Source organism: Eubalaena glacialis, chromosome 15 (genome assembly GCF_028564815.1).
Source record: "Eubalaena glacialis isolate mEubGla1 chromosome 15, mEubGla1.1.hap2.+ XY, whole genome shotgun sequence".
Classification (NCBI taxonomy): Eukaryota; Metazoa; Chordata; class Mammalia; order Artiodactyla; family Balaenidae; genus Eubalaena; species Eubalaena glacialis.
This window is the reverse complement of record NC_083730.1, coordinates 69,372,539-69,516,717: the sequence shown is the minus strand read 5'-3', so window position 1 is coordinate 69,516,717 and position 144,179 is coordinate 69,372,539. Positions and strand designations below refer to the sequence as shown.

Below are 144,179 nucleotides of genomic sequence, written 5' to 3'. Positions count from 1 at the left end.
CTCAGAGGAGGCTGGGTAGGCCCTGACCCGGGAGGAAGTGGGCCCTGCAACAGGGCCTGGGATCATGGTGTTCTGTCTGTCTTCAGTGACCCACCCTGACAATCAAGACCCTGGGCCAGTCAGCATCCCCGCTCTGATTTAACGTCCCTACGACACACACGAAACAGCGCACTCTCTAACAGCCTAAGGATTTAACACACCCTCTGAACCAGAAATGGATGGCTCCAGGAAGCACATATGGAGTAAGAATTCAAACAAAGAGGCCACGTGGAGTAATGGGCAGGAGAGAGGACTTCAGGTCAGACGACCACCCTTATGTGCTGGGTGACTCTGAGCAAGTCACTCAACCTCTCTGAGCTATAGCCTCCTCATCTGTAAAGAGAGGCCATGAGCACACTTGCCTTCCAAGCTGTGTGACCACTGTCCTTGCTACCAATCACTGAAGACTTACTGTGAGCAGGTTTGTGTTAAATAAACACTTTACGGACATCACTTCACACACTTTCCAGACGGAGCAACTGAGCTTTAGAGACGTTAAGTGACCTGCTGGAAGTCGCTATTTAGTCCTGTGGGAACTGAGATTTGAGCCCAAATCTGTCTGGCTCCATGGAACAGGCTCTTACAACACCGGACAGTACGATATAAATGCTAGTTGTTACATCGGTAGCAGTGAGACTAAGTGGTTGTCAACTTCCCTGTAGTTAATATGTTTCAACTATCAATAGTACATTTCACTGAATCAGCTGACACTGTCAGTTCTGCCTCTGGAACCAGGATCTCCAACTACCCTTAACAACTGCTGGGGGACGTTAGGGCTGTAAAGGAGCTCCGCCTGCCGCTCACTGGCCTGGATGGAGAGAGCCCCACACGCCACATCTTTCCATGCATGCCCTCACCGCTTGGTTCAGTGGAGAAGGCCTTTAGGGATAGGTGGTTCTCGGCAGGGACAGAACACCCCAGGATTCCAAAAAGAAGCTCCCCTTTTTCTGGGCCACGAAATGATTCATCACCACCCCCCATGGTACAACAGAAAAACGGCCTGGCTTGCCGGCTTCCCAGCCCCTGCTCACTCGCCTCCGCCTCCCTTCACTGCGCCCCAGCCTTCCAGCGGCCCACCATCCCCGCCTACTGCCATAAACCAGCCTGGCTGGCAGATATGATCAACACTCGCCCAAACAGAGCATTCGGGCGGCTCCTGGGCACAGAGACAGGCCCCACGCATGGCCTCGGCCAGTCCCATATCCCCAGGCCCCCTCTGGCTTAGGGCTCACTGCTTTGTCCCCAATGCCCATGGACAGAGGCTCAAGATGGGTGGAGAAAGGGCTCTGTCCACCGCTTCAGGAGGCTGGCAGCTGGCACTCAGGGTGGGCAAGGCAGACAGGAGCTGACCCGCTTGTATCACCCAGCCGGACGGCCGAGAAATCCAACAATATACTCACGAAAGGAAAATGAGAGCCTAATGGGCTTTTGTAGCGAGAATCTGGATACACTCACACATTTTCATCTACCCTTCCCTGACGGTCTGCCACTGGACCGGTATCTGCCTCCTGGCTAACAACTGCTTGATTAGTTTCAGAGGTTGTTCCCTGGAGGTTTGTGACAGTGCGTGGGGACCTCGCAGCCCCGTACACGATGCTGGGTAACGGCTGGGCCGCATGGAGGGGGTGCTGAGCGATGCCACCTCTAGCGGAAGCTTGGAGCAGGCTCGGCAAACGTGTGCCATCCAGAGGCGCTGACGGCTGAAGAGCGGTGGCTGGGACGACGCCCCCAGTCCCCACTCAAGACGGAAGGCGGAAAGGGAGGCTGCGGGGCACTTCAAGGACACAGTTCTGGAATCGCAGGTGCCTCCCCACGTCTGCCAGGTAACTGGCGGAGGTGTGGCCGCTGGCACGTACCAGGCCCTTCCTGCCTCTGACCTCATTCTCCGGACACCCCCTATGTCAACACACGAGGTCACGTGAGTCTCACACCCCTCTCTTTCCTTCCTGGGTGGAAGGACAGAGGAGAGGAGGAAACGGAGCAAACCCAACCCTGGCGCTCACCCTTGCCATGGGGACAGCCCACGCTAGTGGGACGCCTTCCAACACCGCCTGCTGTCCAGGGTGACACGGATGACCCAGTTTTTCTGGTGGCAAGTGACTCTCTGGGCCGAGAGGGGAATGACGGGTCATAAAGAGGCCCACGTGGGCACATGTTACACACACACACGTACACCGCACAGATACACAACAGGCATGAACACCCAGGAGGCAGATCCTAGGTGTTGGTGCCACCAGCCCTTTCTACTCCACACAGCTGCCCGGAATTCTACCACATCAACCTCAAATGCCCTTCCCTACACGTCGTTCTGAAGCTTTTAAAAAACTTACAAGGAAAACCTTTAAAAAGAACAGCATTGCTCCCCGACGCCCACAGCCTGGCAGGGAGGCCCCCTGCGGTTTGCTCCCACTGAGCTGGTCAAGCTCAGCCCCACCAGCGGGCTCCCCAGCTAGCCCAGATACGGCGCCCCAGCCCCAGGGGAAGGCTCCTCCTTTGCTCCACCCCGGCGGTCCCAGCAGTCCTGCAGGGTCAGACCCCCTCCCCGGAGCAGCCCACAGGCAGCCCCTGTGTCCCCTGAGCTCAGAGTGCGCCCTGGTGCCTCACACAGAGATTTTATTACAATAATCATCACTAAGACGATCATCTCACTTCTTAGATCAACCAGAGCCCCCTTTAACTGACTGCCCTCTACCTGCCAAGCACTTCACACACAGGACATACTTCTAATCTTCCAAACAGCCCTCCAGGTAGGTGTTACACCCATTTCAGAGAGGAGAAATTGGAGGCTCAGTTTCAGAGCCTGCCCAGGGTCACCCGGAAAATGGGGCTAAGCTGGGATCTGAGTCCAGGTATGTTTGCTTCCAGAGACTGTGCATTTTCCACTGTTTCCTGGGGGCAGGGACTATGTCTTATGGGTCATTTTTCAAACTGCCCAACACAGTGTTTGATCATAAAAGCTACTAGCTACCATTTATCGAATGCCGTCGCATGCCAGACGCCGTGTCAAGTAGCCATGGCAGATATTACTTTACTGAAACCTCTCAACATTCCTGTGAGTAAGTACTATCTCCTCATTTTACAGATGTGGAAACTGAGGCCCAGAGAGACGTGGTTATTTCCCAAAGTCTCACAGCCAGCCACGAAGCCAGGCCACTCCCTCCAGAGCCCCTACCCTGTCCTGCTTTTACTCCTAAAATACTCAAAACGGTGTCAATTGCTCGAATCTAGTTCCTTTTGTTTTTTTAAAGCAGTGAAGCCCTCTGTCCAGTCCCCAGAGAGAGAGCGGGAGAAGCAGAGGGCTCTGGGTGAAGAGGGGCTGGAGGGGCTGGAGGGCCCGGGGCATCGGGCTCAGGTCCCCCAGGCAGCCCCGAGGCTCCTCTGTGGACCATAGTTATGAACCCCCTTCTCCAGCCTATACTGGGGCGCCTCCGTGTGCTTCTCCTCCCTCCAACACAAAGCTGGGGCGGGCACACTGCGAACTTCCAAAGCGGGACCTTGCTCAGGCTCTCGGCAGCTCTTCCAGTCTGGGATGCTAACCAGTGGTGCCAGTGCCCTGGTAACCAATATGTTATCATGACTCACTAGGAAGGAGGCATTCTGGAGAACTAAAATCCCTCTTCACCGAGTAGTTTTTGAGCCTGCTTTTATCAAGTACTCACTATCAGGCTCTGCTTGAACAAATGCTTCACGACGCGCGTTATCATACCAGACCCTCAACATAACTCTGTAAAAGATGATCTTTTTATAATACCTCCACTTCCCAAATGAGGAAACTGAGGCCCAGAGAGGTGGACTGACTCGCCCAAAGTAACACAGCCAGCTCATGGTGGGGCGAGGATGCAAACACAGGCAATCTGACTCCAGACCCTGTTCTCAAAACCACTGCTACACACACTACGCATATTACCAACCTCCCTAGAAGCCGAATAAAATCAATTTCACACAAAGCGTCACTTCGCCCTTGGTGATTCAGAAAGCACTTGGGTATCTTTCAGCCTCCTGAATCACCCCAATAGCCTTTGGCTCTAGAGCTACTCTGTCCAATACAGTAGCCAACTGTCATATTTTAAAATTTGGATTCAAGTAAAAATTGAGCTCCTTAGTTGCACTGGCCACATTTCAGGCACTCAAGTTACATGCAGCTGGTGGTTCCTGCACTGGGCAGCGTAGATGGAGACCATTCCCATCTCGGCAGACAGTGCCTTTGGACGGAGTTTCTGTCACAAAATAGGTTTATACGGACCACACGCTTCTTTTTTGACTCAATTCTCTGCTGCCAACACTGTTTACATGTGACCCATCAATCTTTGATCAGAGTACAGTGAAGGATGCGAAAAAGCACAATCCTGGCTACTGACTACAATTCGTGGTGTCTGGACTCCCGTCCGGCAGACGGGCTGGGCTGTATTTATTAGAACAGCACGTGCCGGGAGGCCTTGTCCCCGCCACATACCTAAATGGCATCGGATGCGGATGTTGGTGGGTCCGTAGTGCTCCGTTATCACGGTGCCGGGGCTCAGCACGGAGATGCACGCGTTCCCAAAAACATTGTTCCCAATACAGGTCCGAAGGCTTCCAAGCAAGCGGTACGTCCGTGGGCACTTCCTGCAGTTCCGGGGGACGCAGACCCCCTGATTGACCAAGTAAAAGGTGACCCACTCCCCACTGGGGGTGCTGTTCATCTTCCAGCCCTGCGGGAGGCTGCAGTTCGGAAAGGCTTTGTACAGGGCCTCAAACTCGCACAGGATGGTCTGGAAGTTGCGCTCCAGCAGCAACACGTCATGCTTCTGCGCGTCCCGGGCGAAGTAGGGCGAGGTGGGGAGGTCGGGCAGGAAGAAGACCTCGGGCTTCTGGATGGAGGGCCGGCTGCTGAGGTAGCGGCCCTGCTCGCGGATGCCCTTGTGGATGCGGCCCATGCCGGACCAGGAGTAGCGCTTGGCGTACTCCTGCAGGTTGTGGTAGAGCTTCTGGTTGAGACCCTCACCGCGGCTGCAGCGCACGCACTCGGGGGACTGGCAGTACACGAACCCGTTCTGCAGCTCCGTGGCCTCGGGGCCCTGCATCAGGGCGTTGACCGAGACGTAGGGCCGGGGCTGCTCCCTGCCCACGTGGTAACAGTACCACACGAACAGGACCAGCAGGCAGGCCACGGTGACCGCGGCCGTGGTGTCGCAGTCCCGCACGGACTGGATGCCGGTGGCGATGCAGTCCCTCAGGCCGTCCAGCGACCAGCTCCAGGCCACCAGCCACTCGAGCGACATTTTGGGGGAGCTGTTGGGGATCCGAAGCGAGGTCAGCTGGTCAGTCCTCGGGGGTCCCGAGGGCACGCATACCATGCAGGTCAGCGTAGGGGGTGAGGGGCCGCTGGGGCAGGCGGGGGCATGGTTGCCACGGTTCCTCGGATCCTGCCAAGGGCGGCATGGACAGACGTCTGTGCCCAGCACCCCGCTCCCGGCAAAAGTCACTGTGGATGGGGGCAAAGGAGTGGCTTTAGGTCACGTCGGCAAGTGGGGCTGGTCACCATGAAATGACTTTTTTAGGCAGTCCAAACCTGAGATGAAAAAAAAAATAAATAAACCGGCATAAATTTTTACACCTGGAAAAGTCCTCAAGTGAAACGCAAAGCCCCAGCTCATTTTGTCAGGTCTCTGTTGGAAGGGGACACGCTTCTCCGTCCTGTACCTTCTCCCTCCATTTTACCACCACCCCCCTTCCCAAAAGGCCAGTAGTGTTTAATCTGCATCAAGTACTGCTTGATAATTACAGTAGTCCCATCTGTTTTGTGTCATCCTTAGGAGGTGCTGTGATCCCCATTTTATGGATGAGGAAACTGAGGCTCAGAGAGGTCCTGTAACTCACCCTAGTTCACGCAGCTGGGGCAGGGACACAGAGCCCATCTCACTTCAAAGCAATATCTATCCATTTTGCTATACTCTTGCATAGTAGGTATGTAATAAATGCTTATTCTCCTTAAATCTCTGCACCTTTTATTAAAGAGAAATCTGGATTCAAAAGCATCTTACAAATGGTAAAGGAATTTGGAACTGCATATTCTCCATTTTACTTTCTCTTTTCACAGCACTTCATCATTCTTATTTAATCTCTCTTGCCCTTCTGACATAGGTTGCGCTTAAATCAAGCTGGAAAAGGAAGTGGGCTCCCCAGGGTCACATCTGTGGCGGACACCAGGCATTTTCTGTCTACTCGCTTGGGAGGCTATCTACTGGCCTCACCCATGGGATTATGAAAGTGAAATGATGGATAGAATGAAAATAGAAGCCCTTTCCGGTCTGTCTCCAAAACACACAGAAGTGCTGTGCTTTGCCACGTATCCTGCCGATGGTTTGGGCCAGTGTCTAGCATGCTGATTATCCTAACAACCTAAAAGATGATCGAAGCCCAGCTGTCTCATTGCCTGTGTCTATAAAACCCTGGCCATGTTTCCCAGGTGAAACTCTCTGTCCATCCTGCTCTAATTGGATGAAAACAGCCAGGTCTATGTTCTACCACATGTGTAATACATTCCCTCACCTCGAGGAGCAGAATAATGCAGAAATTTCGCTTGCTACCACGCTCTCCCTTGTCTCACAGGAATGTGAGAAGGCAACTAACAAAAACAGGAAAGCTGTACTCTCCCCCTTCTCTGGGGACTAAATTTGGCCCGAACATTCTTGCAATGTAGCAGAGAGGTTAAGAACCCAAACTGGGCAGGTCACTCCCCTCTCTAAGTCTCAGTTTGCTCATCTGTAAGACGGGGTAATGATCCTCTCATTGGATCAAGGGGAATGATGGGTTGAAAACACTGATGATCACATCATGGTGACAGTTCAGAATGTGCTAGTGCCCGCTGTGACATGTGGATTCCCATCTCTATTAGCCAGCAAACCACAGGTGGGCCATCAGGGAAAGGTATCTCAGGTCTGAGAATTGCAACAGCCAAAGATGTGTGTTGCCACACATCTCAAGGAATTTTTTTGGGGGGGGTCCCCAGACATGCAAAGCTATTAAAATTAAAGGGAAACCTTAGATTGTCCTTAACTCCCTACTTATATCTTCCCAGCTTAGGCTGAATAAAGAATCGCTTGACTATAATATTCAGTCAGAAACGCATATGCTGAATATTCATGGACATTTTTATGTTTCTAGGAAAAATACAAGAGTCGGGAGGTTAGAAGCTAAATTTTTTCCTCATACGTTCTCCGTTTCTTCACAGATTTGGGAGAAGAGGGAAAGGCTGGGCCCCCTGGATGGAAACAGAACCCCTCCCCCACTCACCCCGGGGCCCTGGTTCTTGACTAGTCCCCCCATAACTGGCAGCTGTTTCCTCTTGAGGAAAAGGGAAGGAAAATCATGATGAAAGGTATTTTGTTTGCAAGCCATCTCCCAAACAGAACCCCAGGATTCTTAAAAAAAAAAACAAACAAACCCAGTCTCTCAGGAAGAGAGGTTTTTCTTAAATGTTCTAAGAGTGACATGATGATCATTTAACAAACACCTGTTAAGTGTCAGTTCTCATCAGCCCTGCTTGAAGTTTAAGTCAATCAAAATGAAGACGCGGAGTACCGGGTAGATGACTAGGGAATCTCTCCATTGGACAGTCACACCACTTACCCTCTCCCCAGGGAAGCCTCATTCTGTACAACACCAGCCATGAACGCTCCCGAGGCTGAGCTATAAACAAAACGCAGAAGATCCTCATGCCCTGGACCCCAGCTTCAGACCCTGCTCCCAAGATCACAAACAGCACTGAGAGCTCAAGTAAGGACTTTTCACATCTGTCACTTACTTTTACCCAAACTACACTGGCAGGACCCTGAGCCCAGAGGTGGATTAACAAGCTCACAGCTGAAACGTGACACTAAATTAAACCTTTACCTTTGCAGGGTGATTGGCAGTTTATCAAGTACTGGTTCAAACATCTGACCCTCATAGACCCCGGCCCTGCAGCTGGGAGGGCATGAATTCCACCCCCCCACTCCCACCCCCCAGCTCTTGTCTCTGTGACCACAGTAACTTCCAGCTTCCTTTACACATCTGTTCCCATTTCTTGTCCTCATCAGGGATGGGGACATCTCATTGCAGTTCTGCACTTTAATAATACGCAACTCCAGATCTTCAAAGTCAGCCAGCTCTGGGGACTAGGGTCCAAATTCATGGCCACTTTTTGGTGAGCAAGTCCAATCAAATATAACTTCTGACACAATGAACACCTAGGGAGAGAGACACTCGGCTCAAACCTCGTTAATCCAGTTCACATTACCAGTCCAAGAGGCTGCCCAGTGCCAGAGAGCTTCTGCTCACTCTCAGGGTACCCTAGAAGCCCCCCAAGGAGCAGGCCAAGGAGTGTGATGCATGCACCCAGGAGCTTGAGAGCTGCCCTGGGGCCAGCCCTCTGCTGCGGGGAACCGGAGACCTCTCCTCCTCACTTTCTTGGCCAGGTTTTTCAATATCCACCCACTCAGGAGAGTGGGGGAAAAGGGGAGTGCACAGGATAGGTTAATACAGATGGTGACCACCAGGAGGTCGGGGCGGGAAGGGGGGTGGGGTGGGGGGAATGGGACGATGGAAAGGTACTGACAGGAAAAGTGGGCGATTAGGGAAGGAGGCTTATGGTGATAACTCATGGGACAGGGGAGGAGGGTCACCACGGGAAATAAGGGAAATGGGTGATGCAGGGATGGGGGGAGGGGGAGAGCAGCAAGAGAAGGGACCAGGGAGGGTGGTGACCGAGAAGGTGATGGTGATGGGGCATGTTAACACGGTGGACAGAGTCGCGAGGCGGCAAGGGGACAAGGAGGGTGATGCCCGGCCCGGGCCGCGAACACTGCCGAGGCGGCGGCGCTCAGCACGTAGCGAGCGCTGGGCGGCGGGGGCCCCTCGGGCGGGCCGAGATGCGAGGCGCTGAGCGCTCTCAGCGGCCGCGCCGCCGGGCGTGGGGACCGCGGGCCTGCAGCCGCCCGGCCCCCGCCTCCTCCCCCTCTCGCAGGGTCGGTCCCGTTGCGCCGCCGTCCTGCCCCGCAGCCCCCGGAGAAGCCGCTTACCTGCGCCCGAGCGCGCGAGCGGCGGGGGCGGCCGCTGGAGCCGGGGCGACGCCGCCGCCCGAGGGCGCGGACGGCCGGACGCCCCCTGCCCACGCCGCGGAGCCACCGCCCCGCTGCTGCCCGGCCCACGCCGCCGGAGCCCGAGCCGGAGCCGAGCCGGTTCCCAGCCGGTGCCGACGCCGCGCTGCGCTCCGCGGTGTCGCGGGGACCACAACTCCCACAATGCAGCGCGCGGCCGGGAGGCTCGAGGAGGGGGTGCGGGCGCGGGCGGGGCAGGGCGGGGCGGGGCCAGCGCCGGGCTGCCTGAGGGGCGGGGCTGAGACCCCCAGCGGCCGGCGGCGCTAGTCGCACGCGGTGTGACCCGGGGCCGGGATCGAGCCGCCCGCTCGCGTGGCTTTTGCGGGCGCGGCCGTGGGCCCGAGCGGGGAGACGCACTGCCCGCCCAGTCCCAGGGCGCGCGCAGGCGGGCGGGCGTTGGGTAATTCGTGAAGTCCGGCGGGCGTTAATTCACCCGCTCCTGGTTCTCCCTCTGTGCCTCTGTCTGTTCTCCCTCCCTTGGTCTCTCTCCTTTCTCTGGTTCTCCCTCCTACATTTCCTCCTTTCCTTCTCTTTCACTTTCCCTCCCTCTTATTTCCTCCCTCACTTCCTCTTGTCCTGACACCCTGTTTCTTTATTGATTCATTCATATACTTAAAAGGCCTCGCAGGCACTTGGAATGAAACCGCAAATCAAACAGAATCCTTAAGTTTCATGGAAGAAAAACTCATTCGCTTGATACAAATGATTATTGGGCAACCTCTCGGGCTGGCCCTGAGCTCTCTGGCGAGCAGTCCAGACGCGGCCCCTGCCCGCAGGGAGTCACCGGCTAGCCAGGAGTAGGCTGTGCCCAAGTAATCACAGGTACACATCTACAGTCACCTACCAGGCAGAGTTACCAACAGAAAGGACAGGACAGGATGAGAATGTGTAACAGAGGGGCCTAATGCGGGGTTGGAGTCCCCAGGGAGGCCTCTCTGAGCAAGTGATGTTCGAGCGAAGGCTGTGGGAGACAAATAACAGGGGCCATGGGTCGTGTTGTGGGCTCCAGGGGAACTATGCATGAGTGGGTTCTGGGAACACGGAGTGGGAGGGCCAGCCCACAGTCCATCCGTTCTGTCCCAGAATCCACCTTGCCCCTTCGCAGACCCCACCTCCCACCACCCCCACACCCAGAACCCACCTCTACCGTGTCCCAGAACCCACCTTGCCCCTTCCCAGAATCCACCTCTCACCCCCCCAACCCAGAATCCACCTCTCCCTGACCCAGAATCCACCGTGCCCCTTCCCAGAACCCACCTGGTCCCTGTCCCAGAACTCACCTCTTCCATGCCCCAGAATCCACCTCACCTTTGTCCCAGAACCTACCTCTAGGCTGTCCCAGAATCCACCTTGTCTCTCTCAGAAACCACCTCTACCATCTCTATTATTGCTCAGAATCCACATCTACTGTGGCCCAGAATCTACCTTTACCATGTCTTAAAATCCACTTCATCCCTGTCATCTCCCCCCTTTTCTTAAGTCCAAAGGAGGAAGAACTTTTTTTTTTTCTCTTTTATTCTGGATGTATACATTGGGAAACCATAAAATGCATCCGGATTTGCTCCAAGTGTGGGTAATCGACACAGGCATCAGATTTAGAAACATTAAACATGTTGTATCTTTTCACTGCCAGCCTCGGAATGGTTGAGCCTGGGTAGGGTGGAGAAGATGGGAGGGTATTTGGTGCATGTCACATTCAGAAAGTTGCTCAAATTTAGACTTCTCCAAAGACACATACGTTCAGTCACTACATCACATTGACAGGGATGAAAAAGAAAAATATTCTTCATACAGTTGTAAATGTGTGTTCCATTGCTGGACCGCACCATCTGTAGTACATTATGAATTAATATTGTCTATAAATCTTGTAATTATCTTTGACCAGTGCAATTATATCGCTCTGTATTTGTTAAGAGCATTTATTTGTTCAACGGCAAAATTACCATACACACGTTTTGCTAACCCTGCTTGCCATTCTTCCCTTTGGGAGACCCTGGGAGGTGAATTCCCCCCAGAAAAGGGTATCCGGGCCTTCCAGAGGGGGCTTTTGGGTGAAAGCTCATGATAAATTTTCACTGTGCTAATGGAGGAGTTGAGATAAGGGCCAAGTGCTTATAAATTGCCTGGCTTCAGCTTGGCTGTTACCCGCGTCCTCCTCCTCTCCCTGTTGTCTCTAGGGCAGTCATTCCCGACCCACTCTGAGGCTGCACAGCCTATCATTACGCCATCTCGTACACTTGTGGGGTCCACCCAAGTCCCTCCTCCTACAGATGCAGTCACTAGGGGTCCAGAGAGAAAACATGCCTTGCTCAATCAAGGTCACAGCAAGTCAGTAGGGGAATGTGTAGACCCTCGACAAAATACTTGTTTGGTGGGTGAAAGAAACTGGTATAGTCACTTTATAGAGCAATTTGGTAGTATTTACTAAAACAACAACAACAACAAATATGTTTCCCCTAAGAACCAATAATTTCACTACTCTATATCTACCCTAGAGAAATTCTAGGGTAGATAAATAGTAACATCTTCATGTTATATAATACTGGGCAGCTGTTAAAAAGGAAGAGCTAGATGTATGTATAACAATATAAAGCTCCTGAACAAATGATAAAGAAAAAAAAAAACAACAACAGAATTCTACGTGCTGTATAATTTCATTTACATAATATGCACATATACAACACAAAACGTTACTCTATGGTTTCTGTGGATGTATACACATATTTATGTAAAAGCAGGAGAAAAGCACTGGAAGAATACCCTAGTATGTTCTCCTTTTTAAAACTTAAAATAATACAATGTTTGTAAATATAAAGACTATCCCTCAGAGAAAGCAACTTCAAGGGACGTCAAGAAGGAATGAGAATTAGACACAGTGGACAAAAGGAATTCCAGCATTTTCTGTAATGTTTTAACTTCATTTAATATTTTCAAAAGGATTTAAATGCTCCTGGAACAAAAAGCAAAAAGGACAAATGACTTATTAGGACTACCCTTCTTCCCTATCCCTCAACCACCCGGTTCCCTTTCCTTGAGAAAATCATTATAACCAATTTCTTACCCATTTTTCCAGGAAAATGCTATGCATTTGCAAATATACAGAAGTATTTTAACTTTTAAAAAAGGAAAAGACACGGATGGTCACTCTCACCACACCTACCCAACATTGTACTGGGCCTTCTCACCAGTGCAATAAGGCAAGAAAAAGAAATAGGTGGCATTTGGAAGAGTAATTGAAAAAAAAAAAAAAACATTCATAGTAGCAACAAAACAAAACTGTAAAGAACTCAGGAATGAATTTAACTAAAATGGGAAAGATGGGGGGAAAAAAGTGAAATAAAAATATTGAAGGGCACCAAATAAATTGTGAATAATGACAATGTATGCAAAAACTCCCAAAGAGACATCATAAAAATGTCAGTTTCCCCAACTGACCTATAAAATTTAAATCAATTTTTATGACAATCCCAATGTTTTCAGGCAACGAGATAAATCTTAAAATTTATAGAGAAAAGCAAAGGGCCAAGAAAGCTAAAGACAAAATGAAATTATCTAATAAAAAATGAGCCAAGGATAAGAGCAGGCAAGTCACACAATAGGAAACACAAATGGCCAGTAAACAACTAGGAAGGTGCCGTGCCCATTGTTCATCATGGAAAGGCAAATTAAAACCACAGTGAGATGCTGTTTTGCTTTCATCCTGTTGGCAAAAATTGAAAGGCCAGTTGACGCCAAGTATTGGTAAGGCTGTGGAGCAACAGGTGCTCTTGTACACTGCTGGTGGAGTGTAAATTTGCACAACTACTTTGGCCCTCTTTTGTAAAGTTTGAAGGTGAGTGCACCCCCCAATCCTGCCATGCTACTTCCTAGTATATGCTCCAGGGCACTGATTTTCAAACTGGGGGTTCCACTGATGGTTGTAGAATCGACAGAGTGAGTCATGACCACGATTTGAAACAACGAAATAGACAACAGACAATCAAAAATTACGAGAGTGTTTCTGAAAGTGTCCTAAGAGTACTGTGTGTTTGTGTGCATGGGGGTGTTGCACTGGGTCCCAGTGTAAAATGCATTTCTGATAGCGGGTGGCAGTCAGGTCAATTTGAAAGCCTTTGCCCTAGAGAAGTTTGCAGAGTGGGACGCGTACAAGAATGTACATTGCAACATTTCGTGAAAAATTGGAGGCAACAAACATTATCAAGAGGAAAATGCACACATAAATTCATACAAAGGAATATGATATAGCAGGTAAAGTGCTTGAGACAAAGCTAAATGTTTCAACATGGATAAATCTCCAAAATATAATGTTGAGCTGGAAAAGGAAACAACAGATTGGTATTATAGCATAATATTGATATTAAGTGTGAACTCATGCAAAGAATACAATATGCTGTTTAGGGAATATGTATATAATATTATATATTACATATGTATACATATACACATATATACATTCAGGAAAAATGCATATGTTAATATATGTATTAATAGTAAAAAATCTTGCATGGGGACAATTAATGCAAATTCAGGATAGTGGTTATTTCTAGAGAGGGAGTATAGAGGAGAGGGAGTAGGATTGGGGAAGGGTACGTGGTAGGGGGGCTTCAACAATATTTTAAATATTTTATTCCTTTCCAAAACCAAAGCAACAAAGCAAAATGTTAAGATTTGCAAAGGAAAGTGGTAGGTACATAAATGTTTGTCCTGTTATTCCTATGAATGTTTGAACTATTACACAATTATAAATTATAAGGAGGCAATTTGATTAGGTCAAACGAACTTTGTTTTTAAAGGTCTGGATTGCAGGTTTCCAATATGACTTGAGCTACTTGGAGATCTTCCAGAACAGCTGCTTCAACTGTGTTCCAACTTTGAGGTTCCTAGTAGCCCTGGTAGGGGCAACAAGAGAAAGGGGACGAAGGGAGTGGGGTGACAGGCACACGCCCAGGGTCTCTTAGTTGCTTGCCTCTGAGCAGCTGGCTTTTCATTGGCTTCTGTACTTGTATTTTAGTTCCTAAAACTAAAATAAGTTTGAATACCATTGCCCTAGGCTACCCCAAATAAAAACTAGGAAGCTTTGGGGGGTGTGGGGGAGGGAAGGATTGGGAGTTTGGGATTAGCAGATGCAAACTAGTATATATAGGATGGATAAACAACAAGGTCCTACTGTATAGCACAGGGAACTATATTCAATATCCTGTGATAAACCATAATGGAAAAGAATATGAAAAAGAATATATATATGTGTAACTGAATCACTTTGCTGTACAGCAGAAATTAATACAACATTGTGAATCAACTATACTTCAATAAAATTAAAAAAAAAAAAAAAAAGCTAGGAAGCTTTGCTCTGAGCAACGTCAGGATAAGCCTGAGTCAGAAATCCTAGGGAATGAGTTTGCATATCTCTCCAAATAGCTTTATCACATTGGATGATACACTTTGGTCGGTTAGCATACACAGAGGAGTAATTCTATCTCTCCAGAAAGCAGAGCCACACTTCCGCATTATCAAATGCTTAATGGATTCTAAGAACAAATCTAAATCACCTTGAGCTGATCCAATAAAGTGCTGCTAACATCTCTTTTGCGTTTGAACAGACGGTGAACCTCCGGCTTACAGTGCAAATAGGTAGAACCAGACGTGAGCCTGCTGCTGTGAAGACCGGGATAGCTTGCCTTAGACATTGGAGTAAGTGAATTAATTAAAATTTCTTCCCAAAGCCATCACCTGTTTCTGCCACTGTCTTCCACTGGGTCACCACCCAGCCCCCGCTTGACCTGGCTCACTGCCTTCATCTGGACTACACCAGTCATTCCTCAATCTCCAGAAGCTTTGGAATAGCTTTGGCTGGGCTGGGAAGGTAGGTGTGAGAACCTATCAGCCTCTGTGATGGAAAAACAGCCATTAGAAGCATGAGCAGGTTTATAAGATCTTTAAGAGAATCAGCCCTCTACCAAACCTGGAATAGACTTCAACCTCTAAATGAACTAGAGTGTGTTTTGCTTCCTTTCCCACCTCTAAGAGCCTTTGTTGGTGGTCACAAACTGTGACCAGTATAGCCTTCCATTTGTGCACCCAGTGGGGGTTGATACTAAAATTGTTTAACAACCAGTACATCATGGCACCAACCATCAGAATGGATGCAGACTATTAAAAAACAGGCACGGCCATATCAATGCCACATCAGCCTCAGACCAAGTGGTAGAGAAATCTCATATTCATGGAATTCATCCAGGCTGCCTCTGAGCTCAGGAGCAGACAGATCTTGAAACTCCCAGCTAGAATGGAGAAGCGTCCTCTCATTCTGAACCCACTTTTTCTACATTCCCAACAGAGGGAAGCTGAGAAGTCACCTGGGAAGACTATTTATTCTACACAGAATTGTTGAACATATACTCTGTGCTGTGCCCACTGAATATACGGCAGTGATTGAGTGCTGGTGGCCTCTGTGTTAAATCCAGCATGAATATACATTCAGTGTGGCCCACAAGGGGCTTTTAAAAATTGTCAAACTGAAGGCAGAAGACCTAAATAGACATTTCTCCAAAGAAGACCTACAGATGGCCAACAGGCACATGAAAAGACGCTCACCATCGCTAATAATCAGAGAAATGCACATCAAAACTACAGCGAGGTATCACCTCACACCAGTCAGAGTGGCCACCATCAAAAAGTCTGCCAAGGGGGCTTCCCTGGTGGCGCAGTGGTTGAGAATCTGCCTGCTAATGCAGGGGACACGGGTTCGCGTCCTGGTCTGGGAAGATCCCACATGCCGCGGAGCAACTTAAGCCCGTGAGCCACAACTACTGAGCCTGCGCGTCTGGAGCCTGTGCTCTGCAAAAAGAGAGGCCGCGATAGTGAGAGGCCTGCGCACCGCGATGAAGAGTGGCCCCCGCTTGCCGCAAATACAGAAAGCCCTAGCACAGAAACGAAGACCCAACATAGCAATCAATCAATAAATAAATCTTTAAAAAAAAAAAAAAAAAGTCTGCCAAGAATAAATGCTGGAGAAGGTGTGGAGAAAAGGGAACCCTCTTACACTGTTGGTGGAAATGTAAATTGGTGCAGGCACTATGAAGAATAGTATGGCAGTTCCTTAAAAAACTGAAAAAGAGTTGCCATATGATCCAGCAATCCCATTCCTGGGCATACACCCAGACAAAACTCTAATTCGAAAAGATATGTGCACCCCTACGTTCATAGCTGCACTATTCACAATAGCCAAGACATGGAAGCAACCTAAATGTCTATCAACAGATGAATGGATAAAGAAGATGTGGGGTGTATATATATACATATATATATATATATGAATATTACTCAGCCATAAAAAGAATGAAATAATGCCATTTGCAACTACACGGATGGACCCAGAGATTATCATACTAAGTGAAGTCAGTCAGACAAAGACAAATATCATATGATATCACTTATATGTGGAATCTAAAATATGATACAAATGAACTTATTTACAAAACAGAAACAGACTTACAGACATAGAAAGCAAACTTATAGTTATCAAAGGGAAAAGGGTGGGGAGGGATAAATTAGGAGTTTGGGATTAACAGATACACACTACTATATATAAAATAGATAAACAACAAGGACCTACTATATAACACAGGGAACTATATTCAATATCCTGTAATAACCTACAGTGGAAAAGAATCTGAAAAAGAATATATGTACGGTATACACAGATATATATATACACACACATATACGAAACCAAATCACTTTGCTGTACACCAGAAACTAACACAACATTGTAAATCAACTACACTTAAATTTAAAAAAATTGTCAACCCTAAAAAATTAGGACACCCCACATACAAACCAGGATTTCCAGCTTCTCTTGAAAAACGGCAGTTTCTGGCCATACTGGGACTGATTTCTGCAAAACAGCAAACTAGCTGGTAGGAGGTTTGCTGCAGTCACCACCCACTGGCTACTGCTCCCCAACACCAAGGATGACTGTCACTTGCCCCCATCACTGACTCTGCACTGTGTGTGTTTTTATAGTAAGAACTATTTCTCTGCTTTCATGTCTCTGTCAAAAGTGGGAAAACAAAAGCCAGACCAAGAGAGCTGAATGATTTTTATTAGTCTTGGCCACTTCCCCTGTTTATGTTACCTGACATGTTCCACAGGCACTTGAGTTTGTAGCTCCCGGAATGAAACGATGCCAAAAAAACTTTAAAAAATGAATTTCTGCCTCTGGGAACTTGCAGGAGTGAGGATTAAACTTGACAACCTTGGGACCTGGTAGCAGGCAGAGGGGAGGAAGGAACAGTGAGTGCAAAAGGCTTATAAGTGTGAACAATCTCAGCATGTTTAGGAAATGGCAGAAAGCCCATGTGGCTGGGGGAGGGGAGAGGGAGCGTGCAGGGAGAGGGGTTTGGAGAGCAGGCTCAGGCCTCTTAAGCCCTGGGAAGGAGCTTGGGTTTTATTCTAAGTGGCTTGACATGTATTCTGCTCGACAGCCACAAAGGCTCCAAAGGCTCTTGAATGACACTTGGTTATTAGTCCTTGTAGACGGAGGTAGGTTAGAGTAGCAGTAACAGCAGGGGAGAAGAGGTGTGGGTCAAGCTGGCTTTTACCTAAATGATTGGTATCACTCAGGTGCCCAGAAGTGGGGAGATGGCACACTGGGTCATTAGAGGTGGGTTTAATACCCACAAGAACAACTAAGTGAAGTGGAGCTAGGCAATCTACCCGAAAAAGAATTCAGAGTAATGATAGTAAAGATGATCCAAGATCTTGGAAAAAGAATGGAGGCACAGACCAAGAAGATACAAGAAATGTTTAACAAACAGCTACAAGATTTAAAGAACAAAGAGAGATGAACAATAATTGAAATGAAAAATACACTAGAAGGAATCAATAGCAGAATAAATGAGGCAGAAGAACAAATAAGTGAGCTGGAAGACAGAGTGGTGGATATCACTGTCGTGGAACAGAATAAAGAGGTGGGTTTGATAAAGGGAGAGGGCAGAGTTTAAGGAAACCTCAAGGATGGTGCAGTACCCAGAACTAGTAACAAGGGGAGCTGTTAACCCCTTAGGCTGGAAAGGACAGGGAGAGTGGTTACCAGAATCTAGAGATAGAGATATTGTTTAGAGAGGCTGTACTCTTCCCATAAGGGACCCTGTCAGCCTGTGGGACCCCACATAGAGGAAGCTGGGAAGAATGACCTCACTCTCTGCCTGCCTTCTCATCTCCTGCTGGGGCTCTACCAACTGGACACCACAAGAGAGGGAGCCCACTGATGGAGACCACACAGGTCAGCCTCCCCAGGGGTGAGAACAGGGAGAAGGCCAGGGAGTGGATCTGGAGGGGCAAAAGAAAAATACCCAGTTCACCCTCCAGGACATGGGAAATGGAAATCGCATCCCTATGTGGATGAGGGGCCAGACTCAGGTACAGTGTTTGCTGACAATGGCTATCACCCAACATCTCCAACTTCAGGGCAGAAAAACCTCCTGGTTTCAGGAAGCCCAGGGACCCATGCAAGGAAAAACTTCAGGATCTGCTTTTGAAGATAAGCTATTTGGATGCGGACTCAGAACTGCCAAGATGGAGCAAGAGGCACTTTCAATTGGTTGGAAGTCCCTCGAGAGATGTCCCTGATCTGCTGTTACTGGAATTTGCAACTCCTGTAAAAAGCTGCCCCGGGCATGACTCACCGAGTTGATGTCCAAACCACTGCCTCCACGGCTCTCCAACCCGTCCCCTTAGTCCCCTCCCTCTTTCTGCAGCTGCAACCCGAGAGGCAAACTTTGCTCCCTCCAGGGAGGGGGCCCCCAGGACCTGGCGCCAGCTTCCTTGCCTGGCCAGCTGCCTTTGCACACTGCAGGTAGCCAGGATTTCCTGGATTCCAGGGAAAAAGAAGCATGTTGGAAGAGTCCAGACAGCAGAAGTCTCCTTGTCGCAGGTCACATTCCCAGAGGGAGGAGGTGAGTGCTGTGGAGCCACAACTGGAAATCACCTGATCACTGTTACAAGCTCCGGCTCAGTACATGAACTTAGGACAGCTCCATGGAGCTAAGTCTTTTTCGCATTTTTTTTTTTTTTTTGGCTGCACGCCATGTGGCTTGTGGGATTTTAGTTCCCTGACCAGGGATTGAACCCAGGCCCTCAGCATTGGGAGTGTAGAGTCCTAACCACTGGACTGCCAGGGAATTCCCCTTTTTTGTATTTCTTATTAACGAATTTGGTTTTCATGCATCTGGGAATTTGCAACAGCTTGAACCAGATGCTTTAGGGTTTAGTTTAGGTTTGTTTTGTTTTGTCGCAAGCTTCTTTTTTGCTGCCTTTTGGTCTGCATTTTCCCCTTGCTTCTACCTGGCTAAGGTAGAAATTTATCAGCCCTGCCAGATTCTATCTAGCTGATCTGGCAGTGGCATGGGAGCGTGGTCAGGTCACAACGTGATTGTTATCAACTCAACCTGCTGGTTGACACATATGACCTACCTAGAATTGAAGGGCTGTATTCCAAGTTCCTCTGAGTCTTCAGCTGGCAAAGTTGTCATGATTTCCCTTAACCTAAGATGCACTGTTGAGAATTTTTTCCTTTACAAACTCACACTTCACTTGATGGAAGAAAGCAAGGAGCTTTAGACTCAGATCCAGGTTTGAATCCCACCTCCATCCATCACTGGCTGTGTGGCCTTAGACACAGGTTACCTAAGCTCACTGAGCCTCAGTTGTCCACCTGTCAAAATGGGCTTAATACCAACCTCATAGTATTGCTATAAGGATTCAATGGGATGACATGAATCCTTTATACAGTCTCGTTTAGCGGGTATCCGGTGTCCTCCTGTTCCCAGCCTCCTTATTCACACATTTCAACCCTTTTCATCCAGGCTGCTGCCTTCAGGATCTTGCTTAACCACAAGAGGAGCTGGCGTGATTACGCAGTTTACTGCTGTTCACAGACTTCCCTACTCCTTGGAGCTCCAGCCATCATCTAGCCCCTGCCAAGCCTTCTGCAGGTTGTGTCCTACAGAGTGTGATGTTTGGAGCACCATGTTGATTTGGGAAGATGGAAATTCAGAGCAATGGATTGGAAGTACAGTGGGTGGGGAGGGTGTGGGAGAGACTTGGGGGATCAGGAGGGGCTGTGAAGAACCACGGAACTGCTGAGAATGGCAGGAACAAAAACAAAGCAACCCTGATGAGGCTGGGCAGCAGGTGCTGCAGAGATCTTACTGGCACACAAGACGCCTTCAATATTGGTGAAGGAATGAATTTGGAGGATGAGGAAGAACTCAGGGAACGGGCAAATCAGCCAGCAGTCTCAGGGCACTTAGAAGGACTGGGTTTCTGCTCAAATGCCACTGATCAGAGAGGACCTCCTTTCCTTTGATATACAACAGCACTTGATCCGTCGTCCACTTGAACCACTGTCCTGCCTGGCTCCCCTGCAGTGCTTATCACCATATTGCATATTTATTGTATATTTATTGGTTTGTTGTTTGGCTACTTCACTAGGATATGAACTCCAGGAGGGCAGGGACTTGGTCTCTTTTGTTTTCTCCTGCATCTCCGGCCCCTACAACAGAGCATGGCACACAGCAGAGACTCAGTACATATATTTGAATACGTACATGATTGAATACATGAGAGCCATTACAGGGATGGGTGGGGATGGGAGGACCAGGGAGAAGGACTTGCCATGGTTCTCAAACTTAGGATGCCTCAGGATCACCCGAGGCTGGGTTAAAACGGGGATTGTCTGGCCCCATTCCTGACCAGCTGAATCAGCCTGTTGTGGTGCAGATATTTTGAGGACTCCACTGAGAAGCACTGGACTTGCCTTAGAAACTGCTGATTTCCCCCAATCACTCTCCCTCCGAGAATGATCCTCCCTTCACTTATCTCAGAATCACTTTGTGATATCCAAGCACTCGACTTAATAGCTCTTCTATATATGTATGTCTTGATACATCACCTTGGCGAAGCCCACCCAGAATAACTTGATGAAAAAGAAGAGAGAACTTCCTCCAAACTGCTCCATCCCAAGATGATGCCCTTGGGCTCCCCAAACACGCCTTCCTAAGAGTTCTACTTGCTGGCACGCTATGAAAATACTCAATTTTAACCTTTAGCCGTTTACTGTTCAATACTTCATAGCCTCTAGTCTCTTATTTCTAAATGATCTTCTGTGTTTGAATTACTCACGTTAGAGAGTACTCTCAGGGGACGGGGACTGCAGCTTTTATTTTCCATCTTTCCCTTAGTGCCGGCTGTCCGAGAGTCTGCTCTATGAATGCTCTTAACTCACTGGCCAATTAACAGCCACAGCTGGGCACTGCATAAGCACCTGAAACATGAAAATGATGACGAGAGCGATAACAATAACAGCTTCTTGGGTATGCAGCCTCCAAGTGCCTTCCTTTCTAGAAGACCAATGACTTGGTAGAAGAGGAATTTTCCTATTGTTATGTAACTTTCACTGTTTCTTCACTACTCTTTGGCTTTCTTTCCTGCCCCAATAACATGATCTGTCCCTAAAGGAATTTATTCAGTTAGCCCCAAGAAGTATATGCCCACAGTATGAATGTTTAGGTCGACGCGGAAAGATGGGAATTTGCAGGGAGATCAAAGGGGGAGCTAATACTTTCACCTCTGCTGACTCACCTTACATTGAAGCAGAAATCGCAGGACAGATGGCTCTTGCCCTCTGAATTTGCAGAAATGTTATTTTAGTCCTGTGCCCATTGCTCATGATAAAAGCAGTGGCAAAAAAAAAATGAAAGAACCACCATGGCTTGCTGTCCGCTGTTGCTGGTGGTGGTGGTGGGGGGGGGGGTGTGTGTGTGTGTTGCAGCAGTTTCATCTTTTATGAAAATGCTTCTGACACTCCTTCAGCTCTGCCTCCCAACCCCAAACCAAAGATGACTCTTGTCTTTACAATTTCCATTGCTGGCCCCACTGTTCTCCCAGAGACCTTGTTTTGAATATTAGAAGCCAACTCTGATTTCTTCCACTCCCAAGTGCTTGCTGCACCCAGTGGACTCTACCTCCACTGTCTCGCCCACAAGCATCCCTCTTTCCCATTCTCTTGGCTACCACAGCAATTCCGATCCGCACCATTCCCCAATCAGTATCCCCTCTCCCCACTCACCCCATATATCATGGACAATTGCAGCTTTCTAAAGCAACTCCCTGGTTTCAAAGGCTCCCAATTTATCTACCGAAAAGATATGCAGACTCACTGGCTTGGTTGTCAAGCCCTTGCAAGAGAGCCCCGACCTACGTGGCCAGGCTTATCCCCTCTACTCTGGCATCTAGGTATTTTCTCAGGTTGTCTCTATGTCCAGGGACGCTCTCCTTTAGTGTCATGTCTGTAGAAATCTTGTGCACTATTTTAGGCCCACCAAGTGAGCATCAATGGGCTCTTCAGTTTAGCCAATCTTCACTGAATCTCCAGACACAGTGCTAGGTGTTGCGGATTACAGAAATGAATAAAGCATGGCCCCTGCTCTCAGCGGAGTTCACAGTCTAGTAGGGGAGAGTGATGGGGGAGCATTCAATAAAGCTAATGGTTTCAATAATTCAGATTTTTGTGGAAGTAGAGAGAAGGGGTACCTGACTTTGAACTTGTTTGTGGGGCAGGGATAGTGGGAAGACAGGGAAGCAGATATGGAGGGAGTGACACGTGGGCAGTTAGGTGATGAGAGGGCAGCACATAAGCCACCGAACGAGATGAAACAAGTGCAAGGAGGCTGTGGAGAAGCACAGCCAGATGCTCTATCACACGGGACATTTGTGAACAGGCTGTACAGAAACCCTGTGCCTCAGACCAGTTCACTAAGAGATGAAGAGAGAGGAGTTTTCTCCTGGCTCTCGATGCTCATTGGTCAAAGTTTATCCCACGGGGCACTGAGTCCCCACGTAGGCTTTTGGGAAGCTGCTGGGGACATCAGATCCCAGGTCCTGCTACATGGAGCTTCATCCAAGTCTAGACGTGATGGGAGGATCAGAGTCTTCACGAGTCTGGTGTGCTCATGGACCTGGGTACCAGAGCTGCCAGGGCTCCTACCATGGCAGGTACAACAGACGCTGTGTCTGATCCCAGCCTCACTCCAGGGGAGGTGAAGAAGCCAGCACTGGGGGGCAGTGGAGACTTCAGCTGCGGTGATGGTGGCTGGGCTTTCCATGAAGCACAGCATCAACTGTGAGTGGTCCAATCTACCTCTTGAACTTCTCATTTATACATAGGCCTTCCCATGATATCTGGCTTCCAGACCATAATATCTGGTCTCAACTTTTTTGGAAGACAAGGCTACTACATGGAGGGTAGATTTAAAGAGGGTAGATTTAAAGAGATTTAAAGTCTGGGAGCAGAGAGATTAGCTAGGAGGCTCTTCAATTGTCTTAGTAAGAGATGATAAACATCTCAACTAGGATAGTGGTAGTGGTGATGGAGAGGAGAAAAAGAACCTGATAGATATCTGCCACTGCATTGTGGCCCCCCAATTCATATGTTAACCCCAACACGATGGTATTTGGAGATGGGGGTCTTTGGCAGGCAATTAGATTTAGATGAGGTCATGAGCGTAGGACCCTCATGATGGGATTAATGCCCTTATAAGAAGAGACAACAGAGCTGTCTCTCTTCCTCTCTCCCCCTCTCCCCCCACCCCGCCCCCCTCCTCTCTGCCATGTGAGACCAGAGCAAGAGGGTGGCTATCTGTAGGTCAGGAAGAAAACTCACACCAGAACCCGACCATGCTGGTACTCTGACCTGGGACTTCCGGACTCCAGAACCAATAGAAAATGAATTTCTGTTGTTTAAGCCACCCAGTCTATGGTATTGGTATTCCATAACATCTTATGGGAAATCCTAATGAACTTTCTGGCCAACCCAATACTTTGTTATGGCAGCCTGAGCTGACTAATACATGGGGGTTGAGGGAGAAGAAGGAATCAAGGTTGATTCCAAAGTTTCTACCTTGGGTAACTGGAAGGAAAGATGGCGATTCCAACATGTGAAACGGAGAAGGCAGAAGTTTCCCACTATTTGAACCATGGGAAAAACCAAGAGAACAAGGCCACCATTTTTGAATGGCCCAAACAAAATCCAGAGGCCAGAATAGGAGGATGTAGTTGACACTTTTTATATCATAAGAGAAATTTCCAAAATTCCAGTTTGTCTAATTATTTTCTGAACCTATTTTTTAAAAATTAATTGAATATCTTCTTTAGGAGTTTAAAAGAAAATCTCATCTTCTGGTATGCCAATCTGACAAAGGTTAAAGAAAGGCATTATCTTTCGTTTCACATTACCGCCTTACAGACTGGATTTAAAAAATAGATATATAATCATCTGAGTTGCAAGGCTCTTTTTTAGCTCAGAGAGTAGGAGGTAGATTGGCATGCAAGAGGTTCATTTAGCAAGTATATTCCGAGTTATGTTGCCACACTGTCCTGTCAAGATTTAAATGCTGAGAACAGCAAACAGGCTTGCCGTCCATAACAAAGTCACGTCTCAAGTCAGGAGCCCGTGGATCACTGAATCTGCTTCACCCAATATCTCCCTGGGACCGATTTTTAAAAGGATAAAATCGAGATAGGATGTCGGGATCTAGAAATTATGTCAAGCCATTCTTATTATCATTCATCTTCCGTTGTCTTCTTTGCCAAGTTGTGCCATTGTTTCTCTTTCAAATCAGGTCTTCGAAAAATATATTGCAGGGACAGTTTTGGACATCTTGACTTGAAATTTCCAGCAGCTCTTTCAGTGAGTGCTTTTCTGTTTCCATGGCAACCAGCAACGTTTTGAAGAGGCGGTGACAGGTTCAGCACAAACCAGCTACCATGGGGAGTGCATGTCAGTCTGTCAGCTAAAGTCAGTGGCAAAATTACCACCTTCTGGGGCTTTCTCTGACATGGCCAACTTGACCTTCTAAAGAAAGAGAAACAGAATGATGATGACAAAGTCATTTCCGCCCCCCAGTATTCCAGGTCTGTATTCTGTTCCTCTCTCCATCACCAAGTCGTTCAGCACTCCCACTTTGAAGCCACCAGCAGAGCAGATGTGGTGACTGCTGTCTGCGAAACATGTGTGATCACAGGGCTAGAGAGAGGAGACAGTTCTGGTAAGGTAGGTGACTTGCCTATTGGCTGACATTTCCTGCCTTGTGGAATTCATTCCCAAGAACCCTAACGTGTCTTGCTAGGAAATTTCAGATTGGGTTCATTGCTTTAAGAATTCACGGTTTTTATCACATCAAAAAAATAAAATACTTAGGGATAAACCTTACCAAGGAGGTGAAAGACTTATTGCTAAGAACTATAAAACATTAATAAAGGAAACCGAAGATGATTCAAAGAAATGGAAAGATATCCCATGCTCTTGGATTGGAAGAATTAATATTGTTTAAATGGCCATACTACCCAAAGCAATCTACAGATTTAATGCAGTACCTATCAAAATACCCATGACATTTTTCACAGAACTAGAACAAATAATCCTAAAATTTATATGGAACCATAAAAGACCCAGAATTGCCACAGCAATCCTGAGGAAAAAGAAAAAAGCAGGAGGCATAACCCTCCCAGACTTCAGACAATACTACAAAGCTACAGTCATCGAAACGTGTGGTACTGGCACAAAAACAGACATATGGATCAATGGAACAGAATAGAAAGCCCAAAAATAAACTCACACACCTATGGACAATTAATCTTCGACAAGGGAGGCAAGAATATACAATGGGGAAAAGACAGTCTCTTCAGCAAATGGTGTTGAGAAAGTTGGACAGCCACATGTAAATCAATGAAATTAGAACACACCCTCTCACCATACACAAAAATAAACTCAAAATGGCTTAAAGACTTAAATATAAGACAAGACACCATAAAACTCTTAGAAGAGGACATAAGCAAAACATTCTCTGACATAAATCATACCAATGTTTTCTTAGGTCAGTCTCCTAAGGCAACAGAAATAAAAGTAAAAATAAACAAATGGGACCTAATCAAACTTATAAGCTTTTGCACAGCAAAGGAAACCATAAACAAAATGAAAAGACAACCTACGAACTGGGAGAAATATTTGCAAATGATGTGACCAACAAGGGCTTAATTCTCAAAATATACAAACAGCTCCTACAATTCAATAACAAAAACAAACAATCCAATAGAAAAATGGGCAGAAGACGTAAATAGATGTTCCTCCAAAGAAGACCTACAGATGGCCAACAGGCACATGAAAAGATGCTCATCACCGCTAATTATTAGAGAAATGCACATCAAAACTACAATGAGGTACCACCTCACACCAGTTAGAATGACCATCATTAAAACATCTACAAATAATAAATGCTGGAGGCGGTGTGGAGCAAAGGGAATCCTCTTACACTGTTGGTGGGGATGTAAATTGGTGCAGCCATTATAGAAAACAGTATGGAGGTTCCTCAAAAAAACTAAAAATAGAGTTGCCATATGATCCAGCAATCATATGATCCAGAAATCATATAACTCCTGGGCATATACCCAGACAAAACTATAATTCAAAAAGATACATGCACTCCAATGTTCATAGCAGCACTATTTACAATAGCCAAGACATGGAAACAACCTAAATGTCCATCGACAGATGAATGGATAAAAAAGATGTGGTACACATATACAACGGAATATTACTCAGCCATTAAAAAGAATGAAATAATGCCATTTGCAGCAACGTGAATGGACCTAGAGATTATCATATGAAGTGAAGTCAGAAAGAGAAAAACAAATACCATATGATATCACTTATACGTGGAATCTAAAATACGACACAAATGAACATCTACAAAACAAAAACAGACTCACAGACTTGTGAGTTGCCAAAGGGGAGGGGGTTGAGGAGGGAAGGTTTGGAAGTTTGGGGTTAGCAGATGCAAACTATTATATATAGGATGGATAAACAACAAGGTCCTACTGTATAGCACAGGAAACTATATTCAATACCCTGTGATAAACCATAATGGAAAATAATATATATATATGTATAACTGAGTCACTTTGCTGTACAGCAGAAATTAAACACAACATTGTAAATTTTAAAACATTCATGGTTTTTACATAGTTGCATGTAGGGGAGAAAGAGGGGCATACATTCCTCACAGACCCTGAGATTCTGCTGGATTTGGGGAGACATTCCTGGTAGGTGTGTTCCCCACCTGTAAAAGTCCAATTACAGGTGGGCTAGGTATGGGGCACCGTCAGCAGGAGAGCTGGTGACCTCCCTCTCCAGCTTCCTAAGGAGCTGGGTGTGGCGCGTGTTTAAAAAAAAAAAAAGAAATCCTCAATGAGATTCAACAAACACCTTGCCACTCTCACAAATGCAAAAGGAGAAACTGTTATATTTATTTTGCTCTAGATTTTATCAGCCATTTGGCCACAGAAGAAAGACCTCTGTTTGCCTTGTCAGATATGCTCAACTTAGAATCTGCAGGAGATGCCACGTATCCTCAAGGCTCTTACCATTTCTCTGCACTTGTGTTCCTTGTCCTGCAGGCTCTCTCTGGAGTGCCCCAGCTATTGACACAGGTGACAGGCCAGTGTGTCAGGGAATTAACAAACTCTGAGAGCAGCCGTCATCCAACTGAAGGGAGATGAGGGATAATTATCTCTGCTCTCTCGCCGCGTGGAATGGGGAGGTTAGGGTGTGTGTCTATACTGGCTCCAAGGGTTCCCAGGTGGAAGAGAATTTCTTTTTTTATATATTTATTTATTTATTTTTGGCTGTGTTGGGTCTTCGTTGCTGCGCGGCCTTCTCTAGCTGTGGCGAGCGGGGGCTACTCTTCGTTGTGGTGAGTGAGTTTCTCATTGCGGTGGCTTCTCTTGTTGCGGAGCACAGGCTCTAGGCGCACAAGCTTCAGTAGTTGTGGCACACAGGCTCAGTAGTTGTGGCTCGTGGGCTCTAGAGCGCAGGCTCAGTAGTTGTGGCGCACGGGCTTAGTTGCTCCGTGGCATGTGGGATCTTCCTAGACCAGGGCTCGAACCGTGTCCCTTGCATTGGCAGGCGGATTCTTAACCACTGCGCCAGCAGGGAAGTCCCGAGAATTTCATTAAGCATGTTATGCACTTATTTACTGCACCTTTTACTGACTGCCTCTCTTCTCCTGACTCATTTCCCTACTGACCTGTGGATAGTTCCTGGGAGGGCTTTTTATATATTTAACTTTATTTTCCCACCAATTTTTAAAAATGAGGTGAAATTCACATCCTAACATAAAATTAACCATTTTACAGCGAGCAATTCACTGGCATTCAGTACGTTCACAATGTTGTGCAACGCCATCTCTATCTGATTCCAAATCATTTTCAGCAGCGCAAAAGAAAACCTCACACCTATTAAGCTGTTACTCCCCCACCCCACCCCCTCCTCAGCCCCTGGCAACCACCAATCTGCACTCTGTTTCTATGTATTTACCTATTCTGGATATATCACATAAATGAAATCGTATAATATGTGACTTTTTGAGTCTGGCTTCTTTCACTTAGCATAATACTTTCAGGGTTGATTCATGTTGTAGGATGTGTCGGTACTTCATTCCTTTTTAAGGTGAATAATATTGCATTGTATAGATGCACCAATTTTGTTTATTCATTTGTCTATTAATAGGTATTTGGGTTGTTTCCACCTTTTAAGCTGTTGTAAATAGTGCTGCTATGAACATCCACGTACAAGAACTGGTTTGAGTCCCTGGTTTCAATTCATTTGGGCCTATATTACCTAGAAGTGCAATTGCTGCATCTTATAATTCAATGTTTAACTTTTTGAAGAACTGCCCAACTATCTACACAGTGGTTATACTGGGGTTCAATTTCCCCACATCCTCGCCACCACTTACTATTTTCTGTTTAAAATTATGCCTATCCTAGAGGGTGTAAAATACCTCATTAAATACCTTTTCCATGTGCTCGTTCCCAAACGCATGGAAAAATTTAAAAAAAGAACACAAAGCACAGAACACCTGTGTACCCTCCGCTTAGCTTCAACAATTTGGATTTGCCGGAGTAGTTCCTGGTGGTGTCATTTAACCCGTTCGTCCATCTTGTGTATTTTCTGTAAACTGGGAGTTTTGTCTAAAAGCCTGAATAGGTTCAGGTGAAACATCTCAACTTAACATTTTAAATAATAATAGCAGACAAGAGTACTAGGCGCGTAGTAGGGGCCCACTGTTCCACGCACATATTCTCACCGAATCTCAAAATGACTCTGGGTAGAGGAGGCAGCAGTTGTTTCTACCTGCCCGGAATCCACAGCTGTCTCTTCTGGCCGCAACACCTTGATTTTCTTCTCAGAAACCACCGTTCCTCCTTTGGTCCTCAGGCTAGGAGATGCTGACCGCAATCCCTAACACCAGAGGTGCACCTGACTAAGGCGTGACAACCAGAGTTGCAGTGATTGGCCAACGAGAGGCACGTGATCCACTTGGGCCAATGAGAGCCAGCCTTTGCGCTACCGCAGTTCATGGAATAGAAGCCTACCTCTTTTGACTGTAGGACTCACTGTAAAGAGAGTACTGCCAAGTAGTTATGAAAGGGCATCATTTGTCAGATACACCCTGATTTCAGAAATGTTCAAACGTGAAAAGGAAAAATGTCTTACATTGCTGGCCATCTTGCCCTCCCTGGAGGAGAGCCTGTCTGAAGAGTGGAGAGGTGTTTCCTGGGGAGAGTTGCTTAACTCTCCACGCATTCTTTCCTCTTTTCTAGTGGCCTAGGGACAAGCATTGGGAGGCTGCTGGCTGAAGCTCTGGATGCTCAGGAAACCGACCCATTCTCCCCCAACACTTGCAGGAAATGCCCTCTACTCACTCATCTTTCCTGACAACCAGGGTCCTTTGGGTCCCCAAATTTGCAGAGACTTCATGGATTCCATTGAGTGGGGGAGTGGGGGCTGATCGGGGGGAAGCAGCTACACAGTCCCCAGAGACGGGTCTGTGATGGACAAGACATTCCCGTGGGGACTACAGTGGTGGCCAGGACACTGGGAGGGAACTCCCAGAAACCACCCTCCCCCAAAGATCTCCAGGCACTGGGCTCAGAAATCGGACTGTTTGAAGGGTGACCACTTAGCTGTGTGACACTGGGCAAGTTACCCAGCCTCTCTGAGCCTCTGCTTCCTTATCTATACTGGCTTGTCATTTACAAGGTTGCTGGGAGGCTTAAATGAGAACATCTCTACAGAGCTTATCACAACGCCAGGCACATTGTGAGTGCTTACCACTTGTTAGCTGTCTCTCTGCCCAAGGTTATCCAGACCTTATGTGTCTGGCCAGCCTTGAACCTAGGGATGTCTGGCTCTCCCGCTGTGCTCTTAACACCTCCCCAGGATCCTTTCACAGCCTAGATCTCCTCCCCCTTTCCCCACTCTTGTCACTCTCTTAAACTCACAGCTAAATTGTGACAAAAGAGGGATTTGTGGCAAATGGCTCAGCAGGATTTAGAAGCAACTACTGGGCACATCTGCTGCACACGTTGACAGACTCCAGAGAACAAAGCTGTGACCACCTCAGCTCACCTCCGGAGTCTACAGTGGGGGTGGGAAGGGAGGAGCCGGAGGACTGGGTGTGGGGCAACACCCATCGGGACCTCCAGGGGCCTCCCAGACCCTCCAGTTGTGTCTTTCAAAATTGCAAAGCTTAGGAATGAGGTTTGTGTATGTGCTCTTTTTGTTGGAATCTCGAAAGTCAAAAGGTATTTTTAACAGAGGTGGACACCGGAGAAATTCAGCGATGGCTGTGTTAGGCAGGTTTCCGGGCAGCCCAAGATGTGCGCAGCCTGACAATCTGGTCCCTGGGAGACGGAGCTGGTGCCGGGATGATGTGGGGACGGGGGTGGGATACAGACAGAGACCAAGAGAGAAACAGAGGGAGGAACAGAGAGATAGATAAGAGGGAAACAGAGACACAGAGAAGCAGAGAGGGAGAGAGACAATAAGAGACAGAAACACACAGAGAAAGGCAGAGAGAGAAAAAGAGACAGAGACAAAGAGAGAAAGAATCAGAAGGACAGAGAGAGGACAGAAAGAGGGAGAGAAGAGGACATTTGTTAATTTAAAGAGAAAGAAAAGAGAGAGGCAAGAAAACGGAGAGGAAGAGCGGGGGCAGGAAGAACTTGAGGTGAGAAAGAGACAAAGATTAGAGGGAAAAAGGAAACAGAGGAGAGAAAGGCTGAGGGGAGCAGAGAAAGGAGGTGGGAGGGGGCGGGAGCGATCTGATTAGCCAGTGAGGACCTTTCCCCATTTCTGTCTCCTGTATTTTTCCTCTGGCAGGTGGAGCGCCAAATTAGCAATAATATCATGCCTGTGGAAGCCCTGAATCCCAGCCCAGTATCCAGGCTATGTAAGAGGTTTATGGATCTGGTTCTGTACTAGCTTTTTCCCCCACCAGTTTCCGCTCCAAAGTAGACCCTTCTCCTAGGCACTCAATGCTTGTTCATAGGACACAACTTGGGGAAGACCCTGGGAGATACCGACAGCCTGGAACCGGGCACGTAATTTTCAAAATGCAAACATGGGGCCCCTTGTTCAAAAATTATCAAGACCTTGACAGCTGATCATTAAACCAAGCATGGGGCTCTTCCAAGGGCAGGGCACTTACTCCCCTCACTTAGATGAGAGTGAGTGGGAGAGCGAGGACCCCAGGGTCTCTGGGAATGGCAAGAGGCAATGACTCTACCTTGGGTTTCTCTGTTAACTTCATTCATTCATTCATTCAACAGATATTTAAGACTGCTAGCCTGTAGCTACAGTCTTAAATATGGCAACAAAACCCTCCATTTCTCAAGTACTTTTCTGTGCTAAGCATTTTATGTGCATTATCTCATTTCATTCTCATTAATAACTAGACAGCGTGGCTGTTATTATCACCAGTCCCATTTTACAGATGAGGAAACTGAGGCCACTGGCTTAAGTCCCAGGGCTATTAAGTGGTAGAGCCAGGGCTGTCTGCCTAGAGCCCTATTCTTTACTGTCAGGCCCGTCTGTCTCTATTCCTCTTCTGAAAGGAACAGGAGACAGAAAGTGAGGCTCAGTAGAAAGGAGCATCTGCTTCACGATTTCTGGTGAGCAGGGAAATTAGAGGGACGAAAAGGGGAGTAGACTTTAAACAGGAGGAAGGCTCTTCCACATAAATGTAGGAGTTTTCACATACTGGGGTATGGGCAGAATTGGCAGGAAGCAACAAATCATGGCCCCAAAAGCACAGCCTGCCTGTGCCCTAGGGACACGGGAATGAGCAGAGTTCAGAAATTCAGCATCTGATGTGTGGTGAAAACATCCGGTGCAAGGAATTACGGTTTTGTAAGTTTGGTTTGTTTTTCTGAAGTCGCTAACACACCGTGTCAGTTTGCCTTGCAGTGGGCACCACTTGATGGATGTGTCACGTCCTCTGGAACGGGGGTTCTTAGCCTGGGGGTGGGAGTGAGCTCTGGTTCTCCTGCATCTGGATGTAGCTTTCCTGGTGGGCGCTCTCCAGAAGCAGACCCTGAGTTAAGATGCCACTAAAAGTGGTTGTTTGGGAGGTGATACCAGGAAGCACCAAAGGACAGTGGGTAAGTAACCCTCAGAAGGGAAGGAAGACCATAAAAAGTCTTATTATTGTTATTAAGCACTGGGAACTCTGGGGACAGCACAGAACATACCGCACAGTTGTTCCTCCCAAGGGAAGTAAGAGCTGGGATAGTAATCCCTCAACTCCATCCCTCATTGGCTGAGAACTGCTCCCAGGCATATCCCTCTAGCGCGTCCACATGCCCTGTAAGCCACGTAGGGTATTTGATTCTTACCTGCGGGTCTTGACATTCGGTATATGAGTTATTCCTAAATATAGAATTGTCGGTACACTACACAAATATTACAAATTTTCAGATGTATATAGATGCTTTGTGAATATGACTGCAGGTGTGTGTTTGGGGGGAGAGGCACCTACGCAAGACATATTTTCTCAATTACCCGACATACAAATAATAGTCCATTAGTAATATACCTCTTAGTTTCAAGGAACAGAAACCCAACTCAAATTGGCTTTATCCCAAAGAGAAGTTTTGGTTCATATGATTGCAAAGGCAAGAAGAAGTGGGTCTTTCAGTCCAGTTGGATCCAAGAGCCTCAGCAACATCACCAGGAATCTCTTTTTTTCCATTTCTGGGATTTGTTTTTCTTGGTCTTTTTTTCATTTACAGCCAGGCTTGTCCCACGTGACAGCAAGATGGCTGCCGGCAGGTCCTGGCATCCCTCCAGCAGCCTGGCAACTCCCACACAAAGAGTGAACCTGTTTCCCATTGGCCCAGATTGGGTCATGTGACCATCTCTGAGCTAATTCTGGAATCTGGCCAGACTGTGGTCACGTGCTCAGAGTCAGGCTGTAGGGTGGCTCCACCAAGCACGTGGACTGAGATCCCCTCTCTCTCGTGGTTCCCCAAAGTAAAATGGAGGAGCTGTTACTAAAAGAAGGGAGCCTAGATTTCCATTACAACCAGCGTGTGGAGTGCCCGCCATGAAAAAGGGACCTTCCTTTTGGAAAATGTTGGGATGTAGACCAAAATATACCAGGGTCTTCCTAAAGAGACATACGGTTGGTTGCCATGATTTGGGGATAAAAGTATGGTTCTTGCAACATAATTTGATGAAATCATTTTGATTATATAAACAGCTGAGAGAATCCTCCAGTAGAAAATAGTTGAAATTCAGGAAGGAGGGACTCGGGGGGGCGGGGGGGCGGGGAACTGAGGCAGAGTGGATAAATAGCCACTGTAGAGAAGAGGTCCAGGTAGAAGAGCCTCCCTGCAGGTGGGATCCCGCAGTACCGTGGGTTAGAGCCCGACTGATCAGAAAAGAGGGATTCTGGAACTGCTGGCAAAGCCTTTCAGATAAATAAGCACAATGGTTCCCTACTGATTGTCCTTGGCATTCTTTTTAGCTTTTGACACAACACATTCTGCTGCAATAAACAACCTTGTACAAAAATCCTCTCCCCGGTGCCTTGTATTTCTGTGGGATAAGTGGAATAAATTATGATGTCGCACACCATGGGCTATAACTCAGCTTTAAAATAATAAGCTGGAGCTTTGTGCAATGACCTGGTGAGATGTCCGGGATAGACATATCCCCTCTCTCTCTCTCGATAAAAAAAAGCAAGGTTCAGAATTTTTTCTTTTTTTGAGGAAAACTAAAACCTTTGTGTTTTTATGAGCAAGGGGAATGGTGTGGAAGGACACCCATCAAACAGTGAATATTAATATTTTAAGGACGTGGGACTAGAGGGCTTGAAAAGGTGATTAGCTTGCTTACTAGTCCAGTGGGCTATTTTTATACACATATATATTTCACACGCAGTCAAACAAAAATGTAAAGAGGAAGCCTGCCTTCTAAGAAGGTTGAAGATTGGCCTGCAGGTTGGGGGTTAGGGAAAATTGAAAAGGCATATATTGCTTTTATAGAAGAGGGAGGTAGGGTTGGTAGATAAAATGCCCAGTTAAATTTGGATTTCACATAAAGGACAAATAAATTTTAGCATAAGTGTATCCCAAACATTGCACTCTCCCACTGGCCCAGCTTGGGTCATGTGACCATCTCTGAACTAATCACGGAACCTCTGATTGGCCAGAGGGTAGTCAGGTGCCCATGGGGTCAGAACTTTTACTATAGATTTACACATATTTTTCAAAATCTGGTTTTCAAATTTAACTGGATGTCCTATAGTTTTATTTTTTAAATTTGGCAACCCTGTGTGGAAAGAAGTAAGCTGTCTGGGTAGGGGGTGGGGGTAGTGAGCAGGGGGCCCCAGCTCTGTAAGTGGGAGAGCACTGAAGTTTGGAGAGGGAGAGAGATTAGAACAGGAGCCCAGGAATGTGAGACTCTTGAGGACAGAATTGGGGACAGAGAATTTTAAGGAAGTTTCCTTGGGTGATGTGCCTCTCACTCAGTTCCCTTGAGAGACCATCAGTAAAAATTCGATTCTTTAAGTCTTCTGTGGACTTAGAGTGGTTGAGGCCTACACTATGTGAGCCCCTGGTCCAAAGTGAGCCCATTTTTTAACCATAACACCTTCTGCCTGGATCTATTTCATGGGCAAGGAGGAAGTACCAATGATGTTCGTTTCTCTTTCTCTGTCGAGAGTCAAGGGCAGTCCACTCATCCTCCAAATTGAAAACTGTTGTATCAGAAACAATCCATTTCATCAGATGACTTTGTCCAAAGGGAATAACCCTTGTGAGGCAGTGAAGTGTGGCTGAGGCTGCCATCTGGTGGTTGAAAGGGACTCAGACGCTGGCAACCTTGGCCATACTTCGGGCTTCCCTGTTTGGTTGATATTAATTTCTCCACAAATATTTAAGAATGCCTATATGTGCCAGGCAACCATGTTGCAAACTGTAGTATTAACAGCATTGTTTTAAAATGGGAATTTTTTAGTTGAGTGCAAATAAAAACTTATACTGGAAATGTAAGGAAATGAAAAGTAGGTCTTTAAAACTTGTAAGCCATGAAATTCATGTCGAGACTACTTTTTCTATCCTACGCCATCTTTTCGGGTAGAGGGTTAGTAAATCTGGGACAGAGTTTTAACATGGAGAGAGAAAGCGTGGGGAGCAGAGGGAGGAGAAAGGAGGGAGGGAGAGACACTCGGAATGGGAGGTTGGTGGGGGCACAAGAGCTGAAAAGTTGAGAGAACTTTCCAGGAAGTGGCATTCATACCTTATCTTTGCTTTTAGATTCCACTTTGGTGAAATACTTCCTCTGTTTATACTGTTGCAGAATATACAGAACCATCACCTGTATTTATGGAGCTGGTTTCATGCATTATTATGCTTTACACTTGGGACAGGTAGGTTGATGTTGGTGCCATCAGTGGGCCAGGGTTTTCTATCCACTTAGTGTCCATTCTTAGTGGCTTGCTTTTGTCCTCACGCTGGACTCTTCCATTGCAAGATGAACACTCAAGTCCTGAAGTATCATGACTGGGTTCAGAAAGGAGAAAAGGGGGCTGGTGCTGTAGCAGCTGTGTCTGTCCCCTTTTATCAGGAAAGCAAACACTTTTTTAGGGCAACCCTCCCTTTCCACCAACACACACACACACACACACACACACACACAGAGCCAACTTCAGCTAATGCTTATTGACCAGAATGGGTCAGAGGATCAACCCTAACAGCAAGGGAGGCTGGGGAACTGGGTAACAGGATTGTCATAATTGAAACCAGCCAGGACCCGTTGTTGGAAGATGGGTTCATGGCTGCTCTGAACAAAATTAGGGTTCCATTAGCAGAGAGAAGAGAAACAGATATTGGATATTGTCTGCCCCAACATTCCATCACTCTTAGGACAGTTAGTAACTTTTCCTTCCTCTTTTATGCAGGGATTTAGAAGCCCCATAGTGAGGAGCTTCACAGTGACATAGAAAGGCGACTCCTCCCTCTTGGGGTCCCTCACTCCAATACGCTGCTAATCGTTGACAGAGTCAAGATTCAGACCCAGAGTTCCAGCTCCTCATTACTGCTGAACGCAGCCAAACACCTCCCAGGACAAAGCCAAGTGAGGCAGAGTCCCTGAGCTCAGGGCGTCCACAGGATCAGAGCCTGCTTGGGTTCTGGGCGCCCCGGGAGGGAGAAGCACTGCTCAGGCTGGCTCAGGCACTCCTACCCGGGACATCGACCAGGAGCCGGGCCTCCCGGGTCCCCTTCCCTCATGGATGAGCTATGTGGACTTGGGCAGGTGACTTAGCCTCTCTGAGCCTCAGACGTCACATCTGTAAGAGGAGAATGATAATGTTACTCACAGGAGTAAATGAGATATTAAAGGGCATCAAATAACTAGGAAATCTAAAACTATTCTACAAGAGAAAGTGTGTTTAAAATGTAGAAAACAAAACAAAAAGAACTAGCAAGCAGCCAACGAACGCCAGCTACTATTACCATGATTGTTATGATTATTACTATGCTATCCTGGCAGGGATCGCTTTGGTCACTGCTTTATTGTTCTCCCTGGCCCAGGGGTGCCCATTCTGCTGTTTGTCTGAAGCACATTTACTAGTGCGGGTGGGTTCATGGTCTCAGGGGAAGCTCTCTGTCTCTCCACTCTTGTTCTAAACTTGTAGGCAGCCAGGCCTGGGAAACAGAATCTTGGTTTCCGAAAGCATCCCGGGCACCCTCTGCCTTTCCGTCTTCTTTCTTCACCTTGTCTGTCCTTCCTCGGAATCTCCTCCGTTCCAGAGCTGATTTTGAGTGACAGGCCCATGGATGATTCAGCCCCACCCTGGTCCTGCCAGCGGCCCCGCCCCACTGAGGAAACTTCTCCCCAGGAAACCTATCAGAAGCCCCACCCCTTCATTTTATAACGGAAGATGATTGGATAGCTGCAGGGAAGGAGCACGCCCGACGTCCACCCAGGATGCTGCCCTACGTGCCTCCCACACCCCGTTCTCCATTTACTGTGAGTTGTCCCTGAGATGATAAGGCGAACTTGGAGCCCCCTTCCCCCTAATCCTTGAAAATTACCTAAATTTTGGATTGGATTCCCCACGTGGCCACCAGAGGGAGCATTAAACACAAAGTCCAGTCCTATCCCTCCCCTCCCTACATACGTGCGGTCTGCCCCCTTCGGCCTCTCTGCCCCCCTCCCACCACGCAACCCCCTCTCCACCCTCCAGCCACACTGGCTGTCCCTCAAAGGGGACAAGCTCCCACTGGCCTTCCTCTGCCCCGAAGCTTCCCCAAACATCCCCGTATGGCTTTACTCTCCTTTCCGTCCCAGCTTAAAATCACCTCCTTGACCGCCCACCCCTAACCACAGCCGCACCTGGCTCATCCCTGCACTTGTCATTCCTGGCTCGTATCCTTCCTTGTGGTCATCTATCAGGATTTTTCTACTTTCTTCTGGGTACCACCTGGAGGATTGCTTTCTTGGTCAAATGGAGACAGGCCAGTGATGGTTAATTGTATGTGTCAATTTGACCGGGCTAAGGGATGACCAGATAGCTGGCCAGACATTATTTTCAGGTGTGTCTGTGAGGGTGTTTCCAAAGAGATTAGCATTTGAATTGGGAAACAGTAAAGATCGTCACCCTCACCAAGGCAGATGGGCATCTTTCCAACCCACGGAGGGCCTGAAGAGAACAAAAGGATGAAGAATTTGCTGTCTGCTTGAACTGGAGCATCTCTGCTCTCCTGTCCTTGGACACTGATGCTCCTGGTATGTCCTGCATGGTGGTATATGATGATGGCAGTGGACGTGTCTTGTTCTAAACATTCCCCAAATGTTCCTGGAACCATTCCCGAGTTGGCAGTCCTGTCTTGGCATTCAAAGTCTCAGTAGGTGTCATCCCAGCCGAATCCCCAGAAACTGGAAACATTCCACTCAGAGCCAGCCTGGAGCGTTTGTAACAAAAACCCCATTGCTTTGACTCTTTTTCATTTCTTTTATTAGCATCAATATATACAAAGTGGAAAATGACTTCATTTCATTATTCTAGCTTAGAAAGTTTGTTTTGCATTTTATTTGGGCATAAAATGGAAATGAAAACTTCCCAGGAGAAGCCTACCTTTGGGGGTTCCGAACAACTCAATAAAACGTGACCTCAAATGACCCAGCGACCTCAAAAACATAGGAAAGTCATACCCTTTGGATTGACCAAAAGAAAGGTCATTTTTGCCCAAGGCTCACGCTCAGCCTACATCTACCCACGTATTTGCCCAGTCCCGTCCGTCTGCTTATACCACCATTTGGATCACGTAGCCACTTTGTTTCCTGCTGGGCTGTTTGGCAGTCTCCAAAGCTATCAGCCTGAGGTTCTGCAGGCTCTCCAAGGAGCTGGCTTCAAAAGATCATTTTTAAAGCATGTCCGTGGAACTAAATAAGGATGGCCATCAAGTAGCAACCAGAATACTTATGTTGGCTAAATAATTCTACCCTCTACCACCAAAAAAAGCAGAAAGATGAGTCCCAAGCTGAAGAGGGTTGAGTGTGTGCATTTTTAAAGCACAGGGTGGTAGCTGGCAGATACAGCTTATACGAATTAGCATGTAATACGCACCATCACATGCATTCTTTGAAGTTCGAAATCTCTGTAAACGTATATTTCCCCGATGTTTTACAAAGAGAAGCTTGTAGGAAGGTTCAGTCTGTTCTCAAGTTTCTCAAGATTGTATCCTGTTAAAAAATATTTAATCCCAGCGGGTTTTAACATTGAGCTTATTAAAAACAGACATGACATGAGCTGAAATGAGATGCCTGGTAAATTTTTGGCATGATTATTATGATTTGTTTTACCTTTACATATTACAAAGACACATTCAGGTATTTTAAAAAGAAAAATAGACACCAACCTGTTTTTTTCAATCACACTGTACATTGTCAAGCTTGCATGATCCATCTTTTGACTAAAACAAACTTTTAAAACATGGTCACAGGTGCTGTATGACTAGGACAGAACTAAGACATTGGAATCCTGGAAAAAAAAAGAAAAATCAACACCTCTCTACCCCATCCAACAGCCAATAAGAACTCCTGGGCCATGGCCTGGCCAGTTTTAGGGAACAGGGTTAGAATAAAGATTTTATATTTTGTCAGTCTTCATGAAAGGCAAATATTTAGTGTTCACGTAACCACAGTATGTTCTAAAATTAAATATCATTAATAGAGTTCTTCATTCTGGATGACCCAGGGTTAGGGTTAGAATCAGCATCAAATAGATACAAAAGCAAAGATTTGATTCTGCCTTCAAAAAAAAAGTTTGCATTATTTGCATTGCTGGTCTTTCTCCAGACATGACATTGCTCACTAATGGTCTGGAACATTTCTCCTCTGGTTCTTTCATAAAATGGGGTGGGCTTTGGGCAGCTGGAAAGCAGCCTTTTATGATCTCTTGCTGTGCAGCATGAATGCATGCTTGAAGGAGCAGATGTGCAGGATTCTTCTCTGGCAGAAGGAAAATATTTGGGCCTCAGACCCCCCCAAGACTGAGGTCCACGGTCCCGGCTGGGAGGAGGGGATGTGTGTGTGTGTGTGTGTGTGTGTGTGTGTGTGTGTGTGCGCGCGCACAAAGCCAACTGCTGTATTCTGTTTCAGATGCTTCCTAAGCAAGCTACCAAAACATGGACTCCCAGCCATTCTCCCAAAGGCATGGCAGCCAGAAAGGTCTTCTTTGAAAACCAGCTGATTTAAAACAATTCTAGAGAGCACGGGAAGGCTCCAAAGAGGACCGCAAAAGCCACTGGGCCGGTGTGCCTCTCTGAGCCACTGGCTGACACTAGGGAGATGAATTAGCCTCACATGCACTTTTCCTTCCAAGCATCCTCACCCCTTGCCTTCTCTTTGCACCTATATTTAGAAAAGAATCTTCCAGATAATCACACACTCATCAGTCCTACTGGGTTGAGGTGAAAGGACTCTGATAAAATACCAGGATGCAGGATTAATGAGATGCTAAGAGTTCCTTTCTGGCCTAAAATTCCTCCTTCTCTCCTCACTGGAGTTCAAATCGTGTGATGTGGATGCCGTCGTGGTTTTAAGCCCCCCGTGCCTGTTCCTCGGCACCTCTACGGTCAAGCATTCACGCCACCATCCAACATCTGGGCAGAGCTTCAGAGAACAGAAAAGTAGTTTCTGCTCATAGGACCCTCCCTCCCTCCAAAATACTTGATTGCAAGTGTATTCTGAAGGTGCCACCTTTTATAGTGACAGCGCACTTGAGTCTCCCCTAGTTTGAGGGCTCTGGCAGTGCAGCACCCCGGGAGGGAAACAGAGCTCACCCCTGGATTTCTCCCCTGCAACCCAAAACCTCTTAACACTATGGGCGGTGCCGCTCACGCCTGCAAAGATTACAGATCTATCATCACAGCTTGAGGGTGGCCTTGCTGAACAAGGTGATCGATTCTGGCCCTTGGAGCATAAATTACCTGCTCTTTCACCGTTGAAAGAGTGTCATGGAAAAGAACATTTTATTCTCTCGATTCCCTTAGCCAGCTTTCCCCCTCATCCACTTCTTCATTGGAACTCTCAGATCTCCCATCTTCTCTGAAAACTTTCCTTTGTCATCTGTCACCTTTATAGAAAGAAAATATTTTCTTAGTTTGCCAGCATCCAGCGAGGCCAGGGTGGTGAAAGAGAATATTTATGTAACACCTTTGCTGCCTTCCAAGGGGCCATGGGAGGGAGGGGACGGGGCAGGTTCTTTTAGAAGCTGGGGCAAATGGAAGGGAGAACACAGACTGGTTTTGGAGTAGAGCTGTTTAAGTCTCCGCGCTAAATTTCAACCCAAGTTAATCCAACAAGAAATACCCTTTCCAACCTAATCTTGGGACTTAGATTTGTACGAAAAACACCATGGGCGTGGATCCTGAAGATGCATGCAATCTGATGCAGCCGTAGCATGGCATTGCTGATAGGAGAAACAGCCTGTTGCCGTTTTTTTTTTTTCCTCTTCCCTCTACTGCTGTGTTTGCTATTTTACAGGTCCTCCACCTGCCTTCAGGATTGAGGGCTGTACCACTAATTTGGCTGCAGCTGCAATACATCCAACCACACCTATTTCGATTTTAAATATAATAAATACAGTGAAGAAAACAGTAAGTCTTCAGTAAAGAGTCTAAAGAAAAGACAGCCGACACTCTGGGCTTTCCATCAAATACCACATAGTCTCTGGATGAATTTCTCGAGGAGGTTGTAGTTGAGTTTGTATCTGTAAGTTCCCTTCTCACGTGGAGCTCTCTCTAGATGGAAACTTCATACTCTCTGGTTTCCTGCGAGAGAGAGAAGCACAGATCTGTTGACCCCTTGTGTGGCAGAGTGACTCATGCATCGTTCTGGATCTTCACCCTTCCCTGTAGCCAAGATACTGGGCATAGGACTTTGCAGTGCTCTTTACTCTGACCTTGACTTGCTTTTACCAATGGGTTATGGGAAAGTGGGTCATAAGAGGGGCTTGAAAAGTGCCTGTGTGTTTCTGCTGCTGGTGTCCTGCCCTTCTGCCTTCACCATGAGTAGAGCATGCCTTTAGCACCAGCAAGAAGATGAGAGTCATGGACAGCAGAGCTGAGTCATCAGCCAACCACAGATGTGTGAGTGAGCACTGCCAAACCAGGACTACCACCCAGCTGAAACTAGCTGAAAACACTGCCCCGTGGACTGATGAGCAAATTAACGCTTGTTACTTTGAGCGACTGAGTTTTGGGATTGTTACTCAGCATTATCATAGTGCTCGGTGACTGATACATATACGAATAAGTCTTAATAAGGTCTAGTTTCTAAAGTGCTATTTTTCATCAGCTTGACCTTCTCTGAGGATTTAGAAACAAGCTATACACAATGTAAAGTAACATATGACCTTGTCTTACCAGTGCCATATCTAAAATGACCACAACATGTAGGCAGCAACCAGTTCAATTTCTCCAATACTCATGGAGTGTGTGTAATATACTCCAAGCCCCCAGGGCAGAGGAGTAGGGAGATAGAAGAAGTCATAGGCTCGGCCCCATGTCACTGTCACATGCTTTAATGGAGGTCTACAGTTCCCACTGGGTCAACACAGATAAGCAGTTCTGTCTGTGCTTCACGGTAGATGGCAGTGTGGGGGGCAGGCTCCAAGGTGGTCCTCAGGATCCCCAGCCTCCTGGTATTCACATTCCTTGTATGATCCCTTCCCCTTAACTGTATGCAGAACCTATGATTTGCTTCTAAGCAACAGAATACAGCAAAGGTGCTAGGATGTCACTTCCATGTTTATATTTTGTAGGACTGTGACCTCTCTCTCTCTCTCTCTCTGTGCTGACTCTGAAAAAGCAAGCTGCCATGTTGTGAGTTGTTCTATGGAGAGGGACACATAGAAAGGAACTGAGGTTGACAGCATGCAAGAAACTGAGCCCCTCAGTCCAACGACCTGCAAGAAACTGGATGCTATCAACAATCATGTGAGCTTGGAAGTGGATCCTTCCCCAGTCAAGCCACAGATGAGACTGCAGCCTTGACTGACACCTTGATTGTAGCCTGTGAGTCCTGGAGCAGAGGACCTACATAAGCTGTGCCTGGACTCCTGACCTACGGAATCTATGGGGTAATAAATGTGTGTCCTTTAGGCTCCTAAATTTGCAATAATATTGTTACATATCAATTGATAACCAACAGGAGGTCAGAGTAAGCAGGAGTGATGAAAGGTTAGCAAGGACAAGGAACAAGTCAAGTTTATGCCCCCAATGTTGGGAGATGATTGTACATCATCACACAGTGAATTTGAAGGGTTGTGGTTTTGCAAACTCATGACCAGCCTTCTTGTTCTTCACACATGCCTCTGGGCCTTTGCATGTGCTCTCCTGTCTTCCTGGCATCTTCTTCAGCCACCTTATATGACTCAGCTTTCTCAAAGATGAGATGAGATGGCCTTCTCCCATCCCATCAAACACTCATAGCACCCTGTCCAGTTTCTTTCATGGCCCTTAAAAATTACGGTTTGTTCACAGTAAGATAAGCAAAATGAGAAGGCAGAAAAACACACAGCAGATGAAGGAGCAGGGTCAAAACACACCAGACCTAACAAATGAAGAGGAAATAGGTAGTCTACCTGAAAAAGAATTCAGAATAATGATAGTAAGGATGATCCAAAGTCTTGGAAATAGAATAGACAAAATGCAAGAAACATTTAACAAGGACGTAGAAGAACTAAAGAGGAACCAAGAAACGATGACAAGCACAATAAATGAAATTAAAAATACTCTAGATGGGATCAATAGCAGAATAACTGAGGCAGAAGAACGGATAAGTGACCTGGAAGATAAAATGGTGGAAATAACTACTGCAGACCAGAATAAAGAAAAAAGAATGAAAAGAACTGAGGACAGTCTCAGAGACCTCTGGGACAACATTAAACGCACCAACATTCGAATTATAGGGGTCCCAGAAGAAGAAGAGAAAAAGAAAGGGACTGAGAAAATATTTGAAGAGATTATAGTTGAAAACTTCCCTAATATGGGAAAGGAAATAGTTAATCAAGTCCTGGAAGCACAGAGAGTCCCATACAGGATAAATCCAAGGAGAAACACACCAAGACACATATTAATCAAACTATCAAAAATTAAATGTAAAGAAAACATATTAAAAGCAGCAAGGGAAAAACAACAAATAACACACAAGGGCATCCCCATAAGGTTAACAGCTGATCTTTCAGCAGAAACTCTGCAAGCCAGAAGGGAGTGGCAGGATATACTTAAAGTGATGAAGGAGAAAAACCTACAACCAAGATTACTCTACCCAGCAAGGATCTCATTCAGATTTGATGGAGAAGTTAAAACCTTTACAGACAAGCAAAAGCTGAGAGAGTTCAGCACCACCAAACCAGCTTTACAACAAATGCTAAAGGAACTTCTCTAGGCAAGAAACACAAGAGAAGGAAAACACCTACAATAACAAACCCAAAACATTTAAGAAAATGGGAATAGGAACATACATATCGATAATTACCTTAAATGTAAATGGATTAAATGCTCCCACCAAAAGACACAGACTGGCTGAATGGATACAAAAACAAGACCCATATATATGCTGTCTACAAGAGACCCACTTCAGACCTAGAGACACATACAGACTGAAAGTGAGGGGATGGAAAAAGATATTCCATGCAAATGGAAATCAAAAGAAAGCTGGAGTAGCAATTCTCATATCAGACAAAATAGACTTTAAAATAAAGACTATTACAAGAGACAAAGAAGGACACTATATAATGATCAAGGGATCCATCCAAGAGGAAGGTATAACAATTGTAAATATTTATGCACCCAACATAGGAGCACCTCAATACATAAGGCAAATACTAACAGCCATAAAAGGGGAAATCGACAGTAACACAATCATAGTAGGGGACTTTAACACCCCACTTTCACCAATGGACAGATCATCCAAAATGAAAATAAATAAGGAAACACAAGCTTTAAATGATACATTAAACAAGATGGACTTAATTGATATTTATAGGACATTCCACCCAAAAACAACAGAATACACATTTTTCTCAAGTGCTCATGGAACATTCTCCAGGATAGATCATATCTTGGGTCACAAATCAAGCCTTGGTAAATTTTAAAAAATTGAAATCGTATCAAGTATCTTTTCCGACCACAACGCTATGAGACTAGATATCAATTACAGGAAAAGATCTGTAAAAAATACAAACACATGGAGGCTACACAATACACTACTTAATAACGAAGTGATCACTGAAGAAATCAAAGGGGAAATCAAAAAATACCTAGAAACAAATGACAATGGAGACACGACAATCCAAAACCTATGGGATGCAGCAAAAGCAGTTCTAAGAGGGAAGTTTATAGCAATACAAGCCTACCTCAAGAAACAGGAAACATCTCGAATAAACAACCTAACCCTGCACCTAAAGCAATTAGAGAAAGAAGAACAAAAAAACCCCAAAGCTAGCAGAAGGAAAGAAATCATAAAGATCAGATCAGAAATAAATGAAAAAGAAATGAAGGAAACAATAGCAAAAATCAATGAAACTAAAAGCTGGTTCTTTGAGAAGATAAACAAAATTGATAAACCATTAGCCAGACTCATCAAGAGAAAAAGGGAGAAGACTCAAATTAATAGAATTAGAAATGAAAAAGGAGAAGTAACCACTGACACTGCAGAAATACAAACGATCATGAGAGATTACTACAAGCAACTCTATGCCAATAAAATGGACAACCTGGAAGAAATGGACAGATTCTTAGAAATGCACAACCTGCTGAGACTGAACCAGGAAGAAATAGAAAATATGAACAGACCAATCACAAGCACTGAAATTGAAACTGTGATTAAAAATCTTCCAACACACAAAAGCCCAGGACCAGATGGCTTCACAGGCAAATTCTATCAAACATTTAGAGAAGAGCTAACACCTATCCTTCTCAAACTCTTCCAAAATATTGCAGAGGGAGGAACATTCCCCAACTCATTCTACGAGGCCACCATCACCCTGATACCAAAACCAGACAAAGATGCCACAAAGAAAGAAAACTACAGGCCAATATCACTGATGAACATAGATGCAAAAATCCTCAACAAAATACTAGCAAACAGAATCCAACAGCACATTAAAAGGATTATACACCATGATCAAGTGGGGTTTATTCCAGGAATGCAAGGATTCTTCAATATACGCAAATCAATCAACGTGATACATCATATTAACAAATTGAAGGAGAAAAACCATATGATCATCTCAATAGATGCAGAGAAAGCTTTCGACAAAATTCAACACCCATTTATGATAAAAGTCCTGCAGAAAGTAGGCATAGAGGGAACTTTCCTCAACATAATAAAGGCCATATATGACAAACCCACACCCAACATTGTCCTCAATGGTGAAAAACTGAAACCATTTCCACTAAGATCAGGAACAAGACAAGGTTGCCCACTCTCACCACTATTATTCAACATAGTTTTGGAAGTGTTAGCCACAGCAATCAGAGAAGAAAAAGAAATAAAAGGAATCCAAATCGGAAAAGAAGAAGTAAAGCTGTCACTGTTTGCAGATGACATGATACTATACATAGAGAATCCAAAAGATGCTACCAGAAAACTACTAGAGCTAATCAATGAATTTGGTAAAGTAGCAGGATACAAAATTAATGCACAGAAATCTCTTGCATTCCTGTATACTAATGATGAAAAATCTGAAAGAGAAATTAAGGAAACACTCCTGTTTACCAATGCAACAAAAAGAATAAAATATCTAGGAATAAACCTACCTAAGGAGACAAAAGACCTGTATGCAGAAAATTATAGGACACTGATGAAAGAAATTAAAGATGATACAAATAGATGGAGAGATATACCATGTTCTTGGATTGGAAGAATCAACATTGTGAAAATGACTCTGCTACCCAAAGCAATCTACAGATTCAATGCAATCCCTATCAAACTACCACTGGCATTTTTCACAGAACTAGAACAAAAAATTTCACAATTTGTATGGAAACACAAAAGACCCCGAATAGCCAAAGCAATCTTGAGAACGAAAAATGGAGCTGGAGGAATCAGGCTCCCTGACTTCAGACTATATTACAAAGCTACAGTAATCAAGACAGTTTGGTACTGGCACAAAAACAGAAATATAGATCAATGGAACAGGATAGAAAGCCCAGAGATAAGCCCACGCACATATGGTCACCTTATCTTTGATAAAGGAGGCAAGCATATACAGTGGAGAAAAGACAGCCTCTTCAATAAGTGGTGCTGGGAAAATTGGACAGGTACATGTAAAAGTATGAAATTAGAACACTCCCTGACACCATACACAAAAATAAACTCAAAATGGATTAAAGACCTAAGTGTAAGGCCAGACACTATCAAACTCTTAGAGGAAAACATAGGCAGAACACTCTATGACATAAATCACAGCAAGATCCTTTTTGACCCAGGTCCTAGAGAAATGGAAATAAAAACACAAATAAACAAATGGGACCTAATGAAACTTAAAAGCTTTTGCACAGCAAAGGAAACCATAAACAAGACCAAAAGACAACCCTCAGAATGGGAGAAAATATTTGCAAATGAAGTAACTGAAAAAGGATTAATCTCCAAGATTTACAAGCAGCTCATGCAGCTCAATAACAAAAAAACAAACAACCCAATCCAAAAATGGGCAGAAGACCTAAATAGACATTTCTCCAAAGAAGATATACAGATTGCCAACAGACACATGAAAGAATGCTCAACATCATTAATCATTAGAGAAATGCAAATCAAAACTACAATGAGGTATCATCTCACACCGGTCAGAATGGCCATCATCAAAAAATCTAGAAACAATAAATGCTGGAGAGGGTGTGGAGAAAAGGGAACACTCTTGCACTGTTGGTGGGAATGTAAATTGACACAGCCGCTATGGAGAACAGTATGGAGGTTCCTTAAAAAACTAAAAATAGAACTACCATACGACCCAGCAATCCCACTACTGGGCATATACCCTGAGAAAACCATAGTTCAAAAAGAGTCATGTACCAAAATATTCATTGCAGCTCTGTTTCCAATAGCCAGGACATGGAAGCAACCTAGGTGTCCATCATCGGATGAATGGATAAAGAAGATGTGGCACATATATACAATGGAATATTACTCAGCCATAAAAAGAAATGAAATGGAGGTGTTTGTAATGAGGTGGATGGAGTTAGAGTCTGTCATACAGAGTGAAGTAAGTCAGAAAGAGAAAAAGAAATACAGTATGCTAACACATATATATGGAATCTAAGGGAAAAAAATAAAAAAAAGGTCATGAAGAACCTAGTGGCAAGATGGGAATAAAGACACCGACCTACTAGAGAATGGACTTGAGGATATGGGGAGGGGGAGGGGTGAGATGTGTCAGGGTGAGAGAGTGTCATGGACATATATACACTACCAAATGTAAAATAGATAGCTAGTGGGAAGCAGCCGCATAGCACAGGGAGATCAGCTCGGTGCTTTGTGACCACCTAGAGGGGTGGGATAGGGAGGGTGGGAGGGAGGGAGATGCAAGAGGGAAGAGATATGGGAACATATGTATATGTATAACTGATTCACTTTGTTATAAAGCAGAAGCTAACACACCATTGTAAAGCAATTATACTTCAATAAAGATGTTTAAAAAAAAATTATGGTTTGTTGCAATCAGGATATTCACTGGCATATTTGATTGTTTGAGGTTCAAGGAGAGGCAAGAAAGTCTAACAGAGTTTGCATCCTGGCTGCAGGCTGTGTGTTCTGGCTGTGTGCAATCCTGACCAAATCGTTTGTCCTCTCCCTGAACCTCAATGTCCTCATCAGTCAATCAGAAATAACTAGAGAATCCATCACAAAGAGTTACAAGGATTCAAGGGGATTATGCATTTAAGGTGCCTGCCCCATAATATTACTATTACCATTACTACTACTACTACTACTATTATTATTGATATCTGTCTCCTTTGTGAGATTATAAGCTCATTAACGGAAGGACTGTGTCTGTTTGGTTCAGCTGTGTCCCTAGTACCAACACAAGGCTGCTGCTCAAATGTGTGGGGATGGTGCACACTGCCATTCAATAAGGAATGTAGTTTAATAAGATGTTGGGAACGCTGCCCACTGCCACCAGGCCACCGCTGGGCTCTGACCCATCTCAGCTATCTCTCCATGGGTCTCTGGTGCAGCCCCTCCTTTCTGTGACCATTCTGCTAAGAACAAACAGAGTTACAGGCTTGTCATCAGTTCCTAGAACGAGCTGAGTTCTCCAGCAGTTACCTCAATAGGGGTCTTGGCAGGGATGAGACAGGAGGACCACTGGCCATGCCTTTCTGCCAGCAGCATCGTGAGCAAAAGGAAATTAAACCTCCCGTTTCGATGTCGATGGATTCAGAGCAAAGAGGGAGGCACCAGGGAGAGAAGAGAGACCCACTCACCCCTGTCTCATAAATGGGGTTGTCGAACTCGGTTTCCACGGTGATCTGGCTGTAGGGGTGGGAGTACATCAGGGGCAGGCGGAGGTTGGAGTAATAGCGGCATCTGGAGAAGAGACGGTGAAGGGAAGAGAAGTTACTTTTCCTGGACGAGGAGACACCTTACAGTCCCACAGGGGAACGGTGGGTGCCACTTCCTGAGCGTGGGCACCTCCATGGATTACAAGGAGGATGTGTGGAGACGGCCTCTTGTAGGTGAGAATCCAAGTGGGGTGAAAGCTGAAATCATAATCGCTCTCGATTTCTAACCCAGTCAGTGATCCTTAAAGCCCCGGACCTCCCCTTACTGGAGCTTAATGTGTTTTCTCCTGTAAGATGATACAAGTCCCTCTTTAATGCAAAGAGCAAGCGCAATAATAATGAGCATTTATTAAGCATATACTGTGTTGCCTCAGAGCAGCCTTCCCTGACCACCTATTTAGATCTGGTCTCTGTTCCCACACCCTGTCTCTTTCCTTTATTGTGTTTATTATAGTATGTGATAATGTGTGTATTTCTCCTCTCCCCCTTCCAGACTGTGAGCTCCACAGGGACCATTTAGAGTAGGCAAATGCCTGCCTCAGGGCCTTTGCACATGCTGCTTCTCTGCCTGGAATCCTCCTCTCCCAGATATTTGCATAGTTTACTCATTGTTGCTTTCAAGCTCTTACTCAAATGTGATTTCTCACTGGGGCCTCCTCTAACCCTCCCCCACTTAAAATGCAACCCCTGCCTCACCCCAGCTCCCTTTTTCTCTCTTCTAAGTTTTCTTTTTCTCCCTGCATTTTTCACCTTCTAATGTACTACTTACTTTTATATTATACTTTACTTATTGTCTCTCTTCCCCCATCAGAACCTGTGCCCCACATGTCAACGATTTCTTTTTGTTTTGTTCACGATGATGGTCTTAGAGCCCAGAAAATGGCCTGGTACAGTCGGTGCTCAATACTTGTGAAATTGAATGAATTAGTGAATATGCTAGCCATAGATGAGTATCTTCCTTCCTTATTAAAGGCACGTTTTATGATCCCCGACACCTGGGACAATGACATTAAACTGTCAATACATACATGTTGAATAAGTGAGGGAATGAATGAGTGAATGAAGGAAAGAATGAGTCAGTGTGCCTGGCAATTAGGAAGTGTCTCTCTCTCCCATTAAACATTAGCTCTGTGAGGTCAGGAGAGTGTCTGTCTGATTTGTTGCTGCATGCTCAGCCCTCCTACCATGAAGGATTGGCAGGCGCACGATCTAAGTATTTCTCAGAGTTGAATTGAATCACACCATCCCTTCAATCACACAAATGCCACTGTCCCCAAGAGTGGAGACCCTGAGGCTCAGGGTCCAGTGATGAGCCCAGCCCCTCAGCACGCTGGTCGCTGAGTGGGTGAGAGCCCCACTCCCACCCGAAGCCCCATACCTGGTGATGTAAATGTAGGCTCCTCCCAGCAGTAAGGAGATGATGAGGACTGGGATGAAGATAGCCAGTGCCATGTTTCCCCCTTCCAGAGACGTCTCGGCTGCCGCTTCTGCTACTAAACACACAAGCCAGTGAGGGCACCTGGCTCCCAGGGCAGTACCCGCCCTCCCAGCCCGGCACCCACTCCAAGACCTAATGTCACAGAGCCAGCCACTGGAGAACCATCTCCAGAAGGGAGAAGAGGCAGAGAGTAAAGGAAATGGTGCTGGTTCTTGGCAACAGAGCCCCAGACCCATTCTTGGATGGGGTGGTCATCAGTTGAAATCTGGTTAAAATCCAATTCCAGGGAAGACTTGGAGAAAATCCCCAACGTGCTAACTGGAAAGGCAGATTTGCCTGACAGTCCATGGAGAAGACAGAGTTGTGTCTAGACTGGCAGGTCCCTCCCAGACCTGCTCAATCAGACCCTCCAGCAGAGGGCGCTGGGCAGCTGGGTCGGTGCTTGGTACCTGCACACCTCATGACACCCCAACTGCACACCCCGTGACACCCTAACCGTGAAGACACAGTTTTCATCCTCAGAGGCCACGGCTGCACACTCTCAGGCAACCCTCTCGGCCTCACCTGGGGCCTCCCGCTACCTCCCAGTGGTTAGCAGAAATCACAAGAACTATGATGATTATTGTGGAGGTGGAGGGGGGGAAGGGGGCGTTTTCCGAGCAAGGCTTGAAGGCAGACTCCACATCCCTTCTGGACACATTTTCCTCTGCCGTTCCCCACAGCCATGTCTAACAGAGCTCGGCATTACACAAATCTGCAATCCGTTAACCACCACTCCTTGGGTCTGAAAAATCAATCTTAATACCCATGATAAATGTGCGAGCCCAGAACATTACGATAGCATCACACCCTCTGAGCAACCCAGGCCTTTGAGATGTTCTCATGGTTCATTGGCCGGTGCAAGACAGCAAAGAAAGGGCCTGAATAGAGCATAACACCATAAATGCCCTTTTTCTTCTAGCGGAGTGACTAATACATGCTCCCCACAACCTACACATATATTTGAGCTCCGGCTCTGTCTGCTTGGATTAAAATGTCATCTGTTGCAGGAGAGAGGAACTAATGACATGTAATTTCCACTGCCCCAGATTCTGAGTGAACAATTTATTGTCAGAAAGATAAGTGGCTCCAAAAATAATTTAAAAAACTGTCCAATTGGTTAAAATTTTTTTTTTTAACAAAACAAAATATGTTATTTTTTTCCTGACACGACAGCCCAGTGAGTGGTTTTGTACCAAACTGAACGAAGGTTATACAGAATGCAGAACATTTTACGTGTGGGATGCATTGAAAAGGGAAGATAAAACAAAATCCTGGATCACTTCTAGCATCTGTTCCACATTAATAAATCTCACTTGGTAATTTCTAACAAGAACAGAAAACAAGGGGGATCCAGGGACAGCTATTTTGGGGAAGAAAAAGACAGAGGGGAAAACAGACCACAGAGCATCCCCTGAGGAAAGACCCTTCCCTCCCGAAACCAGGAGCTTGCTCAGCATGAAAGGTGAGGCATCTCTGGATTTAGCTCCCCCAAATAGCACCACATGGCTGAAAAGTTTTACAAGAGGGTATGTGTTTCTCAGGCACGTGAACTCCCAGATGTTTTTACCTCGTCATCATGAACAGAACGGGCGTCAAATCTCTTTCAGGTCATAGTTAGGACTATAAGTTGCAAATTCAATGATTTTTTTTTCTTTACAATGTCATTTGTTTTGAAATTACCTTCAGCAGTGTGAAGGCAGAAATTTTGCTTAATTTTCTGTTAAGCGCCTGGATAAGGATCTCCAAGGACCTTCCCTTGCTTTCTGCTATTAGCTTGGTTTATGGGATTTTTTTCTTCATGGGACTCACCTTCTAAAGCATGTTCAAAGCTGTCTTGATTAACTGAAAGAGAAATTGGAGCATTGGTCAATGTCAAGTGAATTCACTCTGTTTGCATGAAGCCCCCCCGCCCAAATTAGGTGCAAAAGTCCATTCCATGCTTTGCTGTAGTGCTGTGGTTTTGTTTGTTTATTTTTTTTAATCTTAGGCTACTGGAATTAGTGGAAATGCCTGGACTCATTCCCTTCCTAAGTTCCTGAGAGAAGATGAGACAGATACGAAAGGAAAAGGACAATAATTACTGAATACTCACCATATGTCAGATACTGGGCATCAAGAGCTTTATATATATTTGCTCACTTAACACTCACAACAATCTCATTAGGTAGATACTATTCTCATCCCCATTTAACAGATGAGCAAACAGAGGTTCAGAGAAGTGAAGCGATTTCTCTTACACCACACAGCTCCTAAGTGATGGAGGCAGGATTTAAACTTGCTTGGCTTTCTTGGGCCTTTGCTCTCAACTACATAGTCCTGGTCTCTTCAGTGCTTTTGTGTTGGACCAAGGCTGATGAATGGTGAGGGACAAGACAAAATTCCGAAATCCTGAGCCCAGCCAGAGGTGAAACTGTTTTCCTGCTTTGAAATATACATTTATATGAACCTTTCTAATTTCACTTTTATTCCATATTGATTTGGAATATAGGATTTTTATTCCATATTTTCATTCCTTCATTGCCATAGACTGGAACTCTCTGGAGTTGGTTTATTCCCCTGGATTCCCTGTACAACTTCTCTGAAAGTTCAGGATGATGGGGGCTGGTGTCTTCACACTTTGGCATCCAAGTCATCATGATAGCTGAGCACAAAAATATACCCACAGGGACGGGGTTCAGGGATGCAAAACCCCCAGAGTGAAGGGCTTCGATGGAAAGAGTGCATGATAAGGTTGTGGGAGGAGCTGGCCCCCAAAGGCCCAGCAATAGCCGTGTCCTACATAATATGGAGATTTCCTAGTTAGAGCTTTGGTCAAAGTGACTCTCTGACTTTCATCATTATCATGTGATGATAACAAAACCAGCCGACAAAAAAGCTAACTAACTAACTAACTGACTGCAGACATCTCTAGAGCCAGGGCATTAGGAAAATGGAAAGATTAAGGCAGATGCTTCCTACCCAAGACATGAATGGGACCTTGATTGCGTGTCTGGGAGGGCACGAGCTTCCATGAAATCTTAGAAATCGAAGGAAATGTTGAACCTCTGAGTGTGATCAGTGGGCCCCGGGGGGCACGTGCTAAGAGGCAGCTTCCTGGGCCCTTTCCTGGACCTGCCAGGGTGGCGTCCTTGGGAACCCAGGGCCCCTGAGTCCCAGGGGGTGGCCTCACACTAGTGCTCTGTCATTTCTCCAACTCCAGACCACAAACGATGGACCCCACTTTTTTGGAGAAGAGAAGTGATTTATTATTTCATTACAGAGTTGGCAGGGTGGGTCACAGGAGTGGAAATGGAGAGGAGAGAAAAGGGCAATGGTCTCCCAAGACAATGTCTTTCCTGCTGGACGGTCTGTCGTACCTGAGGGGCCAGGACTGCCTCACCTGGCGGGGTTTCAAAGGCAGGGAATTTATAATTAGCAGAAGTGGGTTCAAATCCTAGATTTGTCTTGTACCAGTTGTGTGGTTTGGGGTAAGTCACTTAACCTCCGTGAGCCTCTCTGTCCACATTTGTGAAATGGGTATGACGGCTCACCTATCTCAGAGTATGGTCATGAGGCTTCAATGAGGTGATTCAGGGAAAATCTTTTTTTATAGGTACAATTCACATAACATAAAATTAACCATTTTAATTCAGTGTCCAATTCAGGGGCATTTACTACATTCACAATGTTGTGCAAGCATCACCTCTGTCTAGTTCTAAAACATTTTCATCATCTCAAAAGGAGATTCAGTATCAATTAAGCAGTTACTCCTCCCTCCCCACCAGCCCCTGGGGAGCTCTAATCTGAGTTCCATCTCTATGGATTTACCTATTCTGGATATTTCATTCAAATTGAATCATACAATATGTGACCTTTTGTGTCTGGCTTCTTTCACTGAGCACAACCTTTTCAAGGTTCATCCATGTTACAGCATTCCTTTTTACGGCTGAACAATATTCCCTTATATGAACATGCCACATTCTGCTTATCCATTCACCAGCTGATGGACATTTGGGTTGTTTCCATCTTTTGTGAATAATGCTGCTACGATAATTTGTACAAGTGTTGGTTTGAATACCTGTTTTCAATTACTTTGTGCCTATACCCAGGAGTAGAAATTCTGGCCGGGAAAGTATTTTTAAGCCTTAACGCTGAACTTCATGAACGAGCATTTGGGGATCCGCTGAAGTTACGGGTTCCCAAGTAGAAATGTAAAACTGCATGTTTTGGTTCCCCCGGGGGAGAGAATTCAGAGTTTTCTGCCTGATTCTCAAAAGGGTATTAACACCATAAAAGGTTAAATCCACTTGCCTAAAGCATTGAACATATTTAGGATATGATTATGAATTTCACACCTCAAAGATGCGGATAAATGGATCCAAATCTCACTAGGTGTGCCCTAACTTAATTTCAACGATGAGTGGTTCACTGATTCTAAAATACACTCCCCCCGCTTTTCACCATCTCTGAGATGGGGGGTGTCTTACAATCACTGGGGTATTACAATCGCTGCCACCAGGTGGCGCTCAAGATGCCTGTGCTTGTGCAATCAGCCCAGGACCATCAGTACCTGGAGGATAGGTGTGAGCATCTTGGGAGAACGCCCAGAGGCGACAGGGGAACACCCATCACCCTTGGGAACCTTGAGAAGGGGGTGCAGGAGGCGGGAAACGTTTCAGCCACGCTGTCCAAGCAGGAGTCAAAAGCAGGCTGCCTCTCCTTTATGATAAAAACCTAAGCTCTTTTAGTAAGTAAAAACAAAAATGCTAAGCAAGGAGAAGGCACCGTGTCATAGTTTAATTGGCAGCCATGTCCTTTCTCAGCAGTGCAGAAAATAACGGTGGTGTCTTAGATTTAGTGAAACACAGTAGCCTGGCTTTTTAGAGCAAGTTTAGAATCGCTGCAAGTCAGTCTTTACATCTCTGGGTCCCTCATTCCCCGGGACTTCGGGGGTGGGGAGGCGGTGGTTTCTTTACCTTTACAGACGGGCAGGGGCCCATTCCAGTGGGATGGCTGTCCCAGGATGCATCGAATGGTCACTTCGCCCATGAGCTCGAAGCCCTCATAGCACATGAAGGTGAGGGACTCTCCTGGCAGGTAGAGTCGTTTGTACAGGATTTGGTACCCATTTTCAGGTAACCCTGGGTTGTCACATGCCAGGGACTCCTCCGCTGAAATGCAAGCCAAAAGGAGATCTGATGAGACGATGTAAATCTTTGGGGACTCCTACTCAGAGCCTGTGTGGTCTGAGGCCAGTCTCTCCAGCATCACTTCTCTGCTTCCCCACCTTGCACTGAACTGTTGCCCACTCCTCAAACTCACCTTTCCCTCTCCCACCTCTGGGCATGGGTTACACATGGGCACAGTAGGATATACTAAGCTGTGGAATCTGGGTTAAAAATCTGGTTCTGCTTACTAGCTGTGTGACCTCCAGCAAGGGCCACAACCTCTCTGAGCCTCAGTTTCCTCATCAGTAAAATGGCAATAATAGCAGTACCTATCTCACAGGGACTTGGAAGATTAAACAAGATAATGTGTGCAAATGCTTAGCATGCCCTTGAAATGTAAGTACTCAGTAAATAATGGATGGTGGTGTCGTTAAATTATGAAATATTCCTCCTGCTTCCCACCTTATACCTCACCTGCCCACACAGCCTGGATAAGTCTTGTTTTTCAATACTCAGTCCTCATATCTCCTCCTTCAGGAAGCCTTCCCTGATGCCCCCTACCCCTAATTGAGTCACTAATCTCTCTGGAGATGAGCCTGTTAAGGCATGCTGGAAACTCAGGGCCTGGTATACAGCAGGAACACAAATGACTCTAACATATACAGCAGGAGCATCATAAATGACACCTGCTAGCTTAAGACTTATTGGAGAGTTGAACCTGCCAGTATGACCCATTCCAGGGCCAGCGTGTGATCTAGTTCCTTTTCAGCACCTGGATGGACTGAAAAGCCAGCAAAAGCTGCTGTGCACACAAGACTACACACCCTGAAACATTAAAAATTCTTACTATTAAAAAATTTAAACTGGGTAAAATCTATAGAATATAAAATTTACCATCTTAACCATTTTAAGTATACAGTCCAGTAGTGTCAAATACATTCCCATTGTTGTACAATCAATCTCCAGAACTCTTCATCTTCCCAAATGGAAACTCTGTCCCCATTAAACACTAACTCCCCATCTCCCCTCCCAACCAGCCCCTGGCAGCCACCACTCTACTTTCCGTCTCTATGACTTTGACTACTCCAGGGACCACATATAAGTGGAATCCTCCAGTATTTGTCATTTTGCGACTGGCTTATTACACTGAGCATAATATCCTCAAGGGTCATCCATGTTGTAGCTTGTGTCAGAATTTCCTTCCTTTTTAAGGCTGAATCATATTCCATTGTATGGCTGGACAACATTTTGTTTATTCATCCATCCATCAATGGACACTTGGCTTCCCCTTTCGGCTATTGTGAATAATGCTGCTATGAACATGGGTGTGCAAATACCTTTTTGAGACCCTGCCTTCAATTCTGTGGGTAGATATCCAGAAGTGGGATTTCTGGACCATACAGTAATCCTACATGTAACTTTCTGAGGAACCACCATCCCGTTTTCTACAGTGGCAGCACCATTTTACATTCCCACAAACAGAGAACAAGGGGTTTTCTAAGCCAAATCCTAAAACATTTTGTTCCTTCTGGACCTTGCTTTGCTGTACAAAGACCCAAGTCTTTACATATCACAGCTGCACCTGCCATACATGTTTCAGAGACACAAGCTCCTGTCCACAGCTTCCAATACTCACTTGATTAGTGAAACTCGGAAGAGATGACATGCTGTCTCTTTTTACCTGAAGGATTCCTGTAATTCTGAGTGATTTTTACAACCTACTAGTGTAATCCCCCAGCTTGCCATCATCCTGACTCTGCAGGCCCTCGGTTTAGAACGTGGAGCAGGTGGGTCTTTTATTATTTCATACCTGGTGATTCCACTGCGCTTGGAGAAGAGGCAAGGTCTCCAGATTGGGCTATTAGGACTTTGTCCATCTGCTTCCTGCCTCCCTCTCAAATGGTTCCTCACTTTACATCGAACTAGTCACATTTTGCCAGATGGGTTACTCTGTTTCACCCCTTTGGGCTTTGCCTATGCTGTTCCCTCTGTCTGAGATGCCCTTCCCCTTCCTATCTAAAGGAGAGTGACATAAATACACTACCATGTGTAAAACAGATAGCTAGTGGGAACCTGCTGTATAGCACAGGGAGCTCAGCTTGGTGCTCTGTGATGACCTAGAGGGGTGGGATGGGGAGGGGGGTGGGAGGGAGGTCCAAGCGGGAGGGGATATGTGTATACATGTAGCTGATTCGCTTCATTGTACAGCAGAAACTGGCACAACATTGTAAAGCAATTATACTCCAATAAAAAAAATAAATAAAGGAGAGTGCAGTGGAAAGGCTAAGACAGCCCTTAATAATCTTCACCTGCTGGTATTAACCCTCTTTGCAGCTCTTTGTAGCAGGACCTGTGACTCACTTCCAACCAATAAAGTATCAATACAGCAAAGACGAAGGGCTGTCACTTCCGTGAGGATGTTACCTAAGACTGTAGTTCTGTCTTGCTAGCAGACTCTCCACTGTCTTTGGAGTAGGAGCTCCAAAGCTTGGAAGTGGATCCTTCCCCCGACTGAGCCTTCAGATGAGACTCCAGCCCCAGGTCTCTCTTATGAGAGATCCTGAACCAAAGGACCCAGTTAAGCTGTTCCCAGACTCCAGACCCATAGAAACTGTAAGATAATAAATATGGGTTGTTTCAAGCATCTTATTTTACAAGGCAGATCTCAAGAATTCCCCCAAGGAGCCAGATCTGTCCCCAGCAGCATGAATTCCCCTGTCCTTGGAACCCTGTTCTATAACCTTCACAGACCTCCATCACAGCTTCAGAATCTTTTATGGCACTGTTTGATTCTCACTTTGCCCACTCACTCCCAGGCTGGAAACTCATCTTATGTTCATGCCAGGAATTCCAGTGCCTAGCACCTTGCCTGGATCACAGGAAGCATTCATTCATTCATTGGGTCAATGAATGTTTATTGAACACCTATTATGTGCCAACACATAAGTAGCACTGAGGACACAGAAGTGAATAAAACAGATATAACCCCTTGCCCCATGGAAACTGTGGATGGCACATAGTATAACAGAAGTCCCAACTAGACCCTATTTCTCTGAATTTGACCTACACATGGGCTCTACTTAGCTTGTGCAAATCAGGGTATTTCATGTAATAATCTAAATTTCTGGCTTCTTCTGAAACATTGGAAGATAAGACAATACTGGGTTCACATAACTACATGGCAATGATTGTGACCTGGAGCCCAAGCACTCAACTCACATGGCATTGAGTAGAAGCTGTCCCCCTTAGATAAGAAATATGTTCCCCAGTTAGCCACAATCCTTACCACTCCCTATTGTTCTACACATGGTACCTGCCTGACATTTAGGAAGGCATTTTAATGTATCACCTTTCCAAGGAACAAATGAATGAATATGTTTCAGTGACAGTAATCACCACTAATGAGGAATTGGGGCTTTGATCTCTTTGAATGGGTGGGTCGATAGCGACCTGGCTTAGAAGGTTCCTAAGGTTCCTAGGGTTCCAACCTCTTGAGGTTGGAAGATTTTTTTCTTTGTAATTCAATAGCAGACTTCATCAGGGGTGAAGAACTGTTTTCCTCCCATACCTGCAATCCAGGAAGCCAGCTTGTAGAAAGGGACTTGCTGGGTCGCTGGGCGGCTAGGGGTGCATCTTGCACAATGCAGATGCACCTTGGCAGGCGCTCGTGCTTTTATTCAGAAAACATTTAGCAAGTGTTTACTGCATGCCAGGCAACGCACTCAGCAGTGGGGCCAGAAGGCGAATCAGACACCATTCCTGCCCTCCAGAGACTGTGGTCTCAATGCTTTAAGGGGGCAAACAAATGTAAATGGACAATTAAACAAAAAGAGATGGCAGTTGCCGTCAGAGAGAGAAGCTCAAAAGAGTAAGGGGCACCTGGAGGAGACCCCCTAAGTCAGCGGGGGCGGGGCTGTTAGAGCAGCTGAGAGAGAGAGACAGAGATATTGACTAGCATTCCCTTCAGTTCAGACTCCCAGAAATGAGGCACCAGGTGGTTCAGCCGATGCCTGACCAAAGCTAATCCCTCCACTAAACCAAGGTCATCTCTGTGGTTGAAGTTCACCCACGGGCACTTGAGAACAGCCAATGTTACCATGTCTGGGCCCCTGGTCAAACCACAATGCCTTCCTTCAATCAATCACGGGAACCCTTAAAGACAGCATTGTATTATGCGTCCATGGAAGACACCTAGAAGGACTGGTAAGGTATCATTAACCTTGCAGAGTGTGCCTGGGGTATGAGCTGTAGGAAGGGAAAATTTTCCTTTTACATTTTATAGTCCCATATAGCATATTGATGTATCGTTTTAAAAACAGGTTGGACACGCCTTACTTTTATAATATACACAGGTAATAACATCATGACCCAAACCCTGCACCCATGTCCTAATGATTCCTCTGAAAGTTTGCTCTTCAACCTGGCTGGGCTCTGTGGAGCTGGGGTTGGCTTTTACTCACTGCTGTATCTTCAGCAGTCTGGCACACAGTAGGTGTCCAATAAATGTTTCTTGAAAGACCTTACATCAATTCAACTGAAAGAAGATTACAGAATAGAAGTTCTTGGGCTCAAGTGCCTAATGGCCCAGGATTCAGATCCTAGTTATGCACCTGTGGGTAAGATATCTGACCTCTGTGAGCCTCAACTTCCTCATCTGTGAAATGGGATAGCTCATAGGGTTGCTATGATGATGAAATGAGCTCATGCAAGTGAGGGTGAGCAACATATAGTAGCACCCAATAAATGCTGGTTATTTTTCTGGGTTTTACAATTTTGGTCATATTTTCATCCCAACTTTACTATTGTTTACTTAATCTTTTTTTAAATTTCTATTAACTTATTTTTCCATTTAAACAGTGCTACATAATTTAGCCTCACCCCAAATAATAACATTCTTATAATCACAGGTTTCAAATGTCAGTTTTATTTTTAAAGATTTTCTTAACATTGAAAAGTTAAACTGGGCACTGTCTAAAGCCACAGGGGTATCGCCAATGGAGTATATAATACTCCTTGGGAAATGCAGCCCAATGCACTACACTTTACAGTTTATGAACTTCCAGAGTCTAGAATTCACTCTTTGGGTTTAAAAAAAAAAATGTTCAGTCCAGCAGACATTTGCTCTGTCCCTATGTTCCAGGCTTGTGCTAGGAGCTGGTAGAGAGTAGGGAACTAAAGAAGCATGGTTCCTATTTTCCCAGGACTCAGTCTAGTGGGGGAGAGGAACAGTTATCAGGTAATTGCAACCCAGTGCTTGGTAGCAGCTGTGATGGGAGAAACACAGAGCAGAAACCTCACTGAGTAAGTCAGAGGTGGGAAGGTCAGGGAAGGTTTTCAGAGGAAGCCTGGAAATCCAGTGCTCTACTGGGAGAGAGTGAAGACTCAGACCCCAGGTAAGTGCTGATCTGATTCCTTGGCTTCCCACCCTCCTGGGAATTCAGCTTCCCAGTAAGTGATCCTTAAGAGAAGATAAATCCTTAAGACCAAAAAAAAAAAAAAAAAAAAAAGGTATTACCTGCAGTGTAGCAGAGTGGCCAGCAGGTGGCAGTGGCAATGCAGAAGGATTTCCCTACAAACTTTCCCTGGAATTTTCTTTCATAAATGAACAGATTAATGAGTATAATAAATATTTCTTGAGCACTTTCTATGTGCCAGGCCCTGGACATACAACAGTGAGCAAGACAGACATGGCCCCTGCCTTCATGTAACTTAATGTTCATGTATTCCACAATATTTCCTGTACCAGGCACTGTCCTGGCCCTGCGGAGGTAGAAAGTGACAAAGGACAAATTCTTAGACCTGGAGGTAAAGGAAGAGACTGACAGCAGGTCCAGGAAGATGAGGGGGAGGTGTCCTCAGCTGTTCTCACCTGGCTTCATAGTAGAATCACCCTAGGTTATTCAGTGAGTCGGCTCTGCCCCCTAAGGAATTTTAATCAGTCCCCCCAAATATTCTTATTAAAGCTCCCCAGGTGATTCTAAAGTCCAGCCAGCAAAGAAGACATACTGATGGCCAAGAGGCACATGAAAAGATGCTCCACGTCGCTAATTATTAGAGAAACGCAAATCAAAACTATAATGGGGTACCACCTCACACCAGACAGAATGGCCATCATCAAAAAGTCTACGAATAACAAATGCTGGAGAGTGTGGAGAAAAGGGAACCCTCCTACACTGTTGGTGGGAATGTAAATTGGTGCAGCCACTATGGAAAACAGTACGGAGGTTCCTTAAAAAACTAAAAATAGAGTTACCATATGATCCAGCAATCCCACTCCCTGAGCATATACCCGGAGAAAATTCTAATTCAAAAAGATACATGCAGAACCATTTACAATAGCCAAGACATGGAAGCAACCTAAATGTCCATCAACAGATGAATGGATAAACATGTGGAATACACACACACACACACACACACACACACACACACACGCACACACACCATGGAATATTACTCAGCCATAAAAAAGAATGAAATAATGCTATTTGCAGCAACATGGATGGACCTAGAGATGACCATACAAAGTGAAGTCAGTCAGACAGAGAAAAATACCATATGATATCACTTATATGTGGAATCTAAAAAAATGATACAAATGAACTGATTTACAAAACAGAAATAGACTCTTAAAGTCCAGCCAGAACTTTAGGGCTGAAGGGTTTAGGGCTCAGAACTGCAGCTCTGGTGTCTTGACATGGTTAAGAAATTAACAATTTAATCCATTGATTTCCAAAATATTCAAATACCCATTCTGTACCAGATGATTTGCAAATATTATTTCTAATCCTCCCCTAAATCTTTAAAGATGGTAACAGTACTGACCAGAATAGCCAAAATTTACTGAGAGCATCCTATGAGCCAGGCACTATTTGGAGTTCTTTTATCTATAAACTCAGTTATTTATTACAACAACCCCAAGGCACAGACATTGTTATGACTCTCCCCATTTTATATCGGTGCAAATGAAGCACAGAACTGTTGGGTATCTCGCTGGGTAACCTGTCAAGCTCGTTAGTGGGAGAGATAGGATTCAAATCCAAGTGGTCCAAGTCCACTGTTAATCACCGCACCATACGGACATTTTACAGATGAGGAAACTGAGGCTCAGGGGAAGGTCTCTTGTGAAAGACCCCACAAGAAGGAAGTGGCTGAGTTACGATTTGAGTCTCTGCCTCCAAAGTCAATCCAATTCAATTTTGACCTAACCATCAGTAAGAGTCTGAGAAGAATTCCACATGGAATTCCACCTCTGGCAGAAACCAGCTGTCTTTGAAGGCATCTGTATTTATCTTTAGCTCCCAGAAGATGGCAGGAAAGTGATGAGGGAAGTGACTTGAATTTGAAACTGGAGGCCGGGATCCGCTGTGTTACCTCGGGTGAATCAATTCATGTCTCTGAACTTTACTTTTTCCTGCCTGCTACGTATACAGACTGGACCAAGACCCCATCCTTAAGCTGAGATGTGGCTGGGCAATGACATTCCTACACTGAGGAGGTACCCACACTTTGAGATAAGATTGTTTAAGGCAGGTTTTCTCAACTTAGATGCTGTTGACATTTTGGGCTGGGTAATTCTTTGTGGTGGGGCTGTCCTGTGCCCTGTAGGATGTTGGGCAGCATCCCTGGCCTCTGTCCACTAGATGTCAGTAGCACTCCTCTTCCCCTGTTGTGACAACCAAAGATGTCTCTAGAAATTTGCTTTTGACAATTGTCCCCTGGGGAGCAGATTCACCCCTGGTGGAGAATCACTTGTCTAAGGTTTAAACAATTCTGATGGCAATCCGTGTGATTTCAACCTGTTCTTTCCCAGGAATTTAAGTGACTTGGACTGATGGTCTTATAGACGTAATCACAAACCTACCCTCATTTTTATCGTCCTCCCATTTCCCCCCTCTCTTTAAGTATAGGAAAAAATGTACATTTTTAGAGCACATTTGTGCGAAACGCTCAAAATCAGGTTTCTTGGTTATTGCTATGAATGATTTGTAATATACTCTACAGTAGTGGAGCAGTGAAACTGAGTGGTAATTAGCAACCAATGTTAACTGAGCACTTATTATATACCAGACACACTGTTATGAGCGTCTATATTGATGATTGGCATGATCATTCTTTCTGATGAGGACACCGGCTTCGGCTTGTTCAAAGTCACGCAGCTGGCAAGTGGCAGGGCTGAGATGCAAACCTGACCTGCTGGATTTGAAGTCCTGTGCACTTAACGGTTCTGCTATAATGAAGGGCCCTTCTCCTGCCCAAATTCCCTGGGCTATCGTGAATTGCTCTGAGCTATTGCTTTCTCAGAGACAGGAATTTTTAAATGAAGAAGGGCACCCAGCTAGAGCCTGGTATGCTGGCCGAGGTGAGGCTGCTGGGGATGATTCATCAATGGCAACTTTTACTATGGCCACCGTCTGGCCATGTGGGTTCTATCCAGGTCAGGAAATCTCCACATCTCGTATTTGTGGTGTTCTGGGGGCAGGGCTGTGAAGGGCCAGGGCCTCCTGGGGAATCCCTACATGCCTCTCTGGAGAGCCACCCATAAAACCCTCGCTATCTTTGTCGGAGCCTCATTACTTTTCATGCTGTGGTTTATGTCTTCTGGATGGGACCCCCAGCAGCCATCTACCATGCCGCCACCAAAGAAGGGAAGCTGCAACAAAGCCACGAAACTCAATAAAGACTGCATTAGTATTGCTAACAAGGACGATGACAGTAATAGTAACAAATACTGTTATTTTTTGAGCCTGCTGGGCCCAAGGGATACAAGAACCAATTGGATACATTCCTAGCAAGCAAGGTATGTGTCTGAGTCTCTGAACATATAAACAGATCATTTCGATAAGCTGCAGCAAGTGCTGTGTAGCTATAGGAGCCATGGGAGTGCAGATGAGAGAAACATGACCTAGCCTAGGCAGTCAGGGAGGTGTTTCTGGAGGAGGTGATACTGCGGATCCATTGTTATTTCTTTCATAGACTTGTTTCTCCTCCCCCATCTTCAATAGACCCCAGGCTCCCTGACAGTACAGATTGTGTCTGTTTACATATTGCTGTATTTTTGCCATATTTTCAGGACCTAACACCATTGTTCCCAAACTATACACCATGATGCCCCCGGGTGCCACCATGAACTCACAGGGGTGCTGTGAGATTTTTTAAAAATGTTGAGGAGACACAGTGACATCTTCCAGCCTCATGTGAACTCCTAGCTTGAGAAAGTTCACAGTTTTAACATCAGACTGAGCTACATTCTTTTTTTTTTTTTTTTTGGGGGTGCATATAGATTGCAGTTTATTTACTTTTTTTAACATCTTTATTGGAGTATAACTGCTTCACAATGGAGCTACATTCTTTCTGATGATGCCCCATCTTTGCAAAGCTAGGTTTTCTGTGGTTGCTGTGCTAAAAAGCAAGAACTGTGACAAAATCAGTGTGGAACAGGAGATGCAGGTGGCAGAGTCCAGTCTGATGCTAAGAGTCTGAGAAGTTTGGCAGAGCCCAGCAGGCACACACACTCCCGCAGCAGTAGTTGGATTATTACTGTAATTGTAAATAAGTGTTACTTAAGAATGAAATAAAAATTTTACAATCTTTCTCTCAATTTATGTGCATTACTTTCTCAAGCAGCTCCTAAGTTGTCAGGATATAGCTGCTTATTAAGTGGATTGGACCTAACTGCTTAATAAATAGAATTGTTAGGTATTCTTAATAAATAGAATTGCCTAGGAAATCTATGAAACAATCCTGACACTCCAAAGATACTGTGAGTTGAGAAAGTTTGGGAACCTCTGTCCTAGCATGCACCTGCAGATAGGAGGACTTGTTAAATGACCGAATTACATCCAACAAACCTGCATGGTAGGAAGTAGTAATCCGTTTTCACAGATGGGGGCCCTAGGTCCAGAGAGGGCAAGCTACTGGTCCAAGGTCACCCAGCAGAGCTGGAGGTGGGTCTGACAGCAAATTTCAGACTCTTCCCTCTACCTACGCCTGACCTGTCTATTCTTGAAGTGGCCTGGCGTAAATGGACCAGGAGCGAAAAGACATGGCTTTGAGCCCCAGCTGGACCAAACGATGGCGTTGGCAAGTGACTGTGAACAGAGGCTGCAGATGTCCAGAGCTTATATGATTTGCTTGTTGGTGGAAAGTCTTGGTCAACAGTAGAGCCCCAGAGCTTCACCCGGGAACCAGGGCTGCAGAGTACGAGGTAGGAAGAAGACACTTTGGGGGTTAGGCAGGCTTTAGCTGGAATCCTGGGTTTTCCCCTTCCCTGCTGTGTGACCTCAGGAAAGCTGCTCACCCTCTCTGGGCCTTCTCTGCCTGCTTTTAAGTGGACACGCAAACCATTCATGCAGTTTTGTGAGGGTTAAACGTGTGAATGTTGGGGAAGGGCTGGGCACAGCCAAGGTGCTCATCAAATCAGGGCTGTTTCCTTGGTTCAGCAGAAGAAACATTTTAAAGCTGTTTTATTGGACTTCCGTGGTGGCACAGTGGTTAAGAATCCGCCTGCCAATGCAGGGGACACGGGTTCGAGCCCTGGTCCGGGAAGATCCCACATGCCGCGGAGCAACTAAGCCCGTGTGCCACAACTACTGAGCCTGCGCTCTAGAGCCCACTAGCCACAACTACTGAGACCGTGTGTCACATCTACTGAAGCCCACTTGGCTAGAGCCCGTGCTCTGCAACAAGAGAAGCCACTGCAATGAGAAGCCCACGCACCGCAACGAAGAGTAGTCCCTGCTCCCCGCAACTAGAGAAAGCCCGTGTGCAGCAACGAAGACCCAACACAGCCAGAAATAAATACATAAATAAATTTAAAAAAAAAAAAAGCTGTTTTATGTCCAATAACCTTGTTAAAAATACTCTCGGAACCCAGATACAACCGCCCCCTCAGTCCGGGCACCTCGTTGTTAGAATCTGACTATCCTCCTGCCTCGTGTGTCATCTCCCGTCGGCCTCACCTGCCTGGAACAATGCTGGAACCCCATGCTGGGTTCTCCTGGCATCTGGGAGGAGGATGGCGTGTTTCCTGACACCCAGCTTGACTCGTGAACTCATTAGCATGGGTGTCAGGGACACCTTCTCACCAGAGCTCTGCAGATCTTAGGGAAAGGCGGCGGCCCCAGAGGGAGTGGGGCTGCCTCTCGGAAACCCAGCAGCTGCTGCAGCCCAGAGGGTCTTTGGAGGCTGTGCCTCATTAGTGAGGTGCCTTTTCTTTCTTTTAAAAAAATATTTCCACCTTTCAGTATTTTAAAGGGGAAATGAGAGCTGTATTTGCTTCCTGGGCTGCTGTAGCAAAGTGCCACAAACAGGGGTCATAGGACAACAGTCATTCCTTGTCTCATAGCTCTGGAGGCTAGAAGCCTGAAATCGAGGAGGCAGCAGGGTCCTGCTCCCTCTGAAACCTCCGGAAGGAAGATGCTTCCTTGCCTCTCCCTGGCTTCTGGTGGTCTCTGGCAATTCTTGGCATTCTTGACTTGCAGGTACAACGCTCCCATCACTGCCTCTGTCATCACGCGATGCTCTCCCTGTGTCTGTGTCTCCATGTGAGTCCAAATTTCCCTCTTCTTGTAAGGACACCAGTCACTGGATTAACGCCCACCGTAATCTGGTATGACCTCATCCTAACTTGATTATATCTGCAAAGACCCTATTTCCCCAAACCTCATCATTACAGGTACTGGGGGTTAGGACTTTGACATTGTTTTTTGGGGGGACACAATTAAACCCCAAACAGGAACCAACCGGTCAGTGTCAGAACTTGGCCCAAAGGTGTGGGGACTGGGAAGGGATGTGGTGGTGGCTAAGGGGTTAGGACCATAGACTACAATTCCACTGGGACAGCCCTGTGTGAGTTTGCGCCCTGCCACCCATGGTGAAATGATGGCGGCGCCAGGCTGGTGGAAGGGATGCTGGCCTTGGAGATCAGAGCCCTAAATCTGAATCCTAGCTCTGCCCACAAAGAAGTTTTGTGACCTTAGTCATACTTCCCTTTGAGAATCAATTTCCTTTACATACCCCCCTCCACACACGCATTTATATATGTGTGTGTGCACATATATACATTCACAAAAATACATATATATAAAATCTAGTTAGCAATGTATTTTACACGATAACTACTGTTATCTGTATTTTCCTCTGAGCTTTAGTTTCCTTAATGTATATGTACATGTATATACACACATACTGTACACATATATACATATATGTTCACAAATACATATAACATGCTTAGCAAAATGTCTTACACAGTCAATAGATAACAACTATTTTTATTATCTGTAAAATGAGGGCAGCTGTGTTTTATCTCAAGGTTATCCTCAATTGTATTTTATCTCCCAGATTCCCTTCAGCTCTGAAATTCTAGGACTCAGACTAAATTCTAGGACTCAGACTAAATTCTAGGACTAAGGCAGATGGGAACACAGGGTTGTGTGGTCCAAGATTCCCTGTTACTTGCGCAAACAGAATAATAAAGTCTCTCCTTTTCTGTGCAGAGCTTTTTATTGCGATGAATTCCCACTTGTCTATATTTGCTTTTGTTGCCTGTGCCTTTGGTGTCATATCCGTGAAATCATTGCCAAGACCAATGTCAGGGAGCTTTTCCCCTACGTTTTCTTCTAGAATTTTTACAGTTTCAGGTCTTACATTTAAGTCTTTAACCATTTTGAGTTGATTTTTGTGTATGGTGTCAGATAAGGGTCCAATTTCAAAGAAAACAATCAGTGAGAGAAATCTTCAATGTACTGAATGAGAGAACATATTTGCAAACCATGTATCTGATAAGGGGTTAATTTCCAAAATACGTAAGGAACTCCTACAACTCAATAGCTGACAAACAAATAACCCAGTTAAAAAATGGGCAAAGGACTTGAATAGACATTTCTCCAAAGAAGATACACAAATGGCCAACATGTACACGAACGATGCTCAACGTCATGGTCATCAGGGAAATGCTAATCAAAACTACAATAAGATATCACCTCACACATGGTAGGATGGCTATTATCAAAGAAACAAAAGACAGCAAGAGTTGGTGAGGGCATGAAGAAGAGGGAACCCTTGGTGGGAATGCAAAATGGTGCAGCCGCTATGGAAAACAGTGTGAAGGTTCCTCAAACAATTAAAGATAGAACAAGCGTTATGATTCAGCAATCCCTCTTCTGGGTATTTACCCAAAATAACTGAAATCAGGATCTTGAAGAGATTTTAGCACTGCTGTGTTCATTGCAGCACTATTTCCACTAGCCAAGATGTGGAAACAAACATCACTGATGGATGAATGGATACAGTAAACGTGGTATATACATACAATGGAGTATCATTCAGCTTTGAAAAAGAAGGAAATTCTGCCATATGTGACAACATGGATGGACCTTGAGGACATTATGCTCAGTGAAATAAGCCAGTCACAAAAGGACAAATACTGTCTGGTTCTACTTATAGGATGCATCTAAGATAGTCAAATTCAGGGACTTCCCTGGTGGTCCAGTGGGTAAGACCCCACGCTCCCAATGCAGGGGCCTGGGTTCGATCCCTGGTCGGGGAACTAGATCCTACATGCATGCCGCAACTAAGAGTCCGCATGCCTCAACTAAGAATCCACATGCTGCAATTAAGAAGTCCGCATGCCGCAACTAAGAGCTCGCGTGCCACAACTAAGAAGTCTGTATGCTGCAACTAAGAGCTCACATGAAACAACTAAGAGCCCGCATGTTGCAACAAAGATCCTGTGTGCCACAACTAAGACCCAGTGCAGCCTAAATAAATAAATAAATATTTTTAAAAAAATGGAAATTTATTTTAAAAAATAGTCAAATTCTTACCATATGATCCAGCAATGCCACTCCTGGGCATATATCTGGGCAAAACTATAATCCAAAAAGATATATGCGCCCTTATGTTCATAGCAGCACTACTCACAACAACCAAGACATGGAAACAACCTAAATGTCCATCGACAGATAAACGGATAAAGAAGATGTGGTGCATATATACAATGGAATACTACTCAGCCATAAAACAGAATGAAATAATGCCATTTGGGGCAACATAGATGCAACTAGAGATTATCATGCAAAGTGAAGTAAGTGAGAAAGAGAAAGACAAATACCATATGATATCATGTATACATGGAATCTAAAATATGACACAAATGAACCTATCTGTGAAACAGAAACAGACTCAGGGACATAGAGAACAGACTGGTGGTTGCCAAGGGGGTGGGGGGAGGGATGGGGTGGGAGGCAGGGGTCAGCAGATGTAGGCTTTTATATATGAAGTGGATAAGCAGCAAGGTCCTACTGGATGGCACAGAGAACCATGTTCAATAGCCTATGATAAACAATAATGGAAAAGAGTATAAAAAAAAAGACTGTATATATGTGTATAACTGAATCACTTTGCTGTATAGCAGTAATTAACTCAACATTGGAAATCAACTATGCTTCAATAAAAAAATCTTTTAAAAAAAGGTCAAATTCATAGAACCAGAGAGCGAAATGGTGGCTGCCTGGGGCTGGAGGAAGGGGAAATGGGGAAATTGCTTATCAACAGGCATAAAGTTCCCACTATGCAAGGTAAGTAAGTTCTAAAGATCTGCTGTACAACACCATGCCTTTGAGTTAATGATACTCTATTATACACTTAAGGATTTGCTAAAAGGGTCCATTTCATGTTGTGTTCTTACCACACCTTCCCCCTTTTTGAGAAGAGAAAATGGGAACCCAGAAACATAAATCTTCCTCTAATAAAGGAATCAGATGTCAATTAAGGAAAATTTATGAAGTAGATGATGTGCACTTAAATTTTTCATTTATTTGGGTCTGTGCGATAAATCCCTTTCGTGGGCTGAGAAAGCTGAATTTATGGACTAGCACAGGGGACCCTGGCCTTGGCTGCCTCATGGATAGAAAGAGAGGAAGGTCTCCCCAGAGTCTGAATTTGACCATGCTCTGCTCTTTATCAGAAGCAATGAACATCTCTGTTATTAATTAATTATGTGAATGTGAATTAATGCATGTGACTGCTCAGAATGGTGCCTGGCATACAATAAGTGCTCAATAAGTACAGGCATACCTTGCTTTATTGTGTGTTGCTTTACTGCGCTTCACAGATACTGTGTTTTTTTTTTTTTTTTTACAAATTGAAGGTTTGTGGCAACCCTGCATGGTCAGATGAGGGTTACCATTTTTTTTTTAGCAATAAAGTCTTTTAAAATTAAGGTACATACATTGTTTTTTTTTAAGACGTAATGCTATAGCACACTTAATAGATTACAGTATAGGCTAAACGTAACTTTTATATGCACTGGGAAACCCAAAATTTTGCTTTATTGCAATATTTTCTTTTATTGTGGTGGTCTGGAACTGAACCCACAGTATCTCTGAGGTCTGCCTGTATCTGTTTATCCAATGGAAAAGGACAAGGATTTTCTTGCTTTCCAATTGTCTTCCAAACAGTGAATGCTTTTGTCCATCTAAATGGCAGGGCTGCTTGTTTGTGGCCATGAAAAAACTCCACAAAGCCTGTTCTGATACTTGTGAGAAGTGACAAAACACAGCTACTTCAGGAGAGAGCCACGTCCTTAAGTTACACTCTGTTCATCACAAAAGATGTAGTTTACAATAAACATAAACATACAATAAACATCTATTTTGTTGTTGTTGTTTAAAGTCTGATTTCCCAGCACTATCGAGACCTCAGTGCAGCTCTGGGAGCTTGGGCTGGCTGTGCCCTTAATGGATCTCTTCAAAACACACTCATAAAATAGCAGTGCAGCTGACATCTCTAAACCCCAGGAATTGCGTGAGGCTTTGTTCCTTCTGCAGAGCCTCACGCTTTTCTTAAGCAATGGGTCCGATCCCTGTCAGCACATCAGAAACCTTGGGGAGCTTTTGAAACTCACACTACACCTCAGACCAATTGCATCTGAATCTCCAGGGCGTTTTAAAACATCCTAGATGATTCCCACGCGCCCTCGAGGTTGAGACTCCGCCCCTGCCCCAGACCCCTGCTCTCCACCTCCTCTGTCTGGTGAGAATATGCAGTTACTCTTCCATTCTCAGAGTGACCTTGGAAGCCTTTTTTTGAGTTTTTATGGTAGAGAAACCCCTAAAGTGTTTTTTTAACCAAACGTTTGCTTTGATGGCTCCATAGAGGAGGTCAAAGAGAGTCTAAATCACTCTATTTACTGCCCTGCGGACTGTTCAATTTTAATCTCTTAGAGTCAGACAGGCCTGGGTTTGCCTCTGGCCTCCTTCTTAACTAACTAGCTGTGTGACCTGGGGCAATGATTTCACCTCTTTGAACCTTAGTATCCTCTTCGGAAGATGGAGACAGTACTGCCACGCTCAGGAAGCTACCCAAGGAAGAAGAGAGGGAAATCTGGTAAAGGACTCAGCAGAGTGCCTGATGAACTTACCGTAAATGTTAGAGTAGCCATGCCCTCAATCCCTGCTAGCTACTGTTGGGGGACAGTGATAACAAACGCTCCCAAGAGTGGGGACCGCCTCCTAGCAGCCCAGCCCTCCACCGGGAATAGGAAGACGCCAACCCCCAGATGCACCCCGGAGGCTCAAGCCAATAAAGAGGACTCACACACACAGTGGGGCAGGCGAGAGGTCCAGATGGGCGTGCCGGTTTCACGGCTGTAGCAGGTCAGGAGGGAGCTCCCTTCCAGCACGAAGCCCGTGTTGCAGGTGTACTGGATGGTGGTGCCCACCAGCAGCACGGGGTCCGAAATCAAGCGGGTCGAATGGTCTACTTCCCCGGGATCGGTGCAGTACATAACTACACGAGATGAAATCAAACCAGGCGGGTGTTAGGGTCTGATGACCACTGGTTTGCTGAGAACTACAGAATGATCTAGAACATTTCCTCACTTAGTTCTTTCCCTGTTTGAAAGACACTGCATGCGGCTGGAGAACAGGCCAGGACAACAGAGACTTGAATTTAATTTCACTTTTAGGAATTTGCCCAAAGAAATGTTTGCATCAGGGCCCAAAGACCCATATACAAGGCTGCACGTTGCACATAATAATATTATATTTGTAATGGTTAAAAAGCAATCCTTTAACAGAAGAGGAGTTAAATATCATGCAACAACCATTCCATGAAATCCTGACCGACCACTAATGAGAACAAAGTGCTCTTTCTCACTGCTTTCTTAACTACAGGAAAATAAGCATCCATTCCATTCATTCATTCATTCACTCATTCATTTATTTGGCCTCACCGTGTCGCTTGTGGGATCTTAGTTCCCCGACCAGGGATTGAATCCCGGGCCCAGGGCAGTGAAAGCGCGGAGTCCTAACCACCGGACTGCCAGGGAAGTCCTAAGTGTCCATTACTTTTAAGTTAAAAAGTCAATATAGATAAAAGGAAAAGAATAAACCAATTAAAAAGGAATGAAGTATGGAAAAGAGAGAAACTGAGTTTTAAATTGACAACTGTAATGTAAATTTTGCACTTTGACTCATGATACACTATTGTTAATATTTATGCAGAAAGGAAACATCTTAAGACTAAATAAAACCTATTTCTCATTGTGCTGCAAAAATAAAAATAAAAAGGAATGAAGTAGATCACGTGTGTGATATGAAAAGATGTCTATTTCTGAGTTGAAGAAAAAAGCTGTTGCAAGGCAGTTTCTAGAAATTGATGCCTATTATGGTAAAATATATCTGCAGCTATTTCTATATGTGTATCCATATATATCTCAACATACACAATACACACACACATACATATTTACGTATGTGTGTAACAAACACATACATACATATGCAATTGGAATAAAACAGAATAAACTTTTGAGAGTGGCCTCATTGCTAGAGAGCAGATCATAAGGGATTTTTCACTTTCTACCTCATTATTTTACTACCACTTGATTACCATATTTGTTACTGGCACAATTTTAAGACATAGTTACATATTTACATCTTTTAATGTCAAGAGTGGAGCTTAACCAATGAAAGGTGGTTAGAACATTCAGGGACTTCTAGGTGGGACCCCATTGTTCTAGGAGGGTCTTCTGCTCTCATTTCACTAGAAGAGAAGCACTTTGGTGGGTCTGTGTCTTGAACGCAGAGTGAACGTGGCACCCAGCCTGGGAACATAAAACACGCAGGCACACAACAGGCCCAATACACATTTATTTGCTCTACTTTGGGCCCTTTCTTGGCAAAAATTGAGGCATGGGAGGGGACTCCCCCCCATAGAGAGCTAGTTATGTCCCCTCCAAGCCCTTAAAAATGTTTAAAAAATAATAATGATGATGTAGATCGCATTGGTGGGTTCGTGATGGATCTCTCTTAATTGCACATCTCACTGTCCATTTTTACTTTCTATCACAATCCACACACATACGCACACCCCACATTCTGTTGCAGAACAAATCGATGTGTTTGTGTAGCTGGTTTTATGAATCTTTAGGAGTTCTTTCATGTTTCCCACCATTATAATTTTCCTTGATGTTGGAACGTTTATGACAGGAATTGTATGTAGCCCCCCCATGCTTTCCTTCCCTGACAGCCTCTTTCTCTGCTGCACTTAATATTTCTTCTTGGGCAACTGGTGATTTAAGTCATGCTGAACAGATCTACCAAAGTATCACCAAGGATCCAAGGATTCCCAGGAAGAAGGTTGCAGACTAGAGCTTTATGTAGGAGGTGGGAAGCAAATGGATGAGGGGAGAGGCCAAATTTAGCTCCCCCCGCCGCCCCCCTGATACTAAGACATCAGGGTAGAAACCATTAGAGGCACTTCCTGTCGCTACCCCTCTTCAAGACGCTAAACTCAGCTATCACTAGACACACTTGGCCTGCACTCAGGCCAGAACTCAGGCGAACAGGCAGAAGGAACCAGGAGACTGGGCTGGATGCTGTCTGGATAAAGTCAGCTACCTACCAGTGTCTACTTCAATGTAAATGCAAGAGAAAGACCACTGAAGGTTTAGAAACAAGGAGAAGTTTTCTTGTTTCTCTAGATACCTTCACTAAGGCATTGTCAGAAAATTCAAGCTACTTCTTTTAAAAAATTATCATCGATCAAACTATTTCCATTTTGGAAATGTTGAGAAATTAAAACGTGCCTTAAAAAAAAAAAAGTCGGCTACCTACCATAGGGGTTTTGAACTGGGGCTCCAAGGGCCAACTTAGATTTGTTTTGCTTGGCTGCTGCAGGTATTTTAACGACTTGAATTTGAATGATGTTTTTACACAGGCTACATATATTCCTGTTGACCGCAGTCCACACCATTCCCTAATGTCTCACACCCAGCCTGCTTTACTTATTTCCATTATCTGCCAGGCTTTTGAAACCACCTGAGTCTGAGATCCCTGCCCTTGGCCTACAAAATGACATCGGTGAACGGCACCGGTGTGTTGGTGGAGTAGAAGAGAGGCCAGATTCTACCCTGAATAGCTCCTCTGCATCCATGCAAGAAATACTCCATGGGAGGGATTTTCCATCCAACGACCTAGAGGAAAACAACAAGACTACTCTTACTTTTCTCACAAAATGGGGGATCGCTGCTCCAGCTGAGGTCCCACTGGCAGGTGAGGGTGTCGCTCCCCACGATGTCATAGCCGGGGTCACACTGGTAGGTGATTCTGGCTCCCCTCACGAGCTCCGTATGAGAAGTGGTTTTCCAACCATTCTGGATCTCGGGCAAATCTGAGCAGGAGTCGTTCCTTGACACCTCTTTAAAATAAAAACATCATCCTTAGATGGGGAGGTGGCCTTGTTGTTGGGGGTTCCTTTTATGAATGTCAGAGGGAAGAGCAAATAGAAGAAAAAGCCCCCAGAAGTAAGCAACACAACTTCTGAAATCCCTTAACCTGCAAGAACTCTTCTCTAGGGGGATTTTACAATGATTTCTTCCCATTTTGGATGTGGAACCTCCAGCCAAGCCATCAGAGGACTGCAGCCCCAGCTGATATCTTGACTATAACCTCATGACAGGCCCCAAATCAGGACCACCCAGTATTAACTCCTGAATTCCTGACTCACAGAAACTGTGAGATAGTAAACGTTTACTGCTCATTTTGGGGGGTCATCTGTTACATAGCAATAGGTTGCTACTATACTCAGCCTTGTCCTAAGAATGTCCATAAATCTATGGGTTTGATGGATTAGTCATATACATTTTTGTAATGCAGACTAAGATAAACACATAACTATTAAGATAGAAATAATTATTGGTTGCATTCTTCAAATCACGTTGCCTACCATCAGTGAACATTAACCACACTCCAGAAAATGCTACACACAGCTTATCGTCACAGAATCTTCCTCTGGAATAATTCTGTTTTCCTCCTGCAAACCTTTGTTACTAGGGTAGCAATCCAAAGCTCACTATTATCACTCTTGCTTCCAAGTGCCCACTGCACAGATTTTGAGAAGAGAGCTAATTATGCCATGTAATTAATTTGCAGCTCTTATGTGCTTCTGGGGAAAGCAAAGCACCTCTACTGTCTGCAGGAAAGTCATTCTGAGAAACAAGCAATGGCTTTTCCTGGGATTTCATCATGATTTTATTTGGGGGAAGGAGATCTCCTGGGTGTCTGCAAGAGGAAGGGGAGCGGGAAATGGCTTCTAGAATTGCTTGGTGGGGAACAGGAGCCTCTATTTTTAGGCCTTTGAAAAATCAGCCAAGCCCTGGATTTGGGACACAGCTGCAAATGTTCAAACTCTGGATGAAAGAGGAGAAATGGGGGCAAATACTGGATATGTGGTCTGCCTTGTGCCAAATGCTTTGGGACTGAGAAAGGTTTGCTTGTCTGACTTTTCAAGATGAGCCGGCATGGCTACACATTTCCATGGGCCCTCCTGTCTCCTCCGTAGCATTCATCACATTTGTCATTCTCAGCGGCTGCCACCATGCAGCAGAGCCTTGATTCAAATCTTGGCCCCACCGTCTACTAACTGGGTGGTTTCGGCTAAGTCACTTAACCTTCTGTTCTTCAGTTCCCAGACTCTACCCCCAGAGATTGCATGTTCACCAAACACCCTAGGCAGAGCTTCTGGAATTATCTGTTCCTCTGAACCTTTGTTAACTTTGCTTAGAATGAGAAAACTGGCCCAGGAGTCAGAGAACTTCCCTTCTAATCCTCTTTATTTTAGAAGCTGTGTGACTCCAGTCACGTCAATAAACGTCTCTGAGCTTCACTGTCCTCAATCAGAGAATGGAGACAAGAATCATGACCCTGTCTATCCCTAGAGGCAAGATGAAAACTAATTAATGTGCAGGACACGAGAATAACACTAAGACAAGTTATATGGATTCATTGATTTGTTTGACTAAGATGTTGTGAGTGCCTACTATGTGCCAGGCACCAGGAATATAGAGATCTGAAGTCATGGTTCCATGCTCACAGTAAAGATCAGCACCATGGTCCAACTTTTGGGCAAAAGAAATACCTAAATGTACTGAATACATACCACCACTTCCCAGTCTTATGCTCATGGCAGACATCACTAATCAACCATAGCAACCTCTTTCTTTGAATCAAGCTGAAACCTCCCAATCCTTCTCAACACAACATTCCAGGGAGCCACTGTCATTTGATTGGAGTTGACCTACAATATGGAACTTATTTATTATCCTGGGATTAGAGGAATAAACATACAAGTGACCAATATCTCTTTGAAAAACACTGCTTACTTATCTCTGCTTTTTAATTCCTTTCCCTCCCATGTACTTGACCACAGACAACAGCAAAACATAAGAAGCAGCGAGAATAATGGGTCTTTGCTTCTGTCAGTGCAAAGGAGAATTATGGGAAGTCAGAACCATGTAGGCCCAGTGTTCCTATGGAAGGTTCTGACAGCAGCCAGAGCAGAAAAGCCTCGGCCACTTTCCAGAGCTGGGGTCAGGCCTTGAGATCAGTGTAGGAGCTTTAGTATTCTCTAGATGAGGGGCTTCCCTGGTAGCGCAGTGGTTAAGAATCCACCTGCCAATGCAGGGGACACGGGTTTGAGCCCGGGTCTAGGAAGATCCCACGTGCCGCGGAGCAATTAAGCCCGTGCGCCACAGCTACTGAGCCTGCGCTCTAGAGCCCACAAGCCACAACTACTGAAGCCCGTGTGCCTAGAGCCTGTGCTCCGGCACAGGAGAAGCCACCACAATAAGAAGCCCACGCACCGCAACAAAGAGTAGCCCCCACTTGCCGCAACTAGAGAAAGCCCGTACGCGGCAACGAAGACCCCACGCAGCCAAAAAAGAAAAAACGAATTCTCTAGTGACAACAGAAACCCCCAACCCTTCCATCTGGTCCCTCTACTGGATGGGAGTTGCATCTGTGTCTGGTTAAATCTAGACCCAGCGTAGCAAATACCTCTCCCATGCCCATGACAGACATCACTAATCAATCACGGCATTCTTTTCCACCGACTTCAGGCATGGCCTCCTCTGAGAACAACATGGTCTTCAACCCAGGTAGTCACGGGCAATTGACTGACATCAAAATTAAATACAGAGGCCCACTTTCCTTCTCTGTGAAATTAACCTGTGTTTCTTTAAGAGAAATAAGCAAAAAGTTGAGCTGTTCTCTCTTTTTGTGTCACCCATATTAGCCAGGCTGTGTACCCCTGGGAAGCACTCTCTGGAATCCTGTGCTCATCAGCATATGATCCTGATATTGTCTGTTAATGGGACTCTTCCATTTTCACTAACTGGCTCAAGGGCAGGGAGAGAATTCTATTCATTCCTGTATCCTGATGCCTAGGACAGGGCCTAGCATGAAAGTTTGTGAACCAAACTCTCTGGAAAATGGAGATAATGCGTTTGAAGAGGAAATAAAATAATATATGTAAGAGTGCTTGCCAACCGCAAATTGTCACACGAATCTAAGTTTCAGCTTCAATTAACAAGAGCACCTCCTCTTCAAAATATTGCCAAACTGAACAATGGCCAGGCTTTCTGGTCAACCTTGGGCAGCCTTGGATAGAGTCATATTTCTGCCATTAAGCTGAATGCAGTTTTGCAAGACTGACTTGGGCACCAGAGAAGACAAATGAGCAAAACTATGACCTCATCTTCCAGTAGGGAGGGAGGCGGGGAAGAAAGGTCTAAGGAGACAGACTGAAGCCAAGTCACCAGAAACTTTCCCTCCAAAGGCAGCTGACTCTGGAGGGCATGTTGCCTGGACAGCCTCTGCCCAGGGCATCACCCAGTAAAGAACGCATGGAAAGTGGCAGCAGTAACACTCTGAAAGTACCTAGCATCGCAATCAAGGGTAAAAAGGCCCCCGAGAAACATAAAAAAAAAGATCAATACTTGTAATTGCTTCTCTGAGAGGTACCTGCAGAGCAGAGTGGGGATGGGAAGTGTCTACCAGCTGGAAATAAAAAAAAGCAAGGGACTTATTTTCATATGCATGAGGCTCCTTGAGACAGCCAATGGTCAGGGAACTAGCTTGTATTCTGGAGGCAGGAGGAGATACAAAGAGAACACTTTGTATTAGCTAGAGATGGGCAAATCTTCAAGCCAAGGGGAAGAACCAAAGACACGGAATCGTGCTCAAGCCAGGGTCTTTGGTGGTGGCAGAGAGACTTGGCAGGATCAGTTCTCCTTTTCCCGGTTCCATCTTGGAAATCAAGATGTCAACCTCTTCCCTGGGGGGTGCAAGCAAGTCCCCTAACTGCTGGCTGAATCCTGCCCATTGAAATCCTCAGGAAGCAAGCACCCACCATCCTGGATGCCAAAAGAAGTTAGGTCTTCTCTACCTCTTTGTGTCTCCCAGGTTCTCTGCTGTTGCCAAAAATATTGGGGGTAGAGAAACCCTAAGAGCTGGGAGCCAGGAAGCCTGGGTGTGAGCCCCAGGTCCGCCCCTGATGATCAAGTCCCTCATCCCTGGTGGTCCAGGGCTTCTTGTGCTGTGACGAGACAGGGCTGGACCAGACACTGTCAGTTCAAGTCCCTTCCAGGGCTGGGATCAGTGGGACTTCACAGTGTTCTGGTCCCCTGACTGCTGGCGAGGATAGCAGCATGGACTAGGGTGGATAGATGGAGAAGAGTACTTGGATCTGAGATATACTGTGGCAGGAGAGTTGGGAGGATGGACTGGATACAGGGGAAGCAGCCTGAGAAACCAGGAGAGCTGTGGTCCCGCCTCCTGGGATGGGCAGACAGCAGGAGGCGCAGTGAGTGGTGGTGAGGGTGGGGAGGCAAAGGGGTCGTTCTGTTCTGTCCATGCTAAACCTGAGCTGCCAATGAGACATGCAAGAGCGCGGTGAGCAGGGAGCTGGAGAGATCTGGAGTTCACGGGAGGGTTCAAGGCTGTAGGTACAAACTAGGGGTCAATGGAATATGGATAAGCATTGTTTAAAACCATGGGCCTGGATGACAGCACACAGATAGAAGGCAGGACAGGGTCCAGGATGGGACCCTCCAAGGTTTAGAGCTTGAGCAGAGGAGGGGGATGGAGCCAGGAATGAATAAGGGGGAGTTTCAGGGTGGGGAGTGAGGAGGGAAGGGTGTGGGTGGATGAAATAATTAAGAAGGGGGTATTGGATGGTCACGTGTGAACTTAGTTTGAACTTTATAGCAGGATTTTTTTTAAAGATGATGGGAAGAGAAAAGGTTTGGAAGACACATTGAGCAGCAAGAAAGAATCTGAAGTACGGGAGAATAGTATGGAGGTTCCTTAAAAAACTAAAAATAGAGCTACCATATGATCCAGTAATACCACTCCTGGGCATATATCTGGAGAAAACCATAATTCAAAAAGATACGTGCACCCCAACGCCAATAGCAGCACTATTTACAATAGCCAAGATGTGGAAGCAACCTAACTGTCCATCAAGAGAGGAATGGGTAAAGAAGATGTGGTACCTATATACAATGGAATATTACTCAGCCATAAAAAAGAATGAAATAATGCCATTTGCAGCAACATGGACCTAGAGACTGTCATATGGAATGAAGTAAGTCAGACACAGAAAGACAAATATCACATGATGTTGCTTATATGTGGAATCTAAAAAAAGGGTACAAATGAACTTATCTACAAAACAGAAATAGAGTTACAGATGTAGAAAACAAACTTATGGTTACCGGGGGGAAGGGGGGAAGGGATAAACTGGAGATTGGTATTGACATATACACACTACTATATATAAAATTGATAACTAATAAGGACCTACTATATAGCACAGGGAATTCTACTCAGTACTCTGTAATGGCCTATATAGGAAAGGAATCTAAAAAAGAGTGGATATATGTATATGTGTAACTAATTCACTTTGCTGTACACCTGAAACTAATATAACATTGTAAATCAACTATACTCCACTAAAAATTAAAAAAAATAAAGTACGGGAGGTAGGAGAGAAAGGGCTGTCTTGGTTGGATGGGACTGCAGGAGAAGAAGAGTCCTTAGGGGAGAGCCAAGCTTCAGTTCAGGCAAGATGGCATAGGTAATGCTTTGAGGAGTTGCAAATGTGAAGAGTGTGTTGACGATATAAAGTCACAGCTGACTGCAAATGAAAAATGATGAATCTTAAAGTTATGAGACATTATCTACTAAGTCCTGATATCAACCCTGTGGAGGAGGTATCACTATTTCCATTTTACAGATGACAAAAAAGAGGCTCAGAGAGGTTAAGTGACTTGCCCAAGGTCACACAGTCATCAATGATAATACTAAGATTTGAACCCTGGTCCTTCTGACTAGAGAGACCAACCTCTTAAAAAAATGACGTATATTTACCGTGTCAATATATTAAAAAACCCATGTAGCATAACCCTCCCCAAAAGACATATCTAGAAGAAATTGTCTTAACTTGCACCTAAACCCAAGGAGAAAAAGTGACTGGCTAGGATACTTACCTATGTAGTTCATGATGAATCCCTGGCCCTTCCCAAAGATGAGCCCGGCAGGGTCCGAGTGGAACTGGATGGTTAGGTCCGGTGTGGACGAGTACAGCTTCTGGGGTCCGCTGTTTCCAAGGTACTGCCCCAAGATGTGGGGCATGACTTCATCACCGTCGTAGATGGTCAGGATGTCGCTGTTGCTTAGGTTCAGGCTTGGGGGGCAGAGAGAAGAGGAGGGGTGTTGTGAAGCCAAGTTACAGGCATTCAACAAGCCTTTGATTTCTTTTTTCAAGCAGCACTCATTTTCTTGAGATATACTATGTGTCAGATCCCAAGCTAGGAACTGGGGGTGAGGAAGGCATAGACCGAACCTGTGAACAGGATGTGCTGATGCTTCCTAAAAGCATTGCACACAGATCTGTGGATGGATTGGGCTTTTGAAGACTCATTCATGAAATGACCTTCCCGGCATGGAGCTCACTGCAGAGTCAAGTGCTGCATTGTCTGTAGAATTGCCTTCAATATCCCCGTCATTAACAACATTTTTTCCTGGGTGAAACTAAGTGCTGGGCATTGAGCCACCTGCTGGGGGTGTGACATGGGTCTTCCATTTTTCTGTGATGCAGAGCAAGCTGACTGCTTGCTAATGATAACTTGCATTCTTATATAAGGTGAAATGATCCTTCCACTTATCGTTGGCAAATTCCTCAAAATCAACCAGCTAATCTATTATGTTTAGGGGACGGAACAGAGAACGGGATGGAGGCACCTTATTCATGAAATATGCTCCAACCTGCCATCACTATTCATAGCATCACAGGATGACACATTTTTAAAGACCCAAACACAATTGAGTACCTTGACACTAAATATTTGGACAGCGATGGACAGTTAATAATCCAGAAAGCACTTCAGTACGGCAAAGAAACCTGTGCTATGTTAGGTGTGCTGGATAAAACTGATCTGTGATTGTAGGAATGCCAGACAATTCAACTTCGGCTGCATCAATCACGGACAGATATTAACTCATGCCTCTTTCCTTCCTTTCTCCTTCTCCGCTTCTCTCTTTCTTCCCTTTTTCTCTTATGTCATTCTCCTTTACTTGTATCCTCTCCCTAATATTTCCAAGCACCTACTATGTGCCAGGCACTGTGCTGTGCTCAGAGGACACGAGGAGTCACAGAGCAGTGGTCTGTTTAGACGAGAAAGCCAGGGATTGTGGTAGGAGTTACAGTCAAGGTAGGTGCAGAGAAGTGTGTCTAACTCAGATGGGGGGCATCAGAGAGGCCTCCCTGGAGGAGGTGATCCTCAAGAAAGAGAAGGGGACCACTAGGCAGATAAACAGGAGGTGGGGGGAGAGGGCAGTGCCTGAGGCAGAGGGAGGAAGGGAGAGGGGTCACAACTCCTGAAGGAACTTCCCTGGTGGTCAGTGTGCCCGGCTTTGGGTATAGACATGGAAGCAGGAGTCAGACCATGAAGGGTTTAGAGAGACAAGTTTAGGTCACCTGGATGTCATCTTGCTGGGGATGGGAGACAGTAAAGGATTTTAAACAGGAGCATCCTGACTGAGCAATTCACTGCCAGAGGAGAGGGTTCCAGGAAATGGCCTCAGCGAAGTTCTTGGAACTGATGCAGAACCACAACCCCCTCCCACCCACCCCCCCACGCCCCCGCTTCATCCATTGCCCAAGGGCAGTGTTTGCTGCCACTCCAGGAGCAGGGAGGAGATGTGGAAACCACCCATGTTGTTGGTGCTTCAAGTAGTAAGAACAAAGCAACAGAAACACAAGGCACACTGCTGAAGGTCTGCTTCCAGAGGGCAGGGGACATATTTTATCCACCATAATTCCTCATGTCAAGTTGTCCCAACAGGTGGCTTGGGGAGATTCTAATTGCCCCCATAACCTCCATCAGCTTCCCCGACACCACCCCCAAACATCCTCTCCTAACAAAAGCTGTGCGCTTGCTTTGCACACAGGGCTTCCAGACTAAGCTCCGAGACTCCGCCTACTCCCTGCCAGTTTACAACCAGGCGACAGCCTCTAAACCCCTATTACATTGACATTCTGGAGTCGCCACCTTCTCTTGCACACAGTAGGTGCTCAATAAATGCTATGCTATGAAAGAGTCTGCTGGAGACCCTATATGACAACAGAAACAGTAGGGTTGATGTCAGTTTTTGAACTATGGAAGAGGCTCTTAACTTTAAGTACCATGAAAACATCAATAGCTCATGGAAGTGCTGGATTAGGCTAGTGTGAACGTGGTAGACGGCAGATATTTATTCCATAAGCCAACTCACAGCCGATCTGCTGGTAACAGTGGGTTGCAGACAGAGCACAACTTGGCTTTATTCTATCATTCATTCCAATGATCTCAATGCAGTAGAAGCATCTTCAAGGGTGCAAACAGCTTTCATCTGAAAACCCTAGCACAACTCTCTGCTCTTTCTAAAACAGGAAGGAGCAGTGCTCTGGAAAGAGCACACAGCCTTGGAAATCAGAAAGCTCTGGTTTCATTCTTGGTTTGACACTTTCATGGAGGGCATGTGTTTTCTCTGAAGTTCCTTGTCTGTGAATAGGGCTTACTATTTCCAGTCTATGTCATGGGCTTTCAGAGTGAGGTAAGGCAGGCAGAAGATCTGGGATCAGACTCTAGGTTCACTGATAGCACCTGAGCAAGTCTGGTCAAGTCATTTGAATGTTATGTCATGTTGTAATGTTACTGCGTGCATCATCACCATCATCACCACCACCACCATCATCATCACTATCACTGTCACCATCACCACCACCATCACCATCACCATCATTCTCTTTTTGGATTGCCATTTACACCAAATGACATCAGATGGCTTATGTCTGTGATTCTCAGCTAGAGGTGGTGTTGCCCCTTGGAGACAGTTGGCCATGTCTAGAGACATGGTTGTCCCAGTGGGGGCGGGGGAGGTATGCCACTGGTGAGTCCATGTCAGGGAGACTGTTAAACATCCTACAATGCACAAGATAGCCTTCCCCCACAATAAAGAATTTGGACCACAATTATCTGGTCCAAAATGTCAACAGTGCTAAGGCTGAGAAACCCTTATTTATGTGAATGCATTTTGTAAACTGTGTGCAACAAACTATTAAATGCAACTTCTCCTTTCATCCTGGAATTTCAAAGTCCCCTAAGCTAAGAATAAGCCAACAGGGACTAAGCATTCCTACTTTCTAAAGGGATAGACATGGCTGTTGTTTAAGGCTGGGTTCTTGGGACTTCCCTGGTGGCTCAGTGGTTAAGAATCCGCTTGCCAACGCAGGGGACACGGGTTCGAGCCCTGGTCTGGGAAGATCCCACATGCTGCGGAGCAACTAAGCCCGTGCACCACAACTACTGAGCCTGCGCTCTAGAGCACACGTGCCACAACTACTGAAGCCCGTGCGCCTAAAGCCTGTGCTCCACAAAAAGAGAAGCCACTGTAATGAGAAGCCCGTGCACCGCAAGAAGAGTAGCCTCCGCTTGCCTCAACTAGAGAAAGCCCGCGCACAGGAATGAAGACCCAATGTAGCCAAAAATAAATAAATAAATTTATTAAAAAAAAAAAAAAAAGACTGGGTTCTCCAGAAGCTGAGCCTGAGCAAAGATGTGAGTGTCTCTTGGAGTCTGGCTTATCTGGGAGGCCACCCCAGGCAGCAGCGGTGGGGAAGTGACACAGAAGGAAGGGAATGAGCCAAAACATGGTGCATAGATGGGCAAGTTCCACTGTGGGCAGTGGGCTCAGTCCTGCAGGAACTGTGAGAGATGGTGCAGAACATACCTTGGGGGAGAGGGAGCTGGGGTATTTATCTTCCAGCTCCCATCCCTCATTGGCTGAGGGCTGCTACTAGGGGTACTAAATCCCCAGCACTTCTGACTTGCCCACGTGGTACCAGAGAAAGCCTTCAGGTGAAGAGGGTTGCAGTAGGAAGCCATCATGAGTACACAGTGGCAAGGGCTACAGGGCTTGGATAAGACACCAATGGCATCTGCTACCACCGTCTATGCAGCTCTTTCAATCTGAGACCTTCACCCACTTCTAGCTTAATGAAGGCAAGGAATTCATTGGGCCATCAAAGAGGCTTGCAGGAAAGGCTGCCTTAAGGGGCAGGTCACTGTGGGAGGGGAACCATAGGGAGGGGAGAAGGTGTATCACCCTCATCTGGTGAAGAGGGCTTCAAAGAAACCCATGGTGGCTTGACAGTGACTGCATTTGATGTTCACCAAGAAAAGAGTAATGAGAAAAATCAGCCTGGAGCTGCCTGCCTACCTGGGGGCAGAGCAAAGGGAGAAAGGGGGTTGTTGGGAGTGAGCTACCTATCACTGATAAGAATGGGGATGTTTCCTAGGTCTAGATGTGAACCCTGATGAAGGCAGCCACTGTGCATCTCCTTAAAAATGGTCCCACTCTGAAAGGGCAACGGAATCCAGCAGAGGGGAAGGTCAAGTGCATCCAGGCTCTGCCCATATCAAGCATGCCCCGTAAGAGAGAGGAAAAAAAAAAAATCAGCATTCTACATCTTCTATAATATAACAGTGCAGTGACATTAGACTGTCCTGTGAGAAAGAAGCAGCGCACAAGGCCCTTTCTCATTGCAGAATTCCCAGCCCGAGAAGCCCTGCTGAGGGAAGGGCGAGCTTTTGAAAATGAATAACGTTTAGAGCTGTATGATTATCAGACTGAACTACACTTCTTAGGACCAGAAGACCCATGGAAACAAAGCTTTCAGCCTGAGAAGCAAAAAAAATGGAGAAGGTATGGGAAGGGCAGTGGGAGAAAGAATAAAGTTACTCTCTCCTGTATCTTTTTGGATCCATCTTTTTGAGAGGCTGGTTCCCATGATATATACAAGTGCTGATAATTCATTTTCCCTCCTGATCCAAAGACGAGCCCGAGTTTTTGCTGGCCCATCCAGCTGTGTTTGATATACTGAGTACATCCAGGGTCCCTGCCGCTGGGCCATCCTCAGCAGCTGAGAGGAAAATGCAGAGACTTAACGGCAGAGAGACTGGCCAAAGGGCAGAGCAGGGTTTTCTGCCGAGGACGGAAGAGAGATGTCAGCCGGATACAATCTGAGGAGGTGCCAAGAAATCAGGGTGTCAGTTTTACTCCAGAACTAATGGGAGATGGAGTGGCTCCGGCAGGCAGGTGGGTTTGATCTGACTGGAACTGGGTGTAGCAGGTCCCCCACAGGGAGAATTCCACGGGAAGACAGAGCTCCCCAAGGCCAGCCCCTGCATGTGCCAGCCCCTCTTAACTGCCAGAGGGAAAGGCTTTCCTTGGGCACAGGGTCTTGAGCTCCTGCCAGAAGACCTCAGCCTCTGTGTCTCCTCCTACACCACAAGCCACCCCTTTTTCCTTGGTCTCTGCCATAGGCTCTTCTCCATCTTTCAGCTGGATTGTGGGGCAGGACCTCACGGCTTACTACCTCCATCCTTCCCTGGTCCCAATCCCTCTCCCATCAGCACTCAGGGAAATCCTTCCGAAACACAAACCTGGACCCTTCACTTGACAGTTCAATAGATGAGCAAACATGGTCTATTCATACCATGGAGTCTTACTCAGCCATGAAAAGGAATGAAGTACTGACACACGCTACGACATGGATGAGACTTACAAAAGAGACAGTTTAAAAAAGGCTACATGTTGTGTGATTCCATTTATAAGAAATATCCAGAAGAGGTAAATCCATAGAAACACAAAGCAACTTGGTGATTGCCAAGGGCTAGGGAGACAGGTGAGGAGGATGGAGTGTGATTGCTTAATAGATATGGGTTCGTTTTGGGGATAATGAAAATGTGGTAGTTACACAGCATTGTGAATGCACTAAATACCGCTGAACTGTATATGATAAAACGGTTCACATCATGTTATGTGAATTTCATCTCAATTAAAAAAAAAGCCACCTTACCTTAGGTAAAGTACAAGTTTTTGATCCCAGTGTCAAGGCTGTATCTATGTTTTCATCCCCTCCCCTCCTCACAGCCTCATCTCTCCAACCCAATATTCCAACCCAAATATTCTACCCTCCAGCCAGACTGAATTACTTGTCAATCTCGCCAAAGAAGGTGGCCCTTGCCCACCCCTGGGGCTTTCGACATGCTGTTCCCTGGACCCTGAATCCTTCCTTAGCCTTCCCTCTCTAAACCTGGGTAACCCCTCCCATCTTTTACTCTCAGTCTTTCAAGATTCGCTGACACATAGAGCTCCCCCCTCCCCACCTTGAGTCCGGACTGGAAGCCCCTCTGTGCTCACCCCTCATACGGAGCTCAGCACTCGTGCCCCAATGGCCTGGCATGTCTGCACGAGACCAGAGGCTCCCTGGGGCTGGGGAGCACGTGTGCCTGCTTACAGCTGTGTCCCCAGCTCTTGGCACAGTACTGAGTGTGTGCTGGGTGAATCAGCAGCAGCCCAGAGCGGTTGTCCGGGTCTCAGCCTCAGCTCCCACCCAAGGCGGACTGCGGCTGACCCCGTCTCTGCCTGGGACCCTGACCCCAAATGGATTCTTACCTGTACCAGCCTTGGGAGCGGGACTTCTCTGGCCCTGGCTGCTTTTAGGACTTGCTCCCAGAGGTTAATTTGAAAGGCCTAAGTGATGGGAGCTGCCCCCAATGATTTCTGCCTCACCTGCCTCCTGGACCCCTGTTGCCCACAACCTTCATTCTTCTTAGATATGCAGGTCACCAGAATCAAGCCTGATAACACGACGTCCCTACATGCCTGATAAGCCACTTCAATGTCAACCCATGACCTTGACCAGCTGGGTTCTAGTTTCCTCCCCTCCCCCACCCTGATCCTGCTCCAGGCACATCCCAAGCCCCGTCCAGTGCCTGAGCAAGCATTTGTGGGCACGCCATCCACCGCTTCCACTTCTGAATTCCTCTTTCAACTCTTCCCTGTATCAGAGCTGTAAAAACACCGGTCCCATGGGTGTTTTGGGACAAAAGGTCTACCAAGACCTCATTTAGCTTTTGAACAATAACACTGCCTACTGAGTATTAAGCACTCAAACAACAATAACCCCGCAAGCTAAGACTTACAACCATCCCCATGTTACAGATAAGGAAACTGAGGCTCAGCCAGGAGAAGCCACCTGTCCAAGGTCACGTAGGAATCAGATTCAGGACTCAAACCAAAGTCTGCCAAGCCAAAGCCTGAGATAGGAACCACTATTTCATACGATGTCCCATCAAAGCCACATATACATGTGTCCAAAAAGTGTACCCAGACAAGGACCTACTGTATAGCACAGGGAACTATACTCAATATTTTGTAATAATCTAAAAGGGAAAGGAATCTGAAAAAAAAAAATACAACTGAATCAATCTGCCGTACACCTGAAACTAATAACAACATTGTAAATCAACTATACTTCAATAAAAAAAAAAAAAAAGTGTGCCCAGGTTCAGTCTTACCTCAGAAAATGCAAATTTAAAATTACAAATAAAGCCTGCAGGATGAGGAAGCCCTGTTTCACTGCCACCCTGTATCCTGACATGCCTTTTGTTCTCATGACGTCATAGCTAAAGTTCATTTGAATAATGAAAATAAAAACAAAAATAAACAAATGGAACCTAATTAAACTTAAAAGCTTTTGCACAGCAAAGGAAACCAGAAACAAGACGAAAAGACAACCCTCAGAATGGGAGAAAATATTTGCAAATGAAGCAACGGAAAAAGGATTAATCTCCAAAATATACAAACAGCTCATGGAGCTCAATATCAAAAAAACAAACAACCCAATTAAAAAATGGGTGGAAGATCTAAATAGGCATTTCACCAAAGAAGACATACAGATGGCCAAGAGGCACATGAAAAGATGCTCAACATCACTAATTATTAGAGAAATGCAAATCAAAACTACAATGAGGTATCACCTCACACCAGTCAGAATGGCCATCATCAAAAAATTCTACAAACAATAAATGCTGGAGAGGGTGTGTAGAAAAGGGAACCCTCTTGCACTGTTGGTGGGAATGTAAATTGATACAGCCACTATGGAGAACAGTATGGAGTTTCCTTAAAAAACTAAAAATGGAACTACCATATCACCCAGTAATCCCACTTCTGGGCATATACTCTGAGAAAACCATAATTCAAAAGGACACATGTACCCCACTGTTCACTGCAGCACTATTTACAATAGCCAGGACATGGAAACAACCTAAATGTTCAATGATAGATGAATGAATAAAGAAGATGTAGTACATATATACAGTGGAATATTACTCAGCCATAAAAAGGAATGAAACTGGGTCATCTGCAGAGATGTAGACGGACCTAGAGTCTGTCATACAGAGTGAAGTAAGCCAGAAAGAGAAAAACAAATACTGTATATTAACACATATATGTGGAATCTAGAAAAATGGTACAGGTGAACCTATTTGTAGGTCAGGAATAGAGACGCAGACACAGAGAACGGACATGTGGATACGGGGGGGGGGAAGGGGAGGGTGGGACGAATTGGGAGATTAGGTTTGACATAAATACACTACCATGTGTAAAATAGATAGCTAGTGGGAACCTGCTGTATAGCACAGGGAGCTCAGCTCAGTGCTCCGTGATGACCTAGATGGGGGGGATGGGGGTGGGTGGGAGGGAGGTCCAAGAGGGAGGGGATATGGGTATATATATATATATATATATATATACACACACATATATATATGTGTATATATATATATAGCTGATTCGCTTCATTGTACAGCAGAAAATAACACAATATTGTAAAGCAATTTTACTCCAATAAAATTTTTTTTTTTTGTCTCCTGAACATTTTACACTTCTTGGTAACAATTTGTTTCATTTTATTGCCAATCACATAGGACAGAGAATGTGATAAAATCAGCATTAAACTGGTTGCTTAGTCTGGGTGGCTTTATTTTAGTGGAATGAGATTTCTGTTATGGTTTTGGAAATATTTTAAAAGAGTCTGGGAAGGATGCTTAAGAAACTGGTATAGCGTTTGCCTTGAGGGAGGGGGGCTGGTTGCTGGGGAAGGGTGGGAAACGACTTTCATAGTAGACCCTTTTGTACCTTTGGGTTTTGAATCATGTGAATGTTTTACCTTTTCAAAAGGGATAAAAACAGCCCGAGGGACCCTCATTATGGCTTTCACTAGGGTCTAGAGAGCCAAAGAGGTGAGGATGGAAGGCAAATTTGAATCTGACGCACATTAGCAAGCGTATCTTCTCTTGGCCAGCAGAAGGCAGTGTGCGCCTAAGCAAGGTATATGCTGCTATTCCTCTGCAGGGGGCCCCTGCCTTCCCATCCTTACCCCAGCCAACCAGGACCCTGGAAGCGGGGAGAAGGTGGTAGGTGAGCTGCAGTTAATATTCCACAGAAGGTGTAGAAACAAATGATGAGCACCTTGCTTTGCTTTATTCCCCTCCCAACAAACACCTGACCCTTGCTTAGAAATCTTGCCTTTAAAAGTCTTTCCCGAGTAGTATTCATAAGACGATTGTAGGTAGACAAACAAATTTGGAAATGTCTAATGGTTATGCATTTATTTAAATGTGAATTAGAAAAATATATAAATATATGGTTTGCACATCCAACTTCTAATTTCACGGACATTATTTTGTTTACAGGAAGCCAAGAGAAAAAGGCAAGCCAATTTAAAGGGGAAAATAAAAAGCAGCTGGTAGTAGAATTGGACTGTGGAAATAGCAAAAATTAGCCCACAGAATACAGCTCAGTTTCTCAGCCTTCCAAGACTTCCATGAGCTCCACAGATGGGCCCCAGCCCACCTCTGCTGTCTCAAACATCTTTGGATACCAGATCCTTTGTAGCCCCTAGACCTGCCTTAGCCAGGCTGGTCCCCTGTATCTGGAATGCCTCTCCTCTCCTCTCCTCTCTGCTTGACATCATTTTATAGGTCCTTCTGTGCTCCTTACACCCTCCTGCCTTTATGGTCATATAATAACTAGCCAAGGCTTTCATAAGGCTTCCTCCTCGGTGCCAGGAGCTGTTCCCAGCACTTCAGATGACCATTTCACTTTATCCTTAGACGAACACTCTAAGGACTCCTATTCTCACCTGTTTCATAGATAAGCAAACTGAGCTACCCAGAGGTAAAGAAACACACTGAAGCTCAAACAGCTGGTCATACAGGAGAGCCAGAGTCTAAACCCATGTAGTTGGAAGGCAAGACCCCAGCGGAACCACAGGACTCTACCTGCCCATGTCAGCTCCCACGTTGGGCTGCAAGCTCTCCGAAGGCACATGCCCTGTATCCCTGGAGCCCAGCAGGGCTTGGCACAGGTGAAATAAATGTCATTTACACGGATGAATTATGGTGAATTTATCTGTTTTTTCCAGGTGAGCAAACTGAGGGATTCAATGACTTTCCCAAGAAAACACCATCTTGCAATCAAGGCAGGACCTCCACGGGACAGCAGAAATTGGTGATTAAATACACCAGATTTAAATAAGGGACAGAAGAGAAGCAGAAGCCATAAATGCAGTTGTAAGTGCAACAAAACTTTTATAAAACACTTATATTTTTTCTGAAGGCCTTAAAGAAAGACCTGTTTAGAATTCCTTTGTATTCATTTTCTCATCACGTCCCCTCAGCCACATGGTGAGGTGGTCCAAGAAAATGTACTAATCCCATTTCACAGACGAGTAAACTGACGCCAGAAAGGCCCAGGTCCCAAGGCCTCTGTGCCTTCACGAAGCCACACAGCCAGCACCAGGTGCTCCTCCATACCGTGGAATTGCTGAGGGGCCCTTTGGCCCAGTGCTAATTTGGTTTCAATTTAATTTGATAAAATGGCAGGCGGGACAAGAAACCATGTCACTTCCAAGGAGCATAGAGAAAACCAATCTCTTTGGCTCCCCAAAAGGACCCATTAAAGCGTAAAAAATGAACAGTGTTCTCATTTCCTCTCTGTCCTTCCCTATGTCTTTTCCTTCCTTCCTGTCTTCCTTCTTTCCCCTCCAGATACTCCCCAAGCGCTTGTCTGTGTCGGGCTCAGACCCAGCCCTCGCCCAGTCCTGGCTGCACATAAGAATCTCTAGGGAGATTTAAAAACTCCCAGTGATGTCCAGGCTGGACGCCAGGCCAACTGGACCCTCAGCATCTCTGGGGGTGGGTCCTGTGCATCAGTGTTGCTGAAATTCCCGAGGAGGTTGTGCCCGCTGCCAGGACTGAAAGCCACTGCCCTGGAAGCTTCAATGTGGATGAGACCCCACCTCTGTTCTGCCTTTCTTTCCTCCTTTTCCTCCACCTTTTTCCCCCTCCTTGACCAATTCCCCCAAAGAGAAAGAGAAGAGAGAGACCCCCTCACCAGATGTGCCTTTCCTACGGGAACACCTCACGGGCTGAGCTGCCACATCCCTGGACTGAGCCATCTCAGAATGAGGTGGGCAAAGCTTCAGCAAGGTCAACAAGGCATTTCACACCCAGCACTGCAGACCAGGGGCAAACCCAACAACACTTTTCAGCTGCTTTGCTGCGAAAGCAGAAAGAAATCAGTCCTCAACCACCCTGGTGTTTTTGCTCCACCTTGAGAGGCAGTGCTAAGAGAATGGACTCTGGGTTCAAATCCTAAGTGTACTGGTTTCTAGCTGGGCGACCTTGAGAAAGTGACTTAACCTCTCTGATCCTCAATGTCCTCACCTGTAAAATGGGGATAATATTTTTGAAAGCTGCAAATAACATAATTAGTGCCAGGAATTCAATTAACATAGCATTGTTTGTCTTTGAAAAAACGTACTTACAATGAACTATACAGCCTGCTCAGGGGAGACAAGGTGTGGTATCAGGAGATCTCATTGAGGGCTCCTCCTCCACCCCCCCACCGCGTCTCTGCTCTGTGACTATGGACAAGTCGCTTGCCCAGCCTGGGCCTCAGTTTCCCCAGATGAAAATCTCAGAATCCACGAATTGTAAAAAAAAAAAAAAAAAAAAAAAATATATATATATATACACTAACAATGGCTACAGTTTCTTTTTGCTCAGAAGGTTGGACTCCCCATGCTCCCTACCCCCTCCTTCGACAGTAGTTAAGGGATGGATTTGGGAATTCAAGGATTCAGACACAGGCTGGTGAAGCTTGGGTTTCTCAGACCCAAGGGTGGCCCTTCCCTGACTTTCCTCTGTGGCGATGCCCACATCTCTCCCTCTTTTTGGATATGAGTTTCCCCAAATTTATAAAATTAGTGGGTGGGACCAGAGGCTTTCTTCATTTTAGGACCTCTAAGTCAGGGTGAAAGAGCTGAACTTGAGAGAGTATAATCAAAGCATAATTAAATTACAGCTTAATTAAGGGTGGATTGGAATTTGTTATGTTTGTGTGTGTGTGTTGTGTGTGTGGTTTGTATGTGCTATGTGTGGTGTGCATGTGCATGGTGTGTGTGTGGTCTGTTCGTGGTGTGTGATATCTGTGTTGTGTGTGTTTGTGTGTGGTGTGTATGATGTAAGTGGTGTGTGTGTGGTATGTGTGATGTGTGTGGTGTGTGTGATGTGTATGGTGTGTGTGTGTGATATGTGAGTGCACGCACACACACACACACGCGTGTGCAGAGGGAGGTGGGCCCAGGACTCTGCATCACTGCAGGAAGATGTTCCAAGCTGTCGCCAAGCAGGAGCTGACAGCTGCTGGATATGTTTCCTGTCACTCCGAATCCCCATCATGACACGTATTCTTGAAGGCATCACCTTGTACAGCCTGGTGTGGCTCGTCTGAGCTGCCAAAACACTGTTTGACAGAGCGCAGTCTCAGGGAGTGGTAGGAACTGTCCTCCAGGAAAAAAACGAACCATGTGGAACCTCGAGGACTCACCTGAGCTCTCCCCGGAGGCACAAGATGGGCGTGCAGGGGTTCCCCAGGCGGGGCCACACATCACAGGACCACGCTCAGGGCCTCTGCCGCCACCTGGCTGCCTGACCCCTCCCTCTACCCTCCGCCTATTGCCAGGGTGTGCTGTCTAAACCACAGGTCCGACCGTGTCACTGGCCTGCTCAGAATCTCCAGGGAGGCTGGCTGCCGTCAGGACGTGGTCCTACTACATGAGGCGGGGCTGGGAGGTGATGCAGGACGTGGGCTCAGTGTCAGACAGCCAGGTCCAAACCTGGCAGCCACTGAACCCTCCGAGCATCTGTGTCCTCAACTATGACATGGGGAACATCATCGTGTGAACGCATCTGTTGTTTACAGAATTAAGTAAGTTGATGGGGGTGATGCACTCAGAAGAGTTTGGCACACAGTGAGTTATTGTTATCTCCAGGCCTTGGATAACCTAACGCAACACCAGGCGCACGGTGGTGGATCCTCACTAAGCACTTGCTGGAGGGTAAGTGCTGGGGCCACTGTACGTCAGGTAGTTACCAGACAAGCAGCCGCAGCTCCCAGGATGTCGGATCTAATTGCATCCGAATGCCGTGGGCTCCTAGGGGTGCACCAGCAAAGCAGGGGCCTGGCTCGAGACAGGGGGTGGTCCCCTCCCAGAGCTGCAAACACCAAGGCTGGGAAGAGCGTGGCATGGCTGAGGAGCAGAGAATGGGCATGTGCTGGGGGAGGACCTGTCCTGGAGCTTGTGTTTCCAAGTTACCACTGACCACAACAATCCCTTGCAAATTGGGAAAGGGGAGTAATCAGTCAGGTAGGGTGCCTGGAGAGTGCCTTAGGATGAAGCCTCTTCATCCCTCAGTGTCAAACCAAAACCCCATGGTCAGGGGCAACGTGTGTGTGTGTGTGTGTGTGTGTGTGTGTGTGTGTGTGTGTGTAGTTGTATAACGGAGTTCAGTTTGTTCACACGTCATGGAAGGAATTAATCACCTTCATCATCAGAGCTGCCAATTAAAGTATTGAGTGTGTGCACGGTATCAGGCCCTTGCAAAGAGTTCTACCTTCTCAGGAACTCTAAGAGGTGGGTACCACAGTATTATCCTCCTTTTAAAGATAGGAAACTGAAGCTCAGAGATGTAAAGTGACTTATCCAAGGTCATACAGCCAATAAGTAGAAGAGTTAGGACCTGAACTCCAGACTTCCTACCACTGGCAAAAAAAGCCTTTTCCTCTTCCTGAAAAAAACTCAGGATCTTTCCAGAGTCCCTCCCACAAGTAGGAAGCATCAGGTAGAAAAAGAAACATTTTCTGAGCTTTCTTTATGCCAGGCACCAAGCCCTGGGTAGAAATCTTGTCTCCTTCACTTCCTAGCTGTGGGATTGTAGGTAAGTTACTTCACTTCTCTGAGCCTTGGTTTCCTCATCAGTAAAATGGGGATAATATTGGCCACCTCCTAGGGTCAGTTGTGCACAGGGATGTCATTTGGAGCTTCGGACTAGGACCAGGAGACCCGAGTTCTAACCCTTATTCCTCTTTGGCTGAGGTAGCTTGAGTGTGAAAATGATTTCAAAGCTCTGCCCCTCTGTGTCCATACCCTTTGCAGGGAGGCTTCCAAGCATCTGCCACCAAGAGGTGGAGTCTTTCTCCTCCCGTTGAATCTGGTCTGGCCCTTGCTTTGTGACTCGCCATAGGATATGGCAGATGATGCTGAGAAAATTCCTAGTCTAGGCTCACTCAAGAGGCCTTGAATGCTTCTGCTTATGGTTGTGGAACCCTGGCCAGTCACCACAGGAAGGAGCCCGAGCTAACTGTTGGAGAATGAGAGACACGTGGAGCAGAGGTGAGCCATCCCAGGCTAGGGCTGCTTAGACTGTCTGACAGCCAACCCACCCCAAACATGTAAGAAAGGCCAGCCACAATTCACGGAGCCACCTACCTAACCCGCAGCTGCCCAAAGACACAGGAGTGAGCCACCTCAGACCAGAATAACCACCTTGCTGGTCTGTAGACTCATGAGAAATAATACAACTGAGTTTGGGGTAGTTTGTTACACGGCCATAGCTGACTGATAGAATGGTCTTGGGACAGTCTTTTCCCATCTCTGGGTCACAGTTTCCTCATCTGCAACAGGATGGAATTTGGGCTCTATGAACTGTGCTGTTCCTTCTCAGATTCCCTAGAATGGCTCTCAGATTCCCTAGAATGTTTGGCTCTTGGGAAATCCCTTCTCCCTCCACTAATGGATTGGAAAGCTTTCATTTCTATTGTGGCCATTTCTCCCATGATTTCTGTTGGTGTCTGGATATCTGTGCTCCTGTGGGGCTGCCCTCAAGTCTTGACTCTCCCTTCTTGTCTGGCTCTTGAGTTGAGTTCTTTCCACCCAAAGCAGCTATATCCCTGTTTGATGGACGGAAGTGCCTCCGGACAGGCACTTAATTTTTAGGGCTTGGAGTTAACTTAGCACAGAACAGGCTGGCAGCAGCTGAAGAGAAATACTCCACAGCTATCAATCATATGGTTACTGGGGTTTGTTATTAGGTTCTTTTATTTCCTGGTTGGAGGACTGTGCTGGGGCCCATAAACAGGGAGATATTTGGGGCTGTGCCCCACAGTGGAGCTAAGAAAGGCAAGCTGGAGCTTGGCTGAAATTTTGTTCTTCCAGAAACATATGTAGGTGTCCAGGAAATGGGAGGAGGGCACCTCTCTGAGCCTCAATTTCGTCTGTAAGATGGGGCAAGGGATTTCTCCCTTGTGGAGCACCTCATTACCATTTATTGGGTGGTTATAACACCGGCTTTGGCCTCAGAGATCTGTGTTCAAATCCTGACTTGGCCTCTTTCTAGCTGTGTGACCTTGAGCAAGTGACTTCACCTCTCTGAGCCTGTTTTCCCATCTGTGAAATGGGGGTAATCATAATGTTATCACATAGGTTTCTTGGTGAGAGTTAAATGACTTTACATGGGGAAAGCACTTAGTGACTGGCAAACAGTAAGCGCTCAATGAATTTAGACAATGATTTTGATGCTGATGATAACTGTCATTATCATTCATGTAATAATTCCTGCCAAATGTTTAGCTGAAAATCTGGCATAAAGTAGGGATGATTATTTGCCTATTTTATGCCAGAAACCTTCCTAAGAACTTTACGTGTTGTTTAATTAACATACACACTCACCATCTCTCTCTCTCTTTCATTCAACAAATATTTATTGAGCACTTACTGTATGCCAGGTCCTGGGGATAAAGTAAACAAAACATCCCATTGTGAGGCAGGGATCACCACCTTCAGTCATCTGCCTGAGGCCGCAGAGCCAGTAAGAAGTACAGTCAGGCTTTAAAGGCAACACTTTTTTGACTCTAGAACCTTCGTGTCTCTTCTGGCATGTGGCATCTTCAAGGTTGGCCCCTGGGCTCGGCTCTTGTGGCCACACTCAAGCTGTCTTTCAGGTCCTAACTCTGACTTGCTGTGTGATGCTGGGCAAGTTACCTCCCCTCTCTGGGCCCCTCCCAGCTCTTCCATTCTAGAATGTCTTCTCCAACCATTCCTTAGTTCTTTTACTCTCCTTTCTATGTTTTACACTTTGAGAGAGCAAGAGTAAGACAGAAGAGAGATTTAAGAAATCCTTAAGGATGTAAAAGATTCAGGCTCGGTTGCATTTTAGGGTAAGCAGCAGATTCCTGATGGAGCTGGGAGGTACATGGTGGATTAGGGACTAGTCATTTGGGGTGTGAAGGAGGTTTAGCCTGGGGGCTCCTGACTCACCTTATGCACCCACCCCTTCTTATCTGTAATACTGACAACACAAGGCAGAGGGTTCTAATTAATGCTGCAATTCAGGGCATCCACTGGGTGCTTATTGGTCACTATAACACTGCTTGAGTCCTTTGCTCACAAGGGCCCCTCGGGGAATGCCATTCCCCCATTACAGTTTGACCAATGGACACTCTTCAGAATCCTGCTTGGATGTCACCCTCTCTGTGACATTTCCACAATGCGCAGAGATAAATCCAGTGCCCCATACTGCCCCCGCCCCCCACTCCTTCAGCCACAGCACTTTACCTGCATCTCGCCAGGTTGTTTATGGCCCTACTTCCCTTCCTGACCTTTGAGTTGCTGGAGGCCTGGGAGCCTTCCTGCTTCATCACTGAGACATATAGCTGGTGCCCCCAAAGGCTGTTCAAGTCAATGAAAGTAGACGTTACAGTGTGTGCACAAACCCTGGCTCTGTCCTTCATTAGCTGTGTGACCTGAGGAAGCCGATTCACCTTTCTGTGCTGTCATTTCCAAATCCATAAAGCGGTGATGATAACAGCTGCCTCACGAGGATTCCTGGCAATTGTAGTCTTCATTTATGAAGCGCCAACTAGGTGCCAGACCCCACGTGATGTGCTTTGCATACATTATCTCTAAATTTGGGTAATTACCCCTCTGTAATTATCTCTACTCACATTAGCGCTAATTTAGGTAATTATTATCTCTACGTAATAATGTTCATGTTCATTATTGCTCATGGGTATAAACGATGCAGCTCAGGGCCTAAAACACAGTAGGTCTTTCATAAATGATGGCTAATTAGAACTGTTATCCTAACACCCACAACACCACAGACCTGCCCAGTGGATGAGGGGGAGAAAAGTCCCCTCTCGCCTGGCACACTCTGGCTGATATCCTCATGACTCAGCAAACATTCCAGCACCTACTATGGGCCACCTATCCAGTTCGGTCAGCAGTGCAAACTCCTTCCCCTTCGCCGATGTGATAAATAACAACTGCAAACACTTAGGCCACGTGAGGGGCCCCGAGGACGGAATTATTTTTACTATCAAACCCAAATTGGTTTACTAAAACTGTCAGCGGAAACTGAGCAAGATAAATTAAACCCAGCAGCTCCTGGGCCTCATGCATTCTTCGCTGGTGAGACGCTATTTTCACTCCCTCAGTGGGAGGAAGGGGGTGCCGGGTCCAGATGCCGCTCTGCCAAGCGTGAGCCAGGGTTTGCCGGGGAGCCTCGGGCTGGGACCGAAGCGTTCAGCTCCCTTCTGCAAAGGCTTAACCCTGCGAGCTCCTAAACCCCTTCCCCTGCTGCCGAGTTTGGGCAAGTCCAGACTCCCTGATGTGGCCTTCAAGGCCCTGCCTGATCCCACTGCTTCCTTGTTGATGCCACGCCTCCTGTATCTCTGAGCTCCAGACACACAGGGCTTCATCTAGCTCCTCTCATGAGCTGGTGAAGAACAGAGACCCTGGAGGCAGGGCAAGCAGAGCTGGGATCCCAGCCATGTGATCACAGTCACTGTTCTACTCTGTAAGCGTCAGTTTACTCCTCTGTAAAATGGAGATAATAGGAGGGCCCACTGCATGTACTTGTTGTGAAGGTGCCTGGGATGTGGACGCCTGGGATGCGTTAAATGCTCAGCATATATTCCATATTACAGACAAATAACAAGAGAGTCACGCTTTCCTGCTTCTGGACCTTAGTACGTGCTGTTCCTTTTGGCTGGAACACTGTTCCCTCCATCTTTGCTCATCTTCTATCTGTCCTTTGGTCTCAGCTCAGCATAGATCAGGGTTTTTCTGCTTTAGCACTATTGACATTTGGGGTCTGCTAATTCTTCGGTGGGGGCAGCCCTGTGCATTGCAGGATGTTTAGCAGCATCCTTGGACTCTCCCCACTAGATGCCAGTAGCATCTGCCCCCTCCCAACACATACCAATTATGGCAACCAGAAATGCCTCCAGACATTGCTAAGTGTCCCGGGGGTGGGGGGGGCAAAATCATCCCTGGTTGAGAACCACCCACTTAGAAAAGTTGCTTTCTCAGGAAAGCTTTTTCTCCACGTAAAATCATCCCTGGTTGAGAACTGCCCACTTAGAAAAGTTGCTTTCTCAGGAAAGCTTTTTCTCCACGTCCTGCTAATTTATTTATTTATTTATTTGGCTGCGTTGGGTCTTCGTTGCTGCTTGCCGGCTTGTGGGGGCTACTCTTCGTTGCGGTGCACGGGTTTCTCATTGCGGTGGTTTCTCTTGTTGCAGAGCATGGGCTCTAGGCACACGGGCTTCAGTAGTTGTGGCACGCGGGATTCAGTAGTTGTGGCGCTCTAGAGCGCAGGCTCAGTAGTTGTTGCACACAGGCTTAGTTGCTCCGCAGCATGTGGGATCTTCCCGGCCCAGGGCTCAAACCTGTGTCCCCTGCATTGGCAGGCAGATTCTTAACCACTGCGCCACCAGGGAAGCCCCCTGCTAATTTAGATAAGGGTGTTGAGGGACATCTCAGAGGAGGCAATATGGGAGCAGAGACCTGCAGGAAGCTAGGGAGTGAGCTATATGGATATTCAGGGCAGAGCATTCCAGGGCGGGGTCGGGGGGTGGTGGTAGGAGACAGCCAGTGCAAAGGCCCTGAGGTATGTTTTCAGAACAGCAAGGAGGCCGGTGTGGCCAAAAGGAGAGACCAAGGAGGAGAGTGGAAAAAAGTGAAGCAGGAGCCGTAACCAGGGTCAGATCACATAGGGCTTTTGTAAGAACTTCAGCTTTTACTCTGAATAGAATGAGGAGCTATTGCAGGGTTTGAGGCGGAGCATGATGTGATCACTCAGGGTGCTGGGTTAAAAACAGCCCCCAATGGGACAAAAGCAGGAGCAGGGAGACAAGTGAGGACGAGACAGCGGCGGCTTAGACCACGGTGGTGGTGGCAGTGGGGGTGTCAGAGATGCTTCAACTCCAGGCAGATTTAAGTCTTGAGTAGAATCAACGGGATGTACTGAGGCCCTGGGTACAGGTGTAGGAGAAACAGAAGAATCCTGTTCACAGGGAGTGTGCTGGAGCCGATGGCTCCTACTGGGCCATATGGGCTGACTGTTAAATGTCCAGGCATTTGGTGACCCTGTTGGCTTTGTGTTGGTTGCTTGATATTGGTCACAGTGGGAGTATTTACACCATGGAAATTGGCAAATGTTGCAAATCAGGAAGTTGCTCCCCACACCACGTGTCAAGAAAAGCCATTGTGGAACCCTGACCAGTGTTCTCCTGCTCTAGAATAACTCCACATCTTTTGGGCCTGAGCAGCAGGCAGGATGGGTGACTCCTTTCTGAGATGGGAAGATGAGGCAAAATAGGTTTGGAGAAAGAGAATCAAGGGTTTAAGTTTGGGGACACGTTGTTGGAGATGCCTCTTAGACATCCAAGTAAGAGGTAAGAAGGCAGGTGGAAATAAGTTAAATATAATAGCTGCATCTTCCTTCTAGGATAACTCTGAGGAGCAAATTAATTAACGTTTGGAAAGAACCTTGCAAACAGTGAGTACTCAATGATGAAAATGGCTTTCTTTATCACCTCCATGAGAAAGGATATAGACTTGTGGTCCCTCAAGTCTGAATCTGACCAGCAGATACTTTTTGGAGGGGAGGGGGCATTATTTTAACAAATTGAATTTATGTTAGAGAAACGCAAATCAAAACTACAATGAGGGACTTCCCTGGTGGCATAGTGGTTAAGAATCCGCCTGCCAATGCAGGGGACATGGGTTCGAGCCCTGGTCGGGGAAGATCCCACATGCCGCGGAGCAACTAAGCTCGTGTGCCACAACTACTGAGCCTGCACTCTAGAGCCCATGAGCCACAGCAAGAGAAGCCACCACAACGAGAAGCCCGTGCGCAGCAACAAAAAGTAGCCCCCGCTCACCGCAACTAGAGAAAGCCCTCGCGCAGCAACAAAGACCCAATGCAGCCAAAAAGAAAAAAAAAAAAAAGAAAGAAACTAAAAAAAAACTACAATGAGTTACCACCTCACACCGGTCAGAATGGCCATCATTAAAAAATCTACAAATAACAAACGCTGGAGAGGGTGTGGAGAAAAGGGAACTCTCCTACACAATTGGTGGAAATGTAAATTGGTGCAGCCACTATGGAGAACAGTATGGAGGTTCCTCAAAAAAACTAAAAATAGAGTTGCCATATGATCCAGCAATCCTACTCCTCGGCATATATCCAGACAAAACTATAATTCGAAAAGATACATGCACCCCTATGTGCATGTATACATATGTATATACATATGTATACATACATATACATGTATATGTGTATATATATATATATGTATATATAACAGAATCACTTTGCTGTATGCCAGAAACTAACATTGTAAATCAACTATACTTTAATAAAATAGATTTTTTAAAAATTTGAATTTAAATGATGTTAGGTGGGGATGTAGTTCCCACTTCACCACAGTTCCCCCAGCTCTACATTATCTCACACAGCCCCAATTCCCATTTTATGATACTTGCCTGACCCTGCAGGAGTCAGCGTTTGCATCCTCTCTGTTCAAGGCAACCTGTCCCTTTGCAGAGGAGTGTGAAGCCCAGAGAGGCTGGGTGACAGGTCCAGGGTTGCTCAGGGATCACTGTCAGGGCACAGAGGAGGGAACCCAGGGGTCCTCCCTCCTAGCCAACACTCACATCTAGAGTCGCCAAGATGATCAGAAGAAAGTGCCCCCTGCAAGGGTTCCTTTTCTGATGCTAATGCTGGTGGTGGCCTGGCTTTGGGGAAGTATTTCTGCTTAAATGCTCCACTTTCCTGGATGGGCTGCTGCTTCGTGTGCTTTGTAGTGGAAATAAAACCCCATCCCATGTTGAGATGAAGGTTAATTGAATATTTGATGCCTGGAGGGGATGAAAGCAGGGTTCCCATTTTCCGTTTCCTCTTCCAGGCCTCTGACACCAAGGGGAGACGTGGGTCAGTCTTGGTGAAGCAAAACCACCCGTAAGGGATGCATGCTGTGAGGAGAGGATGCTGAGCTGGGCAGAAGGGAGGGGACCACAGACCATGTCTTGGGGCATGGAGCTGGAGGACCTTCAGCAGAAGCCAGGATATCAGGAGTTGATTTCCTCTTCTCCTGGCTGAAGACTGAGGTGGTTTGCCCAGCAACTTCTGGTGGTGGGGTGCTCATCAACTGGGACCATAAATTTATATTTGTCATGAGGGCAGTGGGGAGCCATGGAAGGCTTCCTGGAGGAAGGAGCTTTAGAATGGGGTTTCCTACCACCAGAAAACTACTAGAGCTCATCAATGAATTCAGTAAAGTTGCAGGATATGAAATTAGTATGCAGAAATCTGTTGCATTTCTATACACTAACAACAGAATATCAGGAAGAGAAATTAAAGAAACAATTCCATTTACCACTGCATCAAAAAGAATAAAATACCTAGAAATCAACCTACCTAAGGAGGCAAAATATCTGCAGTCAGAAAACTATAAGCCATTGATGAAAGAAATTGAAGATGACACAAACAGATGGAAAGATATACTTGTGTTCTTGGATCGGAAGAATCAATATTGTTAAAATGACTATACTACCCAAGGCAATTACATATTCAATGCAATCCCTATCAAATTACCAATGGCATTTTTCACAGAACTGGAACAAAAAATTTTTAAATTTGTGTGGAAACACAAAAGGCCCTGAATAGCCAAAACAATCTTAAGAAAGAAGAATGGAGCTAGAGGGATCACAATTCCTGACTTCAGACTATACTACAAAGCTACAGTAATCAAAACAGTATGGTACTGGCACAAAATCTTGCAAATAATTTCCCTCTCACCAGGCTCCTCTGCAAAGCCAAGCAGCACCCAAGTCATGCTTCTCAGACAAGTGGGTTTCTACTTCAGGCTTGAGGGGAGAGCTGACCCCCAGGCTGCATCCAGAGAGGCTCTTCCAAACTTGGCATCCCCCCCACTGTCCCAGCCACGTGTCTGGGTCTGCTGGACAGCCCTTTCTTCTGCTTTTCTAGCCACCACTGTGTGTCTCTGTCCCCTTCTCCTGATTCCTGGGGAGTTAGGGAAAGTTCTGGATGGAGCATCTAATAGGTACCCCCACTGAATATTGGAAACAGCCACACAGCCAGGTAAGTCCATTCATGACAGCATTTCTTCATTCAGCAATCATTTTCTGAGCATCTACTGTGTGTCAGGCTCTGTGTTAGACCCTGAAACAGAGATAAATCAGACCAGGTCCTGACTGCAAGGACCTTCTGGTCTAGCTGAGAGAGACAGATAGGAAAATAAACTACTGTGGTACAGAGTGTACATGTTATATTTCCCTCCTCCTCCTGACCATACTAGCCATTCGGTCCTCTGAAAATGCTGTGCCTGCTCTTGCCACAGTGCCTCTGCATACTCTGTTCCTTCTTGGATGAATTCACTCCAATTCATCCTTTAGTTCTGAGCTTTGTCAGATCCTCAGGGAAGGCTTTTCTGACCTTCCTCTTTGTATCAAATCCCCGTTATAGAATCTCATGGCATCAGGCACCTTTCAAAGCTACAAAAACAAAGCTACATCGATGCAATTCCTCACTTAGTGCCTGTTTCCTTAGGCAACTGACTTTCCTGAGGATAGGAACTCCTTCTGGGTGTGTATGATATTGTCACTTCTTCACCAGAGGGACCCCAGTTCTTTGCACAGTCCCTGACACGCAGTAGATGCTTAATTAATATTGGTTGAAACAATAAAGCAGGAGCAATTTCTTCCCGAACTGGCTGGCCTGGGGGGTCCAACCATCATAAACACTCACAACTGGATATCTAAGAAGATCCGTTTCTCCTCCCCTACGTGGATCTTCCAGATACAATCTTCACCTTCCACGTAGGGCTCTGGCCAGTTTGGGGACAGCACCACCCCGGCCACGGCAGAGAGCTCCCCACCACACATGGCTGTAAAGACACAGACACACACACACACATTATTCATAAGGAAGCAGATATGGTGTAACAGTTAAGAGTGTGGTCTATGAAGTCAGACAGTCCATACCTGTGTGCGGAATGATTAAATTAGGACTGGCCACCTGCCTTCTTTAGCTGAAATTTGGCAAAGGTGGGGCAAGGACATTGTACTGTGGGTTCTGCATCCATGGATTCAACCGACAGGGGATCAGAAATATTTGAAAAAAAATTCCAGAAAGTTTCAAAAAGCAAAACTTGAATTTGCCACTCACCGGCAACTATTCACATAGCGTTAACATTGCATTTAGGACACTCCCATAGCATTTACATTGTATTTACAACTATTTACATAGTATTTACACTGTATTAGGAATTATAAGTAATCTAGAGATGATTTAAAGTATATGAGAGGGTGTGCCCTTTTATATAAGGGGCTTGAACATCCACGGATTTTGGTATTGGGGGCGCGGGGGGTGTGCCCTGGAACCCGTCCCCTGTGGATACTGAAGGATGACTGTAGTTCTTTCAGGACGAAGGACAGAGTTCAAAGTTTCAAGTGCATCCTTAATAGCCCTCCCCTTGAGCAGGGTGAATAGTGACTAGAGATGGTACATTCTAGTCAGATGGACCTGGTTCGAGTCTTGCCTCTGCCACCAAAGGCTCTGTGACAAGGCATGTAATAAGTTCCTGGAGCCTCAGATGCCTCCCTCTGTAGAGCAGGGAGAAAGACCAGTGCTGACTTCACTGGGTTATTCTGAGGCTTAAGTGAGCTCATGGATGTCAAACACAGCACAGCGCCTGGCACAAGGTAAGCGTTCAGTAATTCTTAACGTTACTGTGGAATGCCCTGGCTCTGAACTGGAAGCGGAGATGTGGCTGCACCTGGCGCCTGGCCCTTTAAATTTCACTCTGTGTTTACTGCTTTGGAAAATTCTCAGTGTGGCAGAGGCCAAAGCACCAATAAATTCCGCTCTGTTAAACCAGCACATTTAATACAGGGGTCAATCCCTCACCACGGCAAGGCTGTGATTTCACGCCAACCACCATCCAGGTGGCGGCTGCCAGGAGCCAGGGCTCTGTTCATTACTCCACATTCCCCACATGGGTCCAGGCTCGGGGTGGCTCAGTGGCCTTGAACATGGAGAAATAGGGGAGGGCAGGGCACTGGGAGTCCCTGTAGATGAGGATTCCACACAGCTGACATTGTCTAAAGGGGCTCAGGGCACAGGTCTCTGAGAACAGAGAGACCTGAGTTCCATTCCCACCTCTGCCAATTACCCTCAGTGTGTTCTGAAGCATGTCACGTCACAGCTTGTTTCCTCATCTGTACACGGGATCAATAATAATATGCACCTCACAGGGTTGTAGTGAGGATTAAGTCAGATAAGGCACAGAGTGCCTGCAACACAGTTTTTTGCACTCCTATTAACAACTGTTATTATCATAATCATTAATTAGACTCAGGGCTGCCATGTGCTGTTGGGCGGGTTGTGCACTGCACATGTCTGCATAGCACAGGTAGGAGCTGAAATCCATGCAGCGATCTTCTCACCAAGCTGTGCATGATGGGGCCTTGTGCCTGGAGGAAGAGGCAACTTTTCAATTTTATCCATTTTGTGATTTTCTCAAGGACCAGCAGCAAACCTGACCCAAAGGAGGGTGAGCTCCAGAAAGGATTCGAATCCTAAAATCGGTATATAAGCTGGGCCTTTCATCTGAAGGGGTGGAGGGCTCTGGGGTGCCCTGGGAGGAGGGCTGTGACCCACTCACCTCTGCACAGGGGCTCCGTGTCGTTCCAGTATGGGTCCCGCACGTTGATGCACTCAATGATGGCCGGGCCCTGCTCCAGGGAGTGGCCGGGGTCGCAGGTAAACTCCACTATGGTCCCGATGTTATAGGTTGGGTCGGACGTGGTGAAGTTCCCGTTCTGAATGTAGGGCTCATAGCAGTGGCCTTTCTCAAAGGCTGGGGCCAGGACACAAAAGAGGGCAGCCACTCAAATGAGTCAGGGGTGGCTCACAGGGCTGTGTCTCAGAAGCAGGGGCCCCTCTTGCTGTTCAGGGAAGCCCCAAGGGAAACGGGTACCAGACCCCACATTCCGGTTCCCACTGACCTGCTGAGGGCCCTTAGGCCATTCACTTGGCTTCTCGGGCCTCATTATTTTCACATCTAAAATGGGAACAAGAACCTCTGCTCTCCCAACCCCGCAGAGGCGGCCTTTGAAAGTCCAAGAGTCACTCTAGCTATGGCTTCTCCCCAATCCTTTGCAGGTCAGATTTCTACCTCCCATGACCCGGCCCCGCCATGCTTCCCCCGCTCCCACGCTGCCACCCCAGGAGACGGGGCAGCCTCTGAGACCCTCACCCTCGAACCGGATGTTGAAGGCTGAGGCCACCCGCCCCTGGTCAGACGTGAATTCGATGCAGATGGTGTGGCCGTCACTCAGCAGGCCCTCAAAGGGGACATTCTCGGTTTGGAGGGAGTCGTAGAGAAGAGCGGACTTGTTGGTCAGCCCACTGTAGACCATCATCCTGGCAGTGGGGAAGGAGACAAGAGCCAATATGAGGTCTTCTCAGGCCGCTGATGCACAGCAGTGGGAGGTGTGTGCTGTGACCACCCCCTCCGGGGCCTCAATCCCAGACTCACATCCCGATTTCACCCCATACTCGCCCAGACACTCTGCTTCATCTGTTCAAATTTGTCTCCCTTTCTGTACAATGCTTGTCCCAGACTCATGGATAGATTCTGAGCTCTTAAGGAAAGTGCTGGGTATGACATAATGACCAGACGAATTAATAGATACTGATTATTATTACTAATTGAGAAGTTGGGATGACTGGGCTAATATCATTCCTGAAACACTGATATATATATAATCAGACACAGTTCCGACTTTAACTTCTGAGCTGAGTGACTTTGGACAAAAACACTGCACCCCACTGAGCCTCTGTTTCATCTGTAAAATGGATACAAGCACACCTACACCACAGTGTGGGGATTAGAGACCATGGATATAAAGTGCACAGGACAGAGCAGGTATGCAAGTCAAATGACCAAGCACTGGACCCCTACTAGACTCTGTCACTGATTTTTATCTCCTAAGACCACCGTGCCTGGAGTCAGGAGTCCCAATTTCTAGTCCCCAGTTCCCTACCCACTGAGCTTACAGAAGTCTCAACACATCTTGTGCCTCAGTATCCACAACCATGAAAAGAGGGATCACAACGTCTTTCCTACCTATCTTACAGGGGGACTGTGAGAATACAACATAAAGTGTCCTGAAAAATGAAAGGCATCAGACAAAACGGTGGTATTCATTTTTACTGTTATTAAAACCGTTTGGGGACTTCCCTGGTGGCACAGTGGTTAAGAATCCGCCTGCCAATGCAAAGGACACAAGTTCGAGCCCTGGTCCGGGAAGATCCCACATGCCGCAAAGCAACTAAGCCCATGTGCCCCAACTATGAGCCTGCGCTCTAGAGCCCGCAAGCCACAACTACTGAGCCCGCATGCCACACTACTGAAGCCTGTGCACCTAGGGCCCGTGCTCCGCAACAAGAGAAGTCACCACAATGAGAAGCCCGTGCACCGCAACGAAGAACAGAGAAAGCCCGCGCTCACCGCAACTAGAGAAAGCCTGCACACAGCAACGAAGACCCAACACAGCCAAAAATAAATAAATAAATAAATTTATTAAAAAAGAAAAATACAACCTTTGGCACTTGGCTCTTTGTTAGCCTTGGTATTTTTTAAAAAGTTATGCAAAAATGGGGAAGAAACCAGTATACAAATTGGATCACTTATTTTTCTGGAATCATAAACAGGCATTTTTAATCCTTTGAGATTTTTTTTGTGTTTTTTTTACTGTGACCCATAAAAAGGGGTTATCATATGAATTTCTAATGTCACCAAAATGCATAAATGTTAGAGTCACAGTCTGTTCATTTTGCCATGTGTCCACTGTGGCTGGGATGAGGAGGGGGCTGAGGTAGAGGCCAAGGGCCATTCCGAGAGTGGAGAGGGGCCTCTTCACAATCTTCTGATCCCTGCTGATTTTGCTGTATCTTGGGGGCCATGCCCCAGGACTCCGGTTTCAGAGAACCAATGCCTTCTGTTCTACAGCAAACTCTCAGGATCTCAAAATCTCTAGTCAATTAATCTTCCAAAAATAGCAATTTTCTACTTATGTTCTCTAGAATGTCTAAAATAGTAATAAAAATCTATACATAGTCTATGGTCAAATGGGTTTGGGAAATGCCAGGTTAAATAAAAATTAAACATTTTTTCCCTTGCAGGACTTGTCAGTGCCTTTGCCAGCTAATGTGCATTAGCACCTTCCAAGACAGAGACTGTGTACATATTGTCTCCCAAACATGTTTGACCAGAGAACCCACCTTCTGTGCTGCATACTATGGGACTGGAGTTTAGAAAGACTTCATTCTGGGGGGAAAGCATCTTTAAAATCTTTCTTCATTTCTCTCCTCTACTCAAAATCCTTCCATGGCTATCTATAGCTTATAGAAGCAGCCCGGTACCCAAAGCCCTTCAGAAGATGATCCCCATTTACCTCTACATCTTTGCCCACCCCCCACTCCTATTCTCCCTGCTTGGGCTACTCTACCCACTCACTGTATTTTGGGTTCCCTGATCAAATCTCTTTCCAAGGTTTAGATCAGGTCTCATTTCTTCTTTTTAAAAATTAATTAATTAATTAATTAATTAATTGTCTTCATTGCTGCGTGCAGGCTTTCTCTAGTTGTGGTGAGCAGGGGCTACTCTTCGTTGTGGTGCGTGGGCTTCTCATTGCGGTGGCTTCTCTTGTTGCGGAGCACAGGCTCTAGGCGTGCGGGCTTCAGTAGTTGTGGCACTCAGGCTCAGTAGTTGTGGCTCGTGGGCTCTAGAGCGCAGGCTCAGTAGTTGTGGCGCACGGGCTTACTTGCTCCTCAAGGCTCTTACCATTTCTCTGCACTTGTGTTCCTTGTCCTGCAGGCTTTCTCTGGAGCGCCCTGGCTACTGGAACAGGTGACAGGCCAGTGTGTCAGGGAATTAACAAACTCTGAGAGCAGCCATCATCCAACTGACGGGAGATGAGGCACAATTATCTCTGCTCTCTCGCCGCTAGGAATGGGGAGGTTAGGGTGTGTGTCTACACTGGCTCCCAGAGTTCCCAGGTGGAAGAGAATTTCTTTTTTTTATAAATTTATTTATTTATTTTTGGCTGCGTTGGGTCTTCGTTGCTGCGCGGGCTTTCTCTAGTTGTGACAAGCGGGGGCTACTCTTTGTTGTGGTGAGTGGGCTTCTCATTACGGTGGCTTCTCTTGTTGCAGAGCACAGTCTCTAGGTGCGCGGCCTTCAGTAGTTGCAGCGCGTGGGCTCAGCAGTTGTGGTGCACGTGCTTAGTTGCTCTGTGGCATGTGGGATCTTCCCGGACCAGGGCTCGAACCCGTATCCCCTGCACTGGCAGGCGGATTCTTAGCCACTGTGCCACCAGGGAAGCCCCACACCTTGTACTTTAAAGCAGTGATTTATTGACATGGAGTCGTTCAGGATAAAGCTGGACAACTTGGAAGGAAGTAGACTCCAGAGTTGGGTAACTTATTCAGTTTTCTGGTATTTTCTCTCAGAATCCTTTCCTAGAGGTTAACAGTCTAGGTTTGAAGCTTCAAAGAAGCCAGGACACTATATAATTCTAAGATCAACATCGGACAGATTCCAGAATTCTAAGGTGCTGACATTCTGTCAGTGCCCTACCCACATCCCCTCAGCACTCATTACTCACCCATTTTCGGCTGGTTTCCAGAGTCTCTGAGAATCAGCCAGCTCAGCCAGCTCCAAGGGTGGCAGGCAGTGTTGGGGAGTCAGTGTGTCCAGGAGCACGCCTCCTCCAACAGTGGATGGTGGGGGTGGATAAATACCCAGCTCCCTCACCCTCCGATAGGAATGCTCTGAGCCCTGCTCAACACGGCTTCCTGGAGGCCCCCAGTAGATAGAGACCCAGTTGTCTCTGCAGTCACCTGCCTACTAATACATACTGTATCTACTCCCTTTCCTTCTCTGCTCATTTTCCTGGTGCTTTCTAAGATCAGCTCCCAAACAAGCCACTTCCTCTCACATCTTTGTCACTCTGTCTGTTTCCAAGGGAACTCAACCTAAGACAGCAAGTCTAAGCAGCTAAGACCCTAATTTTCTAGAACATTCCAGAATACTCTAGAATAAGTTCTCAGAGTTTTCAGATTCTGGATTCTGTGCATATAACTTAGCATCTACGGACATACTCTTGGTTAGATGTTGTCTTGTATCTTCTCTAGTTCCTTCTTGTACATAAGTCTGGTTTTTCCATCTCAACTGCCAGGAACCCATGTTTCCTACTTCTCTCCTGTTCTCCATGGAGCCTAATACATGATTGGGCACAGAGCAGATGCTCCGTAAACACTCCCTCCTTGTTCAATTGCAAAAAGGGATGTGCAGGAGAAGGGATGAGGCAGTTCGAGGTGGGGGAACTGGATTCCCTTCTTGCCTCTCCCCCTACCCTGCTGTGTGACTAGGGTAAGTCCCTTCCCCTCTGTATGTCCTAGTTTCCTTATGTGTAAAAGGAAGAGATCGAAGATGATGGTCTCTAATATCCTTGCCACCCTCCCCAGCTCTTCCTTTCTTGGCGTCCATGAGGCAGCGTTTTAGTCCTTTCAAGACTCCAAATCCCAAGCCACGTTCTAACACTCTGGGAAGGAATGAGGCTGGCTGGGGACCCTCAGAGTTTTACCTGTCCTTCTCGTGCAGTGACAGTCTCTCAAAGTGCAGATGCAGCTTCTGGCCCTCTGGAGCTTCAATTGTCCACATACAGACCTGGCTCCCATTGGTATTTCCAGAGTGACTTGGGGACAGGACGCGGCCGATGGTGGCGTTGTGCACAGCCCCTCCACAAGGGGCTGGGGTCAGAGAGTAGGGGTGGGTGGGCAGTGAGAGGATTGCAGAGAGAGACAGAGAGAGAGAGGAAGTGAGGGTTTCATCCTTTCCCAGTCCCCATCCCTTCATGGGAGGAAATAGGCTGGGGAAGAGAGAAACCATGGGAAAAGTCCCATCCTCCTGAGACAGGTTCAACCTGTTTGACAGGAGGTCTAATTCCATGATTAGAACCATTGCCATGTGCGTTCCGTGGTGGGGAATGAATGGCTGTGATTTAAGGATTCTTCCATGCGCTGGCTGTGCCCTGATTCCTAATTACAAAATGGTAATTAAGAAGGACATAAATAGGCAGTTCTCAAAAGAAGAAATATACTTTTATTACTTAGTAAGCACTAAAATAATACAGCCTCACTAGTAATAAAAGAAATGCAAATCTAAACTATATTCTATCTTTATCCACCTAATTGGTCAAGATAAAAAGCAGCAATAAACTGGAAAGCTATCTCCAGTGACGGGAAATGGTCACTCTCATTCAGGAGTGGTTAGAATGCAAGTTGCTATGGGCTTTCAGGAGGGCAATTTGATGAAAAATCTGGAAAATATGTTCAAACACTTTGACCTAGTAATTAAGGTTCTGGGAATTTACCTTAAGAAAAGATTTAGAGAGTTTCACAAAAATGTATGAATGAGGATGTTCACTGCCAGATTGCCTCTAAGAGCAAAAAACAAGAAAGAACATGAATGTCCGCTTACAGATGCTTGGTGAAATAAATGCATGCCATTCACATAGTTTTTAAGAACCATGTTCTCAAAGAACTTGAGAAAATAGGAAAATATTCACTATATTTTAAGTGGGAAAAAAGAAGCTAGAAAATGGTCGGCTATATCTATTTCAATGAGCTATATGCAAGGATCAACTGAGACCAGGAATATAAAAGTGATTTGCTACAATCTTCAACACTTTCTTGGAATTTTTTTTTTTTTTTACCAGAGCCATATATTACTTTTATCATAAAAATTTAATAAATATTAAAAAGTGATTTGTGAACTAGGAAGAGTTACACAAATGTGGGGAGGTAGTCTTATTTTTAGGAGATATTTGGTTCTCATTAAATGTTTGCTGAATGACTGCATGACTAATAAGGACTTGAACTCATGAGAAAGGCAGATAGCTCCCTTCTCTGCTCTGGACTCTGCTGTGACCTACAGCAAAGACACTACCCAGAAGTCTTGTACAGTAGTTCTTTCAGGACCACGGACAGAGCACTGGGCCGCAGTCTCTCCAGCTACCTCTCCTGAATCCCCATCCTAAAGTGAAGGTTCAAATCTGGCCAGCGCCACTTATCTGCTGTGGATCTAGGACAAGCCACTGAAGCTCTCTGAACCTCTAGGTCACTGTAAAATGTTAATAATAATTCCACCCTCTTTATGGGACTGTGGTGGTAAGTCAATGAAACACTGCATGTAGAGGGCTTGGTGCTGTCCCTGGCACAGAGTAGCTGCTCAAAATGTAGCCAGCATTACTGCCCCATAGCTCAGGAGCTGAGGAGATGGAGGACACTGTCCCTGGTGGGCGGCGCCAGCAACCTGTCCTCCCCGAGCTGCCGCTCATTTGCAGCCTCTCTGCTCCCATTCCTTGCCTTATTAAGCCGACTGATGACTGGTTTCAATTTGCCAGCGGCGGCTCCCCATCCGTCTTCCTTAGCACAAATTGAGGCTTAATTCCTCTCTGATTTCATACATAGATAAAAATTAACATCAGGGAGGCATGGAAACCAACTGCCCTATGGTTTGAATTTTTTTTCTTTGTTTAAAAAAAAAAAAAGAAAAATTCTGAAGGGCCTTGGGGGAACGATACTGCAACAATTAAATCTGAGAATTTATCATCAGCTCTCATTTGCATTTTGAATTCTACTGACTATGAATGCCTGGAGGGCAGGAGTGATGTTTTCTTATTCCCAGTATTCTCCTTGTACATGAGTCATGGGCTGGCACAGAGTAGGTGCTCAGTTAATGTGGGCAGCCTACACTCTCCTGGCCATGGTCAGGACTTTTGAGAATCTAATAGAGATTAGCTCTCTTGATAACTGAGGATGGTCAAGATTATGGCCACTGGGGCAGACAGAGTGTGGTACAGAGTGCTTCTCAATCTATAATGTGCACATGAACCACAAAAGGAGCATTTTAAATGTAGATTTTGATTCGCTTGGTTTTGTATGGGGCTTGGGATTGTGTATTTCTAATAATCTCACTGGTCTGCAGATTGCACTTTGAACAGTGAAGGTGTAAGGAAAAGAGCTCAGGAGAGAAGGGTTCTGGACTCAGTTCAATTTCTATCTGGTGACTTTGAGGAAGAAACTTCACCTCCATGAGCCTCAGTTTCCTCATCTGTAAAATGGGGATAATTGTTCCCACCATGTAGGATTGCTATGAGGATTTATCAGAGCCCTGGCATATGGACTGGGCTCAAAATACGGCAGCTGTCATATCCAAAGCACAAGCAACAAACAAAAATTACACAAGTTAGACTTTCTCAAAATTAAGGACACTATCAAGAAGTGAAAAAAGACAACCCACAGAGTGGGAGAAAATATTTGCAAATCATATATCTGGTAAGGGTCTAGTATCCAGAATATATAAAGAACTCTTACAATTCAAGAAAAAGACAAACAACCAAATTTTTAAAATGGTCAAAGGACTTGAATAGACATTTCTCCTAGAAGATATACAAATGGCCAACAAGCATATGAAAAGATACTCAATGTCATTAGCCATTAGGAAAATGCAAATCAAAATCACAGTAAGATACCTTCACACCCACATTATTATACGGCTATAATAATAAAAAGAAGACATCGAAAATAAGTGCTGGTGAGGATGTGGAGAAATTGCTACTTTCATACATGGCTGGTGGGAAAGTAAAATGGTGCAGCCGTTGTGGAAAACAGTTTGACGGTTCCTTCAAAAGTTAAACATGGTATTACCATATAACCCAGAAATTCCACTTTGGGGTATATACCCCAGAGAAATGAAAACATAAAAACTTGCATACAAACATTTATAGCAGCATTATTCCTAATACCCCCAAAGTGGAAACAATTCAAATGTCCACCAACAAATGAACAGATGAAATGTGGCCTATCCATATCATGGAATATTATTCAGTCATAAAAAGGAATGAAGTTCTGACAGACGTTACAACATGGATGAACCTTGAAAACACTATGCTAAGTGAAAGAAGCCAGATACAAAAGATTACATATTGTACGATCCCATGTATATGAAATGTCCAGAATAGGCAAATCTATAGAGACAGAAAGCATATTGGTGGTTGCCAGGGGCTAGTGGGTCCAGGGTGTCCTTTTGGGGGTGATAAAGACAGTGGTGATGGTTGCACAATATTGTGAATGTACTAAATGTCACTAATGGTCAATTTTATCATATAACAAAACTTTAAATGGCAGCAGCCATCTGTATTTGGAGGAATCTCTTCCCCTGGGGGCTGGTCTCTCCCCTCTTAAGTGGACCATCCGTGTTTGGTCTGGCTGAGGCTGGCATGTACCTGAGCAGATGGGTTCCTGGCTGCTCCAGTGGGGCTTGGAGGCATTGATGCACGTCAGCGTCTTGGCACCCTGGAGCTCGTAACCCAGGTGGCAGTGGAAGTGGGCCACCCCACCTGAGTGCAGGTCCATCACCATGACATCCCCGTAGTCGGGCCGGCGGGGAAAATTGCAGCTCAGCATGAAGGCTGGGAAGAAATGCAGGGGCAGACAGTCATCTCTCAGAGGGGGAGACAAAGAACGTGACCCACATCCCGGGAGTCAATTTTTGCTGAGGAGAAAAGATGAGGTCCCTAAGGACCCTGGAGTGCTGGAGGAGGGTATTTTTGTGACTCGAGTTGATCACGTGGTGCTGAGACTGCCAGATGAGCACTTTTTTCTAGGCTCAAAGCTCCCCACCCTGCCTAACCAGAGACAGCAGGTTTGGGGTGACAAATGTGTTCCCATCTCTCCCTGGAGACAGAATGGCCTTCTCCTTGATCACAGGAGGGACAGGATCACCCAGGTAGGTTAGTCTCACCTGCACGAACAGCTTAGGTGTCTGATAAAAATGCAGGCTCTTGGACCAGAGTTAGAATAACCAGTCCTTCAGGAAATGCCCAAGATATGAAAGCTTGGAAACAACTGTCCGGGGAGGTAAGGGCTTGGGCTCTGAGGGAGATGGATGTGAGTTTACATTCTCTTACTCCATCACTCAGAAACTGTGTGACCTTGAGAAAGTGACACAGTGTCCTGAACTTCACTCTCCTCTCTGTGATCATCCCTGTTTCACAGGTGGCCGTAAGGATTACATGTGAAATGCCAAAGAAGAGCCTCCTTCGCCCAATATCTGGTGCACAGAGCTCACTGGACGGGGTGGTAGAAGGGTGTACGTGACCACGTTGAGCTCCTTGAGTTTCATTTTCATAAAAGGGTGCTGAATCCATCCTAGCTCCACCACTGGACTATGGTCTGACCTCTGCTGTAGCCTAGGATATCTGCATTCCCAGTTCCCATGAGAAGGACTAAATTCAAGCTCATGGCTCAATGAGCTATTTTTTGCATTTTTTAATCAACAAAGACAACAGACGGTAGTCTGCATTATTGAGAAGGTGTGAGGAAACGGACACTCCTGTATACAGTCACCCATCTGTTTCAGAAACATCTAAGGGGAAATTTTTAAATGAATTGTTTTTTCAGAAATTTAGTCAATGTGATGTAAATGTGGATGGCTTTCGATCTCCCAAGGTATGGCTAAGGGCTCCCCTTCCCCGTCATATACTTGGCAAGTATCCAGGGGGAGCTCCTGGTAAGGGAAGTAACCGGAGGTCTTGGGAACCGCCCAGGAGGTGGGGAAAGTGGGATGACATTGAAACAAGGGAGAGAGAGAGAGAAGGAAGAGAGAGAGAAGGAAGAGAGAATGGGGGTGGGAAGGAAGAGAGGGAGGGGAGGAAAGAAAGATAGGAAGGAAGCAAGAAAAGAGGGAGGAGAAGAGAGGAGAAAGGTGAACAGAAAACAAAAGAGAGGAGACTAGAAACAGACAAAAAGGAAAGAAAGTAACAGTGGAGAAGAAGAAAAAAGAGAGAAGGACTCTGGTAGCAGAGGCTCTTTCCCAGAAACCCATGGACTCTCATGGGATTTGTGTGTCAGATTCAGGAGACATGAACTTGAATGGGAAAAAGCGGCTTGCTTATTCTTTATTAACCTTTTACTTAACAATGATATTTCCTTCAATCACAAATGTAGGCAACAATCTGTAACATAGTCACAAAACCTGTGACTCTGTCACCAAGAGAAATCAGATATTTTCATATCAAAATGAATATCTTGACATATTTCTTATGCTCCTTTGAAATTATAGTAATTATCAGAGCCACTGGGAAATATTAATGTGTTAATAAAGAAGCACATCGATTATGATATCATAGATGAAAACAATATTTTGACAACTGCTATTAAATATGAATGGCTTCCTTTTGAATTGTATATATTTTACGCTCTTAAAAACACAAATCTAAGAAGGGGTTCACAGTGTTACCAAACTGCCAGAGGGGGGTCCCTGGCACAAAAAGGGTGAGAATCCTTGGCTCCAGAGGGAAAGGGAGAAAAAAGCTACATCTCAACAGCCTCAGCCTGATCTTACCCTGGTAGTGCAGCTGGAAGGTCCCAAGGCCATCGTCCTGGAAGGTCCGGAAGTAGACGGAGATGGTGTTGGTGGGGCTTCGGATCACCTGCCCCTCTACCAGGAGGGTGTGGTTGGCCAGAATGGTCAGGGAGGGGCCGTCCACCCCGCGGATGGAAAGCAGCTCCCCCTCAGACAGGTTCACACTCTTCACCTGGAGACAGGTAGGGGTAGACAGAATCTGAGCCCCCTTATCTGAGTCCCATGAAAGAGGCTTCTGGATGCTGGCAGCCGAGACAGAGTCTTCTGGAGCTGGCAGGTGGGGGCAGGGGTTTGATCAGCCTGTGCCTGAGGTCCCATCTCCAGGGAGACAGAAGGCATTTCACCAGAAGGTAAGCTCCAGGGAGGCAGGAAACTTTCCGTGCTGCTCAGGGTCCCCAGGGCCTAAAATAGTGCCTGGCCCATAGTACGTGCTCAATAAATCTTTATAGACTGACTGAATACATTCTTGCCCTTCTGCATAAACTGGTGAGGGCATGGGGGGGCCTCATCTCTAGGGCTTTCTCAGGCCCACTTTCTTATCCTCCTCAATAGTGGCTTCAATGGCAGAGCCTCCTCAAAGCTCCATGTACTTGGTTTGCCAAGTCCACTTTCCAGGCTTGGGAGAGAAAGAAGGGAGATACTTTACTCGCAGACAAGGATGCTGAACAAATGGAGCGGGGGTGGGGCAGGGACCTTAGTCAGTCCCCAGTTCCCAATATGGATATTTCTGCTTCTCTTAGCGGGGCCTGGGACTCCAAACCCTTGCCTCTTGTGTAAGCAAGGCAGGCATTACTGACAAGGCTTTCCTCTTTCAGGCCATACACCTTACTCTCTTTTCTCTTTGATGAACGCCTACTCATTCGTCAAAGCCCCACTAAAAGTGCCCTTCTCCGTGAAACCTTCCCTAACTGCCAAGGAGCTTGCCTGTCTCTCCACTGTGATTCTACAACATCCACTGTGAACATCTACTACAGACCATTGGGAGAAGCATCCCAATGTCTTCCATGTGTGTCTATCTCGATCACAAAACGGCAGACTCCTTTAGGGCAGGCTCTGCATCAGCTTTACACACCACCCTGTCCCCCACTGCTGTGACTGGTCCAGAGTAGGTGCTAATGAAGGAATTCTACTGTGCCTGATAAAAAGCCCCGTACAGTATTAGACAGAGTGGGCCTATTCAAGTGGAGGGAAGTGTTCATCAAGTGCCAGAATCAGCTGGACTGCAACTTTTCTCCAGGTTAATTCCATGAACGTTTACGAAGTACCTACCACGTGCCACATGCTGTGCTAAGCTCTGGACACAAGTTCTGCCGAGAGGCTTACCTTTCATCCTCCCTGTACAATCAGAAAACCTTCCTAAAGTTCTGCTTATGTCATACAACTGACTCTGCTTAAAATCTTCTGGTGGCTCCTTACTGCCCATGAGAAAAAAGCACATGTCCAGCCTCTAACCTTGGCCTGGAAGGGTCTGCCACCACGTGGTACTGGCCTCCATTTCTGGCTTCATTTCCACCCTTTCTTCTGTGGGACAGTGAACTGGACAGTTCACCACTTCCTGGCATGTCATCTTACTTCATATCAAAAAGTGCTTCTAAAGATGGGGAGGTCGGTTGGGGATGGCCTGGAACTAGGGTGGGGATAATTGGTAACATGCATTGAGTGCCCGTTCTCTCTCCCTTAGGCTCTGGATGAATGCTCCCTGTGCACTGTCATATTTATTCCTCCCTGAAACTCTGTAAAGTAGCAACATTTTCATCTGTTTTACTGATGGGGAAACTGAGGCTCAGAGAGCTGGAGTCCCTTACCCAAAGTCATATAGCATTAACTGGTAGAGCTACGACTTAAAACCCAGATGTTTGAGCACTATTGTACCCTGCTTTTCCATTGTCAGTTTGCAGCCAAAAGTTTATGAATCAAATGAGCCACATGGGGCTTCCATGACTATGTGTGTGTTTAATAAGCAGGATATCAGAGGACTTTCCTTCTGGGTGTAATGATTCACAGTTTATCAACACATCCCCTTTCCTCCATGTGTGCCAAGCTATTTCAGCTGTGCCCTGAGTTGGGAACTCCTATGCATCCACCAAAGCCCAGCTTAAATTGCCCCATTAGGGCAAAGCCAGAACCAAACTGGTTAGGATGATAAAAACAAGCCTGACTCAGACAATCCTTCAGAGACTTCCTGCTGGAAGAGGCAGCCACTGCAGGGCGCCTTTCTGGGGTTACCTGGAGCTCCACCCCATAGCCAGTGTAGACTGTCACGTTGTACGTGCACTCCAGGAAGTTGTTGAGGGGCAGCGGTGGGTAATCACTGGAGTCGATGTACCCTTCAGGATCGAAGAAACTCACACTGCAGAGAGCTGGAGGAAAGCACTGTCATTAGGACACGGAGAACAGCTCAGATGTCATCTCTCAGATGGGCTGCGGGCTGGAACAGGGCCTCTGGGGACACCTGTGTTCTCCTGTCCCCACTCCTCCCACTGCTGTTCATTCTCCTTCAGCTCCAGAATCAACATGATAATCAAACAGCAGCATCTGACATAGAATGATAACTTACTACATGCTGCTAGGCACCTCATCGGTCTACAGGGGTGACCCCACTCATCCTCGAAGGGACTGGTATTTCATTCTCATCTCAGAGATAAGCCAAGCTCAGAGAGGGTGCGCATCTGGGCCAAGCTCACACAGCGAGCAGGAGTCAAACCTAGAGCTCATACTTTTTCCTGAGCGGCCACACTGCATTTGTCCAAAATCAATGTATAATTGACAGCTTATGTCTCTCTTCTGTGTTTGAAGATGGAAAAAAAGATAGAAGAAAGACTGGAACACAGACGTGCATTTTATCAAGTTCATGTAACGCTAAAAGCAAAAGCACCTTGAAAGGCTAGGGCCTTCTAGGCAGACAAAAGGATTCTGTTCCAAGATGAAAGGTTTTGAATCCCGCTGTTTAGCTGTGTGGCATTGGGCAGGGTGCTCGATGTCTTACCGTCTCAGGGGTCTCATCTCTAAAATAGGGATATTAATTCTGGGCCACAGGGTCAATCTCATAGCTAGGGCTCCATAGATGGTAACCAATGGTGAGGCGTGGACCTCCCCGGCCCCCCTCTCCCATGCCCTGCACACAGCAGGTGCCTCATCACAGTTCTGGGAGGCTGGAGGGGCTGGGGGATGCACACCTGGGGCCTGCTCAGTGGTGATGACCGTGGTGGTGACGATGGTGGACGTCGTGGTCTCCTGGTTTTCCTCCGAGGCCGACCCGGTCAGCTCGTTCTCACATTTGTCCATCAGGGTCATGGGGCTGGCATCCCCTGGGGGAGCCTCGTGGGTCTCCTCAGGCACGGCGGGCGCCCCGGGGTCGGGGCTCTGGGGGAGCGTGTGGGCCACCAGCGGCTGCGAGGTGAAGGGGGCGATCTGTAGGGGCGCGGGCGTCGTGGGGACTGCACCTTCCTTCCACTCCAGCCAGAGGGGCTCCTCCGATGACAGCGACAGTGGGTGGGTCTCCTCCCCTGCGGAGGCCACGGGGTCCTGGTCCCCAGGTGGGCGGGGCTTCTCCGTGGCAGAGGAGAGGAGACCCAGGCCCGAGGATGCTGGCGGGGACGCCGCCCTCTGCACAGCTGCTGTGGTGGTGGCCTTCGGCCTCAGCTGCTTCCTGGTCAAGTTCACCTGCTTGAGCGAAGGCGGCTTCTTCGTGGGGGGGAAGGCATGCCTGGTGCCGGGTTCCTCCGGAAGCGGAAGCAGCACGGACGCGGCCGCGGGGTCTTGAGGTGCGGAGGGGACCATCCCTTCCAACTCTGGCTTGCGAAGCTCGTCCCCTGACTGCGCTGGATTCAGCGGGGCCGTGGTCACTCTCTCTTTGGGGGTCTCTTGGCTCAGACTGCTGCTCCCCAGGGCTTCCGAGGGCAGAAAGTAAGTACCTGAAGGGCCAGCATCTCCCTCCAGTGGCGCATCTTGGAAAGAGAACGGACACCAGTTAGCTTGGGGCAAGGGGCTTTAGGTCCTCACCTGGCAGACTCTGAGGGTGGCCCTCCTAAGGTGGTACCCAAGGCTTGCTAGGATGCTGGTACAGCCCAATCAACCAATGTGGGGCTGCCTCCTTTCCTTCCTTCCTTCTTCCCTTCCTTTCTTACTTCCTTTTCCCAACCAGGGAGACTGGGGTTGATCATGGCCAGCCTGAGCTAAGCATTAGAGCTACAGAAACCAAGGGCACAAGAATTTCACAGTCCAGTTACATATGCCCTGGGAGGGGGAATAAGAAAGTAGAAATAATCATATTTGATGTGATAAACACTTAGAAAGAGAAAAGCTTTGTGTGCTAAGAGGACAGGCCCCTAACCCAGTCTGTGGGGCAGGACCACCATGTACAGCTGGGCAGGTTGCTCACGGCACAAGGCTATCCCACTAAGAGGATGAGTTGGGCTGTAACCAACCCACAGTCTCTTCTCTAAGCTGTGTGCCCTGACTCAGGGCTATATTATCCTGGGATTGGGGGAGTTTGATTTTTTTTTGTTTTAACTAAATAATGTACAAGTGACCTTGCGGGAAACACACGAAGATTTGAGGATCCAGAATCATGAGGCAGGTTTAGAACAAAGGGATGTGGGAAGACCCAAGGCCTGGCTGAGGTGAGTGCAAAAGAGGAATGAAAGAGAACAGGGGACAGAGGTGGAGGGTGATTAGAGAGAGAGCTGGTGAGGTAGAGAGGTCGGGGCCAGGCTCTGGTGGGCCTTGTATGTCCTGCTGACTCCTTGTGATTTATTTTTGTCTTGAAAGGAAAACCACCTAATAATTTTAAATAAGGGCTGGCCCAGGCTACTGTTCAGCAGAATTATGCCTGAAAGCAGCTGCATCTACTTATTTGAGACCCAGTTCTGCCAACTGCAAGCTGGCAAATGGCTTCACCTCTCTGAGCCTCAGTTTCCTCAGCTGTAAAATGGGGCTATTGCCCCCTATTTCATAGGGTTTTCATCGTTCAAGAGGTTGATTATGGAAAGCATACGTACATGTGGGTCCCTCACCCACAGAGTGCCCGGTATGTATCCGCTGCTGTATCCATCATCGTTTTTTATACTCTTGTCATTGTAATTGCGCCCTCAGCAGGGGGCTGGAGCAGTCAGAACGTTCCCGATGATGATCTTGAGATAGAGAGGAATTACGTCCTGGGGACAAAGGACTGATAGCTGTCCTTGTCAATTTTCCGCAGAAAGACACTCACTCAGCCACAGTCTCAGGTCCCTTCAGCACTGTCATTTAAATTTATTTCCGTAGCCGTTGGAAAGGCTCTTTTACTTTCATGGAGTCAGTGGCGGCAGTGGCTTGATCTATCTAGACTGCAACAGTTTGCAACTGGCATCAACAAATATTCCTGTTGTGTAACATTGATTACCAAGCCAGTGTACATTCCAGGCCGACGACGGCACTGGGGCAGAAGCAGACATCAGGGAGGAGAGGGTGTGTGGATGACCTGAGGACAGATCCAGGTGATTCAGGCGCCAGGCAGGTTTCCTGGTCCAAGGTGGGAAGCGTTGAGGCTTTGGGGTTAGACCTGGGTTCAAATCCTGCCTTTGACAGTTACTAGCTGTGTGAACCTGGGCAAGTCCATTAAGCCTCTTTTATGTAGTAGAAATACTCCATCTACCTCATAGGATCAGATCAGTTGTGGGCCTGCTTGAAAGCTGTGACTTTTATGCTCACAGTCACTTTTATCAAATGATTGGTATTGACCATCTTTTAGACTGTCAAGTGAGAAGGTGATGAGACAAAAATAATCGAGGATGAGGGTTCAGGACACCTGGCTCCCAAGACCCAGCTGTGGTTTGTTGCACAGAGCTTGGATGCAACCAGGGGTTGGGGGACCCGGATAGTGGTCCTGTCTTGGCCACTACTCCCCATCATTACTGGGTGGGTTTCCTCTTCTCTCTGTGTGTCAAATGGGCAGCCAGACTAGATAAAATCTAAGGGTCCTTCCAGCTCTGACTGTTGATTTTTGAAACAATCAGGTAATTGGCAATCATTCTTAGAGCTTGTTGGTAATCTTGCTAAAAAGGGCCAAGTGACAACCTCAGTCCTGACACTAGCTTGTGAGTTTTGTTGGGTCCTGTGGCTACATTAGTTTCAGCCAGTCTTTTCACAAAAATGTCCCCTTGATCACAAGGGGCTGGAGGAGAGAGAGGAAGTGGAAGAGGGAGTGAGAGATAGAAATACTTGGAAAACAAGTTGTGTCAAAGGTGATAAAAGATTACAAATGACATAAAGCACATCAACATGCCTTGGCTATAGTAAGAGTGATATTTATAACATTTTATTTCTGATCACTTTATTGAGTGCTGAATATGTGCAAAGGCATGTGTTACACGCTTTGTATCCATTACCTCACTTAAATCTTTCTCACCCTTATTAATTAGAAATCATTATTCCTATTTTACGGATGGGCAAATGGAGGCTTTGGGATATTAAATAACTTTCCAAGGTCATACAACAAAGCTGGGTTTCAAACCTTGGTTTTCCTGAGGGCAAAGACCACGCTGCTAGCCTTCAAGAAATACGGAGCATTATCACCTGCAGCCTCTCCTCAGCTTGAACTGGCCTCTCCCCACAAAACCCCTCTCTCTAAACCCTTGGTCTGTTTGCGTTTCTGCTGGGTGGGCTACAGCGTTTTTCAACCCCCCAGATGGCACCCCCCAACCCCAACACGTTCCTGGTTAAAATACGAATTTTAACCAGACCGGATGTGTCTGGTCTCCTCTGCCAGACCCATCACATCTGGATCTCCTCCGAGCCCACTGAGATCCAGCACAGCCAAGAAAAGCAGAAGGAAATATAAGAAAGAGGACCCTGTAGTCAACTTCCTCCCCCACCCCCACCCCAATCACTGCTGCCCCCTCCGGGGTCCCCAGGGAAAAACTGGTGCCAAGCTCAGCAGCTAGAAAGCATTTTAGGAAGCGGATCCACTGGACTGCGTCAGCCCTTTCTCACTGAACACCTGACTCCCAAGAAGAGTCGCAATATGCACCATGTAAATTCATCTCCCTGCCCCCGATGCCTCTTCTTACTCTTCAGAGCTCACACACGCTGGGGTCTTGCTGGCTGGCTCCAAACTGAAGGCCATGTTCAAGACAGATGAGTATATTCTGTGATCTGCAAGGCATGCAGCCCGTGAGACCCGGCCTTTGTTCTCAGCTGGGACGCTGGCCAAATGAGTGCCACGTGAAACCACATCCCAGGGGGAATTAGCCAAAATTGGATTCCATGGCCTCAGAGGTCCAGAGACTTCACTTGCTCAAACAGGCCAGCTTTTCCTGGGGCCCCAGTGACCACCGGGTTAAATTAACTCCTCTTTCCCATAGCACTTAACTTTTTCAGTCATCGTAGTCACGTCTGGCTGGTTCTCCCTTTATCGTGGGTGTTCAGTGCCCCACTGGAATGCTGTCAATCAATTGATGAGTGAAAGCACTGGGTGCTGACTCTCTTGGCTGGTTGGCCCTCAGCATGAGAGAGTCAACACTCTAGGACATGGTCCCTGCATTCAAGAAGTTAGGAAGGCATAACAACAAGGTCCTACTGTACAGCACAGTGAACTATATTCAATATCCTGTGATAAACCGTAATGGAAAAGAATATGAAAAAGAATATATATAACTGAATCGCTTTGCTGTACAGCAGAAATTAACACATTGTAAAATCAACTATACTTCGATTAAAAAAAAAAAGAAGTTAGGAAGGCAGACGCACAGCGATAACCCAATACGGGTACCAAACCGAAGAGACAGAGCTTTAATTACATCCTTATGCTGCTTTTCTCTCTCAAGACAGAATGGAGCAACGTTGAAGGCAACTGAGCATTTGTTCTGCTACCCAAGTTGTGGGGGAAACACATCTCTCTCTCTCTTTTTTCTAACGTTGATGGGGAGATGGGAGGTCAGACTGGGAAGCATCCCACTGAAGTCGAAAAAGCACAAGTTCTGAAGCTCTGAAGCTGAAGATCTGTATCTTAAATGCCCGCAGCAGAATGGCCAGGAACAGCCTGGATTCTAAGCAATAGCACATCACACAGGCACGACGGGATAGAAGGAGAAGTGGAGCAAACAGAAGCCGGACGATGCTTCTGCTGTAATGTTCTGTGAAAACAGCAAGACGTAAAATTCTATGGTGTGGATGCAAACGACTAGACACAACCAACTCAAACAAATCGCAATCAGAGAGTCATTTTTTGACTTGGAGGAAAGGCCCCCAAGTGTGATCCTGGTTGCCTCTGGGTGGTGGGCCTTTCAGTGATGTGTTTTCTTCCTTCTACTTTTTGACATTTTCTAAAATGTGCATAAGAAGTATTCAAAACTTTCTTAAGTGAAAAAAATTTTATGAAAAGAGCAGGGTTTAAATGCTGCCTTGTGATGGAGAGGAGGAGGGAAAGCAGACAAATATTTGTAATCACAGAATTGCTTCATTCACTAGTCACTGAACCCCTTTGGGATGCAGTCTCCCGGTGGGGATGATGGTAACTCTTCTCTCACTGGACTCGTGAATTAGTAGTCAAAGTGACTACTTTTAGGAAGTAGGAATGGCAGGTGGATCAATGGATAGCTTTTTGATAAATGGCAGTACAAAAATGTTAGTCACTGTTCTCATCAACAATATTCATAACTAATTCAGTGGTGCTTTCTTCACCTTCCACAATAAGGACTTGCTCAGCCCACGCTGGTGGGTTTGCTTGGCCCCCACAGGGACAAAACCAAAAACGAAATGTCACCTCTTATAGATGGAAAGTGTCCCAGAGTTCCTGGTTACAAAGTGCCCAGAGGAAGGACTTGAGGTCCAGAGAGGGAAAATGGGCTGCCCAGGGTCACACAGCATGTTAGCAGCCGTAACAACACAAGGCTATTTGAGGCTTGAAAAACCACATCAAAGCACATCAGACAAAACCAGAAACAAAGAATGTCAGTTCATTCCGTGCCTTCTACATCTGGGCTGGATAATTCTTTGCTGGGGGGCAAGGGGCTGTCCTGTGCATTGCAGGATGTTGGGCAGCATCCCTGGTCTCCACTCTCTAGAGGCCAGTAGCAACCTCCCCCCACCCCCTGTATGACAATCAGAAATGACTCCAGACATTGCCAAATGTCCCTTGGGCAGGGGCGGGGGGAGCAAAAGACCCTCTAATTGAAGACCATTGGTACTGCCCCCAGAACTGAACAGACTTTCCCTCCCATTCCTGGGGTTGATCTGCTTTGTTTTGCTTAAATCATTGAATTTTAGGGCGGAGAAGGTCTTCGGCTAATCCCCATTTTACAGATAAGGACACTGACATAAGTGAGGGCTGCATTTCTTTCTCCCACTCACATCTGATCATTCATTCATTCAGCGAGCACCTACTATGTGCCAGACACAGGCAACAGGTGCTAGCATCCAGAGGTTCACCTTGGACAGCAAATAGCCAGAGCTGATGAATACAACCCATTCCTTTCAGCCAGAGAGGACCCAGCTCACCCAGCTCACTCAGCCCTGCGGGAACAAGGACCCTCTGGACTTTGAGAAGACTTTCTGGGACAGAAAGGGCAGAGATGGGGGTGGGCTTCGGGTGCCGTGGGGTTTCATCTAGTGCCTCAGTCAGAGCCCTCTACCTATGCCCGGGCTAACAATACTGACATTCAGATGGTGACTGACACTCTGCAACGTGCATTCCCAGCTGTGATCTCATTCTAACCTCCAAACAATTCTGTGAACTTGGCATTTTGTTTTTCCCATTTTATAGATGAAAATAAAAATCAAGCCTCAGAAAGAGGAAGTGACCTGTCCAAGATCATAGAGCAAATTGGGGTAGAATTAGACACGTTCTGACCTTGTTTCCTGTGTCCTTTCCTCTTTTCCACATAAAATAGTTTATTTGAAAAATGCAAGAATACCTGAAAGGTGTAAAATCAGAAGTATCAGCCCTGTACCACCCCGACCCATCCACCAGTCCTGCCTTCCAAAGGGAACCCCTGTTAATAGGATCTTGTTTAATCTCCAAATAAAATGTATTGATACAAAAATAATAAAGCATTTTCACCTTAAAAGGTGTGACAGCACATAGGAGTGTGGGGTTGAAGTCAGAATTGCTTGGGTTCCAGACTCAGCCTGCCGCTAACTGCCCACGAGACCCTGGACAGTCCCTTCCCTTCTCTGGGCCTCCCTGTTCTCATCTGTAAGGTGGGATCACACCAGCCTTATCTCTTAGGCTTGTCAGAGAGTAAGATGAGACCATGAGTGTACAGCACGGCTCACAGAGCAGCTGTCAGCCCTCATAAAGCACTGTTGTCACTGTCAATCTAAATATTCACAGAGTTATGACATCGTATGTACTGCTCTGGCACTTACTAAGAAGTGTGTTTTGAAATATTCCAGCCATTCAGAAAGAGTTGAAGACTAAGGCAATACCCATGTGTGTACACCTTTAGCTTAGGAAATAGAAGGCAAACCAGTACAGTCAATCTCTGTTTGTTCCTCCCTACCATCCTCTCCTTCTTCTTCTCCACCTCCTGGGAGTAACTACCGTTCTGAATTTGGCCTTGAGCATTCTCATTTATTATGTGCATTATGTATATTTTACTATTATTATTAGTTGTGTGCATTTATTGTGTCAATATCTCTGAACAATATATTGTGCAGCCTGTTTTAAAACTTTATATATGAATCCTCCTGCAACCTGCTCCTTCCTTTCCTTTCCTTTCGTTCAACATTTTGTGAGATTCATCCATGTTGATAAGTGTAGTTTTGATCAATTCATTTTTCACTGCTGTATAGTATTCCATTACACTAGTGCCCCACCACCATTTTTTCACTTAAAATCCATCATGGCTATCTTTTTGTCTGCACATATGTGGCCACTTCATGCTTTTTTAATGGCTACATTAAAATATAAACATATACATTATTGAATCAGGCTCTTAATCGATTAATATTCAGGTTGTTATTCTCCACCCTCTCTTCTCAAATAACACTGCAATAAAGACATACTTTTCGTGAACATGTCCAGGTAATTCTTCAGGAACATGTCCCAGAAGTTGTATTGCTCAGCCAAAAGATTTACATATTTAACATTTTGATTGATGCTGAAAAAACACCTTCCAGAATAACCTAAACTTGTTTATTTACCCTGACACCTACTCTACACAAGAGTGCTGCTGCCCTCCAGCTCTGTCTATGCTTAACTTCCGGTGACTGTTAACTTGACCATCTAAGTTGGAATCCGGGGCAGTTGGATCCAGGCATAGTGGGTTTCTAGAATGCACCCCCCGCCCCAGGTGATTCCGAGGTGCTCTCTCGCTTTCTCTAGTTGTTGCTGCAGGTGTGCCCAAGGTTGGTCCTGACCTTTCACCTGCCTCACCTCACTTTTACTCCAGAGCACCCAAGAAGCCCACCCCACTGTAGCCAGACTTTATGTCACAGATCAGGCCGGGGATCTGTGGCACATGAGGGCTAGCAAGAGAGTGTGGATGCAGTGGCTTGGTAGCAAAAGAAGTTCCATCTAAACAGCTGTAGATTTCTAGGTAGATGGGCTGCTTGGTCAGGTCCCCAAACAGAAGGACAGTTATGGTCATGACACCCAGTGGGATGGTACAAAGTGTTCACAGTACCAAGTATTACCTCTATTAGCAAAAATCTGGAAACAATTTACCTGCCCATCTATAGGGGGCTAGTTAAATGACTGCAGAAACACAAGACGGAATACACGCAGGGCTCAAATGGATGAGATTGAGTCACTGGTGAATTACATGGTGAGTAACCCGGCAAGAATGTTCAGAATTACATCTCCCCTTTGACTCAAGTCCACTTCTGGGAATTTATCCTGCAGAGAGATGTCTGCCCACGTGCAAAATGACATACATACAAGGTTAAGCAATGCAGCGCTCTCTGCAGTAGCAAACGACTTGGAGACAAACGAAGTATCCATCAATAAGGTTAAATCAATTACGGAACATCCAAACAGAATGCTGTGCAGCTGCAAGAAAAGGATGGCGAAGCTATCTGTGGACCAAAGAGGAGAGATGGCCGTGGTTTGTGTTAGGTTAAAACGCAAAGTGCAGAACAGTACACAGAATTCGTTGCTTTTTGTGTAGAAATGGGGAAAGAAAATAAAACTAGATATGTTGGCATTTGCTTATATGTGCATAAAGAAACTCCGAAAGGAGACACAAGAAATTAATCATGATGGTTATAGGGGAGGTGGGACACTGGAAATAGGATGGCGAGTAATGGTGGGAAGGAGAATTTTCACTACATACCTTTACATCGATACATATATATGTATCTATGTTTGTGTATATGTATATATACATATATAGCTGTGTGTGTCTGTATCAATAAAATATTACCTATTCAACAACTATGTAACTAATTTAAAAATAACATAAAGAACAGCAGAGCTATGTGCCAACACAATTCAGTGTGAGGTGAAAAAAATCAAGGTAGAGTAGTGGGTATAACAGCTCTCATGGGAGTGAAAGGAATACATTTGAGCAAAGTAATGGGAATTGCCTTAGCAGAGCAGGACTGAGGCTTGCAGTGGGAGAGGGAACCACTTTTTACTGTGCATTATTTTTTAATAATTTGATTAATTTGCCATGTGTGTGCTATTTTTATAGCAATACTAATTAGTAATAGTACTTAGCTCCCTGAGGTTTGCCACCCCAGTTTCAGAGGAGGGCAGAGAACAAACCCCAACCTTTCTCAGGGTTTCAGACGGCTCTCACATTTCCACAGGGGGTGGGGAAAATGTGCATCACTCCAGCAGGGAGTGGTCCACTTCTCCATCTCTCCCTCACTTCTCCTGAGAGAGGAAGGATCATCTGATTGGAGGTGTTAGGGAGGGAGGTACTTGGGATATCTGATATCCATGGCATCCCATTTCCAGGGCAACAGCACTGGACCAAAAAGCCAGCAGTGGGGCTCCCCCTCTGTCCCCCCTCTTTTCCAGACTTCTCTCCTTGGGCCTGGGTACACTGAATCAAAGTCACTTGGGGAGGACAGAGTATAGGTGTCCATCTATGGTCTACAGCCCAGCTTCCTCAGTAATCAAGCTGGTCCCATCTGGCTCCTTGGGTCTGTTTTTCCCACTTGGTTAAAATCAGCGAAGAGGACCACTGAGGGGAGTGACGACCATCCCCACCCTCTGCGCTGACTAATTAGAGCCCAGAGACTCAGCAGAAACTTCGCATGGGCCTCATTGACTTGCTTATTAATAACATTTAGGTTAAACACAAGTCACCTGAACTTCACCTAGCACTTCACGCTCTTCAAGGAAGTCTTGACTTCGCAGTTATATCAAGGGACCCATGGTGGTCCTCTACTTTGGGCAAGACAGATGGGAATCCTCATACACAGGTAGACTGTCAGCCACTGCAGATTTCCCACCACACCTCCAAAATCGATCCCCAATCAGGATTTGTACCAGATGAGTCCTTGGAAATGATCAAATCATCTGGAGTGGATGGGTAGTACTTCTAAGATGTAAATCAGGTCATAGGATCTCTTTGGTTAGAACCCATCAGTGACTGCCCATAACACTGAGAATAAGATCAAAACTCCTTTCAGTGGGCTTCAAAGCCTTTTGGGTCTAGCCTTGGACCACCGCCCCCTCACCCCCCGGCCAATATCATCTCTTACCATGCTTCCCCTCAAACTACAGTATGACCCCATGCACTTTTTTTCCCCTTAAAACTTCCAAATTCATTCTGTACCTCAGGGCCTTTGCACATGCTGTTCCCTCAGTCTGGAACTCTCTTTGATATCTTTGCTTGGCTGGCTTCTCTGGTCATCCAGGTCTCAGCTCTCCTTCTCCAAAATCCCCTTTTTCACTTTCTGTATCATTCCTTTCAGAGTGCTTCTCACAATCTAAATTAGTCTTGGTGACTTGTTCTCATGTTCACTGTCTCCCACGAGACGGTCCACACTCATGCAATGTCACCTCTCATGCATATGTGTGTCCCAAGTGTAGAATAACTGTGACATTCAGAAGCTGTCTGGGAACCACAAGACCCCCGTACACTGTTGTCCTCTGTGTTGGGTTTGGTCTTCCCTGTATCTTCTTGAAAAGCTAAGTTAATGCAGTGCTGAGTGCACAGTAAAAGTATATAAACTTTATTTATTTTACTCACTATTATATCCCCCACCAACTACCATAGTGTCTTCCATGGAGAAGAAATCAAAAAAAAATGTATTGAATTCATCAAGGAAGGAAGGCGGTAGAGAGGGAAGAGTGAGGAGGGTGGGGAGGGATGGGGAGAAAAAAGGGAAGCTGGGATAGGCAATGCATCTTTGGATTTCTTGCAAAGCTCTGCACATGCTAGACGTCCAATGTAGTGGGTGAAGAAGAGAAAGGGTGCTTTGGAACACTTAGCAAGAGCTTAGGAGATAATGAAGTTCCCTTCAAATCCAGAAATTCTAGAATTCTGAATGTGGCCGTGCTTGGGTGGTGGGGAGCAGGGTGTAGACATTACTAACGAAGGCCAAGTGCCCTGGCCTCATTGTGGTAAAAGCTACTCTGGTCCAGTTCTCAGCCTCTCATAGGTCCATTGTTCTAACTTCCTTCCTTTTCTTAATCTCTATTTTATTTATTCCCTCTCTGATCTTTATTATTTCCTTCCTTCTGCTGACTTTAGGTTTTGTTCATTCTTCTTTTTCCATTTCTTTTAGGTGGTAGGTTAGATTGTTTCATTTGAGATTTTTCTTGTTTTTTGAGGTAGGCCTGTATCGCTATGAACTTCCCTCTAATAACTGCTTTTACCACATCCTATAGATTTTGTATGGTTGTGTTTTCATTGTCATTTGTCTCAAGGCATTTTTAAATTTCCCTTTCGATTTCCTTGTTAACCCGTTGGTTTTTTAGTAACTTCCTTCCTTTTCAACCAATTTTCTCTTCAGGACTGGAATGGACAGATTTCTATTCCATGTCCTCCCTCCACCTGGAGATGAGTTAACTGACAGGGGAATGAGTGCCAGGAAAAAGGGAGGAGGCTAGGATCATTGACTGACCATCCGTGATTCAACACCTCCATCATGGGGGCACAGGAAAGGCCCAGGACCCCCAGCAGAGGAGAGGAAGGAAAATCCCTCAATATGGGATAGGCATAACCCAGATCATCTAGCCATCCTCTCCACCAGGCTCAGACATTCATCACTCTGAAAAAAAATCATCTAAGGAGATTATTTCCGGGAGCACTGAGTAGTCGCAGACAGAGCATGGGAAACGTCCAGGGCAGGCACCAGGGTTCCACTCCACAGAGTCCAGTGGGGCGTAGATGAGCTCAGCTTTTCATTTTTACAAGGCACCAGAGAATCTGAGGGCCGCCATGAAAGATGCAAAGAGAGCAAGTTGTACCTTAAAAAGATATTTTTAGCTATCCTATTATTCCCACAGCATGGTTATGAAAACCCTGCTTCTCTTCCGGACTTTGTTTCATAATTCCAGCCCATTCTACCCACAGCAGCCAGAGGGATCTTTCTAAACCACCCCCTTCTAGTGGCCGGTAGTCTCTCCTAGATTTTCTGTCCTTCCCTTAACTCCTAACACTACCAAAAAGATACTCCTGGATTTTCCCAATTTAACTCCTACCAAAAAGATAAGCCACAACATAAATCACACTATCGTACTTGTCTGGCATCTTTCCCATTCTTCCTTACTAGAAGTAAGTTTCCCGAGGACAGCAATCACGCCTGCCCTATTCATCACTGTCACCCTAGAACTTATTCCATGACCATGAGCCTGACACATAGGAGGCCCCTCGTCAATAGCTATTTAATGAATCATGGTTATGCCTGCAGCACTGTGGAGAACAAGACTTGGGGTCTCAGATCAAGTCCACCTCTTTAAGTGAGGGATTACAGACCAGCAGGCAGTTAACACTGCTGGCTACCATAAAGGGAAATCCTTAGTCAACAAAGATGCTTTGGTCTAAGGTTTCGAGGCTGGAGAGTTGTTCTAGATGAACATACATGCCTACTCATTCTAATTACAGAAGATAATCTCATCACGGTACAGAGAGCAGGAAGGCAGCCCATTCCCACCAATCACACAGTTGGCTTTAGCAGTGGGAGGGCAAATAGAAACCCACCTCGTGAATTTGTCCCTCTCTTCATTTCCCTGGCACTGCCCAATATGCCATAATCATACAGATGGAGGGAAGATTTTGGTGTGATGTACGTATCACCCCAAAGAGCACACCAACTGCACCTGTGAGCAGACACTCTGAACCCACCCCCCAGTCTGCTGCAGAAACCCAGTGACACCCCGACCCCCCTGAGTCTGCTGCAGAAACCCAGGGGGCTGCAGGGGGCTTGGAGCAGGTGTTAGAAGGACAAGTTTGTACAGGCAAGAAAAGACTCTTTCAGTGTTTCGGCTGCAAGAGTAATTATCCGATAATTGTCCTCTGTGAGCTGGCTTCTCCCCCACAAACGGGCCTCCTTTGTAATTCATGTTGGGTTCAGAAAGCGTTGAACGTTCTTTTATGTCCAGTTGCGTCTCATCAGAGCGACGGCTGGGCGGTGCATCCATCTTCCCCGTGAATGAGCCCAGATAGCTGTTGGCACAGGGGTGCAATCCTGCCTTTGTCTTTAACAATCTGATTAACTGTGGCTGACATCAGTGCCAACTGATTAGCATTTAAACGCTCTTCTCCCTTCCCACCTCCATCCCCCTCCCTCCAGCCCCAACTCTATTCACATCTCATGGTGCTGCGATGCGCGATTTCTTGCCGGTAGCGAGGGGGAGAGGAACACACTGTGATTTATTTGTGTACACGAAATTCAGTGAGTCATTGAGAGAGGGCTGGGAGACAGACACACAAGACAGCTCCGAGAGGAAACTCATAGTGGGAAATCCGTCTAGATTCAATTACCTATATGCTCGCACAGGCAAATATAATACTTGGGAATGAATCCAGATGGTCCGTGAGTGAGCTTAAAAGACATCATGAGTAAGCTCACAATTTCCCTTCACCTGTGTGCTCAGATCTGCAGACAAGAATAAAGAATAGATCGGCATCCTGGGATGCTTCTAAGATGCTCAGAGTGGAGAAGATCCAGGGAATCAGGAGACCCGGGTTCAGGCATTGGTTGTACCACTACTTTGCTATCTACCTTAGGCAAATTCCATCTCTCAAAGCCTCAGTTTCTTGCTCTGTGAAGTTAAGACAGTCATCTTTGCCTGGTCACCCTTAAGGAAACAAAACTGGGGCGATGTGGAGGTGCAGTAATGTATAGAATTGAGTTTCATAACTGTGAGGCTTAATTTGTTTCATTAAAGAGCTGAGGGCAGGGCTCTCTTCAGGCAGAATATGGACAGCAGTGGCTTTATTTGCTGGGGACAAACAAAACATTTTCATGGCTTTACCTGAGGCATTAAAATGCTTTTCCCCCCCTTTTCCTGAAACATAGCTATTGTTATCTTCATTTTAATGATGAGAAAACATGGGTAAGTGGCAAAGAGCTAGGATTTAAACTAGGGCTGTCTGGCCCTCAAACCCATACCTATATTTGTTCTGTGTCTCTCCTCCAGCCGACCCCTGACCCTGGCCTGGCTGCTTTCCAGAGAAAATGTCAAGTGCTACCTACTACCAACAAATTAGCATAGGATCTACTCCAGCTAAGAGGTCCCCAGAGATGGAGGAGGATGCTGACTGTGCCCCATGGATACAGAACACTGGTTGCTCTTCCTGAGGCCTGGACTGCAGAGAAAAGTGGGAGAATGGCTTCTACAAAGGCAGAACCTAAAGAGGCAGGGAAGATGCCCCAGCATTCCCATTTCACAGGTGGGCAAACTAAGGCCTGTGCTGCAAAGGAAAAAGCTCTGGATTAGGAAGGTCAGGGTGCCTTGTTAACTCACCCTATGGCCTTCAGTAAGCCCACTCTCATCTCTGGGCCTCAATTTTATCCTCTGTTTAATGGAATCATTTCTTCAAATAAAACCTTAAGAGGAATGACAATGTATAACTGTGCAGTAAAGGATTAACTCAGCCGGTCTGGGTTGTCCATACACTGCACATTCCAAAGAAAGGTTTGGCCCTTGCCCCTGGTCCCTGGGACGTAACCTTTAAGCCCTTGGAATATGCTGCCTGATAAGAGCATCTTTGTTTATTAGCTGGGGGCATTGGGCCTCACCATGTACTCTATGCTACCAATGTGATTTATGGTGGGGGCCTTGGGGTTGGTACCAGTTTCACCACTAGAGGGGCTGGAGACTAAGATCAGCCACATGGATGTTAGTCACACCTAAGTGATCAACCCCCAATAAAATGCCTGGATCCCAAGGCTCAGGTGAACTTTGGTGGTTGATAATACTCTGGGTGTTGCACAACGGTGTTTCTGGAAGTAAGCACTGTGTGCACGACTCCACTGGTAGAGGACATCTGGGAGCTTGTGCCTGGGCTCTCTTGATCTCCACCCTCTGCGCCTCTTTCCTTTGCTGACTTTAGTCCGTATCCTTTCACTGTAATTAACCAGAACTCTGGATGTGATGGCTTTTCTGAGTTCCATGAGTACTTCTAGCAAATTATTGAACCTGAGGGTTGTCTTGGGGACGACTGAACCCCCATAATCAGCCGGAAAAGGGACCTCATGGATTGAATCAGGAGTGGCGGTGGCAGTCTGAGAGCTGCCCCCTAAACTTCTTCCTTATCCCTTCGGTGACGATGGTGAGGAGATGACGGAAGCTAAAGGTGGTAAGTGCCTACTACATGCCAGGTCCTTTACATCTATGCTGCTACCTGGATCATTTCACCTACTCTTCTCAACACCCTTGGGACGTAGGTAATATTATCACTGAAACCTAGGAGGACCCTGTGGGGCTCCTGGGCACGGAAGCCTTTCTGTGTCCCCTGTTTCTTGTTTGTAGGAAATGGGCTTCAGCCTCCATGACCTTCCCTGAGTTCCAAAGGGCAGGTTCAAACAGTTGCTAATCAGGGAAGGGAGGGGATGCAGAGACAAGGGAAGAGCAGTCAAGAAACAATAGTGCAGCCTTGGGGCAGGGTTCTGGTTCCACCTCAAGGGATACACATAACAATACCTTTGAGTTCTTCTGCAGAAATAAAACGCCCAACAAATGGAAGATGTTAACTACTTGATGAAGCATTCTTCATAACCTCAAGAACCACAGAAGCTCATCAGGAGACCACCTGAGGCCAGATTAAAGGAATATAGGCCCTGCACACACCCTGATCCTTATCAGCAACTCACCCTTGAACAATTGATATAAAACTCCACCAAATTCCCCTGGGTTGGGACACACAGTTTTGAGGGCAGGAGCCTGCGGTGTCCCCCTTTGCCTGGCAAAGCAACAAAGCTATTCTTTTCTATTTCACCCAAAACTTTGTCTCCAAGATTCAATTCGGCACCAGTGCACAGAGGCCAAGTTTCGGCATCATTACCCACCCACCCCCCTTTTACAGATGAGAAAACTGAGACTCAAAGAGGTTTGGTTTACTTGCTGAAAGCAACACAACTAGTAGCTGGTGGGGTTGAGATTTGAACATAATTTGTAAAGCACTTGGAAGGATGGTCTCTCATATCCCTTCCAGATCTGATGTCTTAGAGATAGGTGATTTTAAGGGACAATTTATCTTTTGGGGCCATGGTTGAGAATTCTGTGGCTTGGAGGAAGAAATAGTTTCTACTTATCCCCCACTTCTCCCCTGCTCTCTTTCAGGTGACTTTGTCCATGCCAGGTCCACACCTGCTACCTTCTAGGTCAATTTCAACAGGGACTTGGGCTGGGAACAGGAGAAGCCATTCCATTCTATTCTATCCTATCCTATCCTACCCATCCTGTATCATTCCATCCCCTCGCATCTTACCCATCCCATCCCTCTCATCCTCTCCCATTCCATCTCATCTCATCTCAGCCATCCCATTCCACCCCACTCCAATTCAGTCCATCCCATCCCATTCCTTCCCACCCCAACCCATCATCAGGTATTGAGCACACACTGTGTGTTGGGGGGATACAGGGATGCACAACACATCACCTCTACCCTCAGCCTCACACAGGTCAAGTTTCTCTCCAGGCAGATGAGCTCAGTGCATCCTGGGGAGTGGGTTGGCACCATCCAATGCCAAGCTCCAGGCTCCTCCATTCTCTAACTCCTGAGCCTTGATGTCTGCCTCTTGGAGTCCAGCCAGCCTCTGCCCAGAGCCTAATGAGCTCTTGCAGCCAACAAGAACAATGCCTCGGGTGTGCATGGGCCTGAGGCCGAGGCGGTGCACAGAGCCTCCCTTTACTCCCAGGCCCGCCCGCTGGGCAGGTGGTGGGCGCGGGGCTTGGGGGAAGCGCCAGAGGGGGCGGATTTGATGGTCCTCAGAGTGGCCACTGTCAGCCCCTGAGCCTGGCGGAGACTACACAGAGAGCCTCAGTGCCCTGGCGCCCACCTGGCCCCCTTCACAGGCCCTGTGCCTGCACACACTGGCGCCGGGCCATCTCTCTCGGGTGGTGGGGGGAGGATGTCTTTTATTCACTCAGCAGCCAACTCTGCCAAGGTTGGCTCAGCACATGTGGGGCTTGTGACACAGGGAAAGAGAGATGGATGCAGAGAGATGAAGGAGGAAAGATGCCAGTCTCTCCTTTTCATGAACAATAACCGCAGCTTCATTCACAGTGCCACTCCTAATTTTTACGTAATGACAGTTAACGGCCGCCACTTTTGGAACCTTATGATGTGCTGTGTTTCACATGCACTGTGTCATTTAATCCTTAGAACTACTCTGCAATAAGGGGGCTGTTAGTCTCCCCATTTTGCTGATGGGAAAACTGAGGTTCAGAGAGGGAAATTCACTCACCCAAGAACACGCTGGGAGAGGGTGGTAGAGCAGGGATTCATAACCAGGTCTGTTTGACCTATGAGTCCCTTAACTTCTAGCTCTCTTCCATTTCAGGTCCCGTTTAAAGCATTCTACGTATATTATCTTATTTAATTTTCACAGTAGCAATTTGTTCATTCATCCATACCCTCATACAGTCATTCAACAAACTCCCCAAGAACCCACTGGGTGCCAGGCACTGTGCTCAGAGATGTGGAAGGAGGTGTACAATATGTTGGAAGCAGTCTCTCTTCTCAGAGCAGGTGGAAATGAAAGGGAGGGGAGCTAACTCCAGAGCCCCTGCTTTTCCTTTCAAGGCACCCACATCATCTGTCTGACGCTATGGGATCAGGAGCAAAGGGTGACCTGAGGTTTGTCCCTGACCTCTGCCTGGACAGTCCGAATTTCCCACTTGGCATAAGATACCCGGATGGAGCCTCACCAAGTGATAAGAGAACTGGGTGAGAGCTCGAGTCTCTTGTGCCCAACACTCAGAGTGAGGGCGGTCATGTAGACCATAATTTGAGTCTCTTGTTCCCAAACCTATTTTTTCATCCTTTTCATAAACTTTACTTGAAGCGTAACCTATGCATAGAAAAGTCTACTCAATGAACTTTCTCAAGCTGGACACACCTGCACAGCTAGCAACCAGATCAGGGAGCAAAACACTGCCAGTACATATGGTATCTTCTGGTCACACCCCCCTTCAAGGTAAGCCCAATTTTGCCTTCTATTGTGGAAGGTTAGTTTTGCCTATTTACGAAGTCATTGGGTAATTATGCAACATGTTCTCTTTTGTAACCAACTTCTTCCACTCATTATATTTATCCCCGTCGCTGCATGTAGTGGTAGTTCATTCCTTTCTTATTGCTGCATAGTATTCCATTTTGTGCCTATACCATACATTATCCGTGCTACTGCCGTTGGACATATGAGTTGCTTCCAGACCTTGGCTATTATGAGCAGTACAACCATGAACATTGTATTACATGTTTTTTTTGGTGCACATGTATACCTATTACTGCTGGGTACATTCCCAGCGGAATGCTAGTTGCACAGTATGGCATGTTCATCTTTAGTAGATACTGCCAAAGATTTAGTCCAAGTCTTTCAACTTTGATGAAAAAATTATTCAGCTGCTTTCCTACGATGCTGTAACTAGCAGTCCAACAGAAACCTAATGTTGTTTATAGAAATACTACTAATAATGACTATTTTTATTGCTGTTCTGTTGTTCCTATCCTTCCAGGACTTGGGAACAAAAGCACATGCTAAGCAGCAAATGAATGGTTTGGATAAAAACCTGACCCAAGAGCACATCCAAAGAGGCCAACCGGACATTACTGCAATATCAATTTCCATTTTCCAAGGGTTGGCTGGCCACGCTTCCTCCTCATTTTGGTGGTCTGGATCATTAGTGGACATTTCATTATACCCTTGAATGGGGATTGCTTCTTGCAGCTCCCTCTTTAACTAAGCATAAAATGAATCCAGGGGGCTGGGGCTTGCCTGTAATGAGGTTTCAAGACAGCTGCCCATGTAGAGGGGCAGGAAGGCAGGGGGCAGGGGTCCAGGCATGGGAGGAGCTGCAAGCATCCAGGAGACACCAGGGAGGGCTTCTCCATGAGAGCCAGCCTTAGGCAATCAGGCTTTAAGCTGGAGGCAATGCACCCACTATGTACCAACTTGACCTCCTCTTGAATGAAGAAGAGATGGAGGGGTACAAAGATGAAACTGGGCAATCTGCAATGGTCTGAATTTAAATCTCCAAGAGGTCTTAATCCACATCTTCCCTCTTCAGGGCACCGGAGACATCCACAGTTTCTATTCGGCATACTTGCCTCTTACTTTTTTTGCCACTTTGTCTTTGCTGGTGTCGTTCTTCCACCAGCAATTCTTAACTCCCTGACACAGAGAAGCTCACACACACATCACAACCATCAGCACCAACATGTGTTTCCAAAATCTCTGCCGCATCTGCTATTACAACTTAAGCCTCTTGCTTTTGCTACTACTGTGTCGTTTTCTTATAGATGCAAAGGAATCCTTATTTTTTCCTGGGAGAAATTGAGGCCAGGGAGGGAAAGTGATTTATCCAGTGTTACCCAGGAAGTAATGAAGATGACAACAATGACAATAATAACAACATCTCATTAATAATAATCGAACTTTTACTATGTACCAAGAACTGGGCTCAACACGCCACCATGCATTATCTTATTTAATCCTTCTGTGTCAGGTCCTGTGTTTTGTCCATTTTATAGACAAGGAAACCGAGGTTCAGAAAAATGAAATTATTATCCTGAAGCTTCTGAACACAGGCTTAGCACTGTCCATGGGTTCGTCCAACTCCAGGGCAAGTATTTTTAAGGACTTCTTGTGTTCTTGGCTCTCTGACACCTTCCCGGGGCTGTCCTTCCTGATGGCATCCTTCTCCTTCTTGGAAGGCCTCTCCCCCCTCTCTTCTTTTGTGTACTAGGCTTGTAACACAGGACTGACAACTCATTGGCCACCACTGGAATGACACTGGTGGGTGAAATAATACAATACTGATCTTCCCATGGTAGACTCTATTCCTTGTAGCCGAGTGGAAGGGAGATTAATGCAGGACCCTGGCGGATAGCAAACAGCATCTGTAAGGCAGCTTCTGTGACAAGCAGGATAACATGCTTTATTAGCCTCATGACAAGACAATGTTTTACCATGATTTTTGATCAGAGACTGGGTGATGTTAGTATCAAAATAGGTTTGGGAGGCGGTCACGCTGTATAAGTAGCAAATGAAAAATGTAGTCAGTGGCAGGGGCTGGCAGGTTGGAGACGGAGGTTAAACTCTGTTTTCCAAAGGGACACAGAAAACACAGTGAATACTCAGATCTCCAAACTAGGAGGCCGGGGTTCCAATGCTGACCTTGGGACAGTGTCGGCCACACCTCCCCACACTTTTATACCTTCATTAAAGTTCTCGATCCTCTGCCAGACAGCCCTGGGCATTGCCTTCTCTGAGACCAGTGTTTCTCCAAAGATCACTTGCACCAGAATCTCCTGGGCTGATTTTTAAAAATGCAGACTCCTAGGTTCATCTTAGACCCAGTAAATTAGAATTTTTTTGGGGGGGTGGGACCAAAAGGAGTCTGCATTTTTACCAAGTCCCCAGATGAGCCACATGCTCATTGATGTTTAAGAATCATTGCCTTTGGACATATATTCAATGGAATATTACTCAGCCATAAAAAATAATAATGCCATTTGCAGCAACATGGATGGACCTAGAGATTGTCATACTGAATGAAGTAAATCAGACAGAGAAGGACAAATATCATATGATATCACTTATATGTGGAATCTAAAAAAATGGTACAAATGAATTTATTTACAAAACAGAAATAGAGTTACAGATGTAGAAAACAAACTTACAGTTACCGGGGATAAGGTGGGGGGAGGGATAAATTGGGAGATTGCGATTGACAATATACACACTACTATATATAAAATAGATAATTAATAAGGACCTACAGTGTAGCACAGGGAACTCTACTCAATACTCTGTAATGGCCTATATGAGGAAAGAATCTAAAAAAGAGTGGATATATGTATATGTATGACTGATTCACTTTGCCCTACAGCAGAAACTAACACAACATTGTTAATCAACTATACTCCAATTTAAAAAAAAAAAAGAATCATTGCCTTTGGGAATTCTGGGCATGGAGAAATTTACATCCCATCATATCCCCACAACCATGTCATCACACCAGTAAAATTGCATTTAACTGTGTTACAGTTAATCAGGTAATCTTTTTATAGCACTTTATCATGTACACTGCAAATTCACATCCATTGTCCTCTTTGGCCCTAGAACAATCTTGTGCAAAGAAATTGTCCTTCCCATTTTACAGAGGAGGAAACTGAGGCTCAGATGTGTAAAGGGCCGTGCCAAAGGCCTTAACTACCAGTACGCAAAGCAGCCAGCGTTGATTCCCTTACTTTCCTTCCAACACACCTTGCTCTCTGGGATTTGCCCTAGGCTGGTGCTTCTCAACTGGGGGTGATTATGTCCCCTAGGGGACAGTTAGTAACGTCTGGAGACATTTTTGATTGTCACAACTGGGGTGGGGAGAGTCACTGGCATCTAGTGAGTAAGGGCCAGGGGTGCTGCTCACCATCCTCCAGTGCACAGGACAGCCCCCACCTCCAAGAAACATCCAGCCTAAATGTCAGTAGTGCCGATGTGGAGAACCTGGACCTACGTACCCTACTTTGTCCCACCCAGATTTTATTTTAAGTTCACTGAGATGCTTCTGGAGAGTTTTGGCTCTGGATCCCTCTAGTTGTTACAGGGAGCATGGACTGTAATGAAGAAAAAGTAAATTCTGGGAGACCAGGTTAGGAAGCTTATTTAATCGTTGCATAACCTTGGCCATGCTACCCCTCCCCGCTGAGCCTCAGTTTCCACTTAGGTAGGACAGGCGTAGAGTGATTAGGCTAGATGAGACTCTTCGTATCGCTTTAAACGTGGCCTGTGATCTAATTATGCCTAATTTTCTGTTAATGCTGGGTGACCTCTTTTGGAAGGCGAGACAAGATCTGAGTCTGGTTTTATGAAAGGCAAAGTTGTTGTGCATTTTGGCCGATCCCTCTTCCCACCTCATCAACCAGATTTGCTCCACGTTAAAAAGGAACTCCCAAGGCAGAGAATGGTTTGGAAGGAAATTGGATTGGAATTTAATTGATGGCCCAGGCGATATGCCACAGCCATTAAATTACCCTGAAAAGCCAGCCCACTATTCTATACAGAAGCAACATGGCTTTGTTTGGATAATGCCATGTGTGTGAATTCAATTTCTTCCCCACTGGGCCCACTGTGAGTAAAAGCCTCTCTTTGATGCCAGTAGGCCAGATGCAGGCCAGCGGCCCTGATGGCCTTCACTCACATCCTGGCTGGAAGGGTCTTGAATTCAGCAGAGCCTCCGAATCTAATTCCTGCCCCTTATGTTCTCCAGGCACCTTCCCTGCAGTCCTGGTGATCCTCTTTGATCTGACCACACCATCCCCTCCCTTAAACCCCCTCCATGGATCTCTGGCATCTATGTCAGCCGTCCCCAAATTCCGGGGGCTACAGAGAGGTGTGC

The 144,179-nt window shown here is 46.1% G+C and overlaps 2 protein-coding genes across 2 annotated transcripts in view; both read right to left on the bottom strand.

Annotated features, from left to right (window-relative positions):
• Window positions 1-9,119, bottom strand: part of ASPHD2 (aspartate beta-hydroxylase domain containing 2) — a 12,423-nt gene extending 3,304 nt beyond the window's left edge. The window contains exons 1-2 of the mRNA XM_061169677.1: window positions 9,081-9,119; window positions 4,493-5,590 (exon numbers count right to left, since the gene is read on the bottom strand). Of these exons, the coding sequence (XP_061025660.1) occupies window positions 4,493-5,375 (883 nt within the window). The 5' untranslated portion in view covers window positions 5,376-5,590; window positions 9,081-9,119. The remainder of the gene's footprint in view (window positions 1-4,492; window positions 5,591-9,080) is intronic.
• A 32,707-nt stretch (window positions 9,120-41,826) lies between these two features.
• Window positions 41,827-129,254, bottom strand: SEZ6L (seizure related 6 homolog like). The gene is made up of 17 exons (XM_061169253.1): window positions 129,218-129,254; window positions 121,408-122,178; window positions 120,458-120,591; window positions 118,211-118,403; window positions 116,091-116,276; window positions 112,386-112,551; window positions 107,990-108,156; window positions 107,396-107,590; window positions 105,478-105,616; window positions 82,111-82,307; window positions 75,786-75,980; window positions 72,876-73,067; window positions 56,082-56,276; window positions 52,936-52,968; window positions 51,025-51,139; window positions 49,569-49,671; window positions 41,827-41,906 (listed from the first exon to the last, which is right to left on the bottom strand). Exons 1-17 carry the CDS (start codon window positions 129,252-129,254, stop codon window positions 41,877-41,879), a joined length of 3,048 nt encoding a protein of 1,015 aa, XP_061025236.1. The 3' UTR covers window positions 41,827-41,876.
• Between the last annotated feature and the right edge of the window lie 14,925 nt (window positions 129,255-144,179).

What these genes read in the sequence shown, in the direction of transcription:
- SEZ6L (XM_061169253.1), bottom strand. Translation starts at nt 129,254, where the DNA reads ATGTTCCTGAAGAATTACCTGGACATGTTCACGAAAA. An exon ending in CACCACTGAGCAGGCCCCAG is followed by an intron (nt 120,592 to 121,407) that starts GTGTGCATCCCC and finishes GCTTTCCTCCAG; the next exon opens with CTCTCTGCAGTGTGAGTTTC. An exon ending in CTTTGAACATGCTTTAGAAG is followed by an intron (nt 51,140 to 52,935) that starts GTGAGTCCCATG and finishes TTGTGTGTTTAG; the next exon opens with TAGCAGAAGCGGCAGCCGAG.